The 144,179-nt window shown below is 35.6% G+C and overlaps 7 protein-coding genes and 1 pseudogene across 9 annotated transcripts; 4 read left to right on the forward strand and 4 right to left on the reverse strand.

Moving 5' to 3' along the window:
• Positions 1–3,754: 3,754 nt before the first annotated feature.
• LOC111643067 (uncharacterized) lies at positions 3,755–7,754 on the forward strand. Its single transcript, XM_089597939.1, has 5 exons — positions 3,755–3,878; positions 4,083–4,760; positions 4,858–4,941; positions 5,000–6,636; positions 6,747–7,754. Exons 1-5 carry the CDS (start codon positions 3,755–3,757, stop codon positions 7,752–7,754), a joined length of 3,531 nt encoding a protein of 1,176 aa, XP_089454065.1.
• Positions 7,755–21,648: 13,894 nt separating this feature from the next.
• On the reverse strand, positions 21,649–47,716 carry LOC149373133 (regulator of chromosome condensation-like). Its single transcript, XM_089597884.1, has 7 exons — positions 47,448–47,716; positions 47,232–47,327; positions 23,367–23,487; positions 22,768–23,144; positions 22,300–22,663; positions 21,948–22,220; positions 21,649–21,866 (listed from the first exon to the last, which is right to left on the reverse strand). The coding sequence occupies exons 2-7, from the start codon at positions 47,232–47,234 to the stop codon at positions 21,685–21,687; spliced, it is 1,320 nt and encodes a 439-aa protein (XP_089454010.1). The 5' UTR covers positions 47,235–47,327; positions 47,448–47,716; the 3' UTR covers positions 21,649–21,684.
• Positions 47,717–55,945: 8,229 nt separating this feature from the next.
• On the reverse strand, positions 55,946–62,285 carry LOC106635962 (uncharacterized). 2 transcript variants are annotated; one of them, XM_089597887.1, is made up of 6 exons: positions 62,180–62,285; positions 61,909–62,105; positions 58,334–60,827; positions 57,852–58,197; positions 56,869–57,230; positions 55,946–56,786 (listed from the first exon to the last, which is right to left on the reverse strand). In XM_089597887.1, the coding sequence occupies exons 3-6, from the start codon at positions 60,756–60,758 to the stop codon at positions 56,170–56,172; spliced, it is 3,750 nt and encodes a 1,249-aa protein (XP_089454013.1). In that variant the 5' UTR covers positions 60,759–60,827; positions 61,909–62,105; positions 62,180–62,285; the 3' UTR covers positions 55,946–56,169. The 2 variants fall into 2 exon arrangements, with proteins under 2 accessions (XP_089454013.1, XP_014203643.2); XM_014348157.2 differs by lacking the exon at positions 62,180–62,285 and having other exon boundaries at positions 61,909–62,167.
• Positions 62,286–63,417: 1,132 nt separating this feature from the next.
• Positions 63,418–64,507, forward strand: EMRE (Essential MCU regulator). The gene has a single exon (XM_089597815.1). The coding sequence runs from the start codon at positions 63,834–63,836 to the stop codon at positions 64,104–64,106; it is 273 nt and encodes a 90-aa protein (XP_089453941.1). The 5' UTR covers positions 63,418–63,833; the 3' UTR covers positions 64,107–64,507.
• Positions 64,403–71,639, reverse strand: fliI (FLII actin remodeling protein). Of its 2 annotated transcripts, none has more exons than XM_014348316.3 (21): positions 71,035–71,639; positions 70,694–70,804; positions 70,352–70,590; positions 70,122–70,283; positions 69,832–70,052; positions 69,537–69,753; positions 69,222–69,463; positions 69,061–69,152; positions 68,920–68,990; positions 68,575–68,821; positions 68,305–68,490; positions 67,923–68,225; positions 67,676–67,848; positions 67,339–67,588; positions 66,916–67,119; positions 66,715–66,836; positions 66,385–66,636; positions 66,186–66,312; positions 65,917–66,099; positions 65,726–65,839; positions 64,403–65,661 (listed from the first exon to the last, which is right to left on the reverse strand). In XM_014348316.3, the coding sequence occupies exons 1-21, from the start codon at positions 71,095–71,097 to the stop codon at positions 65,527–65,529; spliced, it is 3,714 nt and encodes a 1,237-aa protein (XP_014203802.2). In that variant the 5' UTR covers positions 71,098–71,639; the 3' UTR covers positions 64,403–65,526. The 2 variants fall into 2 exon arrangements, with proteins under 2 accessions (XP_014203802.2, XP_089453940.1); XM_089597814.1 differs by having other exon boundaries at positions 68,575–68,842.
• A 1,136-nt stretch (positions 71,640–72,775) lies between these two features.
• LOC149373134 (uncharacterized) lies at positions 72,776–76,559 on the forward strand (annotated as a pseudogene).
• Positions 76,560–84,831: 8,272 nt separating this feature from the next.
• LOC149373135 (uncharacterized) lies at positions 84,832–94,510 on the reverse strand. Its single transcript, XM_089597940.1, has 3 exons — positions 94,337–94,510; positions 85,311–85,688; positions 84,832–85,221 (listed from the first exon to the last, which is right to left on the reverse strand). Exons 1-3 carry the CDS (start codon positions 94,364–94,366, stop codon positions 84,832–84,834), a joined length of 798 nt encoding a protein of 265 aa, XP_089454066.1. The 5' UTR covers positions 94,367–94,510.
• A 20,341-nt stretch (positions 94,511–114,851) lies between these two features.
• Positions 114,852–116,709, forward strand: LOC106637664 (uncharacterized). Its single transcript, XM_089597941.1, has 3 exons — positions 114,852–115,559; positions 115,840–116,114; positions 116,199–116,709. The coding sequence occupies exons 1-3, from the start codon at positions 114,852–114,854 to the stop codon at positions 116,707–116,709; spliced, it is 1,494 nt and encodes a 497-aa protein (XP_089454067.1).
• Positions 116,710–144,179: the final 27,470 nt, after the last annotated feature.

The raw sequence follows: 144,179 nt of genomic DNA on the forward strand, positions 1-144,179 counted from the left end.
GTGAAACGAGCGAGCTAGCGAGAGAACGAGCCAACACTGGCATGTACATTTCTATGGATTTTTTTTTATATATTATAGTGTATTATTCACCTTTAATGAGGTATTTACACTATTAGGATTGTATAACTTACTTTCTTAGGATTGTGTTAACTGGTATAAAATGAAAATACATTTGTAGTTCATCGTTTTACATCCATCAAATACAAAATGAACTTATATACTAATAGTATGATATATTTTACAAAGAGAGTCTGTTTTCCACGTTGCGCGAGTATATAAGTATGTATAAAAAATTCGCACATGCAGATTTGGCTATTAGGTGATGCCATGAAGAGAGAGAAAAGATTATTTGATGTTTCGTCCTGGGAGCACGCCAGGACTCATCAGTAAGGCTGATGACGTGCTCCCTGCTTTACACACATATATATCGGTGTGGCGTGGTTAGTACTTGGATGAGTAACCGTTTAATTCTCACCGTTTTTCCTGTGCTCTTGATTCTCGAGGATCGATTAACTGTTTCTCTTACGCTTTGTCTACGTGATCATAGTTGTGACTGAGTTGGCCCTCGTGTTTGTTCGTATAAACATCTGGTCTAAGGTTCACCGATGGCTAATTAACACTATGCTTGTGTAAAACAATGCCATGTCTGAGCCTAGGTAGGGGTTAGCGGATCCGATGCGCCAGGCAGTGCATCACCGGCCTTACCGGCGAGGAGTGATCCCTGAAACATGGGGCCTCTCCGGGGAAAGGCTACACAGTGGAGAGTGGACCCAATACACCATTGGTACAGAGAGTGTCATCTTAACTGGCAAGGTGTTCCACCAGAGCTCACACTGTGCCCATGGATTAGGTGTGATATCAGTAAAATATTAAAATAACAGTGTTTTTCATTTAAAGCATAGAGATTTTAGCGCACTTATTCTCTTTGTTAATTTCTCATGTTAAATTATTATTATTCATGAAAATCGAGAAGATGATACAAGCGCACTGCGACTTGTCGTTCATAGCGCTTATTTATAACATAAAATTTTTATTTTTTAATATTTAAAATACTCAAGCGCACTATCACTTGCTTTTTAACGCTTGTTTATTAATTAAAATTATTATACACCAATAATGAAAAGACTCGAGCGCACTTTATCCCTTTGTTAATGACACTTGTTTATTAATTAATGTAAAATTTGATAGTAATGAAAAGACCAGCCCTTGGTCGTTAGCTCTGAGGCGTTTGTTTCGTCATGGAAAATTTTATTACTTGAATATGCAAAACTTAAGCGCACTGTTACATGTGGTTAAGAACACTTGTTTATTTATCTTATCTTACTAATATATAAAGCAAGAACGCTAAAACCGTTGTAATCGCTAACCGCGAAAACTACTGAACCGATTTTTCTGAAATTTTGCACACTGATTCATGATACTTCCTAGATGGTTTTAGTATAGTTTTTATCTTAAAAAATTTAATAACAATAGCAATAAATAAGCCCAAAGTTTTGCAAAAATGCGCTAGCATTTCACTTTAGTTCAGTAAAATCCGCTAGGTGGCGTCGACATAAAATCGAGGCTACCTGCAAAAGAATTAAATAAGTGTGGTTATAATACGCCGGAGCGTCTCGATAGTGATGTCAGAGATGAGTAGAGAGATTGCTAACGCCAATGCTACGGCGTGAGACAACTTTTTTCCACTGATCGGGGCGACCCGCCGCGGCCAGCCGTTGAACCAAGGCGCACATTTTTCGAGAGTGCGAGACTCGTATCGAAGAGCGTGCGCCTACAAGAAGAAAAGTGGATTCGCGTGGAAATGAGCATATAGGCGCACATTTTGGCGACACGTAGAAGGGGTACAATCTTACATTCGATTAAATCGTGAAACTAAATGCTCATATAATTATATGCACAGAATTTGATATCAAAACATTTTTTTTTTTCCGTACGTTAACACTTAATTTGAAATCTAGTATTATTTTGAAAAAATAATCAGCTTAATTTTTTTAAGGATAACAGTTCAGCTATAACCACTGGTTAATTATTTTTCCTCATCATAATTGTTATGAACTGTAGGACAAGCCCCGGAGGTTATCGATGAACATATGTGACTTTAAGATCTCCTACCCTCAAAGTTTCGATAGCTAAGGTAGTAAGGGCTTATGCCACTACTGTTCTCGTTTTGCTATCTGAGGATCGATTCCAACTGTCGGCAAATTTTTTTTTTTAACGTGATTCATCATTCTAGTTTATTTTCTTTTTATTTATGTTTTATTTATGTTTTATAAATAACATTAACAAACCCTTTTTTCCCTATACATCGAAATACATTTTTTTAATACTTATTATATTAAACAATTTCATAAGCTGATACTTATCGTTAGCATGGCCATTTCGGAATTTCATAATAATAAAATAATTTCTTAGGATATGAGTATAATTCTTACATTTAAAACTCCAAAGAAAGTAAGAGAGAAAAAATCCTTATACATAATTTTCATTAATTTTAATTTTTTTTTCCAAGAAATGATTAAGCTGTTCTGATCGATATTTTTATCTATCAATACAATAATCATAATCTTCGGAGGCACAAGAAAACTTACATAAAACTCCCTAAACATTTATTTTACGTCTTTTGTTGTAAAAAAATTTTAGGTATAGCAGCTATACTTATTGTGTTGATTAAATATGTAATTTCAATTTTAATTACATAATGTTGGTTCTAGACCAAACTTTTAATTAGCGTATGTAAGTATCAAAACTTAATACCTTTGAAAATTATGCAACAAAAATCTGAACAGTAATGAAAAACAGATCTTATATATCAAGTTAACTGTTACGATACTTAAAATTTTTACCTGGTAGTTACAACCACTTGTCACTTACATTATGAATTTCAAAAAAGTAAAAGTTTAACCTTGAACATAATTTTCGATAATTTATAAGAATTTATATGAAATTCCGAAATGACCATGCTAACGATAAGTATCAGCTTATGAAATTATTTAATATAATTAGTATTAAAAAAATGTATTTCGATGTATAGGGAAAAAAGGGTTTGTTAATATTATTTATAAAACATAAATAAAACATAAATAAAAAGAAAATAAACTAGAATGATGAATCACGTTAAAAAAAAAAATTTGCCGACAGTTGGAATCGATCCTCAGATAGCAAAACGAGAACAGTAGTGGCATAAGCCCTTACTACCTTAGCTATCGAAACTTCGAGGGTAGGAGATCTTAAAGTCACATATGTTCATCGATAACCTCCGGGGCTTGTCCTACAGTTCATAACAATTATGATGAGGAAAAATAATTAACCAGTGGTTATAGCTGAACTGTTATCCTTAAAAAAATTAAGCTGATTATTTTTTCAAAATAATACTAGATTTCAAATTAAATGTTAACGTACGGAAAAAAAAAAATGTTTTGATATCAAATTCTGTGCATATAATTATATGAGCATTTAGTTTCACGATTTAATCGAATGTAAGATTGATAGATATCATTCAAGCAAGAGCGAGAAAGTAAGAGTCAGTTAAATATATATAGCATATACTCGGTTGCAGTCAAAAGAGAATTATATTTCATTTCCTTGCTCGAGGACATATGTAGTAGTACCACTCTCACCGCTAGGTGGCGCCAACGTTTAGAGATAAGCGAGAAACCATCCATCGGGGGCTCCTGCCCCCCTCGCTTACCGCCATCCATCGTTGCTTCATTCCTTTTTTGGCGTTAGCTGACGCAACAAGTAAGAAACAACCGCCATGGACCCTGAAGAAGCCAAGTCGAAACTCCGCGCCTGGAAAGAGAAGGCAGCTCGTCTCAAGGCCACATTGCGAGACCAGAACATGGAGGTCACCGACAGCGACGAGGATCTCTCATATGAAGGTATATCACCCCTTGGCCCTTCTTTTCTTTTTGTTCCAGACACCTCCTACGGCCAGGCAATTTAGCACACACGGCTAGTTTCGAGAGCAGAGCAGAGTCTTAGTCTTAGAGCTAAGGTCAACAGCCATACTTTACGGCCGATTTTCTATTTAAAGTCGACGACAAGAGCTAATTTAAACCCCACCTCTCCGTTTCTGCCCTTAGATGTGCGACACTTGGCAAACGATGACAAGGAGAACAGGGAAAATAGGAACGAAGGTGAGGGACCTGAGACAGAAGAGAGGGAGGCGGTGGAAGATGAGGTTGGATTTTTTATGGGTGAAGACCCTTCGGTAGCCAAAAGACCCGAGCTGACCGTAAGGGAGGACATCATCAACCGAATCCGGGAATGGACAAAGAAGGGTATCCCTTCCAAAGACGAGACCGACGCCATTTTGAAGGCGGCCCCGGTTCTGTCAGCTTTCGACCTAAGCGCGCCGGAACTCAACGGGGAGATCTCAGCTCAGTTGAATGCCAAGGCCCTGTCGAAAGACAATCATTTCCGATTGTATCAGAACCTGGCGGGTGCAGTACTGGCATCAACAGCAGCCGCATTAAGCGACATCTTCAACTGCACGCGTGAACCCTTCAACCGCGAGGTCACGTTAGCCAACCTATCGACAGCAGTAAAACTGCAGGCTGAACTGTACCATAACCTCAACCAAGCCCGCAAGCTCTTTCTAATAGGACGCTATGAGGACAAGATACAGAAAGTCCTGAAAAATACCGAGTCCACCTCCCTACTCTTCGGCGACAACCTGAAAACGACCATCGAGAACGCACGCACGCTAGACAAGACGGCCAAGGAGCTCACCACCCAAACCAGACCCGCCGCACAGGAAAGTTTAAACTCCAAGCGCCCCTCAACTTTCAAGAACCAAAGGAGGGGGGGCTACAGATCCAGCCAAAACAGAAGCCCATATTACCGATCATCGTACAGGGAAAATCAGAGCAGGCCTCGCCAGCAGCCATCCAAGAAGTACTACACCCAGTCGCAGCCTCCGCGCCGCTAAACGCAACCCAGGTAAAAATCGCAGGCAGATTGAAATACTTCACCGACAATTGGCACGAAATAACCACAGACGAAACCGTGTTGGCGATTACAAGGGGCCATGAAATCGAACTAATTAGCACCCCTCCCTGTCAAAACGCCCCCCCGGCCATGCAGGTATCTGAGAAAGACCATGAAAACGTAGCGGAAGCGCTAGACAAGTTGCGTGTAACAGGGGCAGTGGAAAAGTGCGAAGAGGTTGAGAGCCAGTTCGTGTCACCATACTTCTTACGGCAAAAGAAAGACGGCTCACATAGGTTCATTCTTAATTTAAAGAGCTTGAACAAACACGTCTTGCAACAACACTTCAAGATGGAAGACATCAGAACGGCCATCAACCTCATCGAACAAGGGGACTATATGTGCAGGCTAGACATTAAGGACGCGTACTTCCTTGTTCCTATACACAAAAGATCCCGGCAACTGCTCCGCTTCAAATTTCGCGATGTGCTTTACCAGTTTAAAGTCCTCCCGTTCGGGCTCTCTTCAGCCCCAAGAATTTTCACAAAGCTCATGAAACCGGTCCTAACGGCCTTGAGATCAAAGGGCGTGAGGCTGGTGGCATACCTCGACGACCTGTTGATCCTAGCTGAGGACGAAAGAACTTGTGCACATCACGCACAACTAACACAAAACCTGCTCCAAGGGTTGGGGTTTATAATTAACTGGGAAAAGAGCATACTGACCCCCAAGCAGTCAATGGAATTTCTAGGATTGATTCTTAACTCCAACAAACTAACTCTAGAGTTACCCAAGGAAAAACGAATCAAAATAAAAACCGACCTAATACGAGCCCTTAGCCGGGACAGCATTAGGGTTAGGGACCTAGTGGCTCTAATCGGGGTTTTGGTCGCAGCATGCCCGGCCGTCGCCTACAGCTGGCTCTATTACAAGGAACTGGAGCAGGTTAAACAATCAGCCTTGAGGTACGTGAACCACAGGTCTAAAAAGTGGGTCAACTGGTCCTCGGGGGCGATAACAGACCTCAAATGGTGGCTGAGCCAGATCGACCACAACACCAACAAACTTAGATGCGCATCCTACGACATGGAAATCTTCTCAGATGCCTCCTCGTCAGGCTGGGGGGCCGTCTGTGGAACGCGAAAAGCCCAGGGGTTCTGGTCAGACGAGGAAAGCACGAAGCACATCAATTACTTAGAAATACTCGCAGCCTGCCTTGCACTTAAATACTTTGCGAGTAACTGCCGTCGTGCACAAATACTACTTCGTATAGACAACATTACAGCTCTCGCCTACATAAACAAAATGGGAGGAACCAGGCACCCAGAACTCCATGACCTGACTCGCCATATATGGGAATGGTGCATGAAAAGAGGCCTATGGATCTTCGCAGAGTACGTAGCCTCCAAGGATAACTTGGCAGACGAGGGATCAAGGCTCTCAAACATCGACACGGAATGGAAATTGGCAGACTACGCTTTCGAAGATATACTGGCACAATTTGGAACGCCCTCCATTGACCTCTTTGCATCAAGGGCAAACACCAAGTGCAGCAGGTATTGTGCTTGGGACAGAGATCCGGAGGCTGTCGCAGTCAACGCACTCACCATACCCTGGACCAAGGAGTTCTGGTACGCCTTTCCCCCATTCGCGCTGTTGTCGAGGATTTTAAAAAAAGTACGAGAGGAGGCAACCACCGGTATCTTGGTAATCCCTTTCTGGCCAGGACAACCCTGGTTCCCGACGTTTAAAAAACTACTGATAAGTGAGGTTATGCATTGGGGACCCTCTCCTAACTTATTATCTGCACCCAATAGATGCCTGATCCACCCGCTGGCCCACAGCCTTACCCTGGCTGCAGGAGTCTTATCAGGCAAGCGTACCGAAAACAGGGACTAACAAAGGATACATTGGACATACTGGTGGCCTCACTGGCGGACAACTCAATCAGACAATACAACTCGGCCTTGAGGTACTGGTGGGACTTCTGCCAGGAACATAATCACGACCCACTGACAGCCAGCGAGGCAGTTGTAGTCTCATGCCTCACACGAAGACACAAGGAAGGTGCAGCCTACGGATCTGTCAATACGCTGCGCTCTGCCATCGCCTTGATCAACAGGATCGACACCTCGAAATCAGCGCTCATCAACAGGTTCTTCAAGAGGATCTTCAGGCTGCGTCCAACAGAGTCAAAGTACGCCGCGACTTGGGATGTTGGGCTGGTGCTAGACTTGTTGGAAACATGGGGACCGAACAAGGAGTTGGACTTGAAGAAACTAACCCTAAAGTGCTGCATTTTACTGGCACTAGGAACAGCTTTTCGGATACAATCGCTCCAGCTCATCAAACTCGAAGGCATAAAGTTCACGAAGCACGGCATAGTCATCACAATCAAGGACCTAATCAAAACATCTAAGGCTGGCGGTAACCGCCCGCAAGCAACCATCCCAAACTTTCACAAGCCCACACTATGCGTGGCTAGAACAGTTACGGACTACGTATCCAGGACGCAGACCATCCGCGGGAAAGACCAACAGCTGTTAATCTCATGGAATCCCCCACATAATGCAGTGGGCACACAAACCATCAGTCGATGGATTCGAGAGATTTTATCTGAAACAGGCATACAAAAGGAGTTTACAGCACACTCTACCAGAAACGCCTCCACATCCAAGGCAAAGGCCCAAGGCCTGGACATTAGCATCATCAAGAACGCAGCAGGCTGGTCCGAAGCCTCTAAAGTGTTCAACAAATTCTACAACAAGCCTATCGTCGATCAAGTCAACAACTTTGCACTAAACATACTGAATGCTCAAAAATAAACTAAAGTTAACAATTATCTTGGAATCTTTTTAAGCACTATAGATTGTAATACTTTTGGAAAATCTTCTACCTTTTTAGAATAAACTTTTGATTGAAAACCAGACAAGCTCTAAACATCTACATATGTCCTCGAGCAAGGAAATGAAATATAATTGGTGATTAAACGAACTAGTGAAGTTCGATCACAATTATATGAATGAGTTGCTCGAGAACCTAATTTCCCACCCAGATAAACACACAGGGGAAATACTTATTCTCATTTCCCAGTCCCCTCCCAATTTAGGTACACAGATCTAAACTAAATGAAGCAACGATGGATGGCGGTAAGCGAGGGGGGCAGGAGCCCCCGATGGACGGTTTCTCGCTTGTCTCTGAACGTTGGCGTCACCTAGCGGTGAGAGTGGTACTGCTACATATGTCACCGAGCAACTCATTCATATAATTGTGATCGAACTTCACTAGTTCGTTTAATCACCAAAAACTCGTGTCGTCGCTTGCTTTGGCTGTGCGCTCAGATATATAGCTATATTCAACATTTCCACTCCTCTCCTCGTAGGCACACATTCGGTATACCCCTTCTTCTACGTGTCGCCAAAATGTGCGCCTATATGCTCATTTCCACGCGAATCCACTTCTCTTCTTGTAGGCGAACGCTCTTCGATACGAGTCTCGCACTCTCGAAAAATGTGCGCCTTGGTTCGACGGCTGGCCGCGGCGGGTCGCCCCGATCAGTGGAAAAAAGTTGTCTCACGCCGTAGCATTGGCGTTAGCAATCTCTCTACTCATCTCTGGTGATGTAGTCGAGCTTCGGCAGTTCAACGAGCTGTATAGAGAATGCTGATGACAGTCTTGCAGCTGGGTATCCCGGTTACGGACGACACTCTTATCCAAGGGGGAAGGGACCTAGGTGTCCATTCACCCTGAATCTCGACGAGTGCAACCAAAAAAAAAAAATTATTCCAACCGATGTCGTCTCTGCCACAATACCAGGAGACATATCTAGCCAGAGCTCAATCTGCTCCAACTCACAAGAGTTGTGGGGCAGTCCCACCATCTCACCTGGTGCAGTTAGAGAATTTGTGACTAAGAGCCAGTACCTTTTGACGCACCGTCCTGGGTACTGGTCGCAAGTAGTGCTCCACCTTTTCAGCAGTTGTGAACGGGATTTATACATAAAATTTTTGCTGAAGCTGCGGAGGAGCAAAAGGTACAACGGTATCTACACAGTGCTGAAAGCACTGTCAAGGATACCGGTCGCAACTAAGTAATTTCAATAGCTTACGATTAAAGATATCCAAAACTATCATTTGCGACCATTTTTTGATCGGGGAAGGTTACTTTACAGGTTAAAAGTGGTCAAACATACGCGAAATCCGGATTTATCGAATTGTGCTTTTTTCCCATAACTATATTACTGGTCACAAACGATTGCTTTTTCAACTTACGATAAAAAGAATCCAATACAGTCATTTGCGACTATTTTTGAATCGGGGAAGGCCATTTTATCGGCTAAAATAGGTCACAAATACACGAATCCAGGCTTTGCCGATTTTTCTTTAATTGCCATGCCTCTTTTACCGGTCGCAAACGATTTCTATTCAAACTTTGTGACAAAAGTACCCAATACAGTCATTTGCGACTATTTTTGAATCGGGGAAGGCCATTTTATCGGCTAAAATAGGTCACAAATACGCGAATCCAGGCTTTGCCGATTTTTCTTTAATTCCCATGCCTCTTTTACCGGTCGCAAACGATTTATATTTAAACTTTGTGACAAAAGTACCCAATACAGTCATTTGCGACTATTTTTGAATCGGAGAAGGCCATTTTATCGGCTAAAATAGGTCACAAATACGCGAATCCAGGCTTTGCCGATTTTTCTTTAATTCCCATGCCTCTTTTACCGGTCGCAAACGATTTATATTTAAACTTTGTGACAAAAGTACCCAATACAGTCATTTGCGACTATTTGTGAATCGGGGAAGGCCATATTATTTGTTTACTTATTGCATTATTCATACAAAATAGTCGAATATGCACAAATGTTCGAAGTATTTGTCAGGATTATGTTCATATGCAGGGACGGTAAGAAATTCAAATATTTACAAAATCACCAATCATTAGTATGTATTTTTTTTCTCTTATGATTCACATACTTCACGTTATATTTATTTTTTATCATCGTACGTTTTTTCATAAAATCTATGTAATCTTTTATACATAACAGAATAAATTAGTTAACGATACTTAGACTGTCAGTATAGTACAGTTACTTAAATCCATACACGTTGTAATAGTTGTAAGTTTTTAATATCACAACACAATCAGTCAGCTTTCGTAAAAAAAAGAATACTACATATATTTCTAAATCAAAAAACACTATTCACCGTCCCGCGTCAATTATCGTCGTTTTCGCTATCATTAACGTCATCCTCATCATAGAAATTCTTATCGTCCATGACAGTATCATCTTTCGTAGAAAACAATTCTTTAAGACTGTCATTTTCTGTACATGATAATGAGTGTTAGAAAAATGTTTAATTTAAAAAAAAAAAAGATAATTTATAGAAATACCTTCGTTCATTCGTCCCATCTCGTCATCGCTCGACTTCTCTATAATAATATCTACAATCTTGGGCATCTGATCGCCATAGAACCAATAAAATTCGTAACACTCATCTTTGTCTTCGTTTTTCATAAGTTTCCATCCAAACTTGGTGGCGTCCTCGAAGTACAATGTCCCTTTGTATGCATTTTGCCATATACTTGAAATAAACGCTGCTCGCAAAAATTGCATAAATAGCTCAGATCTGCAAGGGGGGATATTACTTGGGTCAAAGTTTTTTACATTGAGCTTTAATAGCTCGTCAATTTTTGGATTTTTGTACGTTTTTAGAAACATCTTATATCGGACATCATGAACGGAATTCATACTAACGTATCCATATAGAGCACAGACAAATTTTTCAATAGTTTTAAACAAAGGTGTTTTAATACACTCATCATAGTTATCATACTCTATTTTCTTCAAGTCACCTATGTCAATAAAAGCCTGGCAAAACTCTGGATTATCTATTATCAGTTGAAGAGGTTTAGTTTTCCCTTTTCTATAAAAGCATGGATTAAAGTCACAACCAGATATGGCGTGTACACCTGGGAGCGCTTTGCACACTTCGGGCCCGAGCTCATTATAGATTTTCGTTACATTAATCAAACGCCTAGATTGACCAACTCCGGCATCCATCCAAACTTCATTGTATTTATTTACCATATTGCAAATGTTACCTAACATAATGACTAGAATGTCGGTATCTGAAGCTCTTATTTTTATGATAGATGGCTTGGCTATATTATTGGAAGTTGCGGTAAGTCTGGACACTCTCCTTCAATCAAATCTTTGGTTGTTATATTTTTAGGTAGTTGTTTAAATTCAACATTTAAGCAGGCGTCCCTTAGTACTCGAATAGCTTCGCTAATGGAATCACTTTTTGATACATCTGCAGAACATATGGCATCAACGGTAATACCTTGTGGAGCCACAATCTGAATACCATCAACCGTATGTATTTTGACCAATTTTTTGAAACGATTAAGTATTTTTTCTTTGAGTTTATAAGCGAAACTGTAATCAGGAACTTGAAATCCATGAGTTTCAAAAATTTTTGTCACTTTAATTTTATACGAATTTTTGAGGTTTGACAGTAATTTACATTTTTTCTCATCAATTACTTCTTCTTGTACTACTTGTGCTATAACTTCAAAGGCTTGGGCAAAATATATTCTAGAGTTCTTGTAAGAATCCAATTCTTCTGCAAGTTGCTGGTTGTTATGTGAAGAGTTAATACAATCGGGTTTTGCAGCGGTGTATATCTTATTTAGCTGATTGAAGCAACATTTATGATAAGAGGGAAGCATATCTCTCTTAGCAAACAGCTGAATTTTAGCCATCAGGATACTATTATGAGAACTAATTGCAAAGTTTTGTAGAGTATCCAACGTTTCTGTCTTTGTAACAAATGAAAGAGTACTTTTTCGATTATCATGTTCACAAATGATACATTTTTTTTGGGTGAGAACACTGTCTTCGTTGAAGATGTTTTCAGAAGTACGTATTAAAAATTCAGCCATCGGGTACTCATTTGTACATCTGAAAAAAGTGTAAATTCAATTTAACGCTAATAATTAAACTAACCAATCACGTTGAGAGATACGTATAAACAAATTTTTATAAACAAGCGAAAATTTCTCCAAAAACTAGTTACTTTTGTACAAAGTAAATATTGATGTGTTATATAATGGACAAAAATTTTGAAGGACAATATATGTTTATAACGTAATTCAAAGCTCGATTCGAAAAGTATTCTGGATTGCATGATACCTATTACACAAACAACGACAATTTTTACAATGCAGTATAACTATTCTGATATTGTAACATATACTTACACATCATCAATTGAATTGTCGTCCATTTGTGAACTACGGAAGTTAATTGATGATTCGGATGAACCATTAATATCATTTATTTCGGATAAGTTTGTTTCTTCAGGATAATGATGGGACTCTAAACGGTTCTCTTGTAAATAAAGTTTCTCAAACTTTTCTGTACATACCGCATTGATTTTTGTTATTTCTTTATGGCACTCACTGTGATAAAAAAGGGAATAGCTAATATCTGAGTCTGGGTTGGGTAGTTCTGTGTTTTTAAATTTATCCCTACAGAGATGGAACTCTTTCACAACTTTGAGTTTCAGATAAACATTCAAGTATGTAGAGCTGCATGGTACGTATATTTTTAGTTTTTTAGAGGTTTCATTTTGACATCCGCACAAAATACATATCTCCTGTGAAATAATAAAAAAATAAAATAAAATAAAATAATAGAATAAACAAGACTGTATATTAAATAAGCAAATCTAATTTATTTATTCAGTACGAAGATGTATTGTGTTACATGTTTTCTTTGTAATGCACAAATAAAGTTAAAGTTGTTAGACAGTGACATATAAAAAATATGTTCATTAACTAGTTTATATGAGTGTTACTAGTATAACTCACCTTATCCTCATAAACATTTTGTTGACCGGTAAAATCATGAGACTCCTCTGCACTTTCTCTGATTTTACGGATACGTTTGAATTTCTTGACCACTACCTGGTCACTCACAACCTCTAAATTTGTAGACGTATCAGCACTTTGTGCATCACTATGGTCATCATCAGAGACCAAATCACTCGTGCGCTTTAAGATATTCTTCATCTTTACAACTCTTACGTTTTCCTCCATCTTTGCAGAGTAGGTTGAATTCAATAACAAATGATTACAATTTCACATAATTATGATCATAACATCATTTCATGAAGTAAAAATTTCTAGTCGATGTACCCTGAAAAAAGTAATGAATTGTTAAGTACTACATAAAAATTAAAATAAACAAAAATCGGCAAATCCTGGATTCGCGTATTTGTGACCTATTTTAGCCGATAAAATGGCCTTCCCCGATTCAAAAATAGTCGCAAATGACTGTATTGGGTACTTTTGTCACAAAATTTGAATAGAAATCGTTTGCGACCGGTAAAAGAGGCATGGGAATTAAAGAAAAATCGGCAAAGCCTGGATTCGCGTATTTGTGACCTATTTTAGCCGATAAAATGGCCTTCCCCGATTCAAAAATAGTCGCAAATGACTGTATTGGATTCTTCTTATCGTAAGTTGAAAAAGCAATCGTTTGTGACCAGTAATATAGTTATGGGAAAAAAGCACAATTCGATAAATCCGGATTTCGCGTATGTTTGACCACTTTTAACCTATAAAGTAACCTTCCCCGATCAAAAAATGGTCGCAAATGATAGTTTTGGATATCTTTTATCGTAAGCTATTGAAATTACTTAGTTGCGACCGGTATCCTTGACAGTGCTTTCAGCACTTGTGTAGATACCGTTGTACCTTTTGCTCCTCCGCAGCTTCAGCAAAAATTTTATGTATAAATCCTGTTCACAACTGCTGAAAAGGTGGAGCACTACTTGCGACCAGTACCCAGGACGGTGCGTCAAAAGGTACTGGATCTTAGTCTATGAGGGGCACGGGTAGCTACAACGGCTACCTTCTTGGTCATCGCGTTCCCAACGCGCTTACCCACATGTTCCCGTCTAACGATGAGCGGTTGGTTATCCGAGGAACGACCCGAGACGAGATATTCTTTGGTCAGCGGCGTACCTCCCTCCATCACAGTCTCCGTACATCGAGACTCCCAGGGTAAGAATCAAGCAACCCGTAGCCAGCTCTTCATCATCAGGAATAATAATAAAGAATAGCCTGGAAGTTTCACCACTGGCGCTTTTTAGGGCCATTATAAGTATTTACGTTCCCTACTTAACCATCAATTTCATCGGTTCTTTTGAGGATCCACCTAAGTTTAAACTACCTTGCCAACAAATACATTTTTATTACCATTTCCGGAAGCGATTCGTCGACTAAAAGACTATGGGTGTTTTCCGCAATCGTTACCAGCAAGTAATTTAAGGTTGCGCTCTACGCTACCATCAGGTCGATAAGTTAACTACCTTGAATTAACTGGCGCTCTGTTCCGTAATCTGGCCAGTTAAAATAGCAGACGACAGTCAACAGCGATGAAATCTTCACTTTTTTCTCGACTTTCACGTCGTCTGCTGTTTTAACTTGCAGATTACGGAATATATTTGTTGACTTACTGACCTGACGGTAACGTATAGAGCGCAAATTTAAATTACTTGCTGGGGCCGTACCATATAACTATTTTTCTGTACATTGGCCTATGTTATAACATAGGCCCGCAAAGCTAAAAAAAGTTATATGGTACGGATCCTGTTGACGACGATTGCGGAAAACACCCCAAGCGGCGTTACCACCACGACCTATACGTATAACTTCACAGCCTCTGATTTTATCATTTTGGTAAAGAGAGCACGGTGTAAGATGCACTTGAAGTTATGTGTAGTAATTAAAGAAATTACTACTAAGTAATGCCATATGGTCGATTTTATTAAACCATATGAATATCTGTATTTTTAGAGGTCGACTTTTGAGTAAAAAATAGATTGTAAACTTGCCGCAAACAGCATAAACCACGTTAACTTTTTATTATCTATCTATGAGATTAGATGCGGCTGGTTTGTAATTATCAAAGTGACTTTGGTGTAAATAGCAATAGTTATTTGGATCAGCACCATCTAGCGGTCTTAATTTTTTGGCCAAAAGTGGCTCCTAAAATTCTCAATCAGAGCATTCTGGATTAGAGCCATTTGGTCTATTACAAACCAGCCGCAACTCATGATGAAGCTATAAAATAAAGAAAAACAATACATATATTTTAGGCGGCAAGTTCACAATCTATTTTCTACCAAAAAATCGACCTGCTATGTGTTTGTACTTTTGAAGATAAATTTTTAAGCATAAGATGGATTGTTAACTTGCCGCCAAAAACACACGTATCGTTATTTTTTCATTTTATAGCTTCACTATGAGTTGCGGCTGGTTTATAATTGACTAAATGGCTCTAATCCTGAATGCTCTGATTGAGAATTTTAGGAGCCACTTTTGACCAAAAAATAAAGACTGCTAGATGGCGCTGATCCAAAATAATTATTGCTACTTACAGTAAAGTCACTTTATCAGTTATAAACCAGCCGCAAATAATTTTATAAATAGACGATCAATAGTTAACATTTTTTGTGCTACTTGCGGCAAGTTTACAATATGTCTTTTATCTTTAAATGGACCCTAAAAAGTATAAATATTCCACTTATCTTATACGGCTCATAAAGTCTACCATATTTACAAAATTAAAATACTTTAGACCTTTTATCATTAACTCGCAGAAGCACAGCCCTTTAACTTTCTAGTTTAAATAAACAGCTAACTTATATAATATGTACATACCAAGATTTGTGTTAAAGAAATCTTGAACAATGATTAAATAGATACGTAAAGTAATAAGTCCAAAAGAGACAACTAAAGAAAAAAAGTTTAAAAAAGAAGTTCAGTTACACAGAAAGTCTCCTAAAAATGGAGCATTGGATCTCACTTAATTTAGATTGCTTTACAATTTATCTTTTACCTGAAAATCGACCTCCAAAACTATCAATATTCTACTTCTGTTGTATTGCTCATAAAATCGACAATATTTATAAAATTACAATACTCTTGACCTTTTACCATTAACTAATGAAAGAACAGCCCTTCATCTTTAGATTTCCAATAAACAGTTAACTTATATAATATGTACATAACAAAATTTGTGTTACAGAAATCGTAAATCACCATCAAATATACACGTAAATTAATCAGTCGAAAAGAGACAACTGAAGAAAAAAGGTCTTAAGAAGAAGCAGCCACACGAAGAGTCTCCTGGAATGGAGCATCGGATCTCACTAATTGAAAAATACATTTATTACAGAGATGTAAATTTTAAGTGTTATAAGTAAACAAAGAACCCAACCTTCTCTGATCACTTTTCGTGTGACTGTGCTTCTTTTTCAGGCCATTTTTCTTCGGTTGTCTCTTTAATGGACTGATTAATTTGTGCTTACATGAGTTAATGGTAAAAGGTCAAGAGTGTTGTAATTTTGTAAATATTGTCGATTTTATGAGCCATATAAGATATGTAGTAGGAGAACGTGGTGCGGAGGTGGGCACCTTTTTTTCATTATTTCACTGTGACAACAATTTTGAGTATTTTATTATTGTCCAAGCGTTATTGACACGGTAAGAACCTTAATTTTACCGTGCCATACTTTGCTAAACTTTAATCTATAAATATATATTTTTTTTATGCTGAAGAACGAGAACATCCAAAACTGCTCACTCGTGCCTCACCATAGGGTACGGGTGAGCAGGGGGTGGGGCGCGGATGGGCACGGATAAATAATGCACCCAGTATGAAAGTTTGTAGGTTTTGAAACTGATCTTAAATCTAAGTTTATTTTGCAGTACTTACAGTATTCGTATTAAAAATATTGTAACAAATAATATAATATACATAATTTTTAAGTATTAATCTCTTGTAATTTTAAATCACATTTTAATCACAATATTATCGCATTTCTTTGGATTGATTTATGCTAATACAACACTCAAAAGTAATATATTTTGAAAAATAATTAAAATAAAGAATTAGATATCGTTTTGAAAAATAATTGGTATATTTTTAATCGAGATGCAATCTTTCTCGATGCAAATATTTGAGTTAAGTACACTATCAATTGTCGTTTTAATCGTATCATGTGTTGTAGGTATATCGACTTGGTTGGATTGTAATTTTAATTTTTTTTTTATTAATTTTTATAGGCTTCGTCACCTTCATTTTCGATATTACTTTTGGCTTCGATACTTTTATAAACTATTTGAAAAACTACATAAAAAATCAACAAAAATAAAAATAAATAGCCTAACCTATAAAGTATGACAGCTGACAGCTAACCACATACAACTGGTATACCTATACCTACAAATAGCAGACGCTCGATGCAGAACTGCTTTCTTGCTCGGGCCCATTTGCGCCCCACCTTGGTGCCCATTCCCACCCTCGCAACACATATTTTTTATTTATTAATAACTCTTTTATTACAAGTAAAAAAAAAATTAAAAAAATAGCCTGTCAAAGTTAAAGATCTAAGCTTTCGAATAATATCATGGATAATTATGTAGGTCATATATAAAAAAATTGCCAAGTGATTAAAAATTTTTTTTTTGTAGGTTATCTTCGACTAAGAGTTGAATCAGCTCGTAGTAAAAAAAAAAGCTTTTAGTCCGGTAAATTTGTTTGGATAGAGAAACTATTGATGTTGTATATGTATATTACAGAGGATTCAGCTAAAAATATGTTTTTATTTTTAAATATTTGCATGCCCATTTTATCGGCTATGCCCACCTCCGCCCCACGTTCCCCTATATTAAAGTAGAAACTTGCCGCAAGTAGCACAAAAAATGTTAACTATTGATCGTCTATTTATAAAATTATTTGCGGCTGGTTTATAACTAATAAAGTGACTTTACTGTAAGTAGCAATAATTATTTTGGATCAGCGCCATCTAGCGGTCTTTATTTTTTGGTCAAAAGTGGCTCCTAAAATTATCAATCAGAGCATTCAGGATTAGAGCCATTTAGTCAATTATAAACCAGCCGCAACTCATAGTGAAGCTATAAAATGAAAAAATAACGATACATGTGTTTTTGGCGGCAAGTTAACAATCCATCTTATGCTTAAAAATTTATCTTCAAAAGTACAAACACATAGCAGGTCGATTTTTTGGTAGAAAATAGATTGTGAACTTGCCGCCTAAAATATATGTGTTGTTTTTTTTTATTTTATAGTTTCGTCATGAGTTGCGGCTGGTTTGTAATAGACCAAATGGCTCTAATCCAGAATGCTCTGATTGAGAATTTTAGGAGCCACTTTTGGCCAAAAAATTAAGACCGCTAGATGGTGCTGATCCAAATAACTATTGCTATTTACACCAAAGTCACTTTAATAATTACAAACCAGCCGCATCTAATCTCATAGATAGATAATAAAAAGTTAACGTGGTTTATGCTGTTTGCGGCAAGTTTACAATCTATTTTTCACTCAAAAGTCGACCTCTAAAAATAGAGATATTCATATGGTTTAATAAAATCGACCATATGGCATTACTTAGTAGTATTTCTTTAATTACTACACATAACTTCAAGTACATCTTACACCGTGCTCTCTTTACCAAAATGATAAATTCAGAGGCTGTGAAGTTATACGTATAGGTCGTGGTGGTAACGCCGCTTGGGGTGTTTTCCGCAATCGTCGTCAACAGCAAGTAATTTAAATTTGCGCTCTATACGTTACCGTCAGGTCAGTAAGTCGACAAGACAACAAATATATTCCGTAATCTGCAAGTTAAAACAGCAGACGACGTGAAAGTCGAGAAAAAAGTGAAGATTTCATCGCTGTTGACTGTCGTCTGCTATTTTAACTGGCCAGATTACGGAACAGAGCGCCAGTTAATTCAAGGTAGTTAACTTATCGACCTGATGGTAGCGTAGAGCGCAACCTTAAATTACTTGCTGGTGACGATTGCGGAAAACACCCATTAAGTGAATGTTGAAGTAAACGGAAACGTTTTAAAATACAAATTATTTTTCATACAAAAACCCATAAGTTTAACTGCAGACGCTAATTTAATGCCAAGTGTAGTTGCAATATTTTAATAAATGTTTCAGATTACAGTTTTGATTTTACGTATACCCCTAATAAAAATAACTTGTAGCATGGAAGCAGCTATGAAAATGAGCGTTTCTTTAAACTGTAGTATTTGAAATTTACTTATCACAAGTTAGAAAATAAAGAAAAGAAGAAAATGAATACAACAATGAGTACTTCATTGCCTACGTTTGGCAACAGTATGTTGCAATTAACATTTGGGTGTACAGACTATATACTATTCAGCGGCTTACTTGGCATCAGCCTTTTAGTAGGATTTTACTTTGGTTTTTTTAGCAAACAAGATAGTGCATCTGAATATTTGTTTGGTGGAAAACACATGTCGTACATTCCTGTCTTTACAAGTATTTTAGCAAAGTATTTTTTAGATCTTACATTATTTGATTTTATGTTCTGTATTGACTACTGGTGGATATATATTTTTTTAGCATCATTTTAGATTTTTGCCAAAAAAAGAATATGTGACTGTACCGTTACAAGATATTGTACCAAAAAAAGTCAAATTGTAAACATTAAAAAAACATCGCACTAAAAAATCATGAAACGAGCTCCCTTTAAAATACTGTTGGTAAGTGTTTTTTCAGGTCCCATTTCTCTAACAATTTCTGAATTAATTACTGTTACTGTAAATCCTTCGTCTCAAATAGCTCATAAAAAAATTGCCCAGGCTGACAATACGGCCGAATTACTGTGAAGCACCGACAAACTGATAATTGTATGCAAGGCGTTGGTCAATACTCCCTCCAATGTCGAAATGATCATATTGGACCGAATTCTCAAAAACTGTATTGGTCCTGGACTGTTAGCCGGTTCTGTCAAATAATAGTAGCTGCCATGTACTAGCCATATACGTTGTCGATACTTAGTCAATACTTAGAGAAAAAAAAATAATTTTAACCTCAAGAGATCCTACATGTCATTTGTTTTTAATTATTTGTAGCCTAAAGTCATGCTTTGTGCGGGACATACAAATTCATATATAGCATATATTTTCAAAGATATTCCAGTGATTTAAACAAATAATTCTATTGAATTCTTTGCAGTACTTGTGCCATATGATAGTGCATTGCAATTTTCGTCTTACAACGGGAAGAAAGAGAAGTAAAAAAAATAATCCAAGTTTGTTTACGTAAAACTGGAAAAATGCTTTCGTATTCAACACTTATTTACAAAAACGTCTGCACAAAAGCGGGGAAGAAAATAGACAAAAATTAGAGAAAATACTGTTTTTAAAATTAATCCAGTTATAAATTGTACTGCATGGTAAATTTTGGACCAATATGATCATTTTAACAACCATACAACTACGGATCAGTATTGGCGAGCAGTATTGTCAATAATGGGTACCTACCGATGTTGGGTCACTGTTGGGCCGTGTTGGCTTTCTTTCATGGAAGTGTGAATCAATTTTAAATTTTTCAAATCAATCACGAATTAAGGTACTATTCTTACTAACATTATTGATTTTTATCATAATTCTGAACTTCTGATCTGGCGCTCACATGTTTCCTAGCTTTGCTAACTCTGACTTTCCGGGAAGATGATTGAGAAATATTTTGCAACCGACTCAAATTTTTGTTGGAATGTGAAAGTATATGATGATGGCTGGAGCATAGCTGTCACGGATTATTTTTAAAAATCGTGACGAGAATACCTTTGTCTCAAACAATTACAACACAGTTTTGTATCCTTACACCTCTCCATTTTTTAAAACGCAGTGCTTTAAAAAAATCTCGACGGTATGAAATATCGTATAGTATCATAAAGTACTCCTTTTTAAAATAATATTTTAATTTAGGTTTTAAAAATCTAAAAATTTAATTAGTGTAGCAGTTTTTTAATGGTGAAGAACTTTGATTTCTTACTTCTTGGACAAACATTCAGTTGGGGTCCAACAAATTTTTTTTTACCACTGATAAATAAAAATCAAGAATTCATTATTTATTTATTAATTTTTAAATGATAAAAAAGATGAGATAGCAAAGATAAACTGGTCGGAAGTTACAGGTTCCCACCAAATCTAGAGATTAAAGTTTGAATACATTGAAAAAGGATTTATACTGCTAATTAATATGACATCATGTTCTACGTCTAAAAAGAAATTGGTATGGTAAAAATGGACGTTGATTCTTAAATGGAATCTCTTTACAACCCGTTAAATATTTGCATACAAAATGTGTAACTTGTGAAACCTGGCTTTCTATGAATAATAAAAGAATGTTTTCCTCAATAATTAGACAAGTTTGTAAGCAAATTAAATACCTCAAGGACTCAAGGATATGATAGACTACAGAGTAGAAAAACAAATAAAACTGGAAAACTATAAGTACAGTACAAAGTTATGTATTTAAAAACCAAAAGATAAAATCTACAAACATTTTAAAACATAAGCTTAGTAAACATATGTTAAGAAAAAATTAATATTAGAAAGGATAACCTCAGACAAATAATATGAAGATACAAAAACTACGCATGAAAAACCCTACACGACAAAATAGTTGTGAGAGAGTAAGCTTAAAATAGTTGAGCTTACACAGATATATTTAAAACAATAAAACATAATAAAATCATAACTTAACACCTCGATGTGACTAATCACTGAAATCTTACACTATTACTAACAGAAAACTTAAATTCATTGTTATACATATTCTAGTGTAACAAGTTTCTTCAGGCATCAGATGGAGGGCAGCATACCATTATATTAACGAAGAATGTGGTTTTTTTACTAAAACAATCGTGTGCTGCCCTCCTCCAGATACCTGGAGGACGAATGCATCTTTGACGTGTTTTGAATTAATTAATTCAGGCTCGTATATATCTTCCTCTTTACCAGTTCCTAACTGACCTTCCGAGCCCATGCCCCAGGCATAGAGTGTTCCTGAAAAAAATTGTCGAGATTAATTCGTTATCGTATATTGTAGACATTAATTTTTATTTCGCATACTATAATTAGACTTACCAGTATTTGTGACGGCAAACGACTGTGCAGTACCAGCTGCCACGTCAATACACTTTAAGTTTTCCAGCTTGGGCACTGGCATCAGCTCCTGAGCATCCTCGCATAGGCTCCCAAGGCCTAATCTTCCGTATTCCTTACGCCCGATTGTATAAACTCGTCCTTTATCGTTCACAGCAACAGTGTGATGCTGACCTGAGCTGATTTGCATCCATCTGTGTCTGCTGAATGTGTTCGAAACCTTAGGGTGTAAGGTTCTATCACATCCTTTGAGACCTAAAATCAAATGAAAAATAAGTTATTCGAATCAGGTCAAACATTTATTTTAAAAATTTTCTTATAAAAACTAACATACCGATCTGGTTATAATTGTTGAGTCCGCAAACGTACAGGTCGCCATTTCCTGCTTCAGCAAACGTGGAAAAACTACCAGCCCAAATATTTTTAATAACGATATTCTTTTTTATGTGAAAGTAGACTTTCTCTGGGGTGAGGAGTTGGTCCTTTCCTCTTCTAGTGTGTCGGTCCACTTTTCTTATTGAAACTCTGCCGAGCTGGCCCTGCTCAGCACATTCCAATGTGAACACTGTCCCAGTGTTATCGAGTAGCACGATATGGTCCGACCCAGATGATATTTTCAGAAATTTTTTTTTTGGAAGTATGTTAATCGGAGTCTCTTCTTTTTTTCTAGTCACCAGCCCTAATGTTCCATGCGAATCCTACAAAGTGAAATCATGTGACAATTTATTAAAATGCTTATTACTGCTACCTAAATTATTAATTCTTAGTTTTTTTCATTATAAATTAACAAGCTTTCTCTTACCCGAAATGCTCCCCAACAATAAACCCTCCCATCTTCAAGGAGAGCGGCACTATGGGAATCACCCGCGGTTACTTGTATAGCCCGCGCAGGTAACTCTACAAATCCCGGGGTAGCTTCTCCACACTCTGTAGTGTCTTTCCCCAATGCCCCTTCGTCGTTACAACCAAAAGTTGCAACGCAACCATCTTTGGTGAGGATTATGTTATGCATGCCTCCTCCAGCTATGGAAATTACATCTGTTAATTGCGAGACTTCCGTGAATCTTGTTTTTTCTAGGACTTGCTCTCCTAGTCCCAGCTGGCCAGTGTCCCCTTGGCCGCATGTAAGTGTCGCACCACAAGTGCTCCCTTGTCGGCGGATCTCTTTAGCTACTGGATCTACAAAATGTGAATTATCATTATCTGGGGAGTACTAGATTTTTGTTCGTCATTAATTTCACGGGACAGATTTATGGGCTTATAATGTTTGATTAACTTGTAACTTTTTACATTAGTTCGATCTAGAAAATTGTGTGAAAAACTGCATCTACGATATTATGGCAACCACAAAAAAACCCTGCGATATGGTTCAAAATGTGCAAAAAACTAGAATTCACGTACCCTCAATCTCCAATATTTCTTGCTTTTTTTTACAAGTCCTAGCCCGTTTTACGGGTATGGCTGACTTGTCTTGCGGTACTGAAGACTTTCGTTTAAGTGTGACTTTTTTTTTTCGGTGGCACTGTTGAGAAATAGATAAACGAAGGGTTATTTATTTATACTTGAATGAATAATAAAGCAACAAAAGTAGCATATGTGTATGGTAATAGGTTTAAAAAATAAATTATCTAGTGAATACAGAAGTTTACACAATTGCGAAAGACCTTTCGAAGCTATGTCATTGAGCCAGTTGAACGATGACAATAAACTTATAACATAATTTTTTAAAGAGCAACTGTAATCTACTCGTAATTTTTTATACTGATTGTAAGCTCTTTTAAGGCACAATACTGTCTTATATCAATGTAAGTGTGAAAAATACAAAAAACAATTACAATTTTGAAGAACGTGGGAGATTATCGTTGTTGAGTTGCAAATATAGGGTGAGTATAATTCCTTACCACATAATTTGTAAATATGTTTAAGTATTTGTTTGTCTAGACTTTTCGTTTCTTCTCATGTGTACAATAAAATTCGTTGTATGAATCGTAAAATAAAATTCCTTGTTAGAAAATCTGAATGAAAATTTAATATTCATGGCTCACCACATGCATTTTTTATTTTTTCCCTCAAATAGATTGTATTCTCAACAATTTTAAAAAATTCTTGTTTTAAGTTATGTTAATTATTTTCAATCCGAGTGAAAATTACGGGATTAAATCAAGTAGAATTACACCTATGTGTTTGAATTTCTTTATAATTTCTTAGGCAAACGGTATTGCAAATATCCGAGTTTTTCGTATATCGTTTTTTTTTATTGTTCTGTAGAGTTATGCTTAAAGTTTATTTTATCTAGGAAAACCTTAAAAAGTAGAATAAATAGTTCCAACAGAACGTCATATAATTTAACAATTTTAAGGCACACAGGAATTATTTGAAAATTTGAAGCAAGTTGAGTACAAAGATTTGTAAAATTCCGTGTTATTTAATCAGTCACTAACAATTTATCTTGTGGTTGGTACTATTTTTATTTTTATTCAACTAGCCAAAGTGATCACAGCATATGTAGGATAAAGAACTTAAGTGTAATATGTTGTAACAGGCACACTGATATGTAAGTATTGTATTACAATTGAAATCAGGTATTTACACCCAATAAGGTATTTTCACTACGTCATTTAAGATATCATGTATTATGTATATTATAAGTCATAGTGCACAAAAACTTTTGATTAGATATTGATAAAACCAATAAAACGTAAACTAGTCTTGGGTCTGGGTAGAATCCCGTGTGCGACAGGGTATTAGAGCACACAATAAGGCGAGTTTTTTTGTAATTTTTGGCTAGTACATTTGATATGTGTATGTTTAAATAGAAAAATCTAGGTTATTTCTTAACCTCCGAACGTGGTGCGTATACTATTTTTCTGTCTACCCTCACCAAAAGAGCTGATTATCTGTTTTGAAGCAGGTCAGGCATGAAGCACTTTCGGCGGGGGTGTGCAGAAAATATTTTTAAATTTCTTTGTGTTTTGATCGAAAGTATAACAGAAATTTTTATCAATAAAATTATATACCGGGTGTAGAATACGATAGTGCTGATTATTAATAAAAACTATGATTTGTAATTGATCTTTAAAAATATGGAGTCCTTTCACAATCCATACAGTTTTATAAGAAGCCGTATATAGGATGGCCCTACCGTCTGGAAACGTTAGAAAAAGTACGCTGTGGACATTTCTCTTTTACTTTTTTAGGATGTGGTTGTTCAGTGCCAATCCCTACATTTGTGCAGCATGAGGTAGAGCCTGAGCACAGAATCAACAGAGCATATCAAATTTATTTAAGTTTTTGTTTTTATTTTAAACGTCAACATTGGTTGAACTTTTCTATCTTAATTTTAGGCTACAGCAGATATGTCATTTCTACGTAGTATCGATAACAGCTACGAGCAACCATCACCGTGTTGTGTATGTACCTACTACTACATCTAATAAATTTTCGATTGTCTGCAAATGGCTAGACAATGTACACGAAATCTTGACAATTAATGATCTAAATTATACCACTTTTCACTTTTTGACTAATTTTCTTTAGGATTTTTTGGTATTCAGACATTTGTTACAATATGCAAGGTATTCTTCATGTACAACTTGATGAATAATGTATTATTTACTTTGAGACTATAGCTTATTTTCAGTAGATATTGTCACTTTTACGCTTTGAAATAATTAGTTCAAGAACAATAAAAATTGTAAGCCATAATGTTAAATAGAAATATCTTCTGAAGTACCTTGACTTTTCCTTAAGATAAAATAAGTAAATCTTCCATAAGAGACGGTTAGGGATTAAAATAAATTTGATATGTGTTCTCACATAAAAGCAGGAGACAGTAAAATGACGAAAACCATTGTTACATAACGAAGAAAGAAATGCTAAACTGAATATTGTTTTTTAGAGTTCGCTTTTTTGCTTACAAGTTATATAACTGTACCCTACATTTACACTGATCGGGGTGCTCAATCGGGCAAAACGATGGCAGCTGTTTACGAAAAAGGATGTTTCAGTAGATTTCAGTGAATTAAAGAAAAATGAGTTTAAATTAGAAGACAAAGACCCGATAGTACACCACTATTTCAAAAATATTAGTATAGTAAGGAAGTCATTTCTGGATGTTACATTAAAAGACGTAAAAAAAAAAAAAACTAATAACTGTTATCAACAAACAAACAAACAAAAAGTACTTCATATGGGTCAAGCTCTTACTTATTTACTCAAATTGTTCCTAAAGTAATTAAAATTTGAAAAATCAATCACATTCAATAGAAAGAAAAAGTTTTATTAGTAAATGATTGATTAAAACATGTGACATTGAAAAATATTTATAAAATAGAAAAAACCGAAAACTCTGTTATCAGATGTCTGGTCTATTAACGACTGTTATTACAGTGTCTTCTTCATTTTTTTAATAGACTTAACGTTTTTTGTAAACATTTTTACAGATGTAAATAACTCATACAAAGTATCTGTTTTTTACGAGTAAGATTTCACATTTTCAATAGAATCTTAATACTAATGATTAATATGTTTAACGTACATATTCAAATGACTGGAAACTATTTATTAATAATGCATAATACTTATTCCAAGTCTTATACATTTAAAAATTATTACTTTAAATTTAGTAAAAGGAAATAATTTTAATCTGTGAAACTTAATTATCAAGTAAGACGTAGAAACATTTAGAAACTTTTTTTTTAAATCTTACATTAACATCGTAAAATTGACGTATTGCAGAATCCAAATAGTTTATGTATGTATGAAACTTGCAGGAATCACACTTAAATTCTAGTTAAATCACCTCACAAAATTTCAAAACATTTTGCCAGACAATTTTTTCGAATCGAATCACAAAAAATTTTATCGTGGTCTCTATACGAGACTATTCATTCTTGATTACGTTTAATGGAATATCTTCCAAGTAATAATTTAATTAACATTACAAAACTAGGTACTAAAAAACTATTCTACTATGATCATAAGAGCAGGGAGAGAAAATGTAAAATAAATATGACCAATGTTGTATGTGAACGTACGTATACGTAAATATCCTTTCAAAAATATAAAGTTGTGGTGTATAATATACCTTATTACTTTTGTACAAGAATATTTCCGTTTTTATAGATGTTATAAAATAGTACGCCGTGTTTACATAGAATTAATGTGTTTACTGATTAGGAAAAAATTAAAAACTATAACAACTTTTTATACTCAAGTTCATAAAAAAGTATCGCTTGTAGTTGGAATCAATTGTTCATTTAAAATGACGTTTAAAAATAAAAAAAAAATTAGTTTAGAATTTTTTTCAACAACATTTAAAATAAATTATATCTACAGTCTAATCATAGAATTCCGTCTTATCACACCAGGCTTGTAAAGCACATAATTTAATAAGTATAGTACGCTCTATTATAGTAACATACTATATTATGTTTCTGAAACATTGGATTTTTGAAAAATCTTTGTTTTAACCCGAACCTGAATTGACTACTTTTCGAAGCCAAATCTGAGTTAACTGCTTTTTCAACTCGGATTTTAAGTTGGCTTCTTCTTCATCAACTAGGAATTGTTAAAAAAAAATACAGGTTACTTGAACTGTAGCAACTTCATCACCCAATATTTTTAAGTGAGATAGTTGTATGTCACGTAACCAGGTAATGCCGGTGTGATAAGCGATCTTTAAAATAATATTGGTATTTTTTGTATAAAGAGCTGGTCTTAAGTTTATTTTATTAATGCCATGATGTTTAAAAATTTGAGAAATCGGCAGAGTTAAGTTTTTAAAAACAAGAAAGAAAATCGATGGGCGAAGTCTTCTTAGTATACGGTTACATGTATTGTGACCATCGGTCATATAACTACATAAAAATAGACTCATTTTTGTTTGTTTGTTACAATGTAAGTTTAAAATTAGGCGCTCATAAATATCAAGCGCACTCGCGCATTAAGTAGGTAATTTTCTGGGAGCTTGCTACGCAGCACATCCCGTACCGTCGCCCGCGCCGCAGTCACCAAGCCTAACGCTAGCACTACATGGGAGAATCACAATATGTGACTTGAAGCGACTACCTGTCTCTTTCTCTGGGACATCGGTATCATAAACAAGGACAGCGAAGATTCATATGCCGCCCTAAAACCGAGGTTTTATGTTGCAGCTAGAAGAGAGACCTGGCACTCTAACTTTGACTCCCTTGCTTAGAAGGCTACGAGGCCTCTCTTTCCAATTAAAGAACCAAATGATAATGCTGTCAAAAATTGAGAATAATTCTAATGAAGGACTAAATAATCATAATCAAGTAAACCTTTCACAAAATTCGGATTGTAAGATTGCAAAAGTTCTAAGGAATTTAGCATTGAAATACAATTCTCTACCCACTCAGATAGACTTTTATTAAGCGAATTAAATAGCTTTTACCTTTACTACCTCTTTCGCATAAGACCTTGCTTAAGAAAAAAGAAGCAAAGCAAAATAGAAATTTTCAAATTTGATATGTCAAACAAGAATGATATGTCAGAAATGGCATACTATGCCGTTATTCAAATCCAGTTCAAAAGAATTCTGACCTATTGTATGCAGAGTATCCATTTCCTATAGCTGTACAATAAAATTTCGGAAAACCTAAGTCAATTGGATCACATTTTTTAAAATTCACGGAAATATTATGCGATGAACTTACTAACTGAAATGAGATAAATAAAGCATTTTTAAGTTGTCATCATGTGTTTTGTCTGTTACCGTCCGGCTAGATCTTTAATTAAATGTATTAAAAACCATTGTGATTGTTCGAGTTGCGAGCACTGTATTGAAAGAGGTATTTACTATAAAAAAAAAGTTATAATTCCTTATTTAGAAAAACCCCTTAGGACAGATAAATAATTTCATGACAAGCCGGACCGTTAAAATTATATAGGTATTTCTCCATTGAAAACAATTTCTCAAGTCGACATGATTTACCATTTTGTCTTGGACTTCATGTATCTCTGTCGTATTGGAGTCACGAAAAAATTATTAGAAACTTGGGACTCGAGAAAAAAACAAACTAGATCGTGAAATAATATTAAGATTATCTGGCCACTTTTGTAATATTGGTAGCCCCAGGTACCTCGCGAATTCCAGAGAGCTACGTGTTCTTTAGGTGAACGAGGAACGTGGAATGCGTGTGAATTCAGATTTTCTTTTTATGTATTGTGGATCGGTTGTGTTAAAAGATCTCTTACCAATCGAGCTTTATAAAACTTTTTTATTACTACTTGTTTCAACTAGAATCTTCAACTGTCACGAATTGTATGACAAATACTTAAATCACGTAAGAATGTATTCAAAAATTTTTGTTAAACCCATCGCTAAAATTTTTGGGCAAGAAGTTATAACTTCTAACATGTGCAGTTTGATGCTACTATAGCTGACGATGTCGAATACATAAATTGCCCTTTATCGGACATTTTAGCGTTTTGCTTCGAAAATAAATTAGAAAAATTTAAAAATGACATAAATAGTGCAAATAGACCATGGGCACAAGTAAGTATTAGTTTATAGCAGCATTTACAAAATATTTTTATAGACTCAAAAGCTTTTTAAATATTGCAGCACAAAAAATTCACCGATAACATAATAATCGAGCAGCTTAACTGTTTAATTTTTTTTTATCACAAACAAGCCACTAGATAACGTTGGATTTACAAAAAAAAACAAATTATTAAAATCGAAAAAATTTACTCTACAAATAAACTAAAGAGTAATGATATATACCTGTCTGGCAAAACGTTTATGATAAAAGGCAGTGCTTTTTATTGTCCAGATTGTCCAACAAAATCTTCTATACTGAACATTTTTGAAGTGAAAGAGTCTGATGTGAATATTAATGATTTAAGTAATGATGAAGAGAACATAAATGTAAAAAAAAATTCCAAAAATATTATTTGTGAATTAAGATGTTTGATCAAAAAAATTCGTCGGAATAAAACCTTGAACATGCAATGAAAAAATTAATGCAGAGATTTAAACATAAAATACGTTAAACCGACTTTAGATGTTAGAGCTATACATGGAATAGCACAAGCGATCTCATCGACACTGCGCTACACCTAAAATTAGCTGTAAATATGATTCTTATAAATGTTGTAGAATTTCAAGAGTATCACTTAAGCAATTCTGATTGGGATTTCTTATAGGACTTAGTATCTTATTTATAATACTTTCAGCAGGCAACTGCGATAATTTCCAATCTGGTTTGGATAAGTTAGCTAAGCATTTTCGCAAATGTAACTGGATGTATATTGTTTGTTTAATTTTGGAAAAGTGTCATAAGTATAAGGGTTTCGATGAAACTGCGTGGAGTAAAAAGTTAAAAAAAGTAGCTTTACAAAAATCTGAAACCATTTACAAAAAGGACTATTATAATGTGTATACGAAAAATTTTATTCAAAATTATACTGCAACAAACGAACCGAAAAATAACTACTTAGATTTAAGGTCAGTGTACTCTGTTAAAATAGATAACAGTGAAATTGGAAAATCGAAATTAATAACTACTGTGACAGGCTCAGGGTTCCCGCGAAAAATCCTATGTTACAATAGTGAAAAGAAGTGAAAAGAAGTGAAACGAGAGTGAATTCCTATTTTATCAAAGATGGCCAGAGATTTTCTTGCCATCATGCCAAGTTCAGTTTCAGTTGAGCGGCTGTTTTATGCAGCCTCTGATATTGTCACAGTAAAACGATGTTCTTTAAGCTATGTTTCTATTCGAGTCATACGGTGTATCTCCTGGATAAAAAGCGAATTTAAACAAAAAATTAGCAAGGTACCGTTGTAGGAAACTAATAACAAAACTAAAATTTCTCCAATATAAAAATATATTTTGTCGTTACTTTAAAAATTTCAATAAATTATTAGTGTAGAGGTGTGAGTAAAGGGGGTGCGCGAAATAATAAAAACTAGTATTACAAGATAAACAAAAAGTTTATTTGATAAAAACTGCCGACCGACGTAGAACACAACAGATACAATTCACAGACTTTACAGACTTACAACCGACTTATCAGACAAAGACAATGAATCTAGAAACGACGAGAGGTGTGGAAGGCACGGTGGCTTACACTGTACTAACTACAGGGCCCGCAAGTATCACCTTGCCTGTGGCGCTGTCTCACATACTATATATACAGCCTATTGAAAAGTCGTACATGCCAACACTTCCTCCCGACTTAAGATAGCTAAGTATATTAGACAAAAATTGTAATTTAAAATGGATAAATAGACAAATAAATGTGTGTTCTTGACTCGGCTCCACGGCTCTGGGAATGCATCCAAGTAATCCATGGCTCCTTTATCGCCTATCTGAAACAGAGACAACTTATTAGTTACCAGTCAGAGTCGCAAAAGCTGTTCGCGATTCTGCTAGCAAATTTTTCATGGAGCTCGATCGGTAGAGGTTTTGTGAATATATCGGCCATCTGTTCTTTAGTATTCAGCCATCTGACGTTTACTCTACCATAATTTACACATTCTTTAACATAATGCTCATGAATTTCTGTCAAATGTCTTAATTTACCACTGCCTATAATTTTAGCATTTTGCTCAGGTGCCTTATTGTCGCACCATAGATCTGCCGGACACAAAGTATTATTCAGTATGATTTTAATCGAATTATCAACTGCCATCAGTTCTCTACATGCTTCACTCAGCGACACATACTCTGCCTGACATGTTGACAAAGACACATACGTTTGTTTGTGAGTTCTCCATGCCACTGAGTCTCCAAAGATTTTAATTACGTAACCGCTTGTGGTTAGAGACCCTTTACAGTCGCCAAAACTGGCATCGGAGAATGCTTCCAGCCCTTGCTGCCTTCCACAATATCTTAGACCATAAGATTTGGTCCCTGCCAGATACCGAAACACTCTTTTAACCATATTCCAGTCTTCGTTAGTCGGACTTATTTGATACCTACTCAGCACATTCACTGCATAGCTTATATCCGGACGTACAGTATTGGCAGCATATAATAAGCTCCCAACAGCCTCCCGGTAGGGAACGCTTTCAGTCGATCTGGACTCATTCAAGTCAATCTGCCTTTCTGATTGCTCTCTTTGTTTTCTTTGTTGATTTAACACGTGACCTGTGACCATAGGAGTTTTCACTGGCTTAGAATCATCAAACCCAAACTTTTTAAGTATCTTATTTATGTAATTGGTCTGGGTTAAAGTTAGAACTTGGTTTTCTCTGTCTCTTCTGACTTCAATGCCTAAAAACGATTTAACTTCTCCTAGGTCAGTCATTTCAAACTCACTTTGCAGTCTTTCCTTCACAGACTTCAATTTGCCAGAATCATTACTTGCTATAAGCATGTCATCAACATAGATAACCAAAATCAGGATTTTGTCTGCCTCATGCCAAGTAAACAGGCAAGGTTCCAAGATATGAGATCTCAGACCTTTTTTCGTTGCTGCCTCAGAGAATCTTTCATGCCATTTTTTCGGACTGACTTTAAGGCCGTAGAGGGCTCTCTGAAGCTTGCATACCTTGCTTTGTTTTTCCAGATCGGAACAGACCAAACCTTCTGGTAACTCCATATATATCTCGTCGTCAAGAGTACCATTTAAAAATGCCGTTTTAACGTCAAGCTGACATGTATCTAAATTTAATTTATTGATTACAGCCAAAGCAGTCCTTATTAAAGTCAGTCTTAACACCGGGGCGTAAGTCTCCGTAAGATCATACTCATTTTTATCTTTAAAACCCCGTATTACCAGCCGTGCTTTGTGTTTCTCACATCCTTGAGCATCTACCTTTTTCTTAAGAACCCATCGAGAATCGATGATATTCGGACGTTTACCATTTACCAGTCCTGCAGGTCTGTTTACCAACTTCCAAACTTGATTCTTTGCCATTGAGTCAAGTTCTTCTTGGATGGCTTGATTCCAGCCTTCTTTATCCACAGCCTTCATTGCTTCTTTATATGAAGCTGGATCTTTATTTATTTCTGCCAGCAAAGAGTGGTAAACTAGATCTTCCGCATAAATGGCATTATTTCCTGACGTTTCAGTATCACCGTTCTTAAAAATTAGGTCTTTTGTTAATTCTTCCCCGAGAGCTAAGCCCGCAAAGCTGACGTCTTTTACACGACTTTCTTGGACCAAGTTGGCCTCCATTGTTTCTATCAGCCTTTTCGGCCTTCCTCTTTTCCGTTGTACCACCGGGGGCGCTTCCTCCGATGACACTGTCTCTTCTCTTTCCTTTTCGAATTTTAAAAACCACTCGTCTAATTTAATATCTACAGTCACAGTTTCCCAGTTTTTAATTGAATTTTTACCAAAAACGTCTCCATATACAAAACGCTCGTTAAATCTGACGTCCCGACTTTCATAAAACTTTCCTTCGTCCGGACAAAGCAGACGATACCCTGTCGGCGTGTATCCTACCATAACTGCTCGTTTCCCTTTTGCATGGAATTTAGTTTCAGTGTTTCTCTGAACTCTCAAATACGCGATGCAGCCGAATCTTTTCATCTGACTTAGGTCTGTCCTTTTATTCGGAGCCAGCTTCATTAAAGGGATTTCCATGTATCTGAATGAATTATTTGTAGAGGTTGGGATGCTCGTTCGCGTACCGAAGGGAAAGGCAGTTTTTGGGATTTTGTTCTTAAACACACATCACAAGTGTTAATCACATCATCAAATATGGCTTCTTTCAGACTTTTTACTTCCAGATAGTTTTTCTGCAGTTCCCTTAGATACCCCAACGAAGCATGGCCCAGTCTGACATGCCACAGCATGGCCCCGTTGTCATCTTTGAATTTTTTATAATTTTCGCTAAACGGACTTTGAATGTCTTTTATTTCTTCGGTCAGGACTTTTCCGACTTCATGAAATTTTCTGTCATTTATTAAAAATACATCTTCAAAACTGTCATTATTTAACTTACCGACCGAGCTCTCTGAATTTTCCGACTTATTATTTAATTTTATATCTGCAGTTGAATTTTCAGGAATAGTGTGTGCTTTTGACTCAGCCGTCAAGACTTTCATTCTTTTGTTGTCCGACTTAACAAATTCAACCTTCCAATAGGGTTTTTCATATATTCCCGATATCCAGACATTTTCCGTATAAGGATCGAAAATACTAATCTCCTTATCATCTAAATAGATTGACAAGCCCATATCAGCAAATTTCCGAAGCGACAATAAATTCCCGATCAAGTCGCGAGCACACACCACTCCCTGCAACTCAACGTCGTTATTGCAATTTTTAAGCAGCAAATTTTCCACTCCCTCCGTTTTCAAGTCTGCGGATGAGTCTGAGTTTGCACATTTTATTTTACCAATTTTGTTTCTGTCAATATTTGTAAATAATTTTTCTGACTTCGCAAAATGATCAGTAGCTCCCGAATCAGCGACAAATTTAATTTAATTTTCTCCATCCGATTCTGAATTATTTACCCAACCTGCAGAACTTGAAAACAGAGTATTGGGAGGCTCGATCAACGTCAGAGACTCACCTTTATTTGACCCTGAAGCATCTCGTTTTCCCTTCGTCTCCCGGCCCTGGTCAGAAACTTTCTGCCTTTTGGGATCTTTTTCGTCCCTGACGTTGCTAGAGTCCCTTTTCTGCCCAAAGTTTCGGGAATTGGAGCGGCCTCGGCCACTGCCACGGCCACCTCGATTCCCTCGACTTCTACGGCCCTGCCTTTTAAAATCCCATGAATCAGACTTATTTTGCTCACCACATCTCGGGCTGCTTCTCTTGTAAGCTGGGATGTCATACACGAACGTGCCACATGTGTAACACTTCTTGAGTTCGGTACCTGCCTTCGGACACTTGTCAGCCATGTGGTCCCAGTCATCACAGTTGAAGCAACGGAGACGGTCCTGGGGCCAAGAGGCAGTCAAAGCTGCCCTCGTGGGGCGACCTCCAGTGGCTTCTGCTAGGCCTTCTGACTCGACCTTTAACATGTATGACATGAGGTTTTCATATGTCATACCCTTTCCATCTCTGCTTTGCATTTTAAGCGTGAAGTCTGTCACCTGCACGCTAGGTACCGCTCCGATTACGGCAGTATAAAAAGCATCTCGCTTTTCTTCTTCAGAAAAGGGACCAGATGTACTTACAGTCTCATAATTTCTGACCAGTTCCTCAAATTTTTCTATGAATTTAGCAACGGATTCTTTCCCTTTGTAAAATTTAATTTCATGCAATTTTTTACGAATCGCGGCCGTTGTAAGGGGCGTCTCCCCCTTTTTAAGTTCTTTCAGACTTTCTAATATTACAACCGGATCTTGCAGATGAAAAGTTCTTAAATGATATTTTTCTGTTACTCTATTTAATAAAATATCTCTGACTTTTAATTTGTCTTCTTTGATCATGTCTTCGTTAGTAAATTCCGTATTTTTAATCGAAGAATCAATGACATATAATAATCCTTTAGACCGGAGTTCAGACTTAAATTTATCGAGAAAAACTTCGAACTTCATATCTTTAGACAGATGGTAATTGTATATGTGTTGAGTATCACGGCCGAATTTATGTATTTGACTGATGGTTGTCGCGAGAAGTTCCGCGCTGCCTTTTGACAAATTTTCATTTTTTGTGTCATTCAAGAACATTTTCAATTTGTCTTGCAGACTCACCCGTCTTCTGTCGTTGCGAGGAGTTGATGACTGCAGGGGTGCCCCGGTTGACGATTGGGCCTCGGATGACTCGACCCTGTTCACCCGCTCGCCCAACCGGGACAACCTCTGGTCAAAATTGCGCATGACCATAAATATCTCCTCCCTTGTTCTCTCAGCCTCCTGCCTTTCTTCCTCTGCCTTCCTTGCCCGTTCTTCCTCTGCCTTCCTTGCCTCCTCGTTTGCTTTCTCCTGCCTTTCGATCATCTGACTAATCGCGGCCAACATTGAGTCGAACCTGGCCAGCATGGTGTTTTCTGAAAAATTTTCATTTTTCTGTTTATCTGCCATATGCAACTTCGTTTTGCTGACGTTTATCCATTTATATTTGTTTTCAATGGTTTGCACTTTCTTTATTTTAAGTTGGGTATTTTCCGGTGTGCGCGACGGGGAAGAGGGGGGTGCTTCGTGTACAGACTCATTTCCGCCTAATTTCTGCCAAAGATTTTCACTGTCTACATTTATCTCATCAAAGTTTCGGACTTCTGACATTTCGGACTTTTTCTCATCTGACATTTTAAACACATCGACCGACTTTTCAAATAACCCGGGTTTATCACGAGCAGGTTCCTCGCATTCCCCGTCTTCCCTGAATAGATTTTCTGGCAACGTCACTTTGCCTCCCTTTTTACAAAGGAATTCAACGATGTATTTGTAATCGTCACCGATCAGGTAATCTAAAACAAAAGACGGACATTGTTTTCAGGGAGTCAACTAGAAATCGACCGAACGCAAGCCGAATCTAGTCAACGTGGCCCGAAGTGTGTTCTCGTGCTCGAACACAAAGCACGATTGCACGCTGGGCACTCACACAGCCGCGCGCGACCGAACACAAGTCTAACGTGACTGTGCGAGTCACACGGAAAATAATTTAGTTTACACACCTTTGGCGGAAATATCCCTTTGCCCGACACATGCCATTATTCCCCTTTTATCCACCAACAAGATAGCAGCTTGTTGTCGCCCCTCTGACTTGACTTGGGATGAAATTCCCCGACATATTCTCGACAGAGCATCGATAGTTTGCTCGTCTAAAAGAAAATGTAAACTTTTAAAATATCAGCCTTTTCTGACTAAATCTGAAAACCGCCTTGAATATTTATTGCCTAGAGTTCAATCAATTAAAAACACCGGGAAAGGACATATATAATTTTCTGCCGACACACGTTCAAACTTTCCCAGTTCAGACATTTATATTGTAACGCGCACACAACAGTCGAGGCGACAAGAACAAGAGACGCGAGAAAGCACGAAAACAAAACACAAACGGCCTCGTAATATGCCTTCAGTCAAAAAGCCTCGCGTCATCACGAGAGGGAGAGAGAGAGACCGAACTCTTTCCTCAGCTGCCTTATGTTGTCCCCCTCTCGATCCGCCCCGCTCTTGCATGCGCGTGTTGCGCTACCGACGCCACGTGTTTCTTGAAATCCCGCGCATTTCTCAGAATGCACAAGAAATCCCCTTTTTTACCTGACGTCGTAGCGTCCAACCTAGGCATCACTCAAGAAAAAGACAAAGTGTTGACCTACCGCTGATCTCGGTTCCGGCGTCCAAATTTGCTCCCCTTTCCTCGACCGGCGTCGACAACGCCTGGTCGACAACGGACTCGGTCTGGTCACCAGGGGTCACTCTCTCGGCCGCTTCCTCGATCGGACTCTCCCGTCCATCTCTTGCTGTTTCAGCCCTTTCCGCCATCCTCCCTTTTATCACTTTCGCCCACACAAAACAAAGATCACGCGCAGTGGAAGCGTGCTGGGCCCCGTAACCTGTAGAGGTGTGAGTAAAGGGGGTGCGCGAAATAATAAAAACTAGTATTACAAGATAAACAAAAAGTTTATTTAATAAAAACTGCCGACCGACGTAGAACACATCAGATACAATTCACAGACTTTACAGACTTACAACCGACTTATCAGACAAAGACAATGAATCTAGAAACGACGAGAGGTGTGGAAGGCACGGTGGCTTACACTGTACTAACTACAGGGCCCGCAAGTATCACCTTGCCTGTGGCGCTGTCTCACATACTATATATACAGCCTATTGAAAAGTCGTACATGCCAACAATTAGGTGTAATAATATTTAATTTGATATCACAATTAATCCAGTCATCTAAATATAAAATGTTACTACATTCATAAGAATCGATGTTTCAATATATATGTCAGATCTAAAATATTTATGAAAATAAATATATCTTTAAATTTATGTTAGAACTATATTCTTTATTTATTTATTTATCGATACCTTTTATTTATCTTACTGTAGCGTACTTTTTTGATCTATTATAATTTTAATTTATAAAATATTAAAACTATGGATATTTTAAGACAAGATCAAGATTTTTTGAACAAGATCTTTTACAAGAAAAGACAATATCAAGATCACATGCACAAGAAAAACTCGAGAACAAGGCAAGACTTGATTTGTGAGTATTTGTCGATAACGATAATGAAATGCTAAAAATATCGTATTGTCTTGTCTTATGGCAGCCCTAAAAATTAAAAATGATAGATTAATTAGTTTACGAGCTGCCAAATGATCAAAAAGATTTTGTCATACCGTTTCTCCATTCAAATTTAGTAGAAATTTAGTGTAATTTTTATCATTGTAAGAAATGTGTATAAAACAAAGTTACTTTGTAAGTCATGTATATATATTTACCGAAAATTTGACCACCCACACGTTTTTTATGCAAGAAAAGTAAATACAAAAATTTTTTTTATAATTGAGTTATATTTTCCAATATAATTATTTAGAATTCATCTTTATATTGCATATTGTACGTCAAATAGTATAATTCATACTTGTTCAGTCATTTCTAATGATTGCATCTGATGAAAAAAGCCATGTTCTACTGTCAGTCAAGAAATTATGCCCAAGTATTGTAAACAGTCAGATGTCATGTAATTTTGAACATTAGAAACATTACACGAGAAACATATTTATTGTGCAGTAATTTAGACGATCATTTATTTATTGAATAACTTAAAGACGTGTGTAATATTTGCAAAGACACGTTTGTCATGACAACATGATACAAAACTTAACCACTGTCATACCAAGAAAAAGTTACGATTTTTTGGTTATTTTTTTTCTTTGATGAACCTAACTAAATTAAGGTGGCTTGGGCGATTTATCAGGTTGATCAAAACCTCCGAAATTCTGAAATTATATCAATAAAGTATACCAAATTCATTTGCGATAAGAAAGTACTGGGGTTAACAACTTAATTTTTTCGCAAATCACTTCTAAAAATTCACCAATTTAACATCTACTTTTATGGACAGTGGTCACAAAATCAACTATATCTGCGAAAATCTTTGATTAATCTCAAAAATTAAAAATGGTTCTTGTGTATTTTTTTACAAAGAATCTATTGAATTCTTTAAAATATAGGGTCATGGACTTAACTTAAAAAAAAATCAGAAGAAAAGTATTAAATATTAATCTAGCTTGATTTGCAACTTCTCCAAATTTACACAATTATGATTTCACGGTACTGTTACGTAGAATAAAGGAGCTGGTAAGGAGGTGCGTCACGAAAAGAACTCAACTCGTTGGTCAATTATTTATTAGCTTCTTGAAGGCAGAGGCGTGTGTGTTCCGCGCGGTGTTTTCTACTTATCGTTCGGTCTCTTGCCTAAAAGACGCTCGAGTGCCCCGATTCGTGTCTCACAGGGCCTTATATAAGCTCGTTCCCCGTATTGGTATCCTTTACTAGCGTTGGCTTGTTGTTACTAGGGTGAATCAGTCTGATATGCCCAGCATTTGGTACGTGTCAGTACTTTTCTGGGAATTTCTTGATCTTGTACTTTGGTTTTAAAATTTTTTAAATTTTATCTTCTAAAGTAAAAGGACTTTAAAGAAAGTATTAAGATAAAACTGTAGGATTAAAGTTTGTGAGCAAATCAAAAACTTTGTTGCGACTACTACAGCAAAATAAACTCCACTATATGCGATAAATGATTAGTCACAGTTGTTCTGATACTAATAAAACTAAAAAGTTGATTTGAAATGTGGAAGTACTAAATACTCGTTCTGAAAAATTGTTGTCCTCGTTTCTTTGTAAAACCTCATAGAATAGAATCAAACGATCATAATGTACTGTACGGGTAAGTCCAGAATCATGCGATACAATCTTACAAACGTTAGTTACGTACATATCGTCGGTTGTGTACATAAGCCACATAAACGGGCTTTTTGTAGGACATTTTACATTTTTCTAACGTAATGCCATTTAACATTTCATAATTTAATGTAAACGATATTTATTCACACGTTAATGAAATATAGTTAAGCCTTTATATGATAAAAATTAATATGAAAAGTATTTTTTATGCTGTGTGCAACACAAATATCGTGAATAAGATTTTTTCTTACATGGGTGGTGTGAATATTGAGTATATATAGTTTTTTTTTATTTATATTATAGTGCTCTACGTCCGGCTCCTTTAATAAGGGCACTACTATGGGCACTTAGCACTTTGGAGAAGGAAGGGAAGAGGGATGGGAGGACTGCAATTACTGGGAGGGAGGTAGGGGGAAATTAGGCAATTATGCTGCGAGGAGGTCGCCTAAGCCCTCCTCAAGGAGCATTGCGTGGTGAAAAAGCACATATGAAAAATCACAGAGGTACTTGCCCGATAAGTCGCACTGGCCGGGAATCGAACCACGGTCTCCCGCGTGTCAATCCACGACCTAGCCGACTGAGCCACCGCGCGCTCAGTATACATAGTTAATTCTGCCCTTGGGTAAAACGTACTGCTCAACCGTATAAAACTAAGAAGTAAACATGTAGAGTAAATTTGCCCTGCGTATTGTATAAATTGTCTTCTGAGTATTAAATCCCCTTATAAATTCTTTTAACTTTCATATTTAACTCTAAACTTGTGTGAAATGATAAATAATAAATAATAAAATAATAAATGTTTTGTTTACCACCACTGATACCATTATTATTTAATTCACTTTCAAAATTTCCACGTTTCTTTTAATTTTTTTTTTTAATTTGGAGAAACTTTTTATTTCTTTTTCTATTGGAAGAACTCATTTATTCTCATTTTCTCTCATTCTGAACTTAATTTAGGAAAAGTCCTATAAATTATTACAGTATTTTGTTCTTTTAATTTCTTTAATATTTTGATTAAGTGCTTATAAAATTTGTTTTATAAATTATTATAGTTGAAAATTCAAATTTATAGGTACAGATTAATTACTTAATTATCGTTAAAACGCATACAGATATTAGATATTAGGTAGAGATATTCTTATATCTCTATGTTAAATCAGGAAATTAAATTCATTTTCATCATTCACTTGGTAAAGAAAAAATCTTATCTGGTATGAATATAAATAAATAAATATAAATATATATTTATCATCTTCTGTTATATTTAAATAGCAAAAATCGTCTCACAAAATAATTATTTATCAACAGCAAAAGGGCTATAAACATCAAACAATCGTCTTAGGCCCTTAGGATTAGGTGCGTAATTGCGCAAGTCAAACGCGCAGTTTTACCGAGACGTAAGCCAAAAACACCTCCGGAGCCACATTTATTCTAAGTCATCCTAGCGCTGCATACAAAAACTGTTCTAGTAGGTTAAGGAAGCTCAGGAGTATCATTCAAAGGGGTGAGGAAGAAGAGCACCCTGCCAGCGCAGCTTGGCCCCCTTTACCAAGTACTCCCTTTTGCATCCAACATACTCAATGTTTTACGTATGTTTCATGTTTGCACTACCATTCTATGGGAGTGCCTTGTAATTTTTTTAAAGCAAATAGTGTAACCACTCATGAATTGTCTATTTTTAGTATAAAAAAAATTTTTAACTTAGTATTAGGGTGACCTGATTTGGTCAAATAGTGTTTGTGTGGTAGGATGTGTGAGCGTCATCGAGTTTTTTGATTAACTCAAGTAATTGTGATCTAAATTAGTTGCAATCTTATTCGTTACTTCGATTTGAATGCCTAAGCTAATGGTTTAGGTTTAGGTTTAGATCAGTTTCATTAAAAGAAAACTTTTAAATAATTTTTAGTGCAGAGCTCCGAGACAAAAAAACAGTCTTTTGGCGATAACTTTTTTCACATTCATTTTACACTTTTGCGTTCAAACATGAAGATGTAGATTTCGTTGTAATACAACTTTTTTGTATCATGCACTTTGCTGCAAATTGCAGTGTGGATACTTTATACAATAAAATATACATCAAAACAACGAAAATAACGTTTTCGCCCTTTTACAGAATAAATTCAAATTCTACAACAAAATGTCAAGTACAAAAGTTGTAGGACTCATGAAAATAAATCTTTTTTTTGCAGTCAGTGTTTTCTTAAGTGCCGTATTAACGAGTAAATCGATGGACATCGTTTTAAAATAGTCAAAAAACCATTTTACACCATGTAACTTTCCAACAGCACATTTTTAGATCAAGTATCTAACATGAAAATTGTAGATCTTCTTGAAATACAATTTTTTGTTCTGAACAATTTCACTTATAATATTGTTATAAAGATACTTAATATCAAAAAACTTTTAAAATGGCTGTAAAAGCAATTTTTAGTTTGAATTTAAAGTTAGTATTTAGATACTAATACTCAGTTGGATATGATAATAAAGTAATACTCAATAGGATTTTGTTATTAAAATGAATTTTTTTGCTTTGGTACCTTAAGGATTCGTCATGCTTTACATGCAAGACACAGTGTTTTGCATAAATATAGCCACTTGTTTTTTATTTATCCTAAACGCTGTAGATCTCCTCGTTAGTAGGTATGGTGTAATGTTACCGTGACATCTGACAATAAGGAAAACAGTGTCCGGCTCTACGGTGTAAACGTACCGTGCCGTCGGACAGTTAGAATTAACAATACCTTGAATTATTTTTCCTCGAGTAAACAAATTCATATCACATAAACAAACGATTTAATATGGTAAACCGTAGTCACAGTAAGTGACACTATGACAACCACAAGAACAAAGACAAAACTAGCATGGAACAAAAAATCGTAAAGTTCAATTTAATTTCAAGAAAAACTGTTGCTAATGACGAAACAAAGAACTTATTCTCTGTTGACGATTATGTTTTTCATAGTGTAAAGGTTACGCTAGGAACAGTATATATTATTTTTTGAACCTCCTTAGCAAGACATATCACGTTAGAGATTAAAAGTAATTGGGTTAATTCAATGGAATCAATATGGTTAAGTTAACTCGTCCATAGTAAAAAATCAACAATTACACGATGTGTATGAAAAAAAAAAAACTTATTAAGATGGAGAAAAATAATCAGAGAAAAAATAACTGTCCTATTAACTAAATAAGATGGAAATAAATAATGGATTATTGCGTAATCTAGCATGGTACGGAGTAACGCTGTACTTAATTTCATTGCAACAACAAAATAGAAAGTCGTACAGTGTTTTAAGTGTCATCATTGAAAAGTATAACATTTCGACCTCACTATGGTAAAGTTCCACGTCTAAATGTCAGTATAAAAAGCCACAGTGATTTTTTTTGTAAACCGTAACTTTATTTGTATTGTTTGTAGGGCACTTTCTTATTAAATTTGCGGAGAAGTTCTAGCTATGCAATACAATTTTAATCAATACTCAAATATTTAAATAAATTATTTCGTTATTAATAAAGCCTAAAACCGTACTCATAGTGAAATAAACGGTTATTTTTAAAAAAACATAATTTTTTCTGATTATCAAAATATATGATCATTTGACTGTGTAAATTTAATGACAGTCATTGGAGATCGCCTAAAAAACTTGTATAAACAATCCAACTTTTTGCCTTTTTTTAATTGCAGATTGAATTGTTTATGAAGTATTGGGCGGATGGGTTTGATTTTTGAAATGCTATTTTTACATGTTTAGAGTAACATTTGTAAAGTTTGGTCATCCTAACTAACTTGCGACAGTAGATATTTAGTAAAAAAAATTTCGCAGAATTTCGTGTTATTATTTAATTTGCAACTTATTTATTGGTTGTAGCGTATCCTTTATTTTTTTAAATTTAGAGACCTAAGTAGGCTACAACTTTTAGATAAAACGTTTTTTTGTACAACCCATAACTTTTTGAATGTTTAATGAAAAGTAAAGAAAGTCCGATTTCAGGCTCTGAATTGTTCATAACTAATTTGACTTCCAGCTCTTTTGTTTCAAATAATATATATTACTTAAAACACTATTACGATGAGATGAAAAAAAGAAAAACGTTAGGACTTTTCGGTCTGAATGAACCTCCTAACATTTAATTGTACTGGTCTATGAAGTTGTGAAATGATGCCACTATTTAAAAGGTAAATTACAATCATAATTGAATTGTTCAATGGGAGCTTTTTTTAATTCTATATTTTCTATATAGTTTCTATATAGATAATTGACCTTATTAACTTTAGAAAGTTATATTATTCTAGAAAAATCTTTAAAATATTTATAAGAACACGATAAAAAAGTCTAGAAAATTCACGATATGGGGCAACACAGTTTTACGAAATAGCACTTGAAAAATTTTATTACTGCATATTAATTACACAATTTTAATTTTTTAAATTTTATTTCTCTAGCTAAATGAATAATGATGACGTGAGAAGCCCCAAACAAATGTATGGATTTTGAAACAGTTGATATTATTTGGGTTTTGTTCACAGTCTTAAAGGTTACACCACAAAATTATACATGATTAGCAATTACAACGTTTTTTCCTTCAATAAATTTTTTTTTTCCATCATCTACGTAATTCTTTGAATCACAGATTGAAATTAGATACCTTTTTCTGAGTTGATCCCGTTTCAATTTTAAAAACACATCCGGCAGCTCAGTTGGGTTCTTTGTCCAGCCGCTAGGGCGGCGCTAGTAGTAAGTTAATATGTCGAAAACCTATAAGATTTTTTTCATATATTCTAACCACTGTGATAGCATCGTGGGTCTAGGCAGCTGATAGTCAAATCCTTAACCATGCCATGCTGATAATAATAACGAATGACTCGAAGGGAAGAAGGGGGGTGAGCGGGGAAGATCGTGTGATTGTAAATACGCCTATAGCAAACAATCATTAATGAAAAATATGAAATGTTGTGGTGTGTGGTGGAAGTAAAAGATTTAGCTTTATTTGTACCAAAACTATTAAAAGCCGTTAAATAAAGAAAAAAGACATGAAACGTTGTTGAACTAAGACACCGGCTTGACAGCAAGTTTATTTGTTAATAAATATTAATTACCTCCAAATATCCCAATCAATTCGCTTCTCAAAACTAGTCAATCACATGGCGTATTTGGATGTTTAAATGTCTTGAGTAGTGCAGAATTTAATCTGAAAATCATTTTAGGACAAAGGTATTTTGTATGCTATATTTTTGATAAAGTAGGCAATTACAAAAGAATAGCTTCATGCATTAGTAATTTTTAAATTGCTGTATTTCTTAGGAAGTAATTATTAGTCCCATCTTAAAGATCGAATGCCACATAACTGAAACATTTTTATTCGTTCTGTAATTGGACGACAATTATGAAGAGCTGGGGAATTTGAAAACGAGTTTAAAAAAATATAGTTTCAAAAGCTAATATTTGAAATAATTAAAATTTTTTTCATCATACTGCGCTGAAAGTAGGAACTTTTGTCCCACTTCGCGGAACGAAAATCCCGTCTCTCGGCGCAGGATTGATGAAAAATCGTATACTTACAACCCACCCACGGGAGGAAACAAAGAATTCCTTAGATCGCATGATTATCGCCCTCGGCTTCGTCTCGGGCGTCAATTGCCTGCAATCTGAGACATTCTTTGTTTTTCCTCCCTAGGTGAGTAATATACTAATAATGTAAGATAACTAATTAATTAATAACTATGGATTTACATACAGCATATGGTTATTGGAAAGAATTATTTTAAGTATCGATTTTGTTAAATCAGAGTAATAATTAACTTAAAAAATTAGTTAGCGTTGTTAAAATTATCTGGAGCTGGGTACTATTTGATTTGTTTGCACTCTTAAATTCAACTGTCATTTTTGGAATTACTATATTACTTTATAAAGTTAAGATCCTTAAGTGTTTAGTATGGTATCTAAAATTAGGAAATTGTTGATACAATCATCAGTTTGAAGAAAGAATCAGAATAATAGATAGAAAAAAATAATTCTTTTTAATTTTGACATGATACAAAATGCAGAAAAGTTACTTTGTTCGGTTGTACGTTAAAATTAAGTAAAAGAAAAATAAAGGGCGCAAGTGCTTCTGACATAACTTTGAATGATTTCTAAAAATATATCTAGCATACATTAAAGAACTGTAAACATCAAGAAGTAGCTGGTAGTATAATGTTAATGCGTGGAAAATGTACTGGTGTAAGTTACTCTTGTAGAATAATTATAGTAGGTACACCATTGCTCTATAGTGCAGACTTTGACTACATCCAGTACTTTTTAATATGAATAGTATATCACTTATAAAAATAAATATGAAGAAATGCTATTTTCCTAAAAGTATAAGTGACATAATTACTTTTAATTAATATTTTGGAAAAAGCGATATCATGTTGTCTCGTTATCTGTTTTAACTGACGATTAATTCATACTTAACTAAACAAAGCATTGCTAAGTGCAGTCTCGAAAACACATCAATTTTGAAAAACAGATTAGTAAAATTAAAAAAAAATCTTATCCTTGCACAAGTTTCACAAGTATAATATTCTGTTTTCAGACGTTGGTAATTTTAAAAAATCATCTTTTAATTATAGGTTTTTTTTGAAACACTCATTACGAATGTGCTAAATTTTTATTTTGTGTTGAGCAACAACGTGACGATATGTGCTTTTACATTCTCCCTTACAGCAATCTTCTTGAAACATTGTAAGAAATTTCAATTTTTTCGAAATAATTTTTAAAAACTCTCATATCAAACTGACTTACTACTGTACTACATTCTCTAGGAGCTCTTAAAATAAATCATAGTTAGCGAAGTTCACTAACATAGTATTCACCAACAGCTTATCTATATATTTGAATCCCATATTTGATAGAAATAATACTAAAGCTAAAGGCACTTTTTAATGCAACTTACTCTAGAAAATTATGATCCATAAGACACAGACACATACTGACTCATAGTTTCGCTGGTATTACGTGATTTTTGTGTATAACAAAGCTTTTTCTATGAAAAAGCAAAATGAAATGGTAGTTTTTGTACCTGGTGGCACATATCGCCAGCCCTGAGGGAGTCCTTGTGATTGCTTTTATTGGATGCTCACCAGGTGCAAAAGCCTATTTTTTCTATTGAGGGCGCACTTAACGTCCGAATGTTGAAGAAAAAAAAACCCCTAAGGTACTAAAAGGTATTTATTTGTACAGTGACTTGATAACAGTAACTTGATAATTTATTCAAGTGTGAATCTTCTAACACTGATATAAATTTTGTTTTTAAATTATTCAATTTTAGACACTAACAAATTATTAAATATTTAGAAGCATATTCTTCAGATACCAACCAATGATAAAACATTTAGAAATTTGGGACTATTGAAAATACGCAAAAGACTTTTGTTCAATAAAGTTAGAACATCAAATTAATTAAATATTATAATAACCTGTACTTACCATCAGTCTGCATAAAAACTCGTTTTACGGCTCTGGTTTTATCCTGCAATTCGACATTAGCGGGCCGTTTTCTTCCAACTTTTTTTTCCGGCTGCACTGTAAATCAAAACAAAAAATACAGGATCATTTAATAATAATTAAGTTTATAAAGGAAAGAAAAAAGGCATATATGCATTACTAATAGTTAATAAAATAAAAAAACTGGTTTACACTTACTCTTCAAAGATGCCTTTTGAAGTTTCAAAGTTGAGCTGCGAATACACTTCTAAGTAGTTCAAATAAATTTTAGTTGCTCTGAGCGAGGCAGTACTAACACTGAAGTCCAAAGCTGGTCTCTTGCCACAGTAATGCCACGTGGGGTGGAGTCAAGTTAAAATTTGTCGTGAGTGTGAGAAAAATAACACGACATCACTGTCTCAATTCACCACGTCATTGTTCGTTGTTAATAGGTGATTGGTCGCCTAGGAGCAGCCAAATGAAATTTCATCACCTGACTACAGCAAACAAATTGGTGGCTTTGTCAGGTGAGTGATGTAGTTACTAAAAAATTTCTGTTTGGGGAAAAGCGATATCATGTTATTTGTTTCAACTGATGATTATTTAACACTTAACTAGACAAAGCATTGCTGAATGCAGCCTCGAAAACACGATACGACTATAGCTTTAGTATATATGGCTGTAGACTTTCACAAGCTTCTAAATGAATTTGTTATCATCAACCGTTACACTGATAATATGGTTTTCTTGGTAATCCTCTTGGGAAATTTTTTTGTCAGTGTGCGAACGCCTGTATAAACTTAAAGTAAAGACATTAAGGGCTTTTTATGATTGTAGCCAGACTTTGCATTTTTTCCTTCATTAGTTATACAAATATTAAAATTTTGATTCTTAAAATGGGGGTAAAATTCTCTATAATTAAACAGTGGGTTTTGCAAAACTACTTCTAGTAACCCAAGCTGTCTTTTATGTTCTTGATCTTGTATAACACATATGGTAATAATCATAAGCATTTGTCCAGTTGTTTTTCCTACATACTGTTTTTTAACTCTATAATACAAAAACATGAATAATTTATTAGAAAAATACTACATTCTTGTACGCTACTGGATAGTACTTATATTTTTATTCCCTATAATTTGTTATTATATGGACGATCATTTTTATGAAAAACCAAAATAAAAGGTATTTTTATACATATACTTTTCAATCACTATCGGCGATCTTATGGCATCAATATGTTCATTATGATTTGCAATATAAAAAATATGTGATAGAAATGTGCAAAAAATTTATATTTATCTAAGTATTAATCTTCTGACAGTGATACAAATTTTGTATTTAAACTGACCCTACCTGGCTATGAGACTACCTATTTTTCCTTCACTTTGCTGTATATTCTGGACCAACGCGAAAAAGTTGGACGTATACAAAAAGGAAATTCATTTTAAGCAATATTTTATACTGTCATATTTCAGTTTCTATCTGACCCCTTACTTAAGTACTGATTTCGAACATCTACATAGATTTTGATTTAATTTAATTTGCATTGTAAACAAAAAATGTCTAAGGTAACTAAGTAGATCTTGTACTAGGTGATGAATGTCCTGAAACCTGAAAGACACTGTGAATTAGGGCTCAAAGAACTGCTTATAGACTTGCACGTTTGCCCTGGTTAGAGTGTATGAGATGCAAACTCAACTTTTACTACTGAGGGCCCAGTTTAAGTGTAAAGGTGAAAAACGATCGTTTAATATCAAAAAAATAACTTTTTATACTAATTTAATTATATACAGGCTGTAAAACAACTCGAAATAAATTTTTCTATTCAGAAATTTTAAAGTGGGATGAAATCCTATACAAATGTCAGGTTGTGTCAATTTTAACTAAATTATAGTACATTAGATTGAAAAAAAAGATACAGAAGTAAAATTTTGTTCTTAAAATAACGTATAGTTTCTTCATTTCCTTAAACAATCATTACTAATTTTTTTCATACTACTTTCTAATCAGAGATTAAAACATGGTGTCATATCGATTAGCAATGCAAACACCTTGCCCATGTCAGTAATAAGTGCATTACACTTCTAACCTGGTTTTAGTAACCTGAAACTTTCAACCAGTTTATCTTTGTCATCTTACCTCCTTCAACATTTATTAAAAATAAATGAATAATGAATTTTTCATATTTTTCTGCATGGTGGGAAAAAAAATTTGTTTGACCCAAACAAATTGTTCGTTCAAGAAGTAAAGACCCCAATTGTTTCGTCTATTAGAAATTTCAATGTTGTCATTACTTGTTGCATGTAAAAATGGTGAATATATGTTTGGGGTGTCCACTAAAGCGTCAGCAATAATATCCGGTCCCGCTTGTGACATAGAGTACTTTTTCACGACATGCATTAATGGTATCACTTGTTTTAAATTTGGAAAAAATTGAGTGGTTTGATGAAATGTCATTTAAATTGTCCTTGATTTTTTCGTACAAGAAAAAACAATGTTTTTGAAGGAAGGAATATCAAGTTAATTTTAAAGCTAAGAAATATCAATTTATAGCATCTATCAGAATTGCAACAAATATATGTTGTAAATAAATTTAGTGTGAAATCCAACCTTTTTTAATTGGATTTTAATAATATCATGAGTTAAATTACGTGTTCCACTATCCAGTGAAATTTGAACGTATCATTTTTTGAATATAAATATAAAATTCTCTTTAAGAAACAAAAAAGTTTTGATAAATAATTATAAAACAAACTTGTTTTTTTCGCTACGACAAAATAGACCAGAACTTGAGGAATTTTCATGTGCACCGTCTACCACCTATGGGTGGTGGGTGTTGATCCTAATATTAACTAGTAACCCCTTTTCCAATGTTTTATTTACTCTACAGATAAATCTATGATCCTGGTCTCATTTTTCTTAACTAATATTTGACATCAAACCCCTTTTACGTTTTTTATTAATCCTAACGTATCCTTAACTAGTAGTGCACCTACCAGACACCCATGTAGCTGACATCGAGGTGGTCTCTGAGGCCAGCAGTAAAGCGTAAGAAGTAATCTAAGCCTAAAATAACTCTGAAAAAAAATTTTTAATGGGCAAGTTAACCCTTGACCAAGATTTGAATCAACAGTCTACTAATGCGCCCGAACCTAAGAGAACTTGGACTTCCATCTTGACCAACCGAGCTAAGACTAAAATAAAATACATTATTAAATAAAATACATTATAAAAAAATCGGTTTCTGGCAAAGTGTGACGCAATAGTAGTTTTCCTACGAGTTCGAAAAGTCTTTGCTTGCGAACCGAGAGGTTTGCGGCCCGAGCCGAAGGTAAGGTCCGTAACGAGGTTTGTAAAGAAAACTTTTCGAACGAGTATCGGAAAACTGCTTTTTTGCCCGAGGAAGTACCAGCCTCCCAAAACCACCTGAAGGTGGAAAAGTACTTTTCCGTCCGTGGGCACAAACCAAATCTGCAGGGTATGAAGACCAATTACCAAAATTAAAAAGTTAAAATAACTGCTATAATGATTGAGGAGGTTCCGGCAAAAATTAGAAAATGTTAAATAACGCTGAAAAAAAATCAAGTTTTTTTTAAGAACATTATATGTTGAACTTTTTCGATATTTTCTTCCAGACGTATTTTCCAGAAATAAAATCATTCTATTCTATGAGTTTACGTATACTCTTATAGATTTTAGTTTCTAATTTGTATTGTAACTACAATTCCATTGAATTAAAATTTTTAAATAAACGAATTTAAAAAAATCACACAAAAAACTAAATAATTTTTTTTTTCGAAAACACTCGGTGAAAACTCATAAAATAACAATTAACTGTTAAATAACAAAAATTTTTCAAGGCAGCTGATTTTTTATTTGTATAAACTAGTATTAAAAGTTATATAAAATAAGTCAATTTATTCAGTGTTGGTAAATGTACGTCTATCATCAGTTGACTTTTTTGGAATAGGCATCTTGATACACAGTAAAGGTTATAAAACTCAGCAAAATTACCCTGATACAATAGGCGGAAATCTTAATTTATGATAGCATATTGTAGTACGATTATAGCAATTGACAAATACGATTGCCCTGGCTGGTGGAGGAATGCACAACAAAATCCGGGTAAGAGAAAGCTTTCTTTAAAATGCAAAAAATTAAGAATTAATACCGTAGGTAGTAGTAGTAAGTATTGTAATAAGTTGTCACATGTAGTCACATGATTTAACTTTGTAGCATTCACATGGAACCTTAGGATTGATTAAGAGAAAAAAGGAATGTACTCCAGTCAAAGTACTTCCGAATAAAAAATTTTTAAAGATTGCATCCGGGTCGGACCATCTGGTGCTCCTCGACAACACGGGAAAAGTATTTACGTCTGGCTGTGCTGAGCAGGGCCAGCTCGGCAGATTATCAGAAAGAAAAGTTGATCGACATACTGGACGGGAAAAAGACCATCTTCATTCTCAGACCAAGTTAACATTGAAATAAAAAAGAAAATATTTAAAATATTTGGGTTGACAGCTATGCCACTTTCGCCGAAGCAGAAAATGGTGACTTATATGTTTTTTTGACTAAACAATTACAACCAGATCGGTATGTTAATTTCTATAATAAAATTCTTAGAATAAATGTTTGATATAATTTGAATCACCCATTTTTTACTTAATTTCAGGTCTCAAAGGATGTGAAAAAACTTTATACCTTAAGATTTCGCACATGTTTAGTGGACACAAATGGATTCAAAGTAGCTCGAGGCAGCATTACACTATTACGGTAGATGAGAAGGGACAAGTGTACGTGATTGGAAGCAAAGAAAATGGGATGGTTAGACCTAGGTACTTTCTGCGGCGACGCAACTGAACTTAGTGCTGTGCCAATGCTGGATAATGTAAACTGCGTAGACGTAGCTGGTATTGCGTTGTCTACTGCAGTTACTGATATAGGTAACTACTCAGAAGTTTTGACTAATGATAGTGTATAAAATAAAAATTAATGTCATAAAATAGACGACGATCAATGATCTTGACAATGCTATTTTAGGAAAACTTCATGTCTGAAAAATGGGTTCAGAGGGACAACTTGGGACTGGGGAAGAAGAAAATGTCTTTAAACTCATTCTAATCAACTCCAAGTATGTAAAAGATCCGGAGGTCTTTAAAGTATCAGGCAAAGGATAACATGATTTCATTTAAGCAAAGAAAATCGATGAAGTACGAGATACTAAGAATTGAGATTTCTGTTAGATTTTTTTTTTTAATTAATTTTACTGCATTGAATAAAAATGCCAGGAGCCTAATTAATTTTTGTAAAAGTGAGTGAATTGTACTACTTTTTGTTAATACGTTAAAAACCTGTTATTCTCTAAGTGTTATTTGAAGTAATGTTAGTTTTCATGACTCGAGCTTAAATATTTTTGTCGTGTTTCACGTTGTCTGCTGTACAAGCTATCGTATCGTATGCGTGAACCTAGCGATGGATTTTTTGCAATATTATTATGACGAAATTATAAGTAAATAAATGTGTACGAAAATAAGTTATTCCCATTTATCTAGATTTTATGATTGCTACACTTGTTGTAGTTTTGTTTATTTTTTAAAACGTTTTGTGTTGGAATTCATTATTATAACTGTGTGAATCGTCGTTCAAAAAGGAATAGAAATTACTGAATGAAAATATGGACGTTGATTTCTGAAGTTCTGAATCTTGTTTTTAAGGATTCTGTAGGTAATGGTGTAAGATTTCTATGATATGTGATTAATTACAAAAAGGTGTTGAACTGTATTACGTCGAGTTTGACCGCGTGCAATATAATTGATTAGAATTTTATTATTTTATTATTTTTGTGTAAATTATATTTGTTTTGAGTGTACTCTTGCACAATTATTTTGTCATATAGAATTTTTCCATGTATAGCTTGTTCAATACTTTCTGTGCACAACACATATAAAGAGTTTTCGTATATTCATTAGCTTTTTAACAAAAAAATAATCGTCAATAAAATATAATTAAATCTTGATTGAGAAATTTGTTACCTTTACAAATCTAAAGTCAGTACATAAACAGTATTTAGTTATAATAGTGAAAAAAGTTTAAACAATAACAGTGATAAGCGCCGTACGTATCTAAAGAATATTTATGGTATCGCTAGAATCAATCTTTGATAAAGATTAAAACATCCGATTCCTGCAATTTTTTGCTTCAGTTACTTATTATATTAACTAAAGACGGGCACTATTAAACCAAGTCAGCCATTCACTAGCAGATGTCACCTGCAGAGTTGTTCTTCGCAAGGCTGGAAAACCCGGTGACCGACGACCCTATATTACTCTCTCGACTCTAAGTATCAACCAGGAATCACTGATCCTCTCCAAGGTCTGCGTTGGGCAAACCTACAACAGCTATGAAGGAAAAAAAACTTGAGCCAACGGGACAGCCTCCACTGGAAAAGTATCACTAACCAATCTCCCTATCTAAGGTCACCAAAACAACTGAATCTGCAAATAAAAAAGGTGCTTTAGACAACAACGTCTTCGACGTTATACCGGGAGACGTTGGGAAAGAGCACTACAACTAGCCCCAAATCTTCGGAGTTTGTAATTTTTCTCCCAATCAGTCTGGGTCTTCAACAGTAAGCCAGAGAAGATCACCCTGAGGTATCCAGGCAGTCACAATTGCTGTTAACTGCAGTCAAGAAAGAGTTAACTTAAGAAGCTCACCGGTCTTTTTTAGGGCCATCGGACGTCGAACTACCTTGCCAACAAATGTATTAAAATTAACAAAGTTGACTGAAAATAGCCTTTAGGGGTCACAAAAGTCTTAAGCATGCCAAATGTCAAAAGAGGGTGAGTTGGAAGGAAAACTTCAAATGTATCTAATAAATACAATTTTAGGCATCAAGAAACTGACGCAGAAAATTTATCGAGAGTAAAACAGCAGCGTCAAAATCGACAAATAAAGAGTCCATTGCGTGAGAGATCAGCTTTTCATTGTACCTTCACAGCAATCTCTGAAATCTTTAAAGATCCTACTTCAGATTTTTAAATAAGTAGAAAATGTTTTTGTTTTTGTGGCAATAAAAATGTAGGGGTTAAGGTCCAGGACTTTGTTGCTCTGGTAATAAAGTTGTGAGGTATGAGGAAAAAAAATTTTTTTAATATAAATTTTTTGGAGGTTTAAAATCTTAACAGCTTTAAAAAATAGCCCTTTTCGTGAATTATACGGGAGAAACTGTAAATCAACGGCTTTTTATGGCCACCGATTTTTTTATGGCATAAAGAATGCACGGTACTTTTTAGCATAATAATTTTTTTTGAATTTTCACACCTTATTATTTGACCAAATAAACTATATGGATTCCGAAAAAATGTTTTTAATAAGAAGATTTTTGTTCTGAGATGTGTCAGGAATATGTGTAAAATTTCTAACTGAAAACGTTTCACATTACATGTCAACACACTACGGTTTTTTAATTAGTAATTCTCGGGCGAAGCCGAGACGGGGGGCTGCTAGTTTAAATTATTTTTTGTTGGTAATAACAAGACTAGAGCGTACTTTATCATTGACTTAAGGGCGCTTATTGTTTTCTTATGAATATAAATTTGTTTATTAAAAATGAGAAAACTTGAGCACACCAAGTAATGTGGTTAATTTTTACTTTCATCATTCATTAAAATGAATAAGTCTTAAGCGCTATGGGTCACTTAATTAATGGCCCACGTTTATTAATAAACGTTGTTATTTATTTAAATCGGACTCAAGTCCACTGTGCCATTTAATTTATGTTACTCGTTTATTGATTCATGCTATTATTTATGAAAAACGAGAAAACTCGAGCGCACTGTCATTTGGTTAAGCGCACTTGTTTGTTAATCAAAATTATTATTTATATATGATAGCGAGACTCGAGAGCAGTTAGTTTTTTTAATTAAATTGTTGTTTTTTATGAATGAAAAAACGATCATTATATCGAAATAATCCCATTTAAATACTGTATTAAACATTTATTTCCGTTGATTGAAACTTTTAAATCCTAACTTAGAAGTAAATAGGGTACACGGGAGCCGTGGCGGACTTTTAAAACTCGCTTGCACAATCGCGCTACTTGATTACTGATAGTAGTAATTTTTATTTTTAAAATTTCGAATCATTTATAATTTCTTGGGTATTTCTAGACCACACTGAAAATGACCGCGACTTATTTAACATAATTTAACAAAACTTAATTCCTTTTACCACTTATCTTAGAATTACTGAGAGCTGACAGTTACAGGAAAATTGATTTACTTGTTACAGGGGTATATTAAAAATAAACAAGAGCCATTGAGTAAAGTAGATATTTCATAAAAAGTTATTTATATAAAATTAATAATTTCTAGACAAATACAAGTTGTTTTAACAAATCACAAATAGTATTTCTTTGCACCATCTAAACATTTTTTTTTTCTTCTAGATACACCTGTTGGTTGTCATAAATAATTTTTGAGTAAGCGATGCGAATTTTTCCAATTCATAGATTTGAACATTAATGAATGACTTATGCTAGATATCAATAAGCATAGAATATTACAATGCATGTTTTAATATAAAACTAAAAAATAAAAAATTGTTTAATGCTAGTATATGTTTCCGATAAACTCAAAAAAAGTAAGTATAAATATTGATTTGATTTTTGCATTATATTAAAAATTAATGCAAAGTACTTGATACTTGGTGAAATCTATTTTAATTTGAGTATTTTATAATATTCACTTCACACATTATTTAAAGTTCAACACATTTTACAATAAATGTCTTACATATTCTTAGGCTTTTGAACTAAATAAATACATTACATTCATAAAATTTTCCAATTAAAATTGGTTTTTTTTTTAATCTCGCATTATATTATTTTTAATTATCAAATCGTGAACACACGATCAAATATGAGTAGTCTTTATTATAGCGCATGAATTATGTTTTTTAAATCTTGGTTTTGTAAATTTAATAAGATAGACTCCAAACAGTGTTGAGCTAACCGTGGGTCAAGGAGATTATGCAAAGCATCAATGGCAGATTCAAATAAAACTTTTCTTTCACATATTCGTTTTAAAAGTGTTTTGAGAATTGACCATTCTGAAAATAAATTTATTCTCTTGTTTTTCTCCAAAAAATTATAAATTGCAAGTTGATGGTGAGAAGGCATCAAAGTAAACTTTTTTATAACTTCTGTAAAATACGCGCGCAAACTCATTCGTTTACAATTAATTCTTAAATATTTTCGATTCAATACAATTAACATTCTTAAGTTAGAATTTTGTGCACACACTGTTCTTTCATAGCAATTTTCGTTTTTAGGATCAATGTACAAGCCAAGGATCTTAAGATTCAGCACATGATTGTGAAATGCACGGCATATTATGCTCAAGTGGTGTTCATTTTTTATTTTGGTGAAACATAACATGTACGGAGTTTGTCCTTGTTTGTCTTTTATATTTACATCAGCTCCAACTGATAGTAGGGTCTTTATATTGTCTGGCAATTGTGAAATCACTGCAAGGTGAAGAGGTGTTTTTCCTAAAATAAAAAAGGATAAAAAAATAGTCTTTTTCACATAATTTGATTAGAAAAAATAAACACGTTTCCATTCATAGCTTACCTGATTTGTCTTGATGATCAAGTTTACAGCCATGTTTAATGAGCAACTCAATGTTGTTAGCGATTTTGTTGAAATCGTAGGTGTGGTTCGTGATGAAATGGTGAATGAAATTGCGATTACTATTATCAACGGCATCCAAACCAGGTATAAATTTAAATAATGATTTGCAACTGAGGTAATCAAAAGTATGCACAAATTTTTTTACAAGATTAATTTTAACGGTTAACTCAACATTTTCCATTCCTGTACCATATTTAAGAAGATACAAAAATGATTTATTGCTTGCCTCTTTACATCTCAAAAGTAAATCAAGGATAGTGTAACCAAACGAGTTTTTACTTGAGATGTCGATTGTTCCATATCTGTGAGAAAAAAAACATGCACATACGTGGGTTAATATACAAATAAAAAATGGCAAGAACGTTATTCCCAAGCTACAACCCATGCTGTGACTTAAATTTAATACAATCAGAGGCCTAAAAATTATTTTTCAACAAAATTATTTAAGAAACACGTGCTTACACTTTTCTCATTTATACAAAGTATATATTACAGATAAAATTTGTGTATTATCAAACTCGTAATTGAGCCAAATTAAGTAACTAACTGAATTAAAGTTAAAAAAAATGTCAAGAAAATTAAAAATATATGAGAAATGACTTTGAAAAATTTTGAATAATGCATTATACGTGATAGAATCATCAGTGTTGATTTCGTTAGAATTTTTAAGCTTTTCGTTAGAATTTTAAATAATACTGCGTAAGTATTGCATTTTACGGCATTTAATTTTATTTTTACATTTTGCATCATTGATTAACGGTTAATTATTAAAATGCGATTTTTTTTAAAGATTAGTATCAAAGCAAGTATGTTAAACTTTGTTGGCTACTGATATTAATACATACATTATAAGACTTTTAAGGTTTTGCCTCTATAAGTTTATCAAAAAATTAACCATACCCAATGATATGAGCATGAATTACCTAGAAATAGTTTTGATATTTTCTGGTTTGTTTACAGCAGCCACGTATACAGATGTACAACCATTTGAGTCCTCTAGATTGATGTTAGCGCCATGCGATAACAGCAACTCCAGCACAGCTTGGCTACTTGAATATTTTATTGCAAAGTGAAGAGGAGTATAACCAGCATCTGAAGACGCAAAATAATCTTTGGGCTCGTTAATGTCAACACCCAATTTTAAAAATTTTTCAACAATAATGGGATCTTTTCCCATGCAGCTCACATGGAAAGCTGACAGTCCATCTTGGTTGACAAAATAACATTGGCATTGTGCCTTTAATTCAGTTTTTCGATACTTGGCTGATCCTAGTTTATCAAACAAAAATAAAATAAATGATCGACTGAAAAACTGGATAGTTATAAACAGTATTGCACAGTTGTATTGTTATTTAAATCTTAAAAAATTTTATGTAAAAATAATTGAACCTTAATTCAAACTTACGAGTGCATCTTTCATTAACTCCAAGCGAGTCTTCGATGCATTGAATCATACGATTGAGTACCAATTTCACAGCTTCATCAACTTCTGGATATTCATTTCTGAGTAGTAGGTCAAGAGGAGTTGTGCTAGGCCATAGTGGCGAATCACTATTGATCTGGCTGTTGATACCTTCTTGTTTTCCAAGCAACTTTTTTATTAGCGATGTGTCCTTCAAAACACAAGCTACGTGCAACTGTGTAAGTCCAGTTTTATCAATCCACCTTTTTTTCTTGTAAAATTCTAAAGCTAAACGTTCGATTAATTCGTGACCAGTATTACGTTTCAGTAAAAGCTCATGAAAAGGAGTCAGGCCTTTTTGATTTACGACTCTTACATCAGCGCCATTTGTCAAGAGCAAGTCAATGATTTGCTCGGAGTACTGGGTAGAATAAATGTCCAAGTGTTTAATTACCAAATGTAATGGAGTATCTCCTAAACATATATTAGGATTCTTGACATGCTTCATTACTTCGCTACTGATGGGCTCATTTATGTTATGTTGGAGTGGTAGCAATGCCTTGACAGCTCTTGAATTCATAGCATAACAGGCTACGTGAAAATGAGACAATTTACCTGGAGCCGTGTGATTTGATTCCAAAGATTTGTCATCGAGCCAGAACAGAGATGCGAACTCTTTGAGAGACGAACCTTCGAGATTCATGAATGCTCGGTGCAACCATGTATAGCCCTCAGCATCAAGAAGATTGGAATCAGCATTGTGCTCAAGAAGTAACTTTGCCAATTGTGGATGTTCTATAGCAGCGGCAATATGAAGGGGTCTTGCGCCAGCAGGTATGACGGTGTGTTTCACGGGACTAGACAGAGTTATAGTCCACTTAAAGCTTGTACTACTTGGCATCGCTTCGTTGGGGCTCGGATCATTTGTCATAAACTTATCAACCATTTTTTTCGTAGCACCGTTATAAGCTGAACAAATGATGTGAAAGTGCGACAAGTTTTCACTGTCAACGGGATTGGCGGAAAATAAATGGTGAAAGTTTAAAATGTCTAGAACACATCTCTTTCTTCCCAAGCGAAAGGCTAGATGAAAGGCTGTCATATTGTTGGCATCTTTAATAGTGATATCAGCATTATGTCTTAGACACACGCAGACTTTAGATCTATTCATTCCTGGTGACAGCATAACAGCCAAATGTAACAGAGTGAAGCCTGGCCAGAGGATCGAGTCATTTGAGATGGCATTATTGACATAAACATTTGGATTTATCAGATAGGTCGTCAACTTGCTTTCAGTATCGAACTCTGCAATGACATCCGCTAAATTCTCGCCATTTTGAAATTTGATGGCGCCAATTCCATCTTTTTGAGTCTTAAAAATGGTGCTCAGTTCCAATGGACTGTAGGTTTCAAGACATATATCAAGCGGAGTTTTGCCTTTTGAGTCCTTGGCCATTAGATTTGCTCCACTGCTCAAGAGTAATAGTACTGTTTTCAAATTACAATGAGCAGCAAAATGTAATGGTGTATAATTAGGCCATACTGGAGAACTTGAACTTAACGAGGCATTGATATCCACATCACTATTTAAAAATTTGTTCCACTCTTCGAATTCAAAGTTGTAAATTATCGTACAATATGTATGGAACTGAGACAACCCAATACTGTCGGTAGCCCTGAATGTATATTCGCTCGATTTCAAAATCATATTGTAGATTCTCTCATTACTTTGGAGTCTTCTTTCCCGAACATTACTTGATCCCGTATAAGAATTGTAATAAATTTGAGTTTCAATCAACAAATGCACTGGGCTCATCCCACGGGCATTGACGCAGTTGTAATCAGCACCACGCTGTAAGAGAAGATGGGCCATTTTCTCATCACCATTGTGTATGGCCAAGTGTAAAGGTGTCAAAGCAGGAAATAACTTTGAGTCGTTGCTGATTGCTTCGTTTATTTGGGCTCCACTTTTCAAAAAAAATTTTACAGCTTCCAAATTCTTCATTACACAGGCAATGTGCATGTGGGATATATTGTCTTTAGAGGTAGGATTTTTGTTATTATTAAATTTGATCTGAGCCGCTAGTAACAAATCAATCACATCTTTATTTGAATTCTTTCTGTAGGCCAAATGCAGCGGAGTGAAACCATGGTTATTTTTGCAAGTGACATCGGCACCAAGATTCAACATGAATTCCAATAGCTTTAAATTGCATGAATATGTTTTTACAACAAAATGTAGAGCTGTGTTACCCAGCCATTGATTTTGGCAATGGGATCTACCGGAATTACCAAGTGACACAGCATAATTAATGTCAGACTTGTTTAAAAGATTTCTTATATCACTCTTAACGGGGTAATTTACTAACTCTTTCTTGAAAATGGCTAATTTCAACAAATTATCATCTGCATCCGATTTAGCAGACATCTTATTTAAAATACTTCAAAGTCCAAGAATAAGTATCTAATATCGTGATTGAAATTGCACGTTCTGTACCTGGAAAGTACCATTAGTGGTTAATTAAACTATCATGTTGTTTTGAATCATGACAAATGATTAACTGTCAATTGTGTTTTTAACGAATTATGAATTTTGTTTGAAGGTAGGTCTGTAGGTAAATCAAATAACAATTTCCATAAATGTTTGACAAAATGTTGCTTTATCCAATTAAATTGATCATGAATGTTTTCAAGGATCATCAAATTAATGTAAGTATGAGTGGCTAAATTATTAATGTAAAACTAAAGGATTTATCTCTCTTGTACCCTCCCTGCCTTGCTCATCGCTATTTAAGGAGGTTCCAGCAACCTAGAGTCGCAAATCTAGACATATGCTATGTAATATTTTTAATCATGCTGAATTTACTGGTTCTTATACCCTTAATCTGATAACACCATTTCCAGATAGGTATTCAAGCTTAAAGTTAGACCTTTATGTATGTAATCTTACAGTCACTGTACTAGGACCGATCAATTAAATGTAAAATCTTAAACGAAAGTGTCAAGTGTAACAGTATACAGGTGTCTTTAGGATAAACCCTCTATATTTTTAGTTATTGTTAAAAATTGGGTATAATCGGACTTCAAATTAATAACTGCAGAAAAAGGTAAGCGACTATGTTTCCCCCTAGCAGTGTAACGAAAAGTTGGGCAGCTATATAATATACTACTGTATTCACAGCTTGACTGCTTGACAGCCTTGTGCGAACAGCTTTAATACAAACGGATATGAATACCCTATATAAGTTGACGGAATGTTCGAAATTTTTTTTCAAATAAAAGAAATTGTAACACTTTTTAAACAATTTTGAGGATGTTACGGACTTAGAAAAACCTAATTATGAACACAGAAACATTGTAAATGTATTAAAAATCCATTTAAACTCATTGACCGATTAAAAAGATGAAAATAGAACCTACGTTGTTGTCATAGTTCGTGATTTTTTAAACATATCAAATATATTCATGATTTTTAATCCTAAGATGTATTATATGTATTTTTTTGGACAAGGTGCATTTTGATCATTGTGGATTGTGTACCAAACAATTTGTTGAATTTCGTCAATATAAAAACGTACCTGAAAATCCGTATAAGTATATTGGTGATACTGCACTTGAGAGCGTTGTTGTAATATATCTTGATTAACAATTATTAATAACTGATGACGCCAAACAGCTGTGCACGTGGCTCATTTTATGTATTACGGTATGTCTCTGTCGTGATGGCCAAAGGTTATCGTAGAAAGAACAACAGACTTCTGAATCTCTGAATGAACTACGCAAACTGAGAAGTGAACTTGCATCCATTATTAATTTATTTCTACGAAATCAAAATGCCTAAGTACCTACAATCAGTATCACGAGAGACAGGAAACACACGAGGCACGGCAACGACTTCTTAGACAATAGAATCTATAAAAGATAAAAGTTGATCATACAACAACGGATGAAAACGAACAGAACAGGAACAGGTCCCTTCTGATTTCTGATCCGTTCTGATGAGCTTTGTGATCATTCCGTAACCGTAATCGTTAATTAACGCGCCAAAAAGCGCAAATATCGCGCTGTTCGATATATTTCTTCTCTCGATGACTGTCGAGTCGATAGCTCGATGATTTCCATATCGACTTCTTTCTAGCGGCAAACTTTTTAAAGTTTGGATATGAAGATGGAGATTGATTGCACCAAAATCAATAACATCCATATTGATAATAATAATAATAATAATAATAATAATAATAATAATAATAATAATAATAATAATAATAATAATAATAAAAATAATAATAACAATTATAATAGTAATACCATTAATAATAATAATAATAGTAATAACATTAATAATAATAATATTAATAACATTAATAATAACAATAATCACGATAACATTAATAATACAACGTAAGTTAGATACAATTTTTAAATGCTTCGCGTTACGGTAATGACATTTTGGCCGGTTTTTTTAACATTACGGCCATGCAAAAAAATGTTTCGACTCGATCTCAAAAATACATTTGGGGGAAATTGGCTTCCACTGTTTAAAAAAAGTTCCGCTTCGAAATAATTCAATCCGTCGCTTTAAAAGTAACATAGGCGTCATGGAATATCGCATATATTTTTTTGTAAAATGATCCTTTTTTTTTTTTTTTTTTTTTTTATATTATAGTGCTCTACGTCCGGCTCCTTTTTAATAAGGGCACTACTATGGGCACTTAGCACTTGGGAAAGGGACAAGGAAAGGGATGGGAGGCCTCCCATCACTGGGAGGGGGGTAGGGGGAATTAGGCAAATTTGCTGCGAGAAGGTCGCCTAAACCCTCCTCGAGGAGCATTGCGTGGTGAAAAAGCACATGTGAAAGACACAGAGGTACTTTGCCCGTAAAAGTCGCACTGGCCGGGAATTGAACCACGGTCTCCCGCGTGCCAATCCACGACCTAGCCGACCGAGCCACCGCGCGCTCTGTAAAATGATCCATATATATGTGTGACAAAATATCAAATGTGCATGTATTGTGTATATGTATATGCAATATGCAATATATGCATGAATGAAAACGACGTCTAACCAGTCTAACCACCTAACGTCCCTAACGACCTAACCAGTGTGTAACCACGTATATATAGGTATACTTATCTGTAGCCCGCGTCTGAGTAATGTCAAAAACTCTCCTAATTCGTACACTATACCTACTTAAGTACTTGACTTGCTTTATTTGTGGTTTACGTATTTATAATTCTAACTATGAGCACTAGTGCGAGTGCAGTGTAAGAGAGGCTAACTCTTTCTTATAATTCTTATTCTCCTTCTGTGTGCAGTTAAACAAAAAAGTTTTAGACCACGAAAAAACAATTAAGTGTCACAACCCCGATTTCAGAATCAGGATTATCAGGAACCCAGCCGGGACCACCCCCACCTTTAAACAGTCCTTCGTAAAACAATAGAATATATTTCATAAATAATTACTCATCAAAAAAACCAAAAGGATCAATAAAGAACCAGCAAAATGTCACTCATGCGAGGTGGCACGAGCTTGTTAAAAATAGCTCGGCCCGCTAAAGTTGGGATCGCATCGGGTTGCTGCATGCGTTCGCTGGTCACATCGCCATCTGGAGCCATCCTACCCGAGCCACAGAAGCCCCGTTTTGGTTACCTGGGAGTTATATGTGCCGTTTCGACGGGCCTTTTTATCGGTGCGACCATCAGTAAGAACGTGGCTAACTTCTTGGAGGAGAACGAGTTGTTTGTACCCTCTGACGACGATGACGACGACGATTAAGACTTGCAATGTCCTATAGGCACTGCAATGTAAGAATCATCCAGTATCCAATATGCAATTCCTTTCCAACAGAAAAAATATAGGTACTTTACTCGGAAGACACTAAGCACGTATCTGTGAACGTCAGCTTTATTTTTTTGTATGATTAATTGTTTCTTGTTTACTTGCTGACTGCAACGAAGCACACAAAAAGGCTGTATTTGTGGCATGTATATCAACGTTCACAAAATCAACATAAGACAAATTCTTCATTAGTCAAATTTATTTATTAATTTATAAATACAATGTATGTTAGCATAAAAACGATAATTACGTAATTTATTGATGTGTACAAATGTTTATGCTTTGAGCTCAAATATAGATGTAAATAAATTAATCCATATTTTACATTAACCAAGAAAGTCTGATTTATTTCTTTTCTCATTATAACCTGATCTTATGTTAGTTCAATCACTCTTATCTATGTATGATTTTTTATAGTCTTTGTAATTATATTTCATCAAAGTTAACAAATTTTACAAAGCCAGCTTGATATCAATTTTGAATCTTAAACATAAAATTTCTTAACGACAATTGTGTCATAAATGGTCATGAAAAACACGATTTTCATCAACAATTTGATATTTTTATACAAGATCTATTTATAAATTCGCACTTGGGATATACATATTTACAAATATTAAAATTCGTTAAAATTTGTTATACAACTAATTCATCGGCAGAACAATATCGTACAATTGTATATTCCAACACCTATGCTTTGTTCGAATGTATAAATAAGTATTTTCAACAACATAAGAGTGAAATTGATACACTTTTTTTTTAGTTAGAATTAATTTTACAAAATTTGCTTCATTGAGCCAAGATTTTCGTCGAAAAGTAATGAAGTATTTAATTTTAAAAATTATCTATATTCGATACTAAGGAAAAAATTTTTTTTAAACCCTTATTTTTCAATTAGTCTCAATATTTAATGATAAGAGATACTTTATAATCAAATGTTAGAGGACTTTTAAACATAAACAATTTCAAACAGCATTGAAGGCAATTTCGATTATCAAGCTATTTTAAAACACCAGAGTTATGACGTATTCCAAGTAATTCTGGCTGGTAACACTGCTAATCAATTTTAGTATGTATATTGGTGTATACTAAAATTTCACCAATTTTCAAAGCATACGCTAATTCCTAGCAGTTTAACGGTATGATTTACATGCTACGTGAATAACATGTAATGAATCATCTCAATCGTTTGTCTAATTAAGATACATGCCCCATTGTTTAGACTAAACAGTTATGACTTTTTGTGCATTACTGAGCTGTTGCTGTGCGTCCATAAAGGAAGACCTTACCTGATGTTAATCGAATTACGAATCGATTAAGATCTGAAATAAACTGTCTAAAGAACTTGGTTTCAAGTTTACTCTGGAGGTCGTTTGTGCAAACCCCAGCCATGAAAGCACTTGGTGAAACGGCGTGACTCTTTTCCTCTTGCGGTAAGATATAATTTACGAATTCTTTCGGGCTGTTTAACACGCATATGCTGAATGTAAACCTGCAGAAGCAATACAAAATGTTTTTTAATTTTGTTCCATATTAACAGCTGTTGGAATCATTACCTGTGCTGATTTATACGCCAACTTGATTTCAACTTCTGAACATCGTGTACCCAGCCATAAAAATACTTGTTCACCATTGTCAAGAATCATAATATCATCATCAGCTAAATCATCCTGAAATACAATAAATATTTAATCAATGGAAAAAGTTTTAGTATATACAATATACATGTAACATGTTTGTGTCTTACTTGACAAAAATCTGTGCATTTTTCGCTAATAGTAAAGTATCCTTTCTCATTTGAACATCTAAACAGTCTCGTATAGTTCATATATTCAGCATCAGTCTCGTATGGTTTTTTACCGCCCAGAGCCACCCAGAAGAAATTTTCTGGTTCCTCGCCTTCATTTAATATCTGGAGACTAATCCAAGGCTAGAGTGAAAAAAAATTCCTAGTTAGTAAATCGATAAGAACACAAATTTAATAGTGTGATGAAACGGCAGTAAAAAAAAAGTTACATTATTAAACATTTGCTCTGCTATTTCTTCAACTAATCTTGCATCCTCGTTGTCACATTTCGAGCCAATCCACACGTACACTATTCCTGACTCATCGTCATTATTAAATGGCACGTTTAATATATAACTACAAAAAGACAAGTAGATCAGCTTAAATACTGCTTAAAATTTGTATAATTGAAAAATCAAAGAGGCCTACCAAAAAGCAGAATTCAACAAACTCGCATCTGGTGTGATTTGAATTAGTCTTGTGCACAATGTACTGCCGTTACTTCTTAGATGATAAAATTCTACTTTGTTCGCATCAGCAGGTTTTACATCTTTTCTTTTGCCTTCGTGTATGATGAATTTTCTTTTAAAATGAGCCATAAACTTTAAATTTTCCTGTTGCTGATGTGTTCGAACGACCTCTAACTTTTCACGAAAGAGAGATTTAAATTTCTTCTGCAAGCTGTAACACATTGTAAAGTTGAATCCTTTTTTTCTTACAACTACATGAGATCATGCAGCTATACTTTATGCACCTTACCTAAAGGTAAAATTAAGCCAACCCATATTACCAGCGTCCCTTCCTTGCCAAAAATAAACCATGCATTGAAAATCATCTTCACACTGTTCATCACCATCTTCATTTTCATTTACATCTAAAGGCTAGAAAACAATAAAATGTATGATTGTAATAAATTGGAAATTAACCTATTTGTAAAATTATAGTGTATAATGTTAATACCATCCAATATCTGCAGAGGAAAACGTAACAATCACCGCTATAAAAGTGACCCAATTCTTCTTCAGGTAGGCGAACGAATTTCCTGCCTTCTAAAACAAATGCTTCCATTGCTTCCAAATCATTGTTCCATTCCACCATGAGCTGTTGTGCTTCTGCTGGAGTCATGAGAGGCTGACGAGGCATGAATAATGCCGCAAGATCCGCCTTAACAAGCACAATAACAATTTGATTTATAACATAAATAATTTTTACAAGATTATTTTCATAAGAAAAAATGCAGTGTAATTATTTGTAATATTCATTGTTAAATTACTTCAAAAAATCATGTTAAATAGTGCCTTTCCATGTACGTTTAAAAGTACGTAATTTCAATTTAAAACAAAAAATTAAGCAACAGACAATAAGTTATCGAGTTAATAATACCTTTGTTTCTTGTTGCTTGGCCCATTTCGTCAAATCGGCGCCAGTTTTTGCCACAGATTCTGCAGTTCTCGTAAAGTCGACAGCAATGACTTCATCCCATCCAGTAAATTTACATTTGAATATTTGTGACTCCGTTCCTTCCTGCAGTCTCGTCACTAGTGCATAATCTGGCCTTTGAATCATGTTGAACAGTTCTTGAGAGAGTTTGACCGCTGCAGCTCGAACCAGCCGAGTTGACTTCTTTCCAAACCTAAGATTCCATTAAAAGAATTTCATGCTCACAACTATTAAATTTTCCTACTTCAACTAAGAAAAGTACTTTATAAACTTTGCTCACCAAACATAGACATCCAAATAACAGTCTAAAATATAAACATTACGATTGTTAAGAAGATTATTGACTAGTTTTCCATGGGGCACCTCGACTTGAGGCAATTCCAAGTATCCCATTCCTAATCGGACTTGGTAAAGCCTTGGAACCACAGGTTGAAACTCCGGATCAACATGTTCCTGCAAGACAGTTGAGCATTTGTAGTATGTGAATCATTAATACAAGACATCATACAAGAAAAGTTTGTATATACCTCTGGTTTCAAAACATCACTTGCACCAATGCATTTTCTAAATTCGTCAGATTCTGAACCCATCATTTCTGTAATGATTTCTGACTTATTTTTCCTTTCATTTTTATTTATCTTTTCAGCCATCAATCGTGATTTTGATTTCAATGTATTTTTGGCTCTTTTTCCATACCACATGTATATCGTTTTGCCATTATCAAGAACAAATACGTAATTGGGATCCAATGATTCCGGGCATACAGGTACTGGTTCCAAATGAATCGAAGCGCCAGCAGCATGGACACGGTAAAGTCTCAATACCAAAGGCTGAACCAATGAAGTTTTAATGAGTTGAATAACTGATGTTCGATTTCTTTCACTGTAACAAGAAAATCATGCGACTTACCGTATCCTCAACTGTATAAAATCCAGACGAGGTCCGTCCTCCTTCAATATATGTAATGCCGGATTCGAAAAGTGTCAAAAATTCGTCCGACTCATCTCCTTGCTCCTCTCTTGTCGTCCGACATTGCGCGCCGAGAAAATTGCGCAAATTGACGGCGTGAATCGCCGCACACGCGCGTTTGTCGAGCTGCAACAACGATGTTTTAAAATACAATGAGCGCCAAAAAATATGAAGCAAAAAAGCAAAAGTAACATTAAAGTAGTAACACACCGTGGCTTTCTCTCCGATCCAAAAGTAAATTGCCCACACAAAAGATCCACCATCATCTACGCTGCTTTTCAAAATGATGTAGCAGTCACCTTCGTAAAATTTTCCATGGGCAACCTCCTCTATTTGGTTGGGCAAAAAGTTTTCGATTTCCCAAATTGATAATCCTGGTGTCTGACCAGCATCTTCATCGAAAAATTCAGAGTAATCCAACGGAGGTTTCTCTAATGTTTCATCCCACCTCTTTGGCCTAAGGTCATTTATTATTTTACTTTATTATTATTATTTTTTTTTTTTTTTAGTAATAACTATCACATAGCTTAGGTAAGGGTATAATCTTTTGCTTACTTTAGCGACTCAGCTTTTGCATCGTTACAATTGCTGTCCTTATTCTTTTCCTTTGCTACATCTTTCATTCCCTGTAAACAACAATATTAATTTAATAATTTTTTTCTCATCAACATTTGGTACTTTTTGTCCAACATTAACCTTTAATATCTTAGCTTGATCTTGATCAGCTTCTTCCTGGTCTCGTCTTCGCCTTAGCCGCATTTTTCTAGCTATAGGATCTTTACTGCTATCTACAAAAAATTACATTTGTGAATTTCAGTACATGAATTTACACTTTTGTCATCAAGAAGAATTCCTACTAGCTGTTTGCGCAGGTGCTGGTATGTTTGCTCCTGCAAGACGCAATTGATGTTGCAAGGAAAAGTCAATATTGTAAAATTCGATTCCTGACCCTCTTTGAACTTCGGTAGGTTTTGGTGGCATCACTAAGTTTGGATTATCTCTCAAATCTAAGCACTCTAGATCTGTTAGTAAATGAATTGCATCTGGTACAGTTATCAGTCTATTCGAAGTTAAAATTAATTGTTTTAAAGAACCGCATCTAATAAAATAATAAATATTGCATTAACCAGGTGGAAATTAATGAGAAAAATTTTTAATGCATTGTATGATACCTGCAAAGACCTTCTGGGATCATTTCTAAGCGATTCTTTGCTGCTGAGAAAACTTGTAAAGATGAAAGTTTCCCGATTCCCGAAGGAATACCTTTAAAGTCTAATTCATTGTCATTTAAGTATAACCTTCTTAAGGACGAAATCTTACAAAGTGAAACAGGTATTGCAGTCAATTTGTTTCTACACAGATTTAAAGTTTCCAACTTTTGCCACATTTCTAAAAAAAATAAAATAAAATAAAATAAATTGAATTTATAGATATTGAAAATTTTTCTATTAAATATTTACATATTACCTATGGCAGTAGAAAGTTCCGAAATTTGATTGTCACTTAAATTAAGTCGGCGAAGATTTGGAAGCGAATAAAGAGCATCTGGAACTTTTGGTAAGTCATTCTGAGATAAATCTAGCTCCTGCAAATTTGTCAAACTTTCTAAATTCGATGGGATATTGCTGAGTGTTCGCTGGGTGCTACGCATTTGCAGAGTTGTTAAATTCATTAGAGACGGGAGTTGCCTAAATCAAATTAATTTTTTAAATACAGAATTATGTGATATTCCTGATGTAAGAATTTCATAAACTCACCTCAATTGGAAGTGTCCCAAGGGGTTGTGATTTAATATGAGTGTTTGTAAATTAGCTAGTCTACGAGTTTGAGGGGGTAAGGTTTCTAATTGATTATAACTGAGATCTAGGAACAACAAGTCAGTTAAATGAATAAATAATGTATTTGGGATTGTTTCGATGCTGAAATAAATAAAATTAGTAAATTAAGCAATTAAATCGCAAATTAAGTAAAAGTTTAATTTACTTACTGGTTGTGACTTAAATTAAGATTAAGTAGCGAACGAGCTCTTTCAAGCCCTTCGGGAATCTCTCTTAAATTATTGTTGCTTATATCTAAAGTCGTTAGTTCTTCTAAATGAAATAATTCAGCTGGTATTCCACTGGACTTTATATTATTATTACGTATATTTAATGTTCTGAGACATCCTAGTTCAGTTAATTCTCCAAAAAGTCTTTCTAAATGATTTCTTGTGAGGGATAAATGCTCCTGCAAATAAATTTAGCAATCAATTTCGTTAACATGATCTTTCGACAGTTTATGTTTTGCCAACGTTATAGTATGCAGGTATATTAGAAAAGTAAAATCTCACTAGTTTCAAAAGCTTGCCCATTTCTTCTGGAATTTCCGAAAGATTTGTATTGTCCAGCTTCAGCCATTGTATTCCTGTCATTAAACGAACTGACTCTGGAAATTTTCCCTCCTATAAACACAGTATACAAATTTAATATCATTATCATCATAGTAAATATCAATTTGATTCAAAACTGTATATTTTCTAGAAAGACTTCCAAAACTTGTTGATTGTAAAGAGCAAGTATACTTGAGAAATGCAGCTCATAAAAAAAGTTTGAAACGCCTTTAAAAGCAATTGAACTGTCGATAATAAAGAAATAGGGAAAAAAGTCCATCTGTACGAAAATAAGCACTTACTCCAAAATCATTTCTGCTAAAGTCCACTCCTCGAACAAATGGTAGTACCCCGGTGTTGGCCATCTCTACGATGTTCGAGCTAATTTTTCGTCAGTACTTATGCTTGTGATATTATTCTTGAATCATATTTAACTTCAGAGACTAGCAATAATACTTGAATCTGTAACGTATCAGGCTCAAGCCTTTTGGAATCTAATCTTCCTGACGCAGGTTTTCCCAGACTCTTTGACGTGAGAGGTTAGGTCGTGATTCATGAGCGATTGTTTCTGCTACAGATCTTGGTGAACTTGCATATATATACATAAAGTGACGTGACTTGCCGACTCACTATTGATAATTATTGTTATCAGAGCTCTGATTGTTAAATAGGTATGCTATGTACATAGGTACAAAGTGTACAAAACTACAAATACAACAAATACATATAAATAGTCGAGTCTCTGCCTCTGGGGGGGCCTGAGTCTCTACCTTGATGTGTTCAAGTTCAAGTATACCTACTTAGACACTCTCTAAATAGAATGATAACGATGCCACGAAGGAGACGAATCGCGGATTGATTGCGAATGAGACAATCAAAAAGAAAAATTTTAAATACAAAGTATGTTGCTCATATGCTCATCATAGATGACACCTATTTTTAATCTTATAACTTCGCCCATCCAGTGCTCTCAAAAATGTGACTGGCAAACTTGGGGGGAAATTCAAATTGGCTATATGGAGCAAGACGCAAAACCCCAGATAACTCGACAACATTTCCTACACCATAACTTGATAAATTAATCCTAAGCTATTTAACCCAATAACCCAACGCGCCTAAAAGCAGTATCACAAGCTTTATTAATTAATAAAATACATTAAACAATAACGCAAGCACTAATCCCCACACAACCCAGGGAGCTTACTGGCCCATTTGTTTATTGATTAAATAAATAAAATAACACAAGCGCCAATCCCCACACAACCCGGAGCACTTACTGGCCGCTTTGATAATTAAAATGATAAATAAAATAACACAAGCGCTAATCCCCACACAACTCGGAGCACTTACTGGCCGCTTTATTTTTTAATTGAATAAATAAAATAACACAAGCGCTAATCACCACACAACCCGGGGCGCTTACTGGCCGCTTTGATAATTAATTGAATAAATAAAATAACACAAGCGCCAATCCCCACACAACCCGGGGCGCTTACTGGCCGCTTTGTTTATTAATTGAATAAATAAAATAACACAAGCGCCAATCCCCGCAAAACCCGGGGCGCTTACTGGCCATGGATTCCATCGGTGTACTCACATGTGCATATATATATACACACATCGCTTTTAACTTAAACGTTATAGCCATGGGATTATATAGTGACTTGCTTTTGACGATTTCAGAGTCAGTTCGCCTCGCGGTCCAGCCAAGCGCGGATCGTTTAACCGTCGCGTATACTCTTTTATACGTACTCTCCGCTCTTCGATCGTTACATCTGTGTATACACTTACCTTGCCGATTTTTCATTCAAATCAGTCGTCGGCTTCAAGTGAGCTTCCGAACCTTTTTTTTCCTGGGTACATACTTGATCAATCTTGTTTGCCTCGCGGAAAACGATAATTCGCTTTTTCCATTGCGAGCCTTCAAAATATAAATTATTGATCTCTCAATTTTCAAAACCGATATTTTAAACCGATATTTTAAACCGATAAACGATACAACTTTCTTTTCTCCGCTTTTTGAAAAGGTCTACAACTAGCAAAATGAAGCCAATGCAGACTACAGTTCTGCTGGTCGCGCTGTGTGCCACTTCGGCGGTGGCGATGCTGCCCATGGGCAAGCAACGTATTTTACGGCTCGAAGGTACTCAGTGGAGGTAAGTGCCCTTGTTGTTGTTTTTATTTTCCCCAACACTATACATTCAACTATTGAGTAAATAAGGAAATTAATTTTTTTTCACGAAAATTCAGCTATTGAAACTCGTGCGATTGAAATCTTCGCTCAAACGATAATTGATATAGATCGGTTAAATAATTACTTATTTTTCGCGGTTATTATTTTTGATGTTCTGTTGATGCGCAAAAGACCCAACCAATCGGGTGCTCGAGGTAATTGTCCATCATTTTAATTATTACGCAATAATAGGTGTGCACTGTATATATAAGCAAGTGGAGCGAAGAATTTTTATGATACCCCTTATTCAATCGCGTACTTGGCAGAGTAAGTCTCAAAGTTACAGGAAACGATTATTCGCCGCGTATGCGAACGAAGACTGGAGGTTTTTCTTACACGTAGCAATTCAGAAACACTAGTGGGAGAAGCTTTAAATCGATTTTATCATTATACCTTGTGTTTTTCCGGCAACTCTGAATTTTATTTTATTTTATTTTTTACATCTGTTCATTGGAACAGTCGTTAAAAAATTTTCTTTGATGTATACTATAGCATTAACTGATAAAATAAAAACAATCTTACGAGTAAAGTGTATCCCTATACGCGTAGAAGAGCGAAGATAATATTTAAAGATCGAAAATAAAAAAAAAAAACCCGCAAGCCGATTCGTTTTTGAGATATTTCAACGACGAAGTAATATTATTTGTATAAATATATGGGCCTCTGACGTATCATCATTCTATGGCGAAGGTCAACTGGTTTCAAACTATACTTGTGTATACCCATACAAGGTTCATTTTTTGCACGTGGAGGTATACATTTAATACAGGTTTTTACTCGATGACTTAAATTTATTTATGAAGTGCACCTTTGTTATACCTCCGATTTATTTATCAACCTTGAATCGATGAGAAACAATTTTCTAAGACTTGGGACACACTAAGTATTTCGTTGCGCTAATCCCGGAAAAAGGGGAATTTTTTTTCGAGGATCATAGAAATGGTTTGAAATCTCTTGGCCGGTTATAAGGAAAAAATATTTTTCTCTTAAAATAAATTTAAAAAATTGTTGCTATTTTAAAATTAGAAAATGCGGTAATTACGCAGAAGTGGTGCTCCACCCCAATTTGGATCTTTAAATTTTTTTATGGTTTCGAGCCATTTTCTAATAATCATAAGGTGGGGAAAGACGTTTTTTACCATTTTTTACCATTTTTACGAAAGTTAAATTTTTTTCTGTAATTGAAGCGAAATATGTCGTGAGTAAAACAAAAATTGCAAAGAAAAAAAAATGAACATACATGTTTTTCAACAAACACACAGCAACCAGTTGTGATAGCCACACATGCGGCCAGAACGCCAGGTGTACGATGAGCGAGGGCCGGCCGGTTTGTTCGTGCTTGAATCTGTACGATGGCGATCCTCTTACGAGGTGCGAGCGTGTCGAATGCATCAGTAAGTATTTATTATTATTATAATCATCATCATCATCATCAGCCACAATGTCAGTTTTTACGTTTCGTATACCTGCAACATACTTAATTGGCAATGCCTAATCTATCATCGAGCACTTACGTCACCATAAAAAGGTGTGCGCGTGTATATATATTTACGGAAATATAGTACATACAAGTGGAGTATCAAGCTCACTTGTATATACCATAATTGCATGGCAAACGATTATATTATTACGCGCGGTGAACGCGCAAGGTCACGTAGCCCCTTTTTTGGTTCCTCATCGAGCCTTATTTCGTAATCTTTTCATCACACATTTCTGGATCGCGTTATTGACTAGTTCTCACAATTTATTTTATTTTTTTTATCTTCTTCTATTACGATTCGAACAACTACTATACCGATTAACTCGTTTCTTTTCTGAAAATAAAATAAATGCGAGTTAAAAAGAAAAATAGTGCAATTCAATAAAAGGTGTGCATGGTCACTTTGATCAACAATCATTAACCGAGCGCGTATATGTTTTTTAAATTACCAATACTAAAATATAATTTTAAAATTTTTAACGGGAATCAATGGGGATGAAAAATCCTGCAAATAAAAGAAATAATATATCTGTTTTGTCCCCAAAATTGCAGTAAACGAGGATTGCATTGGAAGCCGCACCTGCAGCGGGAACCGATGCATCGATCCGTGTACCTACGCCTGCGGCACAAACGCGCTCTGCCAGACGGTCAACCGCATACCGGTGTGCAACTGTCCTCCAGGTCACACGGGCAATCCTCTGCACAATTGCGTCTACGACCCTGGCAAGTACATTTTTTCTTTTTTTTTTTTTCTTTTTTTCTCAATGTTATGAACAACTACATACATTTACTCCCTGGCGTAAAAGTAAATTTCATGATGATATCCCAAACAGAGGCGCCGTGCAAGAGCCCAAATCCTTGTGGGGCCAACATCAAGTGCAAAGTCAAGAACGGCGTGGCGGTGTGCTCTTGTTTGTCGGGATACCGAGGGCGTCCTCTCGAGGGCTGCCGTCATGAGTGCGAGTCCGACTTTGACTGTCCCCAGCACCAGCACTGCTCGAAGGACTTTCGCTGCGAAAGCCCGTGCGCCTCCGTATGCGCCGAGAGCGCCGAGTGCAACGTCATCAACCACCGAGCCAACTGCGCCTGTCCCAAGGTCATCATCATCATACACATCTTTTAAACCACATATACATTACATACGTAAAATACATAACCATTGAAATTTTTTTTCTCATTCTTGCAGAATTGGCTGGGTAACCCGCTCATATCCTGCCAGTCCGAGTGCACCCAGCACTCCGACTGTCCTGCCGGCAAGCCTGCCTGCCTCTATTAGAAATGCGTCGATCCTTGCGAGGGCACCTGCGGCACCAACGCCAATTGCGAGCTCCGCGACGTAACGCCCGTCTGCAGTTGTCCCAAGGACAAAACTGGCGACCCCTTCGTTTTCTGTCGGCCCTTCACCGATGGTATAATATATACATACATACGTGTATTAAATTAATATTAGCGCGTACATTATGCAAAATGCCCCCGATAACAACAATAACTCTTTGGGGCTACAATGTTTATTGACTTGCAGAGGACCTGTGCAGCGGGAATCCTTGCGGTGCCAACGCCGAGTGCCGACCGGGCCATGACAACACGGGTAAGAAGCGCCCGCTGTGCAGGTGTCCCCACGGCTATGTTGGAAACGCGCTAATCAGGTACACGCGTGTATATATATTGCATTGTATGCAATTTGATCTGATTTAAGTGATGTATGACATATTATGTTATCAGTTGTAAGAGGGGCGAGTGCTTGTCCAACAACGAGTGCCCGGACAATCAGGCGTGCATCAACTTTGCCTGTCAGAACCCGTGCACGGGCCGTGAGTGCGGTTTAAATGCCAATTGTACACCTAGAAGACACATTGCAGTGTGCCAGTAAGTATTATTAATCATACTAAAAGAAATACACGCCAAGTATCAAGGAGGTATAAAAAAAATACATTAAGAGTGATAAAATTTATGTAAATTATTCAATACGTGGGTATCGATGAATCGATAAAACAAAAAATTATCACTTACTTTTCAGGTGCGCCGAGGGTTACCGAGGGGACGCACTCTTCTCCTGCAATCCCATCGAGGGTGGCCGTGCAGCCAACTACTACGGTCGCTACGCGCGCTACTGATTCTTATTATTATTCCGAGCAACTGTTTTTTTTTTTTTTTTTTTTTTTTTTTTTAAATTTGGATATTAGGGTAGTTCCCACTATCTACTTATGTTGTACATAAATAACGTGTTCGATCCCTCCCTGTTTTCCACCTGTTGCAGTATTTTTAAGTTATTTCTCTCAGCTTATGGAGGTAATTGACCTTGTTTTTGTATACAACCGCTTTTATAACTATTCTCATTGTTTGATATATACATATACACACGTATGTATTGAGCGTTTTACATTTGTGCCATTCTAGTCGAAATGTCGAATCGACGATTAAACGTTATTTATTTTGTACGCCAACTGATATGTATAACGAATTTGCCTAATTTATCACATAAATTGTAGATGAAAAATGAAACGATAAGTACGAGAAATTTTAATACAATAGCTATTGTTTTATTTTCTTGTGACTGTCTATTTATATTACATGGGATGACTATTTCGGATTTCATAGACTTCATGTTCAAAAAAACAACGAAAGAGACAAAAGAATCTGTAGTATATGCCTTTTTTGATAAAATTGTATGGTAAATTTCTACATGAACTAATTGATAAGATCTGAAATGCTGACGTTATTTTTATTTTCTTATACCGAATTTGAAAAGTAGCGTTCAAGGGATGCTTAATTCCAATAATACTAAATATCGTATTTTGTGGCCTGAAAAAAGTAAAGTACTGGTATTATCAGTGGCTTTGAATGTTGAGTGTCAAAAAAATTTATTTAACATGTGACGACAATTGATTGATATGTATTAAATTCCATGATCTTAACATGTTTTGTTTGCTTGATATGATCTATGAGGTATGTATGAAAGGGAATTTAGGACTTGCTTAAAAATTACTAGACTCAAACCTTTATAAAACTATGATGATGTATTAATCAATTATTTACAAAAGTATATTACAATCTGCTTTCTCGTTTGGAAAAAAATAAAAAAAAAAACGAAAAACGACAAAATATCAACAGATTAAATGAAAAACATTTAATTGACACATCATTGTTCTTTGTTTTTCGCTTTTTTAGGCATTATAAAACAGCTTCGCGGTTGAATTTTGGCCCAAAGTTTTTTTACATTGCCAGTATCAACTACCTCCAAGATACTCGTTGTTTCAACCCCATCGATGCGAATGGGCGTTAGAAATCTGTAAAATTCATATGAATTTTACACATCGAACATTCTTTTTTTTTTTACTTGAAGGAACTTACTTCTGTAATCCAATCGGATGTGCAAATTTGAAAGTGGTCGTTTGACAAACATCTGAAAATAAAAGTTTCATTTTCTCAAAATTCGATTCTTATTCACTTTGAATGTTGCGGTAAATATATCTTTTTTGATCACAAACCTTCAGAGATAACCGGAACATCTTCAACTGTTTCGGGTAACGAAAATCCATAGTCTTTACTTTCAGTATGCTCGAGTTGATCACGTACTTTCTTAGCTTCATTACCAGTAACAGAAAAAGCATATTTTCTCTTTCTTGTTTGTTTCATGGATATTGGCTCTTCGGGGATGACTTCCTTGATGATCGTTTTAGTGAGTAAACTGCGTATTACACGCCTACCTTCAGGCACACTCACGATTGAATCGACGCTAGTCGCTCTGCGACCTCGACCTGTCGTATTCATTTTTTCCGCTTTACTCTTTGACTTTCCAGTTCTTGTGTCAATTAAAATTTTTTTGATGTCTCCCGGTTCTGACTGGACAGAGCACTTACGCCTGCGAATTGTGGGCTCTGAACTGGAAGGTCTCGTAGTCTGAATTGCTCGTATAATTTCTGCCCTGGCTGGTGGGTTACTCAAATTGATGATATTGTTACTGGTTTCCTTTGCCAGTGACGAGGCTCGCGTCTTCCTCAAACATCGTTTATTATCTTCTTTCGCTGTGGGTGTAGCCTGATCATTTTCCTGGACTACCGCACCTGCTCTTTTTTTTCTCGTGGTGGTTGATTGTTGTTCATTTTTCGATACGGTCCTGGCTCTGGTTGGTCTTATTTTTGACAATCCTTTTTTATCATTGTCTACGGACTCAGCTATTCTACTTCGAGTGTGAGACATTGGCAGATCATCGTTGGCAGGTACCGATTCGGTAGATGTGATTTGTTCGTCATCCTTGGATATCCATCCGGCCTTTGAGCGTTTGTCAGCAACTATCGAAGTATTTTTTTTAAATTTAGATGCTCTCGACGACCGCACTGTAGATACTTGTTGTTCTTCAGCCATTTCGTCAGTTTTCAAATCAACATTTTCTTTAGCAACAGATGCAGCTCTAGTTTTCCTAGTGGGTTTCACTGTAGGGGCTACATCCTTGGTAGAAGATCCAGCTCTCCTCGTGCGTATTGTTGTAGTTGATTTTGATGACTCTGATAATTTAATTACTTTTTTGGGTCGTCCTCGAGTTCGTTTTGTAAGAGTGGATTTGCTAAAATACTCTTCCTTACAATCATCCGTCGGCTCCATAAGTGGGTTGTTTGGTAAAGTCAACATGTTGCTATCTTCCTCAGGTTCTTCAACATCAGACGATGATGAGACTTTTTCGATGAATATGTTTGGAACATCGGATGTTTTTTTTACATGTTCCGATATTTTTTCCATTTCCTCTGGCAATGACGTACTTTGGTTTATTCGGTCTGTAAATATTGAAGGCATTATAAAATAGGTTTGAGGTTGCCGTGAAGTTGTTCCCACGGGGTTTTCTACATTACCAGTATGATCTAGTTCCAAGACACTCATTATCTCATCCCCATCGAAGCGAATTGGCGTTAGAAATCTGAAAAATTCATACAAATTTAATACATTGAAATTTTTTTTTTTACTTGAAGGAACTTACTTCTGTAATCCAGTTGGATGTGCAAATTTGAAAGTGGTCGTTTGACAAACATCTGAAAATAAAATTTGCGTTCATTCTCTCAAAATTCGATTTTTAGTTACTTAAGCTAGTTGTTTCCTAAATCAAAAGTATTTAAAAAGGTACGAAATTTTCAGCAAAACTAATCTAAGCGTCGAGAAATATGTATAAAAAATTTGAGACCGATTAACCACGTCGTTATTATAATATCCTCGTCAAAAAATCACTCTTTTAATATTAGAGCAATGGTACAAACACTACATAGTCTCATTATTTAAAAAATTGTAACTTACCGCCTATTTATAAATAATTGAAAAACTACTGAAAACTATCTTAGGCAGTAAAGAAACACATACATTTTTTTGAGAATTTTTTACCACATAGTTTTAAAGTAATAGTAATCAAAATAGTGCTCTTCGTTTGATTTTGGACGATACACTGTGAAAAAAGTCTTGTGTATATGTACCACATTGTTCATAAAATTACAGTCGTAATAGTCAAAATACCAACTAAAGAGTAGTAGATACCAACCATTGCAATTGTACTACGTTGTACGTAGGTCTTTTTATTTCCAACGCCCGTCATAGTAACTTTACTAAGTTCATCATAATAAATTTACTACTTGTATTGTTCAGTTTTATAAATCTCGTAGTAACATTACCATGTTGACTGTAAAGTTTATGTAGGATTTTATATTTACGAAACGATTATTTACAACTTTAATACAGAAAATAAACATGCATAAATTATTTCTTTACATTCGTCTAAAACTTCATTAATAGAAATAACAGTCGTGTTCACACTATTTGTTGTTTGAGTATTAAGTATCTTGCAAAAGTAAAATACTCCATCATGGCAGGCATTATAATTACTGTAGTAAATTTACTATTCTTATTGTAAATATATCAAGTCCAGAGTAGGTCTTTTTATTTTCAATGTCCGTCGCAGTATTTATAATATTGATAGTTTTTACAGTAAAACCAAGAGTATCACGTAAGGAGCAACACCACATTGTCACATGAGCACAAGTTACAAATAGGTAGATGCATATGTTTATGTACCTACGTACGGAGAGGTATTCACATTTCTCTCTGATATTTTAAATTCGTCATGTTAACCCATAAGTGCCGCATTTAGCATATCTTAGTAGAACTAAAACCTGACACTATTTTGAAGCTTAGAATTAAGTGGTGCCAGGGAAATCGTAATCACAATCGTGCCAAGCAGACGACATGCAGAAAATAAACAATCAGTAAATTTACACCGAAGAAGCAATATTTTTATTGCAGTGTACCGAATACCGAATTGCTCGTATACATGTTTCACATTATGTTTAGCTTTTTTCCCCCATTTTGGTGCTATGTCAGTGGAAATTGCATTATCAATCGATAACTTCTCGTGCCTATGTTGGTAAAGATGTCATAAGAAATTTTTCTTATTGTTTGCTTTCATTTTAATAACCTCTAAATGTACTTTGTTGAATATACAAGTTCACCTATTACATATACTTACACTTGCTCAGCCTTACAACTACATGTACAATCCAATCGTTTATCATTTTTCCTCTGAGTTATGGCGATATCAAGTTCATAGGGGGTAACGAACAAGCCTCCCATATCAATAAAACCAATTAAATAAGTCATGTGTATTATTTTACCGAGCTACATTTAAACTGATACCTGTCATGTTTTAGATCTACCAAAAATGTGCTAGATGCGCCATTTGTGGGTTAACATAACGAAAACAAATACGGGATGATAGTTGAACATAACCTTATTATTGTATATTTATACATACGATTAACCTATACATTGGGAAACAACTACCTTAAATGTTACGGTAAATATGTCTTTTTTGATCACAAACCTTCAGAGATAACCGGAACATCTTCAACTGTTTCGGGTAACGAAAATCCATAGTCTTTACTTTCAGTATGCTCGAGTTGATCACGTACTTTCTTAGCTACCAAATGTTTTTTTGGGGTATCTGCTTCATCGTTCACATTATCCTTTAATTAATTTATAAGTTAATTTATTAAATCATTTTATATACATATGCGGCCTTATAAATCCTTTTACATATTTTTTGACCTTATACATTTAGCTCACCTCAGTAAAATCGTAACTAGGCGCACGAGACTTGCACTGAATTCTGAGGATTGATTGCGGCGTTTGAGTATCCAAGTTGTTTATTTTTTCATTCTCTTTCTGTTGCACAAGTGGTGTGCTACATATTTTAGTCATGCTAAGCCTACAGTCAGATGATCCCGATTGATCCAAATCTAAAACAAGCAATTGAACGAATACATTAAAATTATAATAAAACGAGGTTCACAAATATATGTATATATATATATATATATATATATATATATATATGTAGATAAAGTATACAACCATTCAATGTTGAGTCCCTGGATTGGTTGTTAAGTTTTCGCCGCTTTTTGACGATTTCATCATCAGGCTCAATTACCATTTTTAAAGCCGTCTTTCTCGTGAAGATCTTCCGTTTTGGGTATACAACATAATGTGTATCACTCTTGTTATTTATTTGAGTAACAAATTTTGGTTGAGCATTTATTGTTGCGCATGGCGCAGTTAGAAAAGGCGTATAATTTAATGGTCCAAGCCCATCTCGATCGGGCTTGCGACACGTCTCAAGTGTCTTTTCTACTGCCAAGTTGTAAACATCACCATCAATGTCCCAAGATTGAGACATTGGTTTATGGTGAAATCTACGTGACTCATTGTTGTTACTTATAATGGGATATGGTGAAAATCGTCGTTCCTTGGCCGATTTCGAGGCATTTTTTCTCCAGCTGTTTGCAAAACGTTTTGAGATTTCGGGTACGTTTTTGTGAACCAAATTTAGTAAATTCCAAGCGGTTGAGTTAAAGTTTATTTCCTCATCAATTGATTGATGTGGGTTAAAGTTTTTTTTTACAGAAAAAATGTGGCTGGCTTCTACGTGGCGGTTCGTCAGCAAGTAGTGGATCAATCTAGTTTTGTCATTATAATTTTCTTTGAGATAATTGTCAAAGGCTTTCTCTTCTTCCGGGTTTAAGGGAAGTTGCAAAATTTTTCTGAGCTTTCCATGTTTTTCACATGAGCGGAAGAAACTCGTGAGTAACGGTCCGCAATCCGATGGCGGTCGTGCATGGAATGCTAACAGTAGATGACCCTGTTCCACCGTCAGATCGATCATTATGCGCCGATGATCGGACGATATCACTGGTGGTTTAATAATGAGCAGATAATTTAGAGCTGTTAAAAAAGAAATGATGAAAAAAAATTAATTGACAGCTTGCGAATGTATGTTACATATTTTTAAAATTTGAAAACGTACCTAATTTGTGTTGATTGTTTTTTAAAAGTGAATTTATAGCGAGTTCATGCTGCCAGTCTTCGATGTCATTGCTGGAAACAATTTGGCTTGTCATGATGTTGAAAAAGCCATCGTAATCCTCGTGATCGAGAAGCCAAAAAGCTCGGATGAGTTTAATAATACTAGGACTCAACTTAAAAGCTGCGGGATACTTCATAAGTTGATCGACTGCTGAATTTGAGTCTTTGAGAATCATGCACAGGTCCATGAGCAAGTAGAAGATGATGCAGTGTTTAGTGTACGTTTCAGGTAATTGACCATCTTTATCCTCCTCTTCGTCACTTTTTTCTTCGCAATAGCAGTCAGTTAAAAAACTCCTAAGCAAAGATTGCAGCGATGGAGGAGGATAAAGACCATCTTGACTAGGACACTCACTGTCTGACTCTTCTTTCCATTGCACTTTGAGTGGTGAACAATTTCTGGCAATCAATTGATCAATGAATAAAACATCATTTTCCTTATTGTCCTTTGTACAAGCGTCTCGTCTTTTTTTCTTGTAAGACTCTACAAGCTTATTTCTTGGATACTGAATTTTCGTAAGCGCTGAAATTTGCACGTCATCGCTTTCGTCGATGTTTTGCATTTCCGGCAACAGACCGACATCATAAAACCACAACACAACTTGAAAATAGGCTGCTATTTTTTTAAGGGCCCTTTTATGTTTAGTTAAATCGATTTCAGTATTGGGTAATTTTGATATAACGGTCTTTAAACATTCGAGTTGCTGAACACAGTTATGTAACGTTTTCAACTCAGACTCGTCCATATTGACACCCGACTGATCAAACAACGGCTTGCACAAACGATCGGCCATCAACTTGATTTCAGATCCACGTTGGATACTCCACCTCAGAAACTTTAAGTATAGATACTCTGTACTGCCATCTGACCACTCTATGGCACAGCGCAGTAAGAAATTGGCACACCGTTGATCTAGGCATAACGACAGCAGCATTTCTCGAGCTACTTTTTGTTCTACTTTTACACTATAATCTGGGATGACATAATCAAAAGGTATAAGGCCTGCAAGGAGACACCTGCGGTAGATTTCATTAGGCATGATTAGTACAATGGGTCCAGCTGTGGTGATCTCTCGTAGTAGCTCTGACTGCACCCCTCGGGTGAGCCAGAACACTAAATTTTTCTCCGATAAATCGATCCACTCCAAACTCAAAGAATTGGGGCAAAAAAGTTCCTCTGGGGAGTGTGGAACTTTTTTTGCAAACTCTTGCAACGTCTTAGGCTTGTACGAACAACATAGTATTTCGTCTCGTGAATGGTTCTCTTGTCGTGCTTTGTAACAAGCCAAAATATTGTTAGGGTTTCGGCATCCAGCAACTGTAGATGGCATTTGTTCTTCGTACCATCGATTCAAATCAAAAAGCAGGGATCTCCCTGGAGTCCCGATGAGTAATAGGGACTCCTCGCCTCGGCGGGACCGTAAATCCGACGCGTCGCGATTGACTCGTTCAATTATAACGAGACTGTGGACTTTTTCGTTTTTCTCTAGTTCGATTTCAAATCTTAGACTTGGGTCTGGCTTCAAATTAAAATATAAAGTCGGGTTTTCACCAAATTCATCGTTTATCTTGTTTTTAAACATTAACATATACATGCGTAGCACTGTTACTGAATCTGGTGTACTACCCTAAAAACAAGTATTTTAAAATTGATTTGTGAATATCGAGTTACATAATTGAAGGAGAAAAAAAAAATGTTTACCTGATAAGCGGCCCATAAGAAACAACAGGGCTTGGGGTCGTCGGTGGGTTCAAGAAGTACTGCATGAGTGATAAATGCGTACTTATCCAAAATTGGACTCACCCATGTGAGAAATCCATTAAACTCCCAGATCATAATACGACCTAAGCAACCACTGATCAAACAGCCAATTTTGGAAGAGCACTGCAAGACAGTGCATAGTTTTTCGTTGGACAGTGCAGTAGCCTCAAATTCTTTTCTATTGAACTTCATATAATGTTCAGTTTCTAAAATCACAACATTTCATTTTGTCAATCACCAATACAGTTATGTGCGAGAAAAATAGTTACAAATTTACCTTTACTTATCAAATTGTATGCTGAAAAGAATAATTCTACTTCATTACTTGTTGAAGGTTCTAGCTCATTACTTTCTGAAGGTTCTACTTCATTACTTTTTGGAGGTTGTACTGCAGGTGAAGAATTAACAAATTCTAAACAGGCTACAATAGGCTTATCACTGTAAGATGACTTAGACCATGAATCTCTATTAAGATCAACTATCAAGTGCTGGAAGTTTCTGAGTGATACAAAGATTAATCCACTATTTTCTGGTAAAACTAAGTCTCGATTTTCTTCATTAAAATTTTCCCAGTCGGCCCCACCGTACATCACACACGCCTGTTCAACACCAGCTGGTACCTTTAAAAATAATTAGTATCTCATTAAAGCTAAAACCATCTACTATGAGATAAAACTAGTACATGGCACTAAAAACAAATAATACTCACTAGAATAGTACATAAAATTTTGGAAATGCAACAATCAAAAACACACAATTGCCCAACGGAATCTTGAATTCTAATAGCATTGCTATCAAGCCCCACCAGAAGTAAGGGCAAACTTCCTGGACGAGCAGGAAAGGCTGACACAGTGGTTATCTTATATGTGAAGGTCCATGATGTTACGTACTCACCAGACGTGACATTCACTACAAATAAACTTTTGTCGCAGCTTATCCAGGCATAGCTGCAGTCGCTGTTTAAAAAGCCACCTGATCTTTGTTCGGAGCGTGGCTCATTCCAGGAGTTGTTTTGTACAGTCTCATCCGGAACTTGAAAATCCGACGACTCCCATAAAGGTAGCTTAAGGCTTATAGTTTTGCGAATCTACGAGAAAGGTTGAATGATATTAAGGACCTACTCGGGCTCAGGTTTACTATCTGGCCGTACGATTTTTAACTTTATAAAGGTTTCAAGTAAAAGAGAGAAGTTGTGTTGTATCAGCATTCCCTATAAGGCTTGAAGTGAGGAAATATTTACATAATTGCAAAATAAATAAATTAGTTAATCAATTTTCGGATGCAACGTTGTGTATTTGTAACTCCACCTATAAACACACTTATAATACATTTGGAATTCCACTTGGAATTGCTTATGGGGTTTTGGTTTGATGCGTATGGTAACAACAAAACAATAGAGAAAGTTTAAAAGAAGTCAAGGACCTTTACAGAGAAATCCATAAAAATTAATATTTAGTTAGAAAGAAAACTTCAGAAAAAAAGAAATTTTACAGTACATATAAAATATGCGAAAAACTAAATAAAGGCACTCGATTTCACTCTCGAATCAAATTGTTGGTTTAAATCAAAAGAAATTTCAGCTGACGATGAAAAAGAGGAAAAGAATAAAATTAATTTAATAAACAACTCTCAGTTAGAAGTCGAATTAAATGATGCGCAGCTCAAAAAAACTTGTAGTTCCACCATTGATTAACATCAAATTACTTATAAACAATTCAGTAGAAGTAATCGGGATTTATGATTCAGGATCAAATGTATCCTTAATAAATTATAAATTGATAAAATTAAGAAACGAAAATGATAAACTTAAAACAGAAAAAGCTAATTTGATGGCGATTAATGGTGCAACGAAAGCGAATGGAATGATAAATATAAGAGTAAAAATTTATTATATAGAAAAGTCAATTTGATATGTTCATAGTAGAAAGTGAGGAAATCAAGTTTGATTTCTTAATCGGATTAAATATGATGAAAGAATTTAAATTAATCCAAAATGAAAATTTACAAATATTATGAAAGAAGGAAAAAGAAAAAAATTCTAAATGTATTTATACTAAAAAAATAAATTTTAATAAAAACATAGACACAAATAAGTTTGAAATCTTACTACATGCTCTAAACTTCCATCAAAAAACTAAAATTTATGAATTCACAAGATAAATATAAATCAATTTTTGCAAAAGATAAATATGATGTTGGCTCAGTTAAAGAACACGAAGCTCGCATAGAGTTATTACTGTAGATAAATATTGCAGTAAAAGTCCTTATATAGGTGCACGATTGAAGATAAAAAGGAAATAAAAAAACAAATCTCAATTTTATTAAAATACTAGTTAATAGGAGAATCTTAATCCTTTTGCTGCCTCAGTAACTTTAGCATTTAAACAGACGATGGAAAAAAATCTAGATTATGTATGGACTTTCGAGAACTAAATAAAATAGTTATACCTCAATCGCAAGCATTCCCATTGATTCAAGATCTAATAATAAGAACAAGAGACTGCAAATGTTTCTCCACGTTAGATTCTCTCTAGAGTTTTCCCTGGCTTGCTGTTGTAGCAAAATCTTCTCTGGTAACCCCAGGGCGGTTGGAAGAGTGGCCATGAAACCCCAAATGCTAGAAGCAGATTGTGCTCTAGCTAAACACGTCTCCTGGTATGTCACCAGAGACGTTAGCATTTATTAGATCGGGATAGAGTTCAATGTAAGTCACTTGTCCATTAGAGAACAGCGTTTTCGGATAGCCGGGATACCTAGCTGCACGACCCCCAGCTCGGAAAAGTTCCTATGTAACCCCGGCTGTTTTTTGGGGCGGGTTTTTCTATGGAATTTTCCTTCAGAGCAATTCCAGAGTTTTTTCCTTGCCCCACAGGTTTTCGGCCCTAAGTGAATGCAAAACAGTGATAGGAGGTAGGGATTAGCGGATCCGATGCACCAGGCAGGGATCGCCGGCCTAACCGACGAGAAGTGGTCCCTGAAACATGAGACTTCTCCGGGGATGCTAAATAACCTGGATCCGATGCTTCGGCAGAGGTCGCCGGCTTCACCGGTGAGGAGTGAACGTCCTGAAATATGGAGTCCTCCCCAGGGAAAGGCTACACAGTGGCGAGTAGACCCGATGCAACGTTGGTGCAAAGAGTGTCAGATTAACTGGCAAGGTGTCTCACCGAAGATACTCACACTGTGCCCATGGATTAGGTGTAACATCAGTAAAAGGGTTGGAAAATGGGTGCGGCAATACATCCCTACACATAGGTGGTGAGCGGGTAGCCCCGGCGACTTGGCCTAAGAACTATCGAGGTAAACTGGGTAAAAAAAAATAAAATAAGGTGTAAGATAAATGAAAAACAAGGAAAGCGGCCATGGACAACCATAGCACATGAATGCGTAAAGAAATGCAATTAAACAGAACATACAGTTACCGGTTTTGCACCAGTGTTACTTTTCGAAGGTAAAACTATCACGATCCTACCGAAAAAACTAAGAGAAGAAAAAACACTAACAGAATTACAAGCAAGGCATACTATTAACATACGTAGTTAAAAAATCTGTTACAGTCGAAGAAGCCTGACATGATTACAATGACCTAAATAGCAGAAACAAGAGACCAAGATTCTCCGATTTCCCTGGACTAGAGGAGGGGGAGACAATATGCAAGATCTTATCAAAGCAACTGATGAACTTCACAGCAAAAGTGCTCCAACGCTTCGAATACTCCTAAAAAGATATTAACACGCCCAAAAAAAAGCAGCTCACCCACCAGGCCTCCTTTTACAACTTCTCGAAAGCTAACCCAATTAAAACAACAACATAAAGACGCCCTTATTTGCCCAAATGGACAATCAAAATTCACGTCCACAACATTTCCCACCTAAAACCTCACTCCTAATACACAGCATCACAGCTCGACTTTAGCTCACAAAAACTCCTCTACAAATGGCAAACTTCTGCGGTATCACTGCCAATGACGTCTTACTACCCATAGAGAATAACGTCGACTTTTTATCTCCAAACACAAACCTTATCCAAGTATCCATTATCGAGGGGCACTTAAAATAAATTTAAAATAATTGAAATAAAAATAAATAAATTGTTTGTAATAACATTCTTATTATTATAAATTAAAATAATGATAAAAGTATATAGAAGAGGTTAGGGGTAATGGGCACTGCATGCATACCACCTTGCATGAGCGTATGCAACAGCCCTGGTATACACACAATGCATGCAGTCTGATAGCATGACATGCACTTTCCACACCATGCTTGCAGTGTGCGCTCAGAAATTACGACAGGTGGACATCACGGTGCTTTCACGTGTGCTCCAGGCCGTGCTCCACAGTCGCGGTCGTGCTATCACAATGCTATCAGGGTGAGTATATATACTTTATAGAATAAGTATTGGGTCATGGACAAAATTTTCACAGACAGAATTTCCGCCAATATTTCCAAGTACAAAATACCGTTATCAGTCGATAAATGTATCAAGCTAGCTATACTCGAGAAGTCATAAATTTTAATGCTGAACTTTTTAGATGTTTACAAAACAAAATGAAAGCTTTTTTAATTTTTTCTTTTTAGTTCCTTAGCTAGATCGTTTGGTATAAGAATTATAAAGAAAATGGAGGTATGCATTTATTTTGTAAATCATGGTATTAAAATAAGAGCAGCAAATGAGATATCATGGTATTTGCAATACTGTATCATATCATATGATGTTTGAAAAAAACTGTCATTATCTAAAGTATTTAATTTAAAAAATATTTAGTTTATTGAACATTAAAAGTATATAGCATATGATATTTTACGCAAAAAGTCCCATGTACATTAGTGTACACACATGTTTATCCGTTGTTATGACAAACAACTTGAAAAAAATAATTTAAAATTCTTAATGTTTAAGTTAAAAAATCTCAACTAGGGCGTGAAAGTATCGCATCTATATATCAATTCGTATTTATCAATTTTTGTTTAATGACCCATATACATTTGCATAGACAGACACACAGACACATATTGATTTATTTGTTTAATTATTTATAAATCTAATACTTCATAGGCTCGATGGATTAGACAAATACTTTGCTTATGAAAATGTTCATATAACTATGCAGCGAGCCCAACATAAAGTGAAACATCATATCTATTTGCAAGCGCTACGATTCAATTAAAGAATTCGGCAAGCAGATGCAGGAAAATCCATCGCTCTTAAAGTTTATTGATAAAAAAGGCAATAAAACTTCCCTCTCTGCAGAGTTGTTAAACTCTTCATCTCATGGATACCACGTTATTCTCTATGACAAGGATTTTTTGAATAAGTTTAATGAAGAAAATAGTATATTTGTAGACGCTACATTAAAGACGAGTCCAAATATTAATGGAGTGCACCAAATTTTAACCATTATGAGCAAGAAATATAATTCGGTAAAGAAGCTATTTTTTATCACCATATTTTATTATGTTAATTCTTGAGGTGAATTATTACCTTTATGAAAGTTGAGCAGCTATTGCACCTAAATTAAAATTCATGGTAAAGTATTACTCAACGGATCTACTATTTGAATTTCAAAGCATGTTGCCGACCAAAGTCGAAAAAATGCATTCAAATTTTAAATTCTAGAGTTAGTCTTATAAGGCATTTTGATTATTTCACCCAAATTTTTAGCTTTTTTTGGCTAAAAGTCGAGCCATATGTTACAAAAAAACTAGGAGCAGGTTGTTTGATTAATCTTTTTTTTAAGAAAGTCCGAAACTCGGGGCTAACCTCAGTACGTAAACAAGCGGATTCGTATCTATGTAGGTATATATATTGAGCCTGCTACTCAATATTTTCAAGTGTGATAGTCTATAATGTCACACAAATGGATAGGACAAGCATGATGAGCCACCTTAAATCTATATAATTATCTATGGACGCGTTCGCAAATCGTATGTATATATTTGTATTGAAAGATTTACGTTGAAAAAAAAATTCTGTTAGAAAAGATTTATTGCTCTCACAGGGCAGAGCAATCTTCCAATCATATTTTATTTTAAAATTTCTGTTACCTCACCCAAAAATGGCTCTTCTCTCTTTACTACCGAAAATGCATTATTGTTCAATTATTCAACATAAGAATCTGTTGAAAAAATTACCGAATGGGTTTAAAGTTGTCTAGTTTCACATTATAAATAAATATTATTAATACTCTTTTTTTCATAATGTTGAATATTAAGTTAACATAGTAATTTATAATAAAAAAAAATTAAATCTTCAGCTCCAATAGAACCGGAATTATGAATTTTTGAAAATTAGTCTTCAAGTTAAAAACTCGCTTTCATCGAATTTTCGACCGCTTATATTATCTAAAATACGTAAAAAAAAAAAACCTCGAACTTTTATGTTTTTTGCTAAAAGTAGAGTCTGGAAAAAAAAATTCAGCCAATTCTGAGATGTGTTGGTCAAAAAGTGCTCGGTTTTTAAAAGAATGACCCATTTACGTACATCAGCGTTGGTATTCTGATACCGTCTGTCATTTATAACCATGAAGCCAATTTTTACGTCTTTCTCGGCAAATATCTTTGGAAAGTGCCCCTTTACAGGCTTGCTAACATAGAGAAAGAAACTTAGTAGGTTAAAAAATATGACGATACATTTATAAAGCGCAAAAATGTAGTATATATATCGTTCGATTTTTGGAAAAATCACGCATTCTGACTAACGACATCATGAGCCTTGTGAAAAATAATTAGATTTATAATATCAAAAAACATTGAAAAATGCCAAGTTAAAAAAGAAATTAAAAAATAATCACACAATGCCTCATAGCATCCGTGTAACAACGATATCCTCACACATAAAAAAAAAAAAAAAAAAATTTTAATCATCAATCATAATTAAATAATTTATATACATTATTTATGTTTTGAATGTATACCATTTCTCTTGCACTCACGCATTAACAAATGTTATAATTGGTTGGAAAAAAGCTCTAAGCCATTCGAAACTTGTTGATGATGTTTTTAACCATTCATAACTAGATCGGTAGTAGAAGTTGTAAGCAAATAAAAAATTGACAAAACTCATAACTTATCATTTTTACAGTTTTAAGTGTTAAATTGCATAGATATATTAAATTCCTAAATCTTTTTAATATTCGTAATTAATTTTTAATTATTAATAAGTTTTTAACTCTTTAATGTTTAAACTGCCAAGTAATATATTATTATAAATAAGTTTTAACCTACCAATCATGTCCAGTGTAATTAATATTGTAAAAAAAAATCGATTACGTCTTATATAATTTTAAAATTTTTTAATTCCTGATCCCTATTTTTCATGAATTTTACATATATGCAAGTTAAACTATTGAAATTTAGCATATTTTTATTTTAGGCTGTAATACGAAAAGCTAAGTCAAAAAAATATAGGATATATTTGAGACAAAATAATAAGGAGAACAATAATATTGGCTATGAAATTATGAAGAAAATTTTGTTAATACCACTTTTTCCAGCTGATAAAGCTGAAAAAGCATTTAAAATAATAAGAAAACTCATAAAAAAAAGTTTTAAAAATGATCAGAAGAAATTAGCCAAATGGAAAAGATTTTGGGATGTTTACTTTCGAAATGAATGGATGGTTAAAGTTACTCTGGAAGTATTTAGCATATTTAATATGGTAGATAGAACCAATAATAAACTTGAATCCTATCACAAGATTTTGAATTCGAAGTTGAGAACCAAACCAAGTACAGATATATTCATAGGTGAGTATGTGTCTACAAGATAGTTCTATTGATATAATTATCGTTCAGATATAAATAAAACAAACAAACAAGTAAATTTTAACTGGAAAATAATTTAGTGTATACAAGTGTTTAAGAACAGTCCGGAAAAAATTTAAGTTCTTTCCTTGTCGACTGTCTGTCAATCCTTTCGTTCCTAAAAAAATTAGTAGGATAAATTATTTATTGTAAGTGCAATAAGTTATCCATAGAACGGTATGGTTAAACGAGTAAAACTATTGTGAACTAATCGGAAATATTAAAGCGATATGTGGTGATATTTGTATGATCAACTTTTATCAATGCAATTAATTGACGAAAGAAGAAGTATCATGCATTTTTTTTTTTAAATAAATATGAGGCCTGACTTAAGTGCGATTAATCATGACTTCGAAATAAAAGACAACTATTCGTCGTTCGTTTAACATCTGATTATAAACCTTTCTCATCTAACTTTAAATCAATCTTAACAAGTCTGAGTCAAAATTAACCTCCGAGTTGCGTCGGAAACCCACCACTGTCCAGTGCAGCAGTGCTTTATACCAAATGGATCCAATATGTATCCAAAACTGAGAACACAATCATCCATTTCCTTTAACATCTTTCTATTCGATGTTACTATAAACACATATATAGATGTAACGGGTATATGCGTTCACGTATTCATGTGATGTCATCATCCAGTACTTTATACCAAATGGACCCATTATGGATCCAAAATTGCGAACACAATCATCCATTTCCTTTAACATCTTTCTATTCGATGTCAGTGTAAGCACATGTATATATATAAAAACACATGGTATTAGCCACGATGTAAAAATACAAGGCGCGGCCCGCGCGGCGTTGCGCATCCATTTTGATTGATCAATGCTTCCACCATGATGTAAGAATATAAGGTGTGGCGTTCCAAAGTCTCATTTTCGTGCCGTTCTGCGCCTTTCAACACGACGCCATATTGGAGGGAGATGTGACTACTACAGCGGCGAAGAGCTTGTACAATAAAACGAAGCCGCTAAAGTTGAAACTAAAACTTATCCCATGCACGCATCTCACCTCGAATTGAGATATATATATTTATATATTTGTGTATATATACGTAAACTGATCATCGTTTACCTGTTTATTTAGTTTTTTCTGTGCAAATATTGCCAAATTGGGTGTTTGGTCACTGAAACAACTGGATTGAAAATATTGAAATAAAAATATATATTGTTTCAGGAGTTTCTTGATGTTAATACGCTTTATATTTTAAAAGCTATTGAAATTCGCAGACAGACATGGCGGTGCGATGGAAGCGTTCCTGATTGGTCAATCAAAATGGATGTGCAACGCCAGACATTATATTTCTTACATCATGGCTTCCACCGCGCCGCGATGTCTGTCTGCGGATTTCAAAAGTTTTTAAAATATAAAACATATATTAGCATCAAGAAACTCGTGAAACAATGTATATTTTTTGCTTCAATACTTTCATTCCAGTTGTTTTAGTGACCAAACACCCAATTCGGCAATATTTGCACATAAAAAACTGAACAAACAGGTAAACGATGATCAGTTTACGTACATATGTACAAATATATAAATATATATATCTCAATTCGAGGTGAGATGCGTGCATGGGATAAGTTTTAGTTTCAACTTAAGCGGCTTCGTTTCATTGTACAGGCTCTTCGCCGCTGTAGTATATAGCCACGTCTCCCTCAAATATGGCGTCGCAATGGAAGGCGCAAAACGGCACGAAAATGAGACGTCGGAACGCCGCACCGCGTATTTTTAGATCATGGTATTAGCTAGTAGCTACAGCTACATAAAGTTGCGTTCGAAAATTAATCTATTTTGCAATATGTAAATATTTCTTTACCTCAAAACTGATAGAAAATGCTTCTTTCTTTTACTTCTCAAATTAAAAATCATGTGGCCGGTTTTTTCCGGAATATGCTCGAACATTTGAATGGAAGTCGACTTACCTCGCAGCTGGTTTCTATAAGTTGATTCATTTCTATACCACAAAAAAACCTTATAACTTGTCAATGTCAATATTTTTAAACAAGTTTCGAGGGTACAAACGTTGCTTCCCGCGAAAATGAAATAGGGCTAATTTGAAATAAGCGACGGAAATACAGTTACACAAACGTGTTTTGCAAATGTTATTGAAAAATTTTACGAGTGTTAGTAAAAAAAAAGGCAAATTTACTAGTTGATAAAAAAACAGTTCTAAACTTTGATCACGACTCAACAATTACGATTTACTGCCACGTAGAATCACACTGCTAACGAACGTTATACTTAAGCTGATGAAAACTGAATGCTATAACTTTCTTCACAACTTCACGCGATATACTATTATATTATGTGTGCTTGTGCTTACTCTGACAATGTGTGATAATGACTTGACAACAAATAGATGGACGACAAGTGTACAAGTTGTCGTTCATCTATTTGTTGTCACATCATTAAAGCTTATCCTGATAATGTGTTGATAATGATGTGACAACAAATAGCTGGATTTGTTACACAACGCTCGACTACCATATTAGTGGCGGTAAAGACGAAAAGTATATGTATCCAATACCTTTAGTATTTTAGTATACAACGTGATATTTGCGCACACTACTGAATAATATTTTTTTAGTAAAAAAAAATAAAATGCATTCAATCACAGCTTTTCTTCAATATTTTTCCAGTTAGGTATTTCCAATGCATTACTTTATTAAATATGTTTTATTGTTTTTAAATACTTCACCAGCGAGGGCGGCGAGAGCGGCGAGCGTTATACCAAGTGCAAAAGAGATAGCGGTATGTTGAGCTGTCCGTCTATCTATTTGTTGTCAAATCATTATCACACAGGGGAAGACAATCACACGTGGTATAATATACTACGTGCATCATGCGTGTGATGAGGTGTTTTCCGCAATCGTTACCAGAGCAAGTAATTTTCGGTAAGTTGCGCTCTACATTACCGTCAGATCGGAAAGTCAACTATATATACCTTTAATTTACTGGCGCTCTGTTCTCTGTTGTACGAGTAGTCCGGTAGCTGAAGCAATCAATAAGGAACAAATCGGAGATAGCGTCCAAACATTGCAGATCGCTTTGTATTATGGTCTGTAAACATGGAAAAATAGTTTTGTCCAACCAAACCACGGGCTTCAATTGTTATTAAACAATTAGTAAAAATTTACCATTTTTTTTCTTAGCTTTTCTCATATAACTTTTTTTGTGGCTGTCGGATTGCAAAAATAGCTAAAGATATTTTGTTCGTTATTTAATTATCTACCAATCTGTGTAAATTAGATCATTGGAAGACTTTTTTTCGCGAAGTTATATTGCAAAAAAGTGCAAAAATCGTCGTTATAAATTGTCATTTTGAAACATCCATAACTTTTATAATGTTTGATGAAAATGCTTCAAAATTTGGTATTCGATAGCTCTTATAGAGATCTTGAGCCGTGCTCAAGGCTTTTTTTGTATTATGAAAAATAACGTAAATAAAATATAATTAATTAAAAAATTCATTTGATTGTCCTGATCGTTAAAATTGAGCTAGACTGAAACTTTAAAATGGATTTTATTCAGAATACAAAGGACTTCAATATTGTAAAAAAAAAAATTTTTTTTTTCAATTTTTACCCCGATTTTTTACAAAATTTAATTTTGCAATATTAACAAATTAACATTACTCGATCATTTTCTATTGTGGAGAAGTAGAACCAGTTCCATCTAATAGTGTATATTTTTACACAAATTTACAAAAAAAAATTTTTACGATATGATGTTTTTAACTATAGTTATTAACAGTTTAGTGTTTTTTGCAATTGTTTAATTTCTATCGGTTTTTTCGATTAAAAAAAAATACTTTAGTATCTACATGGCATCTGTTGTTGTTATATATGACTTACAGATTTTTTAACAAATAATTGACAGTTAGAAAAAATTACTTATTTATACAGTTTTACGTGCGATAACGGCCTGTGTACGGTGGATTGCATATTTCAGGCGTTTCCATACCAGTTCGAAAAATCATATTATTTGATCTTTTACTTTTATTATTGTTTTGTAATAACTAAAAATACATAAACATACATTTTTATACAAAATTTATTATGTGAATGCAATAAAATACGATGTACATGATATTTGTTGCATAAATTTTTTATAAAATACTATTTCTTATATTTTACGTTTTTTTGTTACTGGTGTGTGATCACTATCACTCTCGGTGTCATCTTCTATTTCGGCGAACAAGATGTCATCAGAATCGTCTTCTAATACTATATAATTAGGAAAAGCATTTTACTGTGAAGGTAAAAATTGTGCTAACATGGAAGACAGAATAGTGTCTCTTAGTGAAGATGAAGATGATAACGACATATACAGTACTCAGAACGTAGAGCATGAGCAAATTCAAATTCAGATGAGTGAATTAGTATTAGAAGACGTATACTACCAGCGGTGGCCCATCATCACACCACCCGCGCGAAAGAGAGCCGCGGCATATATAGGTATATGTATTTGCGTCACTTGATTGTAAATATACCTCATGTGTATGTAGGGATTCCATCCCTATGGATGATTCCATCATATACTTAACTGGCTCAAAAAAAAATTTTTTTTCATGGTTTAAAATTTCTATTTTAAATATCATCCAGAGCATAATATGAGTAATCAAAGCTACAAGCTACAAGATTCTACTACAAAGTTTTTAGTCTGACATTTTGTCGAAGTAAATTTTCGCGGATTCTTTGAGTATTCTCTATCTAAAGTATCAATATTGATTCATCGTTGAAATCAACGTTGATCAATGTTGAGTTTAATATTGAAATCAATGATAAAACGCCACGTTGATCAATGTTGATCAATGTTGATCTGTGGATTATAATCAGCGTTGATTCAACGTTGAAAACTATCCTGATTTAATTATTCATTGTTAAGTGGAAATTGTTTTATGAATTATCCGTGTTACGTAATAGAGTAAAAGAACATTTGGGGTAAATAATTTGAAATTTCGTAAGTACCGTAAGTAATTTATTTCACTTTTATTTTTTTCTGATCAAATTCTTATTCAACAATAATAAAGTCAATTTTAAAACTCGTTTCACGAGTTACTTTTAAGAGAGTTTTTAAAATTATTTTTAATGATATAAATATAAAAATGCAGTTACACGTATAAGTTTTCAGACTCTTCTTGATTGTATAACAAAATACAAAACTATACTTATGCGATAAGCAACTACAGATGTAATGACTAAAAATATATTTTATAAAAGGTTAAGAAACATATTAATTTAACTTTCGTTTAAAAACTATTATTTCTTCTAAGAGAAACATTTATTTATGGCATCGATGCTGAAGAAAATAAGATTAAATGTTATTTCTAAAAAAAAATTTGTCTACAAAATAAGATAGTGAGACAAAACGTAACATTACTAACTATCTTATTTTGTAGACAAATTTTTTTTTAGAAATAACATTTAATCTTATTTTCTTCAGCATCGATGCCATAAATAAATGTTTCTCTTGAAAGAAATAATAGTTTTTTAAGATGTAAATATGATTAATGTAATTACATATATGCTCACAAATTTCTCTTTTTTTGTTTGACACTGAAGTTGTGATCAGCGTTGATCAACATTGAAGTCAACATTGATCAACGTTGCGTTTTATCATTGATTTCAATATTAAACTCAACATTGATCAACGTTAATTCAATGTTGATTCAACGTGGATTTTAACATTGAATCAATGTTGATTTCAACAATGAATCAATATTGATACTTTAGATATAGGGTTTCTTTTTCTTTTTACATTTGCTAGCAGCATGTAAATTTTTATTAATCAAAATTAATTTTTAAAACGTCACACAACGAAGCTTTTAAATAGAATGTAAGTATTTTTCGTAATCTTTATTTTTAATGATTATCCTGTCACCGTCCTCTTTTTTTAATTTATTTATAATTGTGCGTTCTGCTGGTTCATCTTCATAATTTGTTTTGGTAATTTTTTTCAATTGATTTAAGCTTCATTACGATGTATTTGAAAATTTTTTTCACGTACATGTCAACTTTCAAAAATGTATTACTTTTATGCCTATCATGATCGTACTGTTTATAACACTTCAAAAATTCCGGGAAACAATATATCGATGATATTTCGCATCCTAGCTGCAAATGAGCAAATCCATATATTTTAATAAGATTTTGTACAATCGATGATCGCACTCGGATTGTGAATCATCGACATTACAAGGCAGATATTATAGTCCTTAATATACACACAAAATTTCAGGTTGATCGGTTTTAAACTTTTTGCGAACCGCAGCAAAAACCGAAAAAAGGGCCTCTCGAAAAATGGCTATAAAAAAGTTGTTAGCCAACATAGGTACATTTTTCAAACGTATTTTTTTGCTGTGTCTATTTTTACTCTACAACTACCTTAAACGCCATTTATTTTTACCAACTGGAAGTATCTTAAAAATTAATTGCAAGAAAAGCTCTTTTTCATTTTGAACGCGCTCGATCAAAACATGCATGCGGAAAGTGGGCGTGGCCTCCAGCAGCGGCTCGCCAAACCACTGATTCCACTGACTGGAGAGCAAAAAGCCGTTTTTTGCCATCGATTTTGAAGGTCTTACTTACTTCTAATTGGTAAAAGTAAGTGGCGTTTTAGGTAGTTCGTAGTTGTAGAGTAAATATAGATGAAACGAAATACGTTTGAAAAATGTACCCATGTTGGCTAACAACTATTTATGGCCATTTATTATGGGAGGACCTTTTTTCGGTTTTTATGCTGCGGTTCGCGAAAAGTTGAAAACCGATCAACCTGAAATTTTTTGTGTATGTTAAGGACTATATATAATATCTGCCTTATGATCAAATTCCAGCTCTAATTATTGTATAGAACACGAGTTATTGAGTTTCGAAGAAGTGACTCAAAATAGCAGTTTTTTGCGATTTACGAAAAAATGGAGCCAATTTGAACTCACTGCGGTTCATTATGTTCGTCTTAAAATTGTTCATCTTTTTTACGAAAAACTTTTTTATGTGCGATTCTTCGGTTTTCTTCTAGACGTGGAAAACATGTTTTGGCCATTTTTGCCATTTTTTTTTGCTGACATTGTTACTTGTTAAATTCTGTATCAATTTTTTACCATGCATTGAAACTACTACCCTATTTTTTTCAAACTAGTCAGAATTTTCATGATATCGATATGATGTTTGGCTAATTCTACCATACTATATAAATAAATGTTTGGAACAACAGCGTCTGTAGAACTTTATTTTCTATTCTTCACCAATCAAGATTACGTTTAGCGTACCTTAACATCATTATTTAATTATTTAGATAACCAATCAGTATACTTTTTTTACTTACTTAATAATATGGATTTTATCCTATGTGTAAAATTGATAGTACATAATTATTTATAAAATTTAAACAGCGATAACTTGCAAAATGATATGATTTTTTGCCAATATAGTTTATTTACAGTGCTCTTCAACATTATTTTACGTTGCACAAACAAATTTTTATCAACACCATCCAGATTCAAATGCTAGATACTACGAAACAGATTTCGTAGATACCAACAAATTACTTGTAAATCTCGATGATCACCAGCAGTTAGCACGCACGACCTACAATGTAAATATTAAATACTTGTTTCTAGCATCAGCTGTAATTGTTTTGCAAATTTCGAAAAAGAACAGTTTTCAAATCTGACTTTTTTAGACGGTGTGCCAACCATAATAGGTATATAATTATCCGTATGATAAAACAAAATCTGAGAGCTTCCAGAAGTTGTAAATAATTTTTTTTCAAACCTTTTATAAATCATTAAAATCAAGGGGGAAAACAGCCTAGGCGTTCAAGATCAGTTTTGTTTAATTGAGATAGATAAAAAGTTGTTTATTTAGGTAAGTTTTACAGATTGTTCCTGAACACTCAAACGCCAAAATTGAAATAGTAACGCACTTTCATCCTTCCTAAGTTTCAAGGGGGAAACGCAGCACACTGCCGAAAAAAAACTCGTTCTCACCTTGGGCCACAACCATCGCGCGACGACAGAGCCTCGAGATCTAAATCTCTTGCGGCGGTCTCGTCTTCGGCATCACACACCCCTCATCTCCTGCTCCGGGCAGTGCCACCACCCCTCTCAAAAGACTACACCGACTATGAGGCTCTTTTACCGTCAAGCTTGAATCAGATGGCGCCAGGGCACGTCGCGGCTGTCATGGCCGTCTCACTCACACAACATTACTTTTCAGTATTGTATGTACATAGGAAATTAAAGTGTAGTGGTAAAGCGCAATATTTGAAATTTTGAAATGAATAAGGAAGACAAGAAAGAATATTATGGGAGCTTCAAAGTTTCAGAATTGAAAAAGCTTTTAAAAGGGAAAGGAGCAAGAGTCAGTGAAAGAAAAGCAGAACTCGTGGACAGGTAAGCCATGACTTGGGAGCGACAAAAATGTTGGTCTCCCAATTGCTTCGAGCCACTTTTTTTTATCACACTATCAGAAGGAAATTTAAATTTCACTTTCTTATCGCAGGATATTACACTGCACTTCATTTTTCCTACTATCTTTAAACGTAAATGCAAACAAAAATTGTCTGCAAACAACAGCAATCATTTACAAAGGTCATGTCTTCTGCTTTTCTCATTACACAGATAGGCTCACGGACACAATACACAACTGTAAATTTGACGGTGTGTAAGTGCAACGGCCATGACAGCCGCGACGTGCCCTGGCGCCATCTGATTCAAGCTTGACGGTAAAAGAGCCTCATACATGCCACGCAACGCTACTCTTCCCCCCTCTCTCACATATACATTTCATTTAATTTTGCATATATACATAACATTCGGCCATCCTTAGAATATTTATGTCTTCACAAATTTTCAAAATAATTTTCGCTTAAGTACAAAGTGAACATAACAACATAAAATTATTATACATATATAATCCTTTAAATAATCAGGTCGTCTTACATTTCGCCTAGGCCGTGATACAGTATTTTCTAAGGACGATAAGTCTTTGTTGTTAGATATTTCTTTATCCCCTACATCATCATTAGGAGTAACAAGCGTTTTATCTAGTTCAAGATTGTTGTTATATAATACTGTGGTATTGTTTTCATCGCTTTCATTTTCGCTACTATCATTCAGGTCTTCATTCAGATTTTCAATTTCTCTTTCCTTATCGTCGTTAGTATGGAAATTTTCTGTTTCATGGCCTTTCCAAATTTTTAATTGGCTTACATGTGGCGTTGTTTCGAAATTTCTATCATTCGATCTATTCAGTTTTTTTACACGGTATGTATCTTTATCGCTTATTTCGCCAACAATATCACCAATGGTCCACCAAAGTTAGGTTGGAGTTTTGTTAAAGTAAGTAGTACCTGTAGCTACAGGATTTCGCTTCATGAAAACGATATTGCCAACATTGTATTTTACGTGTACTCACCGATTTTTATCGTAACGCTCCTTATACCGTAATTGTTCCTTATGAATTCTTTTGAGAACATCTGCCTGAACTAGCGTTGGTGGGATAATATTTCGCAATTTGTGGTCATTTGTCTTATGCGACCTTCATTGAAACGCGGAAGATATCCCAACAAAGCTTCGTACAAGGATTTTCCCGTCGCGACGCTAACAGATGAGTTTATATCGCGAGCGATATTCTGTACCTCCCTATCCCATACATGCTCATTATCGCTGGCCATAATTTTTAACACTGGTATTACAGTTTGGTTAAGGTGTTCTATTAATCCATTCGCTTGCGGATGCCTGCTTGAGTTTAGGGTATGACGAATACCATTCTTAATACAGAATTCTTGAAACGATTGTGACGTAAACGCGGTTCCACGATCAGTTATCAGTCTATCTGGTGCTCCATAGAAATCAACAAACTCGCTCATTTTTTTTGCGGTTATACATCCTGTTACGTTTTTCACGGGCACCAGATAAACGAACTTTACGGCCTTAATCCTATTCGCTTTGAGCGCAATTCGGAAATTTTTTTTTTTTGTTTTTTTTTTTTTTTGTTTGATGGAACGGGGAGGGGAAAATCTTCATAGACACCCCAGCTAATCCGGTGGTAGTGTCGGATTCACCGGGTTGCCTACCGACTAAAAACTAACCTCCCCGCATGGGACAAGTCCGTGAGGACCACTCCCCTAGAAGACAAAAGGGCATAAGAGGAGAAAGAAGAAGGAAAATAACGGAGAATTTCGGAGGCCGACTCGCTCTCGAAGAGATGAGAGGAGGAGGCACTTACGCATCTGGGCGAAGCTCGAATCTTGGCTTGCGCCGGAATAGAGTTAGAGAAGCTTAAATTTTGTGTTATTGTATGTGTGTGTGTGTAGATGTGTAAGTCCGCTGGGTATTGTGTATTTGGAAGCGTACTTGTGATTAGTAGTGTAAGTGTTGTATAGGGTTGAGGCCGTAGAGGATACGGCGGATAGAAGGGTGCTCCTGAGGGGAGCGTACGAATTGAAGTCGCGTTCGTTTCGTCGAGATCATGGAGATGGAGATGATGCATCCGATGGAAGCAGGGGGGATTGAAGACCTAGAGTGTATTGAGGGTCCTCGGGGTTCTGTGCTAGAGCGCAGGGACATCTTATAAGGTCGAAGCGACCGGGTTGGAGGTTCGCGAGTGCGGCGATGGTGGGGTTTGGGTGGTCTGTAATGGAGGTGCAGATTTTAGACGCAAGGACGGGGGCTGCTTGAATTGGAGGGACGATGTTAAACTCCTTGATAATCTGGGTATTCCTGATGTAACACGGAATGCCCAGGACCAAACTCAGTATCTTCATGAAAGGGCCCTGGATGCCCTGTAGTTGGTTTCCCTTTGCAGCTCCCCACGTTGGTATCGTGTAGGTGCTGATGCTCTTGATTATGGCGTTGAAGGTGCGCAGCTTGGTCTTCTGACAGACGGCTTTGTTGTTGAAGAAGGGCTTTAGTTGCAAGAAGGCTCCATATGCCTTTCCGCGGGTGCTGTTGATGTGCCGAACGTACGTGAGTCGACGGTCTAGCGTTACGCCAAGGTACTTGGCGGAGTAGCTCCAGTCGATTTCTACTCCGTTGACCTTTATCTTCTGCAGTTTCTTCCTTAGATATTTCCAGGAGACGAGCATGGCTATAGTCTTTGCCTCGTTTACGACCAGTTTCCCGAGACTATACCAGTTATGGAGAGTGACGATGTGCTCGTTTAGACAGGTGGTGCACCGAGAGTGTTGTTTGGACGTGCAGCTGACCGCGACGTCGTCTGCATATACGTACGTGTTGATGTTTTCGTGCTGGGGCAGGTCGTGGCAAAATATGTTGAAAAGGGTGGGTGAAAGTTTGGAGCCTTGGGGGACTCCGGAGGTTATTGGACGGGGGTCGGAGAGGGAGTCGCCTACTTTAACGCGGATAAATCTGTCTGAGAGGTAAGATTTGACGGTGCCGATGAGGTAGTGTGGAAAACCTAACTGTATAAGCTTGTACAGGAGGCCCTCGTGCCAAACTCTGTCGAAGGCCTGCTGTACATCTAGAAAAGCTATCGCGGTGAAGTTTTTGTGGATGAGGCTATCGGAGAGGTCTTCGGTGACTCTCAGAAGCTGGTGAACTGCCGAATGTCTGGCTCTAAAACCGTACTGCACGTCTGGAAGGATGTTATTTTCCGTGGCGTGCTTGTTTAGGCGGGTGAGAATGACGCTTTCAGTGATTTTACTGGGCGATGAGAGTAGGCTAATGGGTCTGTGGCTCGCGGGGTTGCTGAGGGGTTTTCCCTGAGGGGAAGCAGATGACCGTAGCCACCTTTCACGCAATTGGGAAATAACGAAGGCGCATCACGGCGTTGGTGATGTTGCAAATCGCCGTGATGAATTTTTGAGGAAACATTTTCAGGACGCTATTGGAGATACCGTCACTGCCAGGAGCTTTTCGAGTTTTTAGGGATCGGATGATGCCTCTGATTTCGAAGGGTGTGCAGTGTTCGAAATCTGGATTGTCAAGGACCTGTTGCTGCACCGTGTGGGTGATCCTCGCGTGTTCCTGCGCTAGTTCTTCAGCGCTAAGGTTGGGGGAGCATTGATTTTGCAGCGAATCTGCAAAGATCTCTGCTTTGTCCGAATCTAGCGAGTAGAGTTTGTTCCCTTGTTGAAGGGGGGGAGGGAAGGCCGTTTGTTACGGAGTTTTTCAACGACCTTCCAAGCATTTCTTGGGTGGGACTCTGCCTCGGCTATGAATTTGTTAAATTCCTTGTTTCGGAATTCGAAGACTTTGGATTTGACTTCCCTTGCAAGGGAGTTAAGATGAACTTTAAATTCGGGGGTTCTCCTTTTTTGCCAGAGTTTCTGGACTCTTTTCTTCTCCTTTATGAGACGCAGGAGGTCGCGAGGGAGTTTAAGTGTGTGCTGGGGAGCTGTGGTTGTTGTGGTGGCTTCGTGTGTGCATTTGTTGAGTTCGTCAGTGAATTCGTTTACTGCTATGTCAAGTTCCGTTTGGAACCTGATGGGACGACATTTAAATGGGAAGGATTCGAGGTTATACGCAAGGTGGACCCAGTCTGTGCGGCTGGTGGTGACGGGTATGGTGAGAAGGGATCTTGGGATCTCTAGGTAGACTGGGTTATGGTTGCAAGGGAGGTCTGGGGATGTTCGTGGTTCCGTAGGGATGGTCAAGTTTTTTGTCAGGAATATGTCTAAGATGTCTGGGTCTTGGTCTGGTGAGCTGGGGTAGTGAGTCGGTTCATTCGGAACCTCAATGTTGATGTTGAGGTTGCGCAAGTGTTTGAGGAGGGAACGACCCTTAGGATTTTCGTGTTTGCATCCCCACAATTTGTGCTTGGCGTTTAAATCACCAGCAACTATCGTAGGAATGTTGGAGTCAAACAGCGGGATTATGCATTGGAGGTTTGAATCATCCGTTAAAGGAGAATAGAGGGAGATGATCCTGATGGAGGCAGATGAGGTGGTGTGTACTTCAATGCCGACTGCTTCGCAGTTGGCAGCGTCCGTACTTATGACTCGATGGCGGATGCCCTTGCGTACAAGGATGGCTACTCCACCATGGGATTTTTTGCGTCTGTCACGTCTGTGTACCGTGTAGTTTGGTATGTAGAGTGTTTTTGTGTTGTCTAGGTGTGTTTCAGTGATGCATGCAATGTCGATGTCTTTTGTCTGGAGTATGTGTGTGAGTTCAGTCGTTTTGTGTGTGATGCTGTTCGCGTTCCAGTTGAGTAGCGTAAAGTCTCTGTCTAGCGTGCTGCTGTTCTGTTGCCCTCGAGACCGGACACTCTTTGGTCGAGGCGAGTCAGTAGGGTCATTATTAAGTGGAGGATTGTCTCGGTGGTCGGAGGTGTGTTGAGCAGGGAAGTCGGGGGAGGGGCTCCTGTTCGATGTTGTTGAGAGGATGCCACATTCGCGTATGACATCCCCGGGCGAGTGATGTTTGAGCCTTGGGCTGTTGTCCGAGGGGTGGCTCTCCCAAAAGTGGGAGGAGGGGCAGTACTTTTCTTGGGGGCATGAGCTCCTCTTTGAGGGATTTTTGGACAACCCCGGTAGAAGGCGTGGTGCTCGCCATTGCAATTTGCACAACGAGGGGTGACTTGGTCCTTGTCCTTTTTTGGACACGTTGCAGTGGCGTGGTTTAAGCTGCAGAAACCACAAACGAAGGCCGCACGGCAGTAGGCCGCCGTGTGATTGAATTTTTGGCAGCAACGGCACTGGGGAATGTCGTTTGACTTGCGCTTCTGTTCTACTCTGACAGAAGTGCACCCGAGAGACCTGATGTTGTAGATGTCATGGGATCTGACATCTGACGCATCTAGGTACACAGTGACTAATGACCAAGTTCGGTCACCTTTGGTCATGCGATAGACACGACGGGCGGATGGTACTTTTTCCTGGATCATCTCCAGGATTTCTGCATCCATGTAGCCGATGTTGACTCCACGGATGACGACTATCATTTCACGGTCCTCGTGAAGCTGATGGGTGGTGAATTCGACCTTTTTCTCCTCAAGGTCGTGGACGATACGTCGAAAGCCATCGACATTGTCGGGGTACACGCGTGTACCTTCGAAGGTCGTAATGACGCGGCGAACAGGGATATTCTCCGCGACGAGGGCTTTATTAATCTTGGGCCATAATTTTTGGTCCAAGATTGTGATCAGTGGGGGTGCCTTCTTTTTGGAAGCAATGCTGACTGCCTTCGCGTCATGTTGAGTTTGGTCCTCAAGATGACCATCAAAAGTATTTTTTCCTTTCAGGGAAGAGCTGAGTGGTGACACTTGCGTTGGGGATTTTTCGACCTCCATGTCGAAGAAGTTGGCTGCGGAGTTTCCCGTGTCAGGATCGCGCATGCGCCGTTTTTTCTAGGGTGGCTTTACACTTGGGGAATTCGCTGGGGTGTTTACCGTTTTCGGTAGCGCGGGGAATTACTCAACTTTCTCAGTGGAAGAGTTTTTGAGATTAAGGGGGTCACTGTTTCCTGGGGACGGAATTATAAGGCTCGGGCCTTCTATGAGCGGGATTTTAGCTGTGTGAGGGGATTTCGCAAGGAGTACTGCGATGGTCGCATCTTTCTCCTCGTTGGGGGCTTTTAAAGAATTTATCAGCTGGATGGAATTTTCCAGCTGAACTGAGTACTCACTCGCTACTTTCTCCAAGTACTCGATCCTCTGTTTTTGTTTCTCGAGTTCTTTGGCGATTGCAGGGGGCACAGCTGTGTCCCAGGAGAGCGGGCTGCGTTCCCGCTGAGAGTTCTGTCGGTTGACACGGAGGTCTCGGCTCTTCAGCTCGAGGGATCGCTGGTTCATTGGCCGGCTGACTGACATGTCAGACACTGCGGGGAACTGTGCACTATTGTCACTTGCACGATCACTTGCACTACTTAGCGCGGACATCTCGGAAGATGATGAGTCTATTTCCTCTAACAGCGCGTCGAAGGAATTAGTCACACTGACTTGAAATTGTGGATTATCCACAGTGCTCATTTTTTGGCTGTGCCCTAGTGAAGGGCTAGCCAATTGGGCCACCCCTGAGGGCGGCGTGTATGCGGGTGTATAATTTAGCGGAAACACAGTCGCGTGGCGCGACTAAATCGCGTTTACGGAAAGAGAAAGAGGTAGCCCTGAAAAGGGCCGTTTAGAGAGAACTCAAGTCTGAGTAAGAGAGATGCGTAACGGGCGTGCGCAGAAAGCGTGCGTTCGGTACGAGCGCTCTAGCGAGACTCGCAATTCGGAAATCGCGCCCCCACTGGAGACTTTGAGAACGATTAGTCGTCATTACCCGAACAGAAATTGAGTTCAGGCACTGAACAGGTCCTGGACAGGTGCCTGAGCTGCCTGCGTAGGTCCTGCTCAGGCAGTATTGGAATTTTATCCAACGATGTGCACAGGACCTGCTCAGGCTCCTGCACAGGCAGCCTTAGCTCAGGCAACCTGGACAAATATAATCTAGTCCTGAACTGACTTTTACACAATTAAATAGTAAGGTTACGTTACATAAAAGAATGTTTTGAAACAGAGATGTTGATTTCAGTAAAGTTATACAGCACTGCCTTGTTCGAGGGTATTTTACATTGTAGTACCCCGATTCTTCGCCAGATGACGCCACAGTTCAGAAATTTTTGTACAAAAAGTGCGAAAATCGAAATGGAGCGCTACCGCTCACTCGACTTTCTCTGCTTACTTTTTTATTCCCTTTTCGGCGCCTGGTGACGTTACACAGTATGAGTTCTCCAAGTTCACTTAAAAGAAAACGAGCGCAACTCCTGCAGGAGCTCGGGGAGGTTGATAGCAGACTCGACACCTTCCAGAACGGGGAAGAGAAAGACCTTCAATATGAGGGTAGGTTCTTTTGCTCGTTTCCTTTCGTTTTTTGTCCTTATGTTCTAGCCACGCGGTGGAAGCCATTTTGGTCCTTAGGCTGGACGGGTTTCTTTATATATATAGTTATTTATAGGATCGATTTCCAAGGCTAACCGAGGACAGAAACCAATATGAAAGAAGTTAACTTCTAATCACGGGACGATCGGTAGTTATTCGGAGTCATGGTCAATCAGCCTACCGAGCTACGGTGGTTAATCGAGACGGTATGATTTTTTCTAATACGACTGTCATCGTTCGGTTGCAGATGTGCTGAAGGCCCTGGGGGGCGACGGCGCGGATGGCGATGCAGCCAATGAGCAGGCTCAAGGCAATGAAGGAGAAGAGAAGAACCAGGTGGATGAAACGGAACTGTTTCTAGGCAAAGACCCATCGAAGGCTGCGGATATAAGTCGGAAAAATGGGACAAAGCCATAGCTACGCGAGTAAGTCAGTGGTTAATCACAGGCTTGCCCAAGGAGGAGAAGGAGAATCTCCTGGCGGGTATACCTCTTAAAGGCAGTTTAGCTCTTGAACCTCCTCAACTCAACCCTGAGTTGGCCGCTAGCATGTCAGCCAGCGCGGTAGCTAAGGATAACCATTTCCGCGAGCACCAAAGATCAGTCGCAGCGTCGCTCTCAGTTGCAACTTCAGCGTTTTCTCTAATCAGCTTAAGATTTGATACGTCCCCAGAGAAAACATGACTCCTGACAAGTCTTGCGCAGTCAATGAAAATCTCCGCTGATCTCTTTTACAACCTTAACCTTTCAAGAAAGGTCTATATAGTCGGCCCTCTGGACAAGAGGATGCAAAAGGTTCTCAAAGAGGTTAAGTCGACAAAATGGTTATTCGGAGATGATGTAAAGGGCCTCATCGAAGGGGCTAAAACAGTGGACAAGGTGGCAAAGGACCTTAATCCGAAGCCGAGGACGCCGCTGTCCTAGAACAACCAGAACCGTTTAAACGGGAAAAGCTCCTACGTCGGACGAGAGGGACGGAGGGGCTTCCAACCTTATCGCCACCAAGCTTCATCTACCTCTCGCCATCCATACCGTCCGAGCAGCCCCAGGTCCCGGCCAGCGAAAGGGAGGTACACACAAACTCAACCTCAGAGGTTGAGACGTTAAATCAGGTAAATACTGCGGGACGTTTAAAATTTTTCGCAACTATTTGGTCGAAAATAACGCCTGACAATTGGGTGTTGGCGGCCATAAATGGATATAAATTAGACCTAATGCATGAGCCCAATCAAGAAGCAGAGCCATCCCTTTTCGTGGTAGGCGCGGAAGCTTTCACTGAAGTCGAGTTAACACTAGATAAAATGTTAAGGTCGGAAGCAGTGGGAAGGTGCAATGAAGTTAACGGTCAGTTTCTTTCTCCGTTCTTTTTGGTGCCAAAGAAAGACGGCGCATCACGGTTTGTTTTGAATTTGAAGAAGCTTAATAAATTTATTAACGTTTTGCACTTTAAGATGGAGGATATACGCACGGCATTAAATGTTTTGATTCCGGGGGATTGGATGGCAAAGGTGGACTTGAAAGACGCGTATCACGCGGTGCCAATACATGTCGAGCATAGAAGGTTTCTGAGATTTCGTTTTAAAGGGGAGATCTTTGAATTTAAAGTGTTACCCTTTGGTTTAGCATCAGCCCCATGGGTCTTCACAAAATTAATTAAACCGATACTTGCGCATCTACGAAAGCAAGGCATTCGCGTGGTAGCATATTTAGACGATTTTCTAGTATTTGGAGAATCGTTTGAAATATGCAAAAGAAATTGTGACATATTACGCAGTCTTTTGTCATCATTAGGTTTTCTCGTAAATGTCGGTAAAAGCATTTTGGTTCCGTGTAGACAAATTACTTTCTTAGGTTTAATAATTGACTCTGTTGAAATGCGGCTTCTTTTGTCCCAGGAGAGGAGGTTAAATATAAAAGCATATGCAAGAAGACTAAGAGAGACTTCTAAAGTGGCATTAGAAGATGTTATAAGTCAATTCAATTTATGTACACTGTAGGCAGAGAGCACATGTATAGTATATGGTGTACATGGATAGCTATATATATTGCGGTGTAGTGTAGTGTTTCCATTACTCTAGTCAGTCCGCGTTTAGCTGTGCTCGCAGTCACTTGTAAGCCCTTATCCCATATATATATAATAAAGTATATTTGAATACACGTGTCCGTACTACCTAGAATTTTACCTTCTCGTTGCCCACACACGTACACACATGCACTCATGGCTTCCTAATCCTGCTACAGGTTATGGGCCTTTAGTTACAAAGGAGTTCATTTGTGTTGTGTTAAAAGAATTTGGGCTTGCGTAAGTGTAGTAAGCACGTGTCCGTCGGATAATGTCGAATCGAGCACAGCACGTGAGTTTTGCTCAACCCGTTCCGTTGTTAACGGGCCGTGATAATTTTCAAACATGGTCGATAGCCATGAAAGCATATTTACAACACGAAGAACTGTGGGACACGATAAAACCGTCAACTCCCGATGGCGCCGTCTCCACTGATGCCAAAAAGGTCATGAAAGCAAAGGCTAAAATCACGCTTTCCGTCGACCCCGTCGTATATGTACATCTGCAAGGAGCTACAACAGCCGCCGAGGCTTGGACGAAGCTAGAGAAAGCTTACGCGGACACAGGTATTTCGCGCCGAGTGAGTCTTCTTATTGAGCTCACTACCACTAAGTTGACGGACTGTGAATCCGAAGAAAGTTATGTAAATGCAATAATCATGACAGCACAAAAATTAAGAGGTGCAGGAATGGATATCCCGGATGAATGGATCGGAGCATTGTTGTTGGCCGGATTGCCAAACGAATTTCAGCCCATGATAATGGCACTAGAGAATTCTAATACAACGATTTCGTCGGACTTGGTTAAATCTAAAATACTTCAAGAAGTTAAGTGGCATGCAAATGCAAACTCGATACAAAGCAGTTTTTTCTCGCGTGCTAATAAAACCGAAAATCGGGATGGATCACGAACAGATATTAAGAAAATACGGTGCTATAATTGTAACGGTTTTGGACATTATTCGCGGAATTGCTCAAAACCAAGGAAGAAGAAAAATCAAGCTAATGTAACAGAGGCCAGTGATGATGAAAGCTTTACCTGTTCGAACTTGGCTTTAGCCGCAATAGATAATAACAGTGAGGACGACTGGATTGTTGACTCCGGAGCATCGAGACATATGTGCTGTAATCAAAACTTAGTCGAAAACATACGTCCGAGTGAAATTCCGAGTATAACAGCAGCAAACAAACAGAAAATAAGCGTAGCCGGCGAAGGTCAAGCACATCTAAATGTATACAACGGCTCGACTAGTAGTAGAATTAACTTGCTCAAGGTGCTTCATGTTCCCAACCTTAGCTCAAATTTGTTGTCCGTTGGAAGTTTAGTTAAAAGTGGTTTCAAAGTGACCTTTGAAAACTCAATATGTGAAATAGCAAAAGGAAATCACGTAATAGCCAATGGCTATTTAACAAATAGTGGAATATTTAAATTAGGCAAAGACTGTGTGGCAAACAATCTGGCGTCTGATTCAAGTGAAAATATATCTGCATTTAAAGCTGAAAGTTTTGATCTGTGGCATAGGCGATTAGGACATTTAAATACCGATTATATGTGTAAACTAAAAAAGGGTGCTGCCATAGGAGTACAGTTTTCTGTACCAGCGCACGTTGATAAATGCGAAACTTGTGTTTATGGCAAGCATGCAAAAAAACCCTTCAAGCCTAGTGACAGCAGAGCAGCCGGCGTGTTGGATTTAATTCACTCAGACTTGTGCCAAATAGATGCCGCATCCGTAAGTGGTTCAAAGTATTTTTTGACGTTTCTAGATGACCATAGCAGAAAAGCATTCGTGTATTTTTTGAAGTCCAAGGATCAGGTACCGGACATTTTTATACACTTCAAAAATTTAGTTGAAAATGAAACTGAAAAAAAAATAAAAATACTGAGAACAGACAACGGAAGAGAGTACGTCAATAAAAGGCTCAAGGAAATCTTGGATCAAGCAGGAATCCAACACCAAACAAGCATTCCTTATAATGCACAACAGAATGGCAGAGCCGAGCGACTTAACCGGACCTTAATGGATAAAGCTCGCTGCATGCTGATTGATTCTGGTTTGGATAAACTCTTTTGGGCTGAAGCTGTTGCTGCTGCAACTCATTTAACGAATCGCTCACCCAAAACCAGCTTATGTGGACTCACTCCAGAGGAAATTTGGACAAAAAAAACACCAAATTTATCTTATCTGAAGGTCTTTGGCTCCAAAGCTTTGGCACACATACCTCAACAGTTTAGAACTAAAATGGACCCCAAGCCCATCAACTGTTACATGTTGGGATATAGCTCTGGACAAAAAGGTTACAAGCTTTGGGACATTGCCAATAAAAAGATATTTTACTCCAGAGATGTAGTGTTTTTTGAAGAAAACGAACGTAAAAAACAAGTGACCAAGACTAGCATTTTATTACCCACTCAAGAGGAAGAACTTACAGATAACAATGATTTCATAGATGCGGAACCTTTTACTGAACCACATTGCCAGGACCCTACACTAACTTCAGATGAAAGTTCAGATGAGGGACTTGTTGAGTCTCCTAAGCCTAGAACTTCCAGGCCCAAAAACAAACCCAAGTACTTGGATGATTACTATCTTTTTTCAGCGAATATATCATCTGAGCCCAAGGATTTCAAAGAGGCCCAAAGTTCACCAGAGGCTGCTCAATGGCAACAAGCTATGCTGGAAGAACTGAAGTCAATCAACAAGTCTGGCACTTGGAAATTGTGTGATTTGCCTCAAGGTAAAAATATAATTTCGACAAAATGGGTATTCAAAAAAAAACCGGACATCAAGAATGGCACTAAATACAAGGCCAGACTGGTTGCTAGAGGATTCTCTCAAGTCAAAGGAGTTGATTTTGATGAGACGTATTCACCGGTAATCAGGTATACAACTCTCAGATTGTTGTTTGCTTGCGCAGCGAGATATAATTTAGAGATTCACCACTGGGATATTGAAACTGCCTTTTTACATGGCGATTTACAAGAAGAAATATATCTTCAGCAGCCAGACGGATTTATAGATAAGGAATCACCAAACAAGGTCTACAAATTGTCTAGAGCCATCTATGGATTAAAACAAGGGAGCAGAGCCTGGAACCAAAAGTTAGATGAAGTTTTAAAAGGCATGAATCTTTCAAGATCTAAATATGATCTTTGCTTGTATTACTATATAAGAAATACTGTCATTTTCCTTTTGGGAGTTTTTGTCGATGACATCCTGGTCTTCACGAACAGCAAATTACACTTGAATTCGTGCAAAGAATTTTTAATGGCTACTTTCCCACTAAAGGATCTTGGCGAAGCAAAAAAATGTTTAGGCATCAACATAACACGAGACAAATCAAAAGGAAAAATTTGGTTGGACCAGACTGAGTACATAGAGCAGGTTCTTGCAAGATTCTCTATGGACACCTGTAATCCTTCGGCGACTCCAATCGAACCTGGTCACATGCCTAAAACAGACTTGTCACCAAAGTCAAGAGAAGAGATTGAAAAACTTGCAAAAATTCCTTACCAGAATGCAGTCGGGGCAATCATGTATGCCTACCAAGCTACAAGACCAGACTTGGGCTTTGCAGTAAGCACTGCAAGTAAATTCAACAACAGCTACACCAGGGAACATTGGAATATAGTGAAGAGGATTTTAAGGTATCTCCAAGGGACCAAAAACTACAAACTTGAATTCAGCCGAGATAAAGATGACATAATTCAAGGTTACTCTGATGCCAGTTGGAGCACTGATCCAGATGATCTTAGATCAGTCACAGGATACATCTTTACACTCCAGGGCGGTGCAATTAGTTGGATATCCAAGAGACAAACTACAATTGCACAGTCAAGCGGAGAAGCTGAATTCATGGCTCTAACATCAGCAGTTCAAGAGGGTCTTTGGCTAAAAAGATTAGCCGAAGAAATTTACATGCAAGAAGCTCAGCCCATTCCAGTTTTATGTGACAACACCAGTGCAATTGAATTAGCAAAAAATGAGAATTATAGTGCTCGTACTAAACATATTGACAGAAGGTTTTTCTTTATTAAATCAAAAATTGAGTCAAACGAAGTAGACTTAAAACATATACCTTCGGTCAATATGTTGGCTGACTCTTTAACTAAATCTGTTCCTAAAGATAAAATTATAAAATTTGTAGAGGGCATAGGTTTATCATAATTTTGATTGCTTATAATTCGTTTGCTATAATTGCTTATAATGCGTTTATATTTCTTATTATATTTCCTATATTTGGTTTATATTTGGTTTATATTTCTTTTGTATTTTCATAAGTTTGAATTGTGGAAGGGTGTTATAAGTCAATTCAATTTATGTACACTGTAGGCAGAGAGCACATGTATAGTATATGGTGTACATGGATAGCTATATATATTGCGGTGTAGTGTAGTGTTTCCATTACTCTAGTCAGTCCGCGTTTAGCTGTGCTCGCAGTCACTTGTAAGCCCTAAACCCATATATATATAATAAAGTATATTTGAATACACGTGTCCGTACTACCTAGAATTTTACCTTCTCGTTGCCCACACACGTACACACATGCACTCATGGCTTCCTAATCCTGCTACAGAAGATTTAGCTAGATTAGTTGGTATATTGGTGTCAATCTGTCCTGCAGTTGCATATGGCTGGTTATTCTATAAAAAACTTGAAAGGTTGAAGCAGGTCGCTGTGGCTAGACAGGGGTTCGCTAAGAAAATGGTAATTAAATTGTCATTGAGGGCCATGGATGATCTGGCCTGGTGGGAAGATAACATTATGAAGGCAGAAAACAAAATTAGGAGCTTAGCTTTCGATAAAGTCATTTTTTCGGATGCTTCCACAACTGGCTGGGGGGCTACCTGTGGTAGAAGCTCAGCCCACGGTTTCTGGTCAGCGTCAAAAAAAGAGAATCACATTAATTTCCTAGAGATCAAGGCTGCCTTTTTAGCTTTAAAATCTTTTGCTGATTCTTGGACAGACAACCACATTTTGTTACGCATTGATAACATCTCAGCTTTAGCGTACATCAACAAAATGGGGAGCATTAAGCACCAGGAGCTTAATGATTTAGCGAGGGAGCTCTGGCTGTGGTGTATGCGGCGCAAAATATGGGTTTTTGCAGAATACGTCGCGTCGGCAGATAATCCGGCCGACGAAGGGTCTAGAATTACTAATTTAGATACTGAATGGGAATTGTCGGAGGAAGCCTTTCAGGAAATATGCACTACCTTTAGGTATCCTATCGTGGATCTGTTCGAAACCAGAGTCAATCGTAAATGTCGCAAGTATTGCTCATGGGAGAGAGACCCAGGGGCGTGGGTCATTAACGCACTTTCTATTTCCTGGAAGGAAGAGTTCTGGTACGCGTTTCCCCCTTCTCTTTAATAGCAAAAGTGTTGAGAAAAATCAGAGAGGAAGGCTCATGTGGAGTGATTGTGATTCCTTTATGGCCGTCGCAACCATGGTATCCTGGGTTTTGCCAACTCCTTGTGGCTGACCCTATTGTATGAAAGCCCGCTAAGCATCTGCTTCTGTCTCCTTGCAGAACGAGAACGCATCCTCTAGCTTCGGACCTTACCCTGGTGGCAGGTCTTGTATCAGGCAGGCCTTTGAACGACTGGGCCTGGGAGCAGAAACGGTGAACATTATGATGACGTCGGTGGCTGACAGCACGATCAAGCAATATAGCACTGCACTCAAGTATTGGTGGGAGTATTGTGTCAAGTCAAGATTGGACCCATATTTAGCAGAGGAACACTCCTTGTTAGACTGCCTAACCAAAAAATTTTTAGAGGGAGCAGCTTACGGCACATTGACATCGTTTCGTGCTGCGGTTTCTTAAATTAGCTCTCATGATTGGGCGAATTCGGCGGCACTGAATAGATTTTTTAAAGGTGTTTTTAGATCGAAACCCACGGCTCCAAAATATGCAGCTACCTGGGATGTTGCTTCAGTTTTGGAGCTGCTCGAGTCATGGGGTGCATGTGAGTCTCTAGATCTACGGAGGCTTACCCTTAAGCTAGCAATGCTCTTAGCACTCGGTTCGGCCTTTAGGGTACAGTCCTTAGTCTTTCTCAAGTTAGAGAATATTAAGTTTAAAGAATCTGCTGTAGAGGTGACCATTCCTGATTTCACCAAGACATCAAGGCCTGGAGCGCATCAACCTTACGCGAGATTCCCTGAGTTTCAGAACAAACAACTATATATAGCCACCGCTTTGCGATGCTATATTGATAAGACAGCTAATGTCAGAGGAAAGTGTTCGCAGCTTCTAATTTCCTTTCAGCCGCCGCACGGAGCAGTAACACCAAACACAGTGAGCCGCTGGCTCAGACTGGTCATGAAGGAAGCAGGGGTGGAGGAGCAATATACCGCTCACTCCACTAGGCATGCTTCGACATCCGCAGCTCTGTGACGAGGTGTCAGTGTGAACGCGATTAAAAGCGCGGCGGGATGGTTGGAGAAATCGGTTATTTTTAATAAGTTTTACAACAGACAGATTAAACAGCCTGATGGCAACTTTGTATTGGCAGTGATAGATAATGGGAGCGGTAGCTCTCTAGATTGTACGAGATTTTCTTAGTTTTATAGTTTGCTGCAAAAGCATGTTCTGACGATCGCCGCCAGCCTTTGAAAGCTGTCGACCAGATTGTACTTTATGTACCTGATCAACTCATTGAATAAAAATTATTGCTTTAAATTGTAATACACTCTGTTTTGTTTATATATATATGCAGCTCTAAACAGCTACAATGTAAAATACCCTCGAACAAGGCAGTGCTGTATAATAAATGATTAAACGAACTTCTGGTGAAGTTCAATCATTATTATACTAACAAGTTGTTCGAGGGTATGTAGTTCCCTCCCCTCTATTTGTTTTTTTTTTCCTTTTGTAAAAACACCCACCCTTTTACTAAGTTAGGCTATAAACTAAATGAAGAAGTAAGCAGAGAAAGTCGAGTGAGCGGTAGCGCTCCATTTCGATTTTCGCACTTTTTGTGCAAAAATTTGTGGGGACCCTCACTACCACATGGTCACTACTGCTCTCCGTCTTTCTCCAACCATCCGCTAGGTGTCCAACCATTGAAGTTAACCTACTCGCAAGTGCCCGGATTTTCATGTTGGTTAATATATAATGGCGTTTAAGATTGAGCTAGGGTATCCCCACCGATATAGGTGTCTAAGGCAGGGAGCACGTCATCAGCCTTACTGATGAGTCCTGGCGTGCTCCCGGGACGAAACATCAAACAATCTTTTCTCTCTTATCATGGCATCACTTGATCGCCATAAATTTCTGAACTGTGGCGTCATCTGGCGAAGAATCGGGGTACTACAATGTAAAATACCCTCGAACAAGTTGTTAGTATAATAATGATTGAACTTCACCAGAAGTTCGTTTAATCATTTATTTTATGGGATACAGGTAAGCTGGGAATGTGATATTGCAATATTTTTAAAAGTTTATCCATGTGGCTATTTGCAATAAAACACTCTCTTTTCCATTTCCGAAGTTGTTCATACAAATCACGAACTTAATCAATATTGACACTTTTTTTTTTTTTTTTTTTTTCTTACACTCATTAGTTGTGTTTAATTCTTCAAAAATTTCTTGCTGAATATGGCTCTAAATTTCTTGCTTATCAAACTGTACAGCTGAGTTTTTACTAATATTATCTGTAAGTTTAGCTTTTTTTTCATTATTTCCATTAAATCTGTATGGTTTTCTTTTTTTCGAAATTTTTCTTTTACGAATAATTTACATTCTATATTTATTTCGCGTCTTTCGTCGAGAATAATCGTTTTGCTCCATTTTAGATTAATTGAAAAAAAGGTTAAGACTATACTGTAGTAGCAGACAGTTGATGTCAGTTCAGGAGCCGTACCATATAACTTTTTTTAGCGTCGCGGGCCTATGTTATAACATAGGCCGATGTACAGAAAAATAGTAATATGGTACGGCCCCAGGCAAGAGCACCGGACCTGTTCAGGAACTCTGCACAACCTGAACTCACATATGCATAAAATGCCTATCTTGCTTGTGCAGGACCTGCACAGGCAGTCATGCAAGCTACGGCACATTTCTATTCGAGAAAAGGTAATCATTATGAAATTGAGCTTCCGGCTCCATTCACCAAGTGGCCAACCCTTAAATGTCACTTTTCTACAAGCATGTGGAAATCAATTCATAGTACTGTCCTTTTCTAATCACGACCAATCGTCAATCGTTCTCAAAGTGCCCAGTGGGGGCGCGATTTCGGAATTGCAATTCCGAAATTCCGCATGCGCTCAAAGCGAATACTAACCAACATGAAATCTGGACACTTGCGGAAAGGTCAATGTAAGAGGTTGGTCACCTAGCGGATGGTTGGGAAAGGACGGAGCAGTAGTATACATCTGTGAGTGAGAGTCCCCACATATACATGCCACGCATCGCTACTGGCAACTGGCTACGTGGCTACTCTTCCCCCCTCTCTCACACAAATACATTTAATTTAGAAATTCAAAGTGATCAGTGATCCGTTGAAGGCGAAATGTGAGAAAATAAATAAATACAAGTAAAGTGTATTTAAATTTTCTTGCGTTGATTTATTAATGCGCATTGCGCAACGTTTCGCTGACAATATGCGTCAGCCTCATTAGGCTACAAAATTAAAATTAAAAACACACAATGAGTGATCTGGAAGGCTCAAACACAAAAATACAATAAATTTGTATGTAAATTGTTACCGCAGGTAAGCGTTGGGCAAGGCGGATTCAATATCGGAACTTTTTCCCTAGATCGTATATATAGCTATACGATCTAGGGAGAATGTTCCGTCGAGCAGACAACTCAGCAGTGAAGGGGCATTGCCAAAGACACGCGAAAATTCAAAATTGTAATATTAATAACACAAGTGCCTATCACCCAATGACCCGGGGCGCTAACTGGCCACTCTGTTAAATAAATAATTATTAATAACACAAGCGCCTATCACCCAATGACCCGGGGCGCTTACTGGCCACTCTTTTAAATAAATAATTATTAAAATAACACAAGCGCCTATCACCTTATGACCCGGGGCGCTTACTGACAACTCTGTTAAATAAATAATTTTTAATAACATAAGCGCCTATCACACAATGACCCGGGGCGCTAACTGGCCACTCTTTTAAATAAATAATTATTAAAATAATACAAGCGCCTATCACCTCATGACCCGGGGCGCTTACTGGCCACTCTGTTAAATAATTAATTATTAATATAATACAAGCGCCTATCACCTCATGACCCGGGGCGCTTACTGGCCACTCTGTTAAATAAATAATTTTTAATAACACAAGCGCCTATCACCCAATGACCCGGGGCGCTAACTGGCCACTCTCTTAAATAAATAATTATTAAAATAATACAAGCGCCTATCACCTCATGACCCAGGGCGCTTACTGGCCACTCTGTTAAATAAATAATTATTAATAACACAAGCGCCTATCACCCAATGACCCGGGGCGCTTACTGGCCACTCTGTTAAATAATTAATTATTAAAATAACACAAGCGCCTATCACCTAATGACCCGGGGCACTTACTGGCCACTCTTTTAAATAATTAATTATTAAAATAACACAAGCGCCTATCACCTTATGACCCGGGGCGCTAACTGGCCACTCTTTTAAATAAATAATTATTAAAATAATACAAGCGCCTATCACCTCATGACCCGGGGCGCTTACTGGCCACTCTGTTAAATAAATAATTATTAATAACACAAGCGCCTATCACCCAATGACCCGGGGCGCTAACTGGCCACTCTGTTAAATAATTAATTATTAAAATAACACAAGCGCCTATCACCTAATGACCCGGGGCGCTTACTGGCCACTCTTTTAAATAATTAATTATTAAAATAACACAAGCGCCTATCACCTAATGACCCGGGGCGCTTACTGGCCACTCTTTTAAATAAATAATTATTAAAATAACACAAGCACCTATCACCTTATGACCCGGGGCGCTTACTGGCTACTATTGAATAATAAATTATCAAGAAATTATAAGAGCGCCATTTAAAAAGATCTTTGTCGTACTAGATAGGCAATCAAAATTGTGATATGTTTACATATGTTATCGATCAACTTTTTATTATTTAATAGTGTTGCAAATAAGTGTCCTGGATCATCAGGAAAAAGGTGCTTGACATATTTATTAATAATTATTTATTTATTAGATTTGCAATTAGCGCCCCAGGTTATACGGTGATAGGCGCTTGTGTTATTTATTAATAATTATTTATTTAACAGAGTTGTCAGTAAGCGCCCCGGGTCATGAGTTGATAGGCGCTTGTGTTATTTTAATTATCATTTATTTAAAAGAGTGGCCAGTAAGCGCCCCGGGTCATGAGGTGACAGGCGCTTGTGTTATTTTAATAATTATTTATTTAAAAGAGTGGCCAGTTAGCTTCCCGGGTCATTGGGTGATAGGCGCTTGTGTTATTAAAAATTATTTATTTAACAGAGTTGCCAGTAAGCGCTCGAAGTCACTGAGTGATAAGCGCTTGTGTTATTTTAATAATTATTTATTTAAAAGAGTGGCCAGTTAGCGCCCCGGGTCATTGGGTGATAGGCGCTTGTGTTATTAATAATTATTTATTTAACAGAGTGGCCAGTAAGCGCCCCGGGTCATGAGGTGATAGGCACTTGTATTATTTTAATAATTATTTAATTAAAAGAGTGGCCAGTTAGCGCCCCGGGTCATAAGGTGATAGGCGCTTGTGTTATTTTAATAATTATTTATTTAAAAGAGTGGCCAGTAAGTGCCCCGGGTCATTGGGTGATAGGCGCTTGTGTTATTTTAATAATTAATTATTTAAAAGAGTGGCCAGTTAGCGCTCCAAGTCACTGAGTGATAGGCGCTTGTGTTGTTTTAATAATTATTTATTTAAAAGAGTGGCCAGTAAGCGCTCGAAGTCACTGAGTGATAAGCGCTTGTGTTATTAATAATTATTTATTTGAAAGAGTGGCCAGTTAGCGCCCCGGGTCATGAGGTGATAGGCGCTTGTATTATTTTAATAATTATTTATTTAAAAGAGTGGCCAGTAAGCGCTCGAAGTCACTGAGTGATAGGTGCTTGTGTTATTTTAATAATTATTTATTTAAAAGAGTGGCCAGTAAGCGCTCGAAGTCACTGAGTGATAAGCGCTTGTGTTATTAATAATTATTTATTTAACAGAGTGGCCAGTTAGCGCCCCGGGTCATTGGGTGATAGGCACTTGTGTTATTAATATTACAATTTTGAATTTTCGCGTGTCTTTGGCAATGCCCCTTCACTGCTGAGTTGTCTGCTCGACGGAACATTCTCCCTAGATCGTATAGCTATATATACGATCTAGGGAAAAAGTTCCGATATTGAATCCGCCTAACCCAACGCTGTCACCGTGTACTTCGTTTCACTTCGTTGATTTGTTTACTTTAAGATAGACGCTACGATCAAAAAGATACATTTTCTCTGGCATACGGATGAAAGCATTGCATGTGACTTCTTGAAAATTCAGACTTTGAGATCTTCCAATCTGTCTTTTTAATCCTTTGTGTCAATTCCCCCTACACCCCAAGGTACACCCTGTGAATATTAATATTTCATACTTAGTGCTCGTGAGGACGACGACGAACGAGCTGGTGAGAGCCTGAGAGGTGACGCGCGCTGCAAGCTACAACGTCTTGTTTACTGAACATTGACATTGTAAGTAACAAGCGCTTTGTTTGATTTTTTCCTTTCTAGGGTATTGTTTTTGGTCTGCCATAACCGCACTAATTAAAAGAGCAAAATGTAAGCATGAATTTATCAAGACTTTATCCGATTAAGGGTATAAATAAGGGCACCGTTAGATTCGGCTGCATCTAAACTATTCAACGACATGCTATATCTTTTTTGGCGACACTAGGGAAAAGGAGTTGTACTTTTTTTGAAATCTTTTTTGTTGTTTGAATTTTCAATTATTAAGGCTTCTGATTAATACAAGAAAACTTGGTTAATATATCTCCCTGCAACATAATTTTTCTTCAAGGTACTAGTGAATTAACTTTTGTGCTTGAGCATTTATTACCTACTCTGAATTTTAGGAGACCGTTTTTAATCCTAAATATATATTTTTTTTTAATTAGATTGTACTCGTATTGACTTACATTAGGTATATGTATGTACACAAAAGGGGTTTGAACGAACTTTTCATATTTTGAGTGTACAGATTTAGTAAGCCATCCACGACAAAAATATGTAAAGCAAAAAAGATACAACTGCATTACGTTGTCCGCTATTTTATTGCTGCATTAAATAGAAAAGACAAATACTTCACAGATTTATTACTTTCTAATTATTCTTTTACGAATTTTCGAAATTTATATTGCTTCCTTCAAAAGAATGATGGGTTTACACAGCCTGCTTTTACATCATTTCATAAAATGCAACATAAAGAAAGCTCTATAGTGTCGATCAAAAATGAAATTCTGCGAATAAAGTATTCAAAATGTTTTTATGTTGTATGTGCAAAAGTGACATTTTAAAAATGTCTCTGTGTATATGTGTGTAACTGAATATAAATAATTGCATCTTGAAAATCTGTCTATGTATCTTAATTGTTCAGGGCGAAAAATTTGCTCTTTAAGCTTGATAGTTCTATAGCTTTATTACTCACTCACAAAATAATATTGTTACATAACTTTGATAATTGCTAATCAACAAAATGCTACGTTATAATTATCTATGCACTCCTTTAATATTATTAAAAATGCTAAGTTATTTTTTTTACCAAGTTTTTTAGTCATATCTTGGTAATCTTTTAACGATTTTTCAATATTCAGAGATTAAAATGTTTGGGTTTTCATCCAAATAGCGGCTTCAAAAAAAATTTTTTTAATTTCCGTTTCTTTTTTTTACTGTTCTATTATATAGGGCAAAGAAGTAGTTCCAATTTTTTATTTTCAATCATTCTACTATGTTGTGTCGTTCCTTTTGAACCATTAGTCATACCTTCGGGCATCATCAGCGGGTTATACTTATCCTACTAGAATAGTAGTTTTTGTCAAAAGCGTCATCGCCACCGGGGCCTTTTGCGACTCGAGGGTTCGTAAGTTCACTCAGGTGTCGATTACGCTTATGTGTCGAATACGTTTTCCTTTAGGGAACTTCGACGAAAAAATACATAACGTATTTGTTTTTTGTTGAAAAATTTTTAATTGATTAAATTATTATTGATTCAAAATTTTATTTCATACGCAGTTTGACCATATATTTCATTGTTTACAAATAGTATTAAAATCATAACTACAAAAAAAAATTTTTGAAAAAGTGGCGCTGTCATCCAGCATCGGTACAGAGGGTCAAGGGATAATATGGCAGATGGGCGGCTATGTTAAGGATTCTATTTAGAAATAGTGAGCTTCAGGGAAATGAGCGAAAACCACCGCCATTTGATGCAAAATCTACAAGGCGTATATATCTATATGTATACTTTGCCACATTCAACAAGAGAAATCCTGTGCTAATCTTATGGGTCGAGACAGCCAATCAGTTACTGTCCCGCGTTCTGCTGCTCACTCCCTTGAAGCTCACTTTTTATAAACTGTATATCTATGTATATTGCCCATAGTCCATTGCTCGGAGACAAAAAAAAACGATTTAATCTTGTTTTTCGGTAGAGAAAAAACAAGAAATCGTCTTTTCCGCACTTGCTACGTAAATAACTGTTTTTAAAATTGTATTAAATAAAGTAACTGGTTCGACATCGTTCAAAGACATTAGAACATATAAAAGAATAACTTATGAAACTTTTAAAGATACTGCAATTGCAATGAATTTAATAGACAATGATGAAAAAATCGATGATATTTTTAAAGAAGCAATTGCTGTTACGTTTCCATATCAATTAAGACAATTTTTTTCTTGGTTTTTAATTTCACAAAATGTTTATGGTAACAGAATATGGAATAAATACAAAGAATTTTTTACGAAGGGTTTGCCTAATAATAAAGATAATTTAGTTCTTATACATATTAACCAAATTTTAGATTTAGAAGATAAATCATGTGGATACTTTAATTTACCTACACCAAAAAAAATGGAGGGTAAAAAAGAAGATATAGATGATGAAATACGTTTCAATAAAGAAATGTTTAACTCGATGTATAAAGCTTTGAATAATGACCAGAAAAATATATTTCATATTATTTTTGAAAAAAGAAATAATATTTTCTTTATAGATGGTCCTGGAGGGTCAGGAAAAACTTATTTATATAAAACGTTAATTTGTTTTTTTATTTCTCAAAATAAAACAAATCATGTCAATGGCATGGACTGGCATAGCATCAATTTTGCTTCCAAAGGGGATGACCAGTTATAGAACTTTTAGACTTCCTTTAGATCTTAATAATATAGAGTGCGTTTTTTAGAATTCGAGTCAGATAAAAAAAAATTAAGAGAATTTGATTTAACTATTTGGAATGAGGCTTTAATGATTCCAAAAAGAGCATTGAAAATAGTAGATAGCAGGTTAAGAGATTTATGTAATACTGAAAAATATTTTGGAAGTAAGTTAATTATTAAATAAGGAGGTGATTTTCGTCAGATTCTCCCAGTGATAAATAACGGTAATAGAAAAATTATACTTGAACAAACTATTAAATCTTCATTTTTATGGAACTCATTCCAAATTTTAAAATTAGAAATCAATATTCGTTCTAACGATAAAGGATTTTCAAAATTATTATTAAAATTTGGGGAAGGGGAAATAAAAACTTTTAACATTCCTGAAAATTTGATCTCAAATGATGAATGTTCTCAAATATTTTCTAATACTAACCAGACTTCTATTGCAGGTAGTAGTAGTAATATAAGTTTATTGGCTTTAAGGGTAACTTACACAGCCATGACACAACATGAGAATTTTACATGGGACGAAATATACATCAGAACTTAGTGTCTGCGCTTGTGTATACAACATACGTATATGTATACATATATATAAATAAACCAGATTTTTCTCAGTAACGAATTTTGAATTAATTTATAGAAGCATTAATTATTAAACCACTAGTGACTGTAAAAGGACAATTTTACGTTCAAAAGCTACATTTTATCATTATATATTAACGTCGATATTCATAATAAAATCAGAGATAGTAGAAATAATACTTGGGTTGATATGTGTCAGCAGAGCAAGTATGGAAAAGGGGCCATACAGATTTAAGTCGTTTAGTTTCTTGATCATAATCTGTCTTTATGAGTCAAAGAGCTCACAGGCCCAAAAAATATGTTCGACTGTATCAGATTCCCTTTTACATTTACAGATATCAGAGGAGACAATTTTTAGTTTACACAGGCTACTATTTAATGAAGTATGGTTGCTTCTTATGCGATTTATCGATGAAATCGATCTTCTTGGAAGATTAAGATCAGAATACCATGCTTTTCTTGAGTTTATATAGAAATTTTCACAATACATCACTCCTTTTACTCTGCCAATCTCTAAAACGTGGTCGTTATTTTTGTTTGAACACAGCTCCTTGAAGTGTGCGACAAGATCGGAGGAGGGAATGTCGAGCGCCGCTAGGATACCCCGCGTTGCGGCGTTCTTTGCCTCCTTGTCCGCGCATTCATTTCCGTGAATTCCCAGGTGCGATGGGATCCACAATAGTTTTATCGTTACTTTCTTCTTTTTGAGTTCAGCTACTTAGATCGAATCTGATTCGGACCAGCAGAGGAGACTTGTTTTCCAGGCGTTTCAAGCCGCTTAGGGCGCCTATTATACTTTGGGAGTCAGAGAGAATTCTAAAAATGAAACATCCAGTGGTGTGACAGTGTGACTCTCACCACTGGTTTATTTTAAGAATGGCGCAGCAGATGACCAGGCATTCTGCCGTAAAAATTGAGGCTCTGTAAGAGATCTTGTGTGACGCTTTAAAGAATTCGTTTTCACTCCAAATGGCAAAGCCAACGTCTGGCTCGCCATTTTGTCCATCTATGAGCCTCGACCCATCGGTGAAGATGTCAATAACACCACGCTCCCCCGCCAGCTCATTAAAGGCGGCGTTCGGGTTTTTTGACACCTGCAACTCCCTTCCTATAACCGTATCACAATCGATAGGGCAAAAAAGGTTTTTTAACGGAATTTAAAATTTGTGAAGTATGTCTGATTGTATTACAAGGCCATTATAGTACCAGCTGTTGAGATAACAGTTAAGTATAAGTGACTTGGAGAAGTTGTGGTTGAAAATTGAGTTTTCGGAGGTATCATGTATACCTTCAAGCGATTTTATAACTGGGTCGTTATTGCGAGGAATGTGCCTGAGGATGCAGGCAGGTAGCTTTGATTTTACTTCTACGCCACCTAGCGGATCCTACTGAACCGAAGTGAAAAGCTATCGTATTTTTACGAAACGTTGAGCTTATTTATTGCTATTGTTATCAATTTTTTTAAGATAAAAACTATACTAAAACCATCTAGGAAGTATAAAAAATCAGTATGTAAAATTTCAGCGAGATCGGTTGAATGGTTTTCGTGGTTAGCGATAACAACGGTTTTAGCGACTTTGCTTTATATAGGGGGAGGACAGGGCACGTTGAGCAGGGCTGCAAAGCGTGGCACCTTAATAATATTAATATTCATGCATTTTAAAAATAAGATTTTTATAGAAATTTAATAAGAAAGGCTCTTACTATTATCCTCTGAGTTTTTAATGTCATGAAATAATGTTTTCTATTTATTTTATAAATTATAAACGTAGTGTACTGAAAAAAGGTTTCCTTCATTTCTCAATAGCTTGAAGCAGGTCGAAAGTATTATATTTTGTAAACGGAAATAGGTCAATTTGATAGCTCAAATCCTTAACTTTCTTGTCCAAAGATTTTTTTTATTCTTAAGTTTATGTAAGTACCGTAATAAACAATATGAAATTGTATTAGAATAAAGCAGGCGTGTCACCTTAGGTAGGGCAGGCGTATCACGGTGAACAGCTATAAGGCTCGTAAGTCAGCGTGGATCGTCTGCTGATTCTATACCTAATCTTATCCGTATGTAAGCAATACAAGATGATTTGAGTGCCGACTTGCCATGTTTAGTGATTTACGTAGTTAATTACACTTGGTAAATTGTATCAAGTGTGTCTATAAAAATTACAATATGTTGCTACATGACCGTTTTGTAATATATGTGTGTATATAAAGTTGCCTAATTGGAAAATTTTCAATTATTTTATTTTGTTATAAATAACATTAGATTGATAATGAAAATACTTACAACTAAACTATACACTAAGCACTTCATAACCACCGTGAGACTCGTACCCCACCCTATGCCACCTCGTGCCCTCCTATGGGGTAAGTGAAGCAGTTTTTAAACTTATTTTGAGCAATTTTTTGCCGTTAATAATTAATAAAAAAAAAAATTTTTTTTACGTCTACTTATTTTAAACGGGTACTTCTATTCATTTCTATTTTTTAATAGTTTCATATTTACAGTCTCTTAATGCAATTTGCAACTAAAGTTAGAGTGCCACACCTGCCATACCCCCCCCCCCTTATTAAACAATAAAATGAATATTGAATATGATAGAAAAATATGCGTCTTACTATAAGAAAGCTTTGTTATCACTGTCAACATAAACAGTGTATGGTACAATTGAAATAGTATTGACTTTTATAGGTAATATAATTTAAAACGTGTATTCAAAACTGGAGGTGAAAAGCATGCTTATTTAAAAGATTCGAAAACCCTTATAATGGGAGTGAGTAAGAATTTGATATAATAAAGTTTTCAGTCTCTGGATGGCTACTTTGATACAGTTAATCAATTTTCGACTGACACAGCAAAAAATTCGAGCTTCCTTAATAAACCACAGGGTTTTTTTTTTTTTTTTTTTTTTTTTTTTAAGTTAATTACTCATTTTCTGAGTCACTTTTATTCAACCGTCATAAAAAAATAGTACCTTATTTGAATTAAACAAGAAGACAACAATAATACCATAATTTTAATTACACCGTTTAGTTTTTGTAAGAGCCTTCTCTTCCAGCTTATAAAATCTACCTGTACAGTTAAACATTTTCTTGACTTTTGTTACCATCTTGAACAAAAACAAAATGTAACAATTAAAATATCCTAGTTACGACGAACAAAACCATAACGAAACATCTATTTACATTCTAATTTTTTCTCTGCTAGAAAATTCTCGTACACTTCAAAGAATTATAGATTACGATATTAAAAATAGTAAGAAATGGAATATTATTAGGGTAATAGATATCAATAAAAAAAAAAATTCAAAAGTAGATTTAACAATCAGTAATACTGTAGTAGTTGTACAATTAATAGTACATGAAAAAATTGATAAAGGTATTATTGAAATGATCAACTCCAAAATACAATACCGACATGTAAAGTAAAGATAAGTGATAAAATTGAACGCGTGGTGGCTTAGTCGGCTAGGTCGTGGGTCGGCACGTGGGAGACCACGGTTCGATTCCCGGCCAATGCGACTTTTTCGGGCAAGTACCTCAGTGAATTTTTACATGTGCTTTTTCACCACGCAATGCTCCTCGAGGAGGGTTAAGGCGACCTCCTGGCAGCACAATTGCCTAATTTCTCCCTACCCCCTCCCTGTAATGGGAGGCCTCTCATCCCTTTCCTTGTCCATTTCTCAAGTGCTAAGTGTCCATAGTAGTGCCCTTATTTAAAGGAGCCGGACGTAAAGCACTATAATATAAAAAAAATAAAATAAAATAAGTGATAAAAAGTATCAGGGCGTAGATTGAGTGTTTCATCACGTTAGTATACCAAAGAGACATTATAAAAATGTTACATCAACAAAACCAATGATTTCATGTCAATGATAAAGATATAGTAAAAAAACAATGGCCGAAAGGTGCTAAAGATCTTAATATTTTATTTTAGAGCGAATTGAAAGTATTTCAAGGAGATCATTAAAATAAAGAAAACTGAAATATAAAATATCATGAACTAAGCCAGTCTTTTTGGAATAAAACAATCATTCATGAATTTTATAGCCATTTATGTTTAATTTTTAGTAATTATAACAGGTTGATTCAAGAAGTTCACAAAAAAGTGAAATCTCCATAAAAAAACTAACTTTATTTAAAAGTGGAAGGTTAAGCGAGTTTTATATGTTTGTTAATACAGTGGTACGAGATACAGTATAGTTATTTTAATAGTAGAAACCATGATAATATCAAGTGCCTTCTTAAAAATGTATAATATTTCTGATGTTACGTATTTAAAAGTAGTATTCAACTAAATGAAAGATTTTAAAAGTAACGAAATCAACAAAAATAGTCAAGTTTGTTGCTAAACTAAATACTTACTTACCAAAAGTCCTTACTTACCACAAATTATTTATTGGAAAAAATATCGTAATCAAGATATCTGATTAAATAAAAAATTTTACAAAACGAAATTTAATATTTACAATTCAATTATATTAACAATAAAAGTCAAGTTTTGAAACATTATTCTTAATCTATATTTTAATTATCGCAATACTTGAATAAGGTAAATATTTTATTTTAGAAAAAACATGTTATTTCTACAACCTTCAAGTATTTTTTTATGTCTGTATCAAGCGTTTATGCTTCAGCCAATGTACAGTGCATAATTTTCTTATTCTTACAAAACAAGTACATAAATACATACAATTATCGCTACAGATTATAAACAAGTTTCTTCAAATTTCAACGATTATAATTAAACTACAATATTACAATTGCTACATATATTTATAACATGTACAATTATAACAATTTATAAACTTTTTCAGAAAGCAAACGGGATTTTGGATGATTTGTAATACTCGTTAAAAACAATATAAAGCCAGCCCGGAAAGTTATACAGAAGTAAGAATTTTGCAAAATATTGACATGTTTTTCTCTGTAATAAAATATTCACCTTGTTTAATTATCACAATAATTGTAATATAGATTTAGGATGGTATTTAAAAATTTAATTAATTTTTGTAGATCTCATTGCTTTATCAATACTAAATCTCGTTTTGTAAAATTTTTCATTTACTGAGATATCTTGATGAAGATATTTCTTTCAATATTAAATAATTTTTAGTGAGTGAGAACTCTTTAATGTAGCCACAAACTTGACGATTTTTGTTAATCTCGTTGCTTGTAAAATCTTTCACTTCGTTGAAAAAGTACTACTTTTGAGTAAGTAACGTTAGAAATACCATACATCTTTAAAAAGACATTTGATATTATCATGGTTTCTTTCTATTAAGATCACTACTGTATTACATACCACTGTATTACATTATTAATTATTATTTATGTAGTCTTGATTTTTTTTTCTATTGATACCAAACACATACTCACTTAACCTTCACTTTAAAATAAAGTTAGTTTTTTTATGGAGTTAAAGGAGTAACGTGATGCCATGAATTTTGTTTTGAAAAAATTATCCTACTTTATGGTATAAAATACATTGTAAGTGTCCAAAGTAATTTTTTTTTTTTACAGGCTATAATGTATCAACCAAATCTAATTGACTTTGCAGAAGATGTTTCCATTGATGGTAAAATACTTGGATAATAAAACACATTTTATTGAATTTATTTATAAGTGATCGTTTGCTAATACATTATCAAAAATATTAATTTTAGGCCACATAAATGGTGTAAAATTTAATGTGAATGGAAATAATGCAGGCGGCAATGATGAAAACAACGTCAATGATAATGCTGAAGTTCAAAATGAACATGGTAAATAATTGAAAACGCTTCAAATATATTTGCATAAAAAATCCTCATTCTTTTTCTTAAATTTTTTTTGTTTGTAAAAGCTACGTCTATTTTAAAGATACATGTTTGAAATCATGAGCAATAATAAGAATCTTAGAAAAAATTAATTTTTTTCCCCGTAAGTTAGTCTTAGGAATCCTTGGATTTTTTTTGTCATTTCTTAAAAAAAAGAAGTAATAAAAAGCAGATAAATTTTTATTTCTTTATTTTGTAAATCGATTTGTAAAACTAGATTATCAACATTCTTTTATGGGTAAATGCTCTTTAAACAAAATTAAAAAATGCTTTCAATTACTTTTTTTTTTCTTTTAACTTTGCAATTCTTGTGACATTAGTTCTGAAATTTTAATAACAATTTTGGGTTGCTATTATTACGATCTATAAAATTCAATTATTATAAAAATTAAATATAAATTTTCAACCAAAAAAATAGAAATTATAAGTTTTTGAAAATAAAAAATCATTTCAGGAGTATTAGTAGGTTACAAAAATACATTTTCATCTCTGAATGTAAAATCAGAATTTTAGGCCCTGCATATAACATATTATGATGATTTGAAATGAAAAATAAATACATTCTAATATTTTATAAAGCAAATTAAAATAAAAAAATATGACTAGAATGTTAATAAAGTATAATTTTGTGATAATTCAATCATTGACTATATTATCAAACATTTCGCTTACTTTTCGATATTACATCAATTGTGTTAATGCGGTTTTATAGCGGAACAATGAGATTTCGTCTATACTTGTCAATAACAGAACAGTGGAAAAAGAAAACTTACTGCAGCTGGGGCTTTAACACAGATCTTTAAATTATAATTTATTCCACGAAACCTAAAAAAAAGTTCTGATGAATCGTAACAACAACGTTAATATGGAATACTTACATTTTTTTCATGTGGCTCTGTGAGTTAGAAAACAAAGTCTGAAATTATTGAAATCTGTCGATGGATTTCTGAAATATGACTTATTACGTCTCTCTCTCTCCACACACACACACACACACGCTCACAGAAAGAGAGAGAGAGAGAGAGTCAAACAGACAGATATATTTATATTACATATTTTTATATCATATATTTTTCTCTGTTACATCATAAAAAACATTTCTGACACGTATACACTAGTTAAGTAGCCCAAAATCGTGCGCCCAAAAAGTGCAAAAGTGGTGTTGCAGAAACTATTATATGCACCATCACAACGAAATAAAAAGTAAATTCGCTTTATTTAACCACGACAAACCCGCGTCTATTATTATTATTTACAAAAATGTTTTAAATTTTCAATATTCATGAAAAAAGATCGCGATTGAACCACCGAAGGGGCGCTGTCGGCGGTACTTTACTAATGTATATGAGAAAACTAAATTTCTTACCGTTATAAAGCATCCCAATGAGAAAATAAGTCGGGCGTGCAAATTCCGAGATATTACTGCTCTCTTTCTCTGTATCTCTCTCTCTCTCAGACACACATATCACACTGAGAAAGATGCTATTTAACTCCATAATCTTTTTGCTGTAAAATTACGGTAGCCAACGAAGGAACCTTAATTAACTCCTATGTGTGTACATACTAACACATACATACACTGTCAGACATTTTTTGAAGACTATAATGTACCCTATTTCTACACTTAAAAAAACGTATAAATAATAGTAATGTGTTATGTATTGTTCTAGAAAACCCTAATAATGGAGGTCGTCTTGCTGATGGCCGAGACCGAAGCCTCGGGCAACGGTATGTTCACGACTATCATGATGGACGAAACAAAGGTATAGCTATTGTTATATAAGAAGTATACAAATTTGAAAAAATCAATGTCCTAAAAGTCGAATAAGCTAATTAAGCATAGGGTAACTGTGGGTATTACTGGCACTGCTCCAATTACTGGCAGTCAATAGAAATAAATACATACAAAATTATTTTATAATGATGAACATACAAAATAAATTTTTTCGTAAAGTAGATAACTGCACAAATATTATTCAATCGCATTTTAGTACGAAACATAAATTTGAATTATTTTATCAATGATAACATAGACAGGTGTGTGATTCTCTCCCAAAAAATTGAATTTTACAGCAAAAAGCGACTTGCTTTCAATGGTATTTTTATTAATAAACATGGCAAAATCACACAAGAAACAATTTATTAAATTAAAAGAAACCTCAATTTTTCGATGAATGCAATAAAAATTAATTTTGAATGTTTTTTCTTTTTTAAATATTGATGCCAGTATTTGGTACAATATTTGTCGCTACTATTGAATTACTGGCAGTGATTCGGTAAGGTACAGCAATCTAACCTAACAAAGTCATCAACCACTAAAGCCTCTTGCTCAGTATTTGTCTTGGCCTTCTGAAGATATTTTTCAATCAGTAAACAAAAAGAAGAGTATAACTAAATCTCCATCAGTTACATCAGGTCCTCTGTAGCAAAAAATCAGTGAAGAAAAAAAAAAAATAAAGTTGTTAAATTGGAAACAGCAGCAGGAAAAAAAATTAGATCAGAGAAAACAAAAATGTTAAAAAAAAAAAGAGAAAACGACAAATTAATCAAGCAAGAAAAAAATTTTATAAAACAACAAACTAGAATCGAAAAAGAAAAGGCCAAACTTGTTGCACACCAAAAAAAAATTTATGAAATTGAACAAAAAAATAAATCCCGAGAAGAAATTTTAGAGAAGATAAAATTACAAAAAGATTTGTAGAACCAAATAAGCGAATTGCAAACAAAATTAAAACACATTGATAGCTAAATCTTATTATTTTTTTTCAATTATCATAGATTTTATTAGATTAGGTAGATTTTATTGTGATTTTACGTGATAAGGGTTAAAAATTATAATTGCCAGTATTACACGGCCAGTAATTCAAATATAGACAGTATTGGGGGGGCCAGTAATACGTGCATGGTGTCAGTAATAGGAGCATGTTGACTGTTCACAAAAATATTTATTATTAATAACATGATCTTATTTACATCCATTTAAAAAATCATTTATTGTTTGTTATTAAATAAAGTTAATAATAAAAAAAATGTATTAGATTAATACATTTTTCTTTTCCATACCATACATTAAAGTAGCCGAAGTCAAAAAAGTGCCAGTAATACCCACAGTTACCCTAGGTATGAGATCAAATGAAAAATAAGTCGTAAAACATCAGTTATAAACATAACAAACTATTTATGTCAGAACTAATTCCTCCTTTCGGAAATCAGGTGATTTTTCATGCCAAAATCTCATCTATCAAGATTTTTCATTTTTTAACTGATTTTCACAAGTTATAAAGGTTTTAAGCTTGTTTTCAAAAATTTAAAACTTTTTGAAGTTATACTTCTATGAGGATGGATCATGAGCAAGCTCAACCGCCAGAGGGCAGCAGGACAAGATGCTACTTAGAGATATAGATATATTATTGAAACACGGTCTATCATGGCGTCTCACCAATACGCTTTCATTGTTACTTGTATGTGAGAGAGCGGGAGATTTTAAATTTAAAGGATGAATGAGCAAATTTCCAAAAAGAACTATTATGGTACTTTAAATATAAGTCAATTAAAAAACTGCTAAAAGCAACAATGTAAATAATTTTTATGAATTTTTTTATGAAACAATGTAAATAAACCGTGTTCAAATAATATATCTATATATCTCTTGATAGTATTGTGTCCTGCTGCCCTCTGGCGGTTGAGCTTGCTCATGATTCATGATTAATCCTCATAGGCGCGTTCTGTCCTACAGAGTAAATCAAAGATTTCATATTGATGACCTTGAGAAAAAGTGTAACGGAAGTAGATTTTGCTTGATCCCCCCTTCACCCCACCCCTCTTGATGTACTTACGGTCCCCCTACACTCTACACCACACAAAGTCATCGCACCACACTACAGCACTTACTTTGAATTTTACTTCTTTTTTTTTTTAACCAATTATAAAACAATAAAAAAAAAAAAGTCTTCAAATAGATTTGAACCCCCAACCTTTTGAACAGTAGCTGATGTCCTTACCCACTCTGCTATGAGCGTGCCCAATACAAGAAATTCGATTACTTCATTTAATTTTCCAGTTTGTAATTTATTGTTAATTTAAATTTTTGTTTATTGTGTATTAATTTATTCGATTCAATGATACATTAAATAAATAATTTATTTTATAAAATATATTTTTTGGTACATATTTTTTTTTAATTTGGAAATTAGTATATATTATTATCAGAGCAGATTTCATATGTATAAACAAACATTTATTTACTTATCATTAGTTTGTTACTTTAAAAATAAATAAATAATTGTTTATACAATTTTTAACATTTTTTCATAATTTTCATAATAAAAAAAAAAAAATTCCGTGCCGTATAAATACAATAATTTTGATTTTCATCGCGTTTTCTTTTTTTACATTTTTTACTTTGTGATTGAGGAGATTTTTTCTCGTATGGATGTACTTATACGCTTTTACGCATACTTAACCCCTTCTTTTTTGTTATTAAAAAAAATAAAAAAAAATTATAGAGGTGTATCTAAAGTAATCTTTTATACAAACAAAAATTACGGTGTTGATACAGATCTTGTAAATGCAGTTTTAAGTGATTTTTCCATAAGGTTACATGATCCTGAAGGGACATTCACTGGCATGTACCACTATGCTATTGAAGAAAGCAGTACTACAAGATGGTTTGTCTGTTGTGAATTTTTGAGATACAATTATATTTTGGATATTAAATATGGACTAGGAATAAATGTGTGAGCGTATGTGATAAATGTAAGTGTGACGTTAACGATGTAATCAGCGTAGGTGGTAGGAAAATGTTTTGAAACCATTGGAAGATTCGATGAACGTGCACAGTCTTGTACTGGGCAGCCTCCATATTATTTGTATTACATTGTGCCATTATATATATTGTTTACCATGGTTCAGTTATGAAATATTAAAATATTTATTGAAACCACACACAACTAACGTAGATATACTCATTCCAACGATAATTGCACCACCTTTATACACAGTATCGTTTCATGGAAGGTATATTTATATTTATAATTATATTATCTGCCATATTATTTTATAGAAGTGTAACTTCTTACTTGAATACCGTAGCAGGGTAGCACCCACTGTTTTTTTATTTTTTTTTATTTTTTATTTAAAATTTCAATATTTTTGGAAAAAATCATTTTAAAAAAGTCTTAAATTTACTACAGACGGTAGAAAAAAGCGTTTAAATAAGAAAATAAGTCACATGGTATTTTGGCGTGAGTAATCAATTTCCGAAAGGAGAGATATGTGTTACTTAAAAAAGTAGTAGATCATTCTATGAAAATCAACATATTTGAAGGGCCTGAATGGACAAATACTTAAAAGAGTTTTTAATATATATGAGTCATTCTTTTACAAACGGAACACTTTTTGATTGACACATCTCCGACTTGGCTGAAATTTATTTTACGGATTCTGCTTTAAAAAAAAATACAAGTTCGAGTTTTTTTTTTTTACGTATTTTAGAGTAAAATGGGGTATAGTTGGACAACGCAGAAATTGCAGGGTATAGTGGGACAGGAGGAGAAAATCATAACTGGTAAATTCATTTGCCAAAAAATTTCCTAATATTCCTTTATCTCTTAGCTAGATAAGACTTCCAAAATTGATTGTGGTAAACGTTCAAGGGAGAATAAAAAAAAAATTTTATCAATCTATCCAAGCACTCTGATACATACGTCTTAAACGAGATATTTCGCCCATTTTAGATGTGACACTAAAGTTGACTATCAAGATGATATACCGAAAATGAAATTTTTTTCGTACGTTCAAACTATTTATACGTAATAATATGACACTCAAGAACAAGTTATATTAATTAGATCTTAAAAATAATTACTTTGTCATAAAATACAGCCTGTCCTAGTATACCCTTATTTTCTGCAAACACCATGTATAAGTGGGACGAGGCTTATCATTGCTGTCCCACTACTGCATCCTTTTTTTTTTAAATTAAGTAGTAGTGGGACAAGTACTTGACAAAACCAAATTTTATTTTTAACGACTGTGATTTCATGCTTTTTACTATAATAATCGAGCGAGTGTCATCAGTCTAATCTTTAATACTAAAATTAAACTCAAATATATTTGTCGGATTAGTAGTTAAGTGAATGAGAGCATTGTTACCTGGTAAATAGACATAATCTGAAACCTAACCTCAATGCAATCTGTATTAATCCATCCTATCCAATGTAAAAAAATCAACTTTGCAGAAAATGACATATATTTTCAGTAATTAATTTTTATCATACTAATATTGAAAAAAAAACTGAACAAAATCATGACACTGAAGTTCGGAACGTTCCGGGAACGAAATTTGATAACTAAATTAATCACTTTAAAATAGAGCGAATATGAAACAGAACAACTAAAAACAGCATAAGACACTGCCAATCATATATATAAGTCGTAAAAATAATAATTTTCCATGATTTTACCCAGACCAAAAAATATCATATATGTGCCTATGCTAACTTCCAACTCATTCAAACTTCTAAATTTCATAACTCGAAATCCAGAACGAAGGCCCCGCCAAAAATGATACACATTATTTACAATTACATAAAAAATGTATAAAAACTTTAATATCAGAAAAAAAACGAAGGGGCGGGTAGGTTTTCAGCGATTTTCCACCTCACGCGCATATCGAGAACGGCCAAAGTGCGGCTTCTGGAATTCATAACTCGAAATCCAGAACGAAGGCCCCGCCAAAAATGATGCACATTGTTTATTATTACATAAACAACACATCAAAATTTTAATATCAAAAAAAAAACGAAGGGGCGGGTAAGTTTTCAGAGATTTTCCACCTCAAGCACATATCGAGAACGGCCAAAGTGCGGCTTCTGGAATTCATAACTCGAAATCAAGAACGAAGGCCCCGCCAAAAATGATACACATTGTTTATTATTACATAAACAACGTATAAAAATTTTAATTTCAGGAAAAAAACGAAGGGGCGGGTAGGTTTTCAGCGATTTTCCACCTCACGCGCATATCGCGAACGGCCAAAGTGCGACTCCTGGATTTTATAACTCGAAAACCAGAACGAAGGCCCCGCCAAAAATGATGCACATTGTTAATTATTACATAAACAACGTATAAAAATTTTAATTTCAGGAAAAAAACGAAGGGGCGGGTAAGTTTTCAGAGATTTTCCACCTCAAGCACATATCGAGAACGGCCAAAGTGCGGCTTCTGGAATTCATAACTCGAAATCCAGAACGAAGGCCCCGCCAAAAATGATACACATTGTTTATTATTAGATAAACAACGTATAAAAATTTTAATTTCAGGAAAAAAACGAAGGGGCGGGTAGGTTTTCAGCGATTTTCCACCTCACGCGCATATCGCGAACGGCCAAAGTGCGACTCCTGGATTTTATAACTCGAAATCCAGAACGAAGGCCCAACCAAAAATTATACACATTGTTTATTATTACATAAACAATGTATAAAAATTTTAATATCAGAAAAAAAACGAAGGGGCAGGTAAGTTTTCAGCGATTTTCCACCTCAAGCGCATTTCGAGAACGGCCAAAGTGCGACTTCTGGATTTGATAACTCGAAATCCAGAACGAAGGCCCCGCCAAAAATGATGCACATTGTTAAATATTACATAAACAACGTATAAAAATTTTAATTTCAGGAAAAAAACGAAGGGGCGGGTAGGTTTTTAGCGATTTTCCACCTCACGCGCATATCGCAAACGGCCAAAGTGCGGCTTCTGGAATTCATAACTCGAAATCCAGAAGTCGCACTTTGGCCGTTCTCGATATGCGCGTGAGGTGAAAAATCGCTGAAAACCTACCCGCCCCTTCGTTTTTTTCCTGAAATTAAAATTTTTATACGTTGTTTATGTAATAATAAACAATGTGTATCATTTTTGGCGGGGCCTTCGTTCGGGATTTCGAGTTATGAATTCCGGAAGCCGCACTTTGGCCGTTCTCGATATGTGCTTGAGGTGGAAAATCTCTGAAAACTCACCCGCCCCTTCGTTTTTTTTCTGATATTAAAATTTTGATGTGTTGTTTATGTAATAATAAACAATGTGCATCATTTTTGGTGGGGCCTTTGTTCTGGATTTCGAGTTATAAAATCCAGGAGTCGCACTTTGGCCGTTCGCGATATGCGCGTGAGGTGGAAAATCGCTGAAAACCTACCCGCCCCTTCGTTTTTTTTTTGATATTAAAATTGTCATACATTGTTTATGTTATTATGAATAATGTGTATCATTTTTGGCAGGGCCTTCGTTCTGGATTTCGAGTTATGAAATCCAGAAGCCGCACTTTGGCCGTTCTCGATATGCGCGTGAGGTGGAAAATCTCTAAAAACTTACCCGCCCCTTCGTTTTTTTTCTGATATTAAAATTTTGATTTGTTGTTTATGTAATAATAAACAATGTGTATCATTTTTGGCGGGGCCTTCGTTCTGGATTTCGAGTTATGAAATCCAGTAGCCGCACTTTGGCCGTTCTCGATATGCGCGTGAGGTGGAAAATCGCTGAAAACCTACCCGCCCCTTCGTTTTTATCCTGATATTAAAATTTTGATTTGTGGTTTATGTAATAATAAACAATGTGTATCATTTTTGGCGGGGCCTTCGTTCTGGATTTCGAGTTATGAATTCCGGAAGCCGCACTTTGGCCGTTCTCGATATGTGCTTGAGGTGGAAAATCTCTGAAAACTTACCCGCCCCTTCGTTTTTTTTGTGATATTAAAATTTTGATGTGTTGTTTATGTAATAATAAACAATGTGCATCATTTTTGGTGGGGCCTTCGTTTGGATTTCGAGTTATGAAATCCAGAAGTCGCACTTTGGCCGTTCTCGATATGCGCGTGAGGTGGAAAATTGCTGAAAACCTACCCGCCCCTTCGTTTTTTTTTTTATATTAAAATTTTCATACATTGTTTATGTTATTATAAATAATGTGTATCATTTTTGGCGGGGCCTTCGTTCTGGATTTCGAGTTATAAATTCCAAAAGCCGCACTTTGGCCGTTCTCGATATGCGCGTGAGGTGGAAAATCGCTGAAAACCTACCCGCCCCTTCGTTTTTTTCCTGAAATTAAAATTTTTATACGTTGTTTATGTAATAATAAACAATGTGTATCATTTTTGGCGGGGCCTTCGTTCTGGATTTCGAGTTATGAATTCCGGAAGCCGCACTTTGGCCGTTCTCGATATGTGCTTGAGGTGGAAAATCTCTGAAAACTTACCCGCCCCTTCGTTTTTTTTCTGATATTAAAATTTTGATGTGTTGTTTATGTAATAATAAACAATGTGCATCATTTTTGGTGGGGCCTTCGTTCTGGATTTCGAGTTATGAAATCCAGGAGTCGCACTTTGGCCGTTCTCGATATGCGCGTGAGGTGGAAAATCGCTGAAAACCTACCCGCCCCTTCGTTTTTTTCCTGAAATTAAAATTTTTATACGTTGTTTATGTAATAATTAACAATGTGTATCATTTTTGGCGGGGCCTTCGTTCTGGATTTCGAGTTATAAAATCCAGGAGTCGCACTTTGGCCGTTCTCGATATGCGCGTGAGGTGGAAAATCGCTGAAAACCTACCCGCCCCTTCGTTTTTTTCCTGAAATTAAAATTTTTATACGTTGTTTATCTAATAATAAACAATGTGTATCATTTTTGGCGGGGCCTTCGTTCTGGATTTCGAGTTATGAATTCCGGAAGCCGCACTTTGGCCGTTCTCGATATGTGCTTGAGGTGGAAAATCTCTGAAAACTTACCCGCCCCTTCGTTTTTTTTCTGATATTAAAATTTTGATGTGTTGTTTATGTAATAATAAACAATGTGCATCATTTTTGGTGGGGCCTTCGTTCTGGATTTCGAGTTATGAAATCCAGGAGTCGCACTTTGGCCGTTCTCGATATGCGCGTGAGGTGGAAAATCGCTGAAAACCTACCCGCCCCTTCGTTTTTTTTCTGAAATTAAAATTTTTATACGTTGTTTATGTAATAATTAACAATGTGTATCATTTTTGGCGGGGCCTTCGTTCTGGATTTCGAGTTATAATATCCAGGAGTCGCACTTTGGCCGTTCTCGATATGCGCGTGAGGTGGAAAATCGCTGAAAACCTACCCGCCCCTTCGTTTTTTTCCTGAAATTAAAATTTTTATACGTTGTTTATGTAATAATTAACAATGTGTATCATTTTTGGCGGGGCCTTCGTTCTGGATTTCGAGTTATAAAATCCAGGAGTCGCACTTTGGCCGTTCTCGATATGCGCGTGAGGTGGAAAATCGCTGAAAACCTACCCGCCCCTTCGTTTTTTTCCTGAAATTAAAATTTTTGTACGTTGTTTATGTAATAATAAACAATGTGTATCATTTTTGGCGGGGCCTTCGTTCTGGATTTCGAGTTATGAATTCCGGAAGCCGCACTTTGGCCGTTCTCGATATGTGCTTGAGGTGGAAAATCTCTGAAAACTTACCCGCCCCTTCGTTTTTTTTCTGATATTAAAATTTTGATGTGTTGTTTATGTAATAATAAACAATGTGCATCATTTTTGGTGGGGCCTTCGTTCTGGATTTCGAGTTATGAAATCCAGGAGTCGCACTTTGGCCGTTCTCGATATGCGCGTGAGGTGGAAAATCGCTGAAAACCTACCCGCCCCTTCGTTTTTTTCCTGAAATTAAAATTTTTATACGTTGTTTATGTAATAATTAACAATGTGTATCATTTTTGGCGGGGCCTTCGTTCTGGATTTCGAGTTATAAAATCCAGGAGTCGCACTTTGGCCGTTCTCGATATGCGCGTGAGGTGGAAAATCGCTGAAAACCTACCCGCCCCTTCGTTTTTTTTCTGATATTAAAGTTTTTATACATTTTTTATGTAATTGTAAATAATGTGTATCATTTTTGGCGGGGCCTTCGTTCTGGATTTCGAGTTATGAAATTTAGAAGTTTGAATGAGTTGGAAGTTAGCATAGGCACATATATGATATTTTTTGGTCCGGGTAAAATCATGGAAAATTATTATTTTTACGACTTATATATATGATTGGCAGTGTCTTATGCTGTTTTTAGTTGTTTTGTTTCATTTTCGCTCTATTTTAAAGTGATTAATTTAGTTATCAAATTTCGTTCCCGGAACGTTCCGAACTTCAGTGTCATACAAAATCAATACCTCTGAAAATTGTCAACAGAAAAATACAGGTATTAGTTTACTCACATTATATTTTCATTTGGTATTTCAGCCTTTAAAACTTTCTTCTTATCTCCACAGAAGAATCAAATAATTCTCCTCTAAAAATTATATTTTCTGAAACCAATCTTAATTTTAAGATCAAGAAGGAAGCAGCTAAGGAAAACCGAGCCGTGGCGGTTGTTAATAATTTGATACATTACTTAAAAAAAAAGAAAAAAAAAGAGAAAACATTGAAAAAGCAGTAGGTTTTAGTCAATAAACAAGAAAAAGAAGAAATAAAAACGCTAAAGAGTACGAAAAAAATTCAAACAAGAAGTTTCAAGAGAGTAAACAAACTGTTGGGAACAAAAAAAGAAATTAACTTGAAAATTAAAAATTAAAAAAAAAATTTTAAATAAGAAAACCGGAATGCGAATAATGGTACCTAACGTCAGCGCCCCAAGTTGCAAAGTACACGTTGTTCTGTGGATTATAGTATAATATATACTATGTAATGTGTAGAAATGGTGTATAGTGTAATTATTATTTTATTATTATTTAATTAGACAATATTATTCATTAATGAAAATTAAAAAAAAAATTTTTTAATATTTATCGTATAATAACTGTCGTTTAACAAGAGAAAATGTTAGTTTCTAAATTTGAATCTTGACTGTATGAATCATATGTTGTGTAAAGTTCAATCTGTAAATTGTTTTTTGGGATTTTGTAATGAGTGCCTTGGAGTGACTAATATTATTGAGCAACTGGAAAAAAATTTCGAAGAGAGATTAATTGAAACTATTAACTACAAACAATGGGTAACAATTGAAAGAACTCCATTACAAACGTTGGTATCTAGTGTAGATTAATTTTTAGAATCTTTGAGTAGTAGTTTAAGTAAATTATTGCTACATTTTTTTTAGTAAATAAACAAAGAGAGTTTGATGAAGAACTTGATGAAAAATGAATGTATTGTAATTTGCGACAATTCTGAAAATTACGCGTTCGTTATACAAAATTCTGTTCAAGGTATAAACTGGAAAAACGATCAAGCAACAATACATCCATTCTCTATTTATTATAAAAATGATAATGACGAATTAAAAATTAAAAGTTTTGTTTATATGTCTGAGTGCTTACGTCATGATACTGTTGCTGTTTATTTACTTCAAAGGCAACTTGTACAATTATTTATGAAAAAAATTTTTATTTATTCATAAAATAATATATTTTACGAATGGGGCAAGTGGACAGTACAAAAATTAAAAAAAAATGTACAAATCTTTCGCACCACGCAGAAAATTTAAAAATGACAGCCGAGTGGAACTTTTTCCCCACATCACATAGCAAAGGACCTTGTGACGGAGTAGGTGGAATTATAAAAAGACTTACTGCTAGAGCAAGTCTTCAAAGAGTAAATAATCCTATCCGTACACCAAGGGAGTTATTCGACTGGGATATAGAAGCTCTACCAAATATAACGTGTTGTTATTCAACCAATGACGAGTACAAAGAAAAAGAGAAACAACTATCAGCACGTTTTGAAAAAGCTGTAATGATAAAAGGAATCCTAAAATATCATTGTATGATTCCTATCTCATTTCAAGCGTTGGAAGCAAAGCCATTCTCTTTGTACGAAAAAAAGACATTCTACTTACTTATATATTTGATGTATACATATACTAGTGGGGCTCCGCGCGCCAACCCCTTACTTTATTAACTTAAAATAAGAATCTGTCAATTTAATATATGAAATAGTAACTTATGAGACATTTGAATTTTTGTATTGCTGTATGCTTTATGAATTGATGTGAATGTAAGTTAATTGTTAAAAGTTTGTTAAGTTTTTAGGAAAAAACACAATGCTTACAGATGAGTACAGATCAGAATATGTTCAGCACGCTCATGATTTTT

This window comes from Copidosoma floridanum, unplaced genomic scaffold (genome assembly GCF_036245765.1).
Source record: "Copidosoma floridanum isolate Cflo_tuat_1 unplaced genomic scaffold, Cflo_Japanese_pri ptg000040l, whole genome shotgun sequence".
Taxonomy (NCBI): domain Eukaryota; kingdom Metazoa; phylum Arthropoda; class Insecta; order Hymenoptera; family Encyrtidae; genus Copidosoma; species Copidosoma floridanum.

Excerpts from the sequence above, each read along its gene's own strand:
- LOC149373135 (XM_089597940.1), bottom strand. The coding sequence starts at position 94,366 with ATGAATCAACTTATAGAAACCAGCTGCGAG. Across the intron at positions 85,689-94,336 it reads TTATAGAAACCAGCTGCGAG|ATTCGCAAAACTATAAGCCT; the intron begins GTAAGTCGACTT and ends CCTTTCTCGTAG. Across the intron at positions 85,222-85,310 it reads AAATTTTATGTACTATTCTA|GTACCAGCTGGTGTTGAACA; the intron begins GTGAGTATTATT and ends TTATTTTTAAAG.
- EMRE (XM_089597815.1), top strand. The coding sequence starts at position 63,834 with ATGTCACTCATGCGAGGTGGCACGAGCTTGTTAAAAATAGCTCGGCCC.
- fliI (XM_089597814.1), bottom strand. The coding sequence starts at position 71,097 with ATGGCCAACACCGGGGTACTACCATTTGTTCGAGGAGTGGACTTTAGC. Across the intron at positions 68,491-68,574 it reads GGATCGGAGAGAAAGCCACG|CTCGACAAACGCGCGTGTGC; the intron begins GTGTGTTACTAC and ends TCGTTGTTGCAG. Across the intron at positions 68,226-68,304 it reads TTTATACAGTTGAGGATACG|CCTTTGGTATTGAGACTTTA; the intron begins GTAAGTCGCATG and ends TCATTGGTTCAG.
- LOC111643067 (XM_089597939.1), top strand. The coding sequence starts at position 3,755 with ATGGACCCTGAAGAAGCCAAGTCGAAACTCCGCGCCTGGAAAGAGAAG. Across the intron at positions 4,761-4,857 it reads CAGACCCGCCGCACAGGAAA|GGAAAATCAGAGCAGGCCTC; the intron begins GTTTAAACTCCA and ends ATCATCGTACAG. Across the intron at positions 6,637-6,746 it reads AGGCAACCACCGGTATCTTG|ATGCCTGATCCACCCGCTGG; the intron begins GTAATCCCTTTC and ends TGCACCCAATAG.
- LOC149373133 (XM_089597884.1), bottom strand. Across the intron at positions 23,145-23,366 it reads AGAAATATTGGAGATTGAGG|ATCCAGTAGCTAAAGAGATC; the intron begins GTACGTGAATTC and ends CACATTTTGTAG. Across the intron at positions 21,867-21,947 it reads GTTTGCCGTCACAAATACTG|GAACACTCTATGCCTGGGGC; the intron begins GTAAGTCTAATT and ends AATTTTTTTCAG.
- LOC106637664 (XM_089597941.1), top strand. The coding sequence starts at position 114,852 with ATGCACTCATGGCTTCCTAATCCTGCTACAGAAGATTTAGCTAGATTA. Across the intron at positions 115,560-115,839 it reads TGGATCTGTTCGAAACCAGA|AACGAGAACGCATCCTCTAG; the intron begins GTCAATCGTAAA and ends GTCTCCTTGCAG. Across the intron at positions 116,115-116,198 it reads GCTTACGGCACATTGACATC|ATCGAAACCCACGGCTCCAA; the intron begins GTTTCGTGCTGC and ends AGGTGTTTTTAG.
- LOC106635962 (XM_089597887.1), bottom strand. The coding sequence starts at position 60,758 with ATGTCTGCTAAATCGGATGCAGATGATAATTTGTTGAAATTAGCCATT. Across the intron at positions 58,198-58,333 it reads AGTTAATGAAAGATGCACTC|GATCAGCCAAGTATCGAAAA; the intron begins GTAAGTTTGAAT and ends TTGATAAACTAG. Across the intron at positions 57,231-57,851 it reads AATATCAAAACTATTTCTAG|ATATGGAACAATCGACATCT; the intron begins GTAATTCATGCT and ends TTTTTCTCACAG.